Source organism: Taudactylus pleione, unplaced genomic scaffold (assembly GCF_031769625.1).
Source record: "Taudactylus pleione unplaced genomic scaffold, aTauple2 ptg000022l, whole genome shotgun sequence".
In the NCBI taxonomy this organism is placed as follows: domain Eukaryota; kingdom Metazoa; phylum Chordata; class Amphibia; order Anura; family Myobatrachidae; genus Taudactylus; species Taudactylus pleione.
In genome coordinates, this window is record NW_028284424.1 from 967024 (window position 1) to 1111202 (window position 144179).

At 44.7% G+C, this 144179-nt stretch overlaps 1 protein-coding gene across 1 annotated transcript; it reads left to right on the forward strand.

Moving 5' to 3' along the window:
- Positions 1-7491: 7491 nt before the first annotated feature.
- Positions 7492-80283, forward strand: ATOSA (atos homolog A). The gene is made up of 12 exons (XM_088451047.1): positions 7492-8393; positions 45913-46097; positions 48424-48626; positions 50361-50486; positions 51767-53237; positions 55595-55711; positions 57281-57360; positions 64643-64739; positions 66613-66771; positions 67138-67206; positions 71416-71612; positions 79708-80283. Exons 1-12 carry the CDS (start codon positions 8345-8347, stop codon positions 79859-79861), a joined length of 2907 nt encoding a protein of 968 aa, XP_088307173.1. The 5' UTR covers positions 7492-8344; the 3' UTR covers positions 79862-80283.
- Positions 80284-144179: the final 63896 nt, after the last annotated feature.

Sequence of the window (144179 nt, forward strand, 5' to 3'; positions counted from 1 at the left end):
ACCCTAAAGTAGAAAAACGATATGCACAGGTTCCTGACCATGCACAAATAATGCTTCAAAGGTTTCTGTTTCTGTTTCCCAGTCCACATGTGTTCAGGATGGAGCACATGTACATATACTTTATATGGCCTCTAGTTATTGAACATCATGCCATCCCGGTGAAGGCAGTATAACGCAACCTGCATATGCATGCAACTCACCCTGCAACATGCCCTAGGTATATGTAATTGTCCAAAATCTGCACCTCATTTAAAAAGCATTACTGTGTGCCACATAGACCCCAAGATGAAAAAGAGGCCCAATGCTTTTATCACTCTCATTCAGAGGATTTAGTGGCCCATTTATCATTTATTATATCAGGCATATTCTCCGAAAGGGATAACCGCAAATAATTAGTATCCCTCAGATGTATTATTGAGGGACCAGTCCCTCCATTTCCGACAGCAGCCACAACCCCCATAAGCCTCCTTGGGGGATCTGCGATGCTGTCAGATTTACCAAGCTCCGGAATGTGAAGCATTCCGGTGCATGCAGCTAACGCTAACGGTGTGTCCTGTAGCCTATGGGCTACACTTCGCAAAAATTACCGGAAGAGGGTTCCAAAGAATCACACACCCCTAAGCAATGGCCACGGCGCATGCAGGGTCTGCAGACATTGGGTTCTGTGCGTACGCCGCATCAAATATTTGCATACAGATGTAAATTGCTAGTGCGTACAGATAGATCCATCAACAGGCCACGCTATCCATGAAAATGGGATTTTGGTACTTACCGGTAAATCCTTTTCTCTGATTCCACAGGGGATACTGGAGGTGCTTACGCTGGGGTATAGAGGCGTGGATAACTGGAGCTGGCACTTTAAATAATTCAGAAGTGTGAAGCTCCTCCCCTTCTATGCCCCATCAGCCCTCAGTTTAGAAAATGAAGACCGAGAGGAGATGGAGAACAAGCGGAGTAAAAGGGAGAGAACACACAATCAAAACAAACAACATACTGAACAAAACGAACAGGCAGGCAGAGAGTGCTGAGGTGGGCGTCCAGTGTCCCCTGAGGAATCAGAGAAAAGGATTTACCGGTAAGTACCAAAATCCCATTTTCTCTTTCATCCACTAGGGGACACTGGAGGTGCTTATGCTGGGGACGTCCCAAAGTTTTCCCCACGGGCGGGAGCGCTCTGCGGCACCTGCAGAACAAAGCGGCCAAAACTGGATGCCGAAGCAGCAAACGTATCAAATTTGTAAAACCTTACAAACGTGTGAACCGAAGACCAAGTGGCCGCACGGCACAATTGTGACATGGAGGCTCCCCTACCGGCCGTCCATGACGCCCCCACAGAACATGTTGAATGAACCGAATGGACGAAGGAGGCCGACGGTCGGCCTAAACATAAGCCTGATAAATAGTCAGCCGGGTCCAACGTGCCAAAGTCTGCTTAGACGCTGGTCAACCCCTCCGAACCGCATCATAGAGGAAAAAAAGCGACTCAGACTTACGGAGGGGAAGCAGTCCTGTCAACATAGATGCAGAGAGCTCTAACCACATCCAAGGTAGAAGAACCACCAGAGTCCTCCACCAAAGACGTTACCACCATAGGCTGATTAATATGAAAAGCCGACACTAACTTGGGAAGGAAGGCAGCTCCCGTCCGGAGTTCCGCCCTATCAGCATGAAACAGAAGGTAAGGTGGCCTATAGGACAGAGCACTCAATTCTGAAAATCTACAAGCCGATGCTAGAGCCAGAAGGAGGACCGTCTTCCAAGACAAGTACTTAATATCAACTTCTTCCAAAGGTTCAATCATGGACGACTGAAAAAATAGAAGCACTAAGTTCAAGTCAAAGGGAGTACAAAAGGAGGCTGCCCACGCAAGACCCCCTGAAGAAACGTCTGCACCTCAGGAATGAGGGCCAATTTCCGTTGAAAGAAAATGGAAAGGGCAGAAACCTGCACCTTTAAAGTTCCAAGACGAAGGCCAGAATCCAGACCCGTCTGAAGAAAAAAAAACAGAAACCGGGACAACCGAAAAATCCTAAAGGGAAGATCCCGACTGGAACACCATGAGATATAAGAACGCCAGATGCGATGATAATGCGCAGCCGAAACTGGCTTCCTGGCGCGCAGCATGGTGGGAATAACAGAGTCTGGGATTCCTCGGCGTCTAAGTATATCGGTTTCAAGAGCCACCCCGTTTAACGGAGCTGCGCTAAGTAGGGGTGTACGAAAGGACCCTACTGTAGCAGATCCGGGTGCAGAGGGAGGGGCCACGGATCTTCTGACAATAGGATTTTAGCAGTCGAGGAACAAGTGGAATCGGAGGAAAGAGGTAAACAAAGTCGTAGATCTACGGAACTGTCAGAGCGTCTCTTGACACGTATATCGGGGGCTGATGATTCAATCGTGACGCCATGAGGTCCACCTGAGGACATCCCCATCGACATATTAGCGCGTTGAACACATCTGGATGAAGCTTCCATTCCCCAGGATGGATATCCTGGCGGTTTAGGTAATCTGTTTCCCAGTTGTCCACATCTGGGATGAATACCACCGACAGGATTACTGACTGGTTCTCGGCCCACCGGAGGATCTGAGATACTTCTCGCATGGCCATGCGACTCCGAGTCCCTCCTTGGCGATTGATGTATGCGACAGCCCTCGCGTTGTTGGACTGCACTCTTACCGGATGAGTCCTCAGAAACTCTGTTGCTTCTATCAGAGCATTGTAAATCGCTCTGAGTTCCAACACATTTATGGGCCATTTTTGTTCTAGATGGGACCATAAACCCTGAAAGTGATAATCGAGGACTACTGCTCCCCATCCTTGAAGGCTGGAATCCCTTGTTATGATGATCCAGTCCCACACTCCGAATCTTTGGCCCGCTAAAAGATTGTTGGATTGTGTCCACCAGAGAAAGGCCACTCTGGTAGCTGGGCTCAGACGGATCTGTCGATGTAGAAGCAGATGAGACCCTAACACAAGTAGGTCCAGCTGAAAAGACCCTGGAGTGGAACCGGCCGAACTGTAGTGCCTTGAAGGCAGCTACCATCTTCCCCAGAAGACGCAGACAAAGTAGGGACACCTTCCTTGGTCTGAGGACCAGCTGAACTAACAACCGGATATCTCGAGCTTTGTCTATTGGAAGAAAGATCCTCTGTGATGCCGTATCTAAGATCATGCCCAGAAAGAGCAGCTTCTGGGATGGATTGAGATCTGCTTTCTTGAAGTTGATTATCCAACCGTGTTGTATTAGTCTGATATGTCAGGAAGGCATGACTTGTTAGAAGAGATACCGATTGCGCTTTGAGTAACAGGTCGTCCAAATAAGGAATTATGGCCCTCATTCAGAGCCGGACGCTCTGAGCAGAGCGCTCGCTCTGAATGAGGGTCGTCCTCCATAAAAATGGAGCGTCCTCCTGGACGCTCGTATAGCTGTGGGTCACCACCCACAGCACATACGAGCGTGCAGGATGATGGTCGCGATGGTCTTGACCATCGCCAGTGCGACCAGAAGCCTGTGGTCGGGGTTTTCGACCGCAAGCCCTGGAGTGATTTTGGCTCTATCAGAGCCAAAATCACTCCCACTGACATCACTAGTGATGTCAGTGGGGTTGGCTTCTGACGGTAGGCGTTCCCTTGGGAACGCCTCCGTCTGGCAGCCACGCCCCCGGCACGCCCACCAAAGGGGGCGTGCTGTCAATCAACATCGACAGCACGCCCCCTTTGATCAGACACAACGAGCGAAGTCCTTCGCTCGTCGCGTCTGGCGCATGCGCACGACGGAGCTCCCTCCGTCGTGCGCATGCGCAGTGCACACCATCGACCCACTTGCGAGTGGACAGCCGCTCGCGAGTGGGTCTGAATCAGGCCCTATGTTCACTCCCGATGACCGAAGGAGAGCAATCATAGCTGACATGAGTTTTGGTGAAGATGCGGGGATCCGAGGAAAACCGAACGGCAACACCAGAAACTGATAATAATCTTTCAATATGGCGAAACGCAGAAAGGCTTGGTGTGGTTCCCAGATGGGAACATGGAGATAGGTCCTTGATATCCAGGGATAATAGGAACTCTCCTGGTTCCAAGCTCGCAATAACAGACTGCATAGACTCCATTTTGAACAGATACATCCTGAGATACAGGTTCAATGACTTGAGGTCCAAGACGGGCCTGACCGATCCATCCAGTTTGGGTACTCCAACGAGGTATGGGGTTTTACTCAAACCAGTTTGATGTTCTGGAACCGGAACTATCACAGATGATACTACTAGAGACTGGATAGCCTCCTGTAGAACCCTGGCCTTGTCTGTAGGTATTGGCAGACTTGTAGTGAAAAACCGAGCTGGAGGGGGGACCTTGAAGTCTATTCGGTACCCCAAGGAGATTAGTTTGCGGATCCACGGTTCTGGAGAGGTCTGGTTTCCAACTTGTTAAAATCCTTGCAGGCGGGCTCCCACTGTAGGAGGTCCCAGGTGGGCCGGAAGACCGTCATGCCACCTGTTTCACCGCTGGTTTAGGCTCCTGTCTATGTGCAAACGTGTGTGGGCGACCTCTACCTCTGCTGCCTCTTGCTTGGGAGGGAGCACCTCTGGCTCTACCTCCAGAGTAAGATCTTCTGGGAGCCGATGCAGTTGACGGGAGGAAGGAAGATTTACCCCCCGTGGCCTGGGATATCCATTTGTCTAATTCCGGGGCCAAACAGCATGTCTCCATTGAATGGTAAACCCTCCACCACACGCTTGGATTCAGCGTCCGCATGCCAGGCGCGCAACCAGAGGCCTCTGCGGCCCGAAATAGCAGAAGCAGATATGCAAGCACTAATTTGACTGATATCTTTTGACGCTTCTCCCAGGTAAACTGCAGACTCATGGATGTGTTCTGCTAGTAGGCATAACTGTGCTCTGGAAATACCAGAGTCCAAACCTGCAATCAACTGGTCAGCCTAGCCAACCACTGCCTTGTTAACCCACGCCGTAACAAGAGTGGGCCTAAGTTGAGCACCCGCTGCAGTATAAATAGACCTTAGCATTGTCTCCAATTTACGGTCCGAAGGATCTTTTAGTACTGTAGCTCCTGGTACTGGGCGTGCTGTCTTCTTAGAGAGACGGGAGACGGATGCATCTACTGGAGGAGGCGTTTCCCACTTCTCCATCATGGATGATGGAAAAGGGTAGCTAGACTGAAACCGGCGCGGAATTTGGAACCGTTTATCCGGTTGTTTCCAGGCAAGTGAGAGCTGTTGTTGAAGATGTAGTGAGAACAGAAAAAACGTTCATTAAATAATTAGAGATTATACCCCTGGAGAGATGGACTCCAGCTCTAGAGGGGTCTCATCCTGTAACGCTTCCTCCAATTCACTCTCCTCAGTAGTGAGGAATTCCTCATCAGACTCTTCTGACTGGAGAACAGTCGATAAAGGACGCTTTTGAGTCGGTCCTTGCCAGGAAGTGGAGGGTGCGGACACAGCTGTATCCATTACCTGTACCAGGGTGTCGAGAGGCTTGGTTAGCCCAGCAACCCAGGGAGCCTCAGACTTACGTGCCTCAGCTAACTCTGACGTTAAATCCGTCATTACTCCTACCATGTCAGAGGCCAATTGTAGGCGCAGGTGAGGCAGTATTAGCCATAGGTGGATCAATTGCTATACAAGCATCACATAACGTGGACCCAGCATGTTACACCTTAAACAGAAACAACCTTTTGAGACGCCTTTGTTCTGTTTGACATGGATACACACAGTCACCGCACAGAGAGGGACAGAGTACAAAACAGAAGTAATGAAAAACAGAAGGCTGGCTTGAGACAGAGGAGGAGCACACCCCACTCCCTTCCCACAGATCGGATTCCCTGCACCCCCAGTGTATTATGCACAGCCTCTGTACCAGAGCCTTCTGTGCTTATGTGGAATGGGGAACCAGAGAATCCAGCCTTCTGTATGTCTGCAGCACTCTTCCTGTGTAAAGGAGAGATGCAGGTATTTAACAGTTAAAAAACGGCAGCCACGCTGTTATCTACAGCTGCTTGCCGTGTATAGTGGAGAGAGAGATTAGGCTGATTAGGCTCTGCCCCCTTCTACATGCCCTAAGGGCTCCGATTATGGCAGCTATTTGGCCATTACCTCCCCCTCCGCGTGTATCAGCGGGGAGAGGGGAGAAGCAGGAAGCCGGGTATAGCGCTGTTTCAACAGCGCTATGATAAACAACACAGCGCATCATGTGCTAGAGCTGGTCAGCGGGGAGAAGCAGGGAGCCGCATGTACTGAGTACACACAGCTTCCCTGACACAGCGGGATGGGAGCCACGTGGGCAGGACCCGGGGGATGCGCAGCTTGTTACTCACTGCGTGTCCCCAGAGGTCTCTCTCTCTCGGCAGGTCAGCAGAGTCTTCTCTTCTCTGTGTGAAGACTTGCTGTGGCGGTAAAGAGCTGTCAGGAGCTCTTTTAGAATGAGCCCTGCGCACTCCTTCCTGGTGTTTGCTAAAACACCAGGGCGCCAGGTACCCGGACCCCACCTTTTAGATAGGCGGCGAAGGGTACCATAGGAGTGTAAAAGATGCTTTGAAATTACAAAAAAAAAATGTCTTTGCTGGAGCACAGCATAATGTGACCAGCTCCTAGAGGCACATTTTCTAAACTGAGGGCTGATGGGGCATAGAGGGGGAGGAGCTTCACACTTCTGAATTATTTAAAGTGCCAGCTCCAGTTATCCACGCCTCTATACCCCAGCGTAAGCACCTCCAGTGTCCCCTAGTGGATGAAAGAGAAATTGGCGTTTTAGGGCGGTAGCTGGTCAGCGACCATGTGATTGCATGAAACTCTTCTGTCTTCGTTGGAGCGCTATGGTGGTGTCAGAGGACTTCCATGCTTAAGGCCCCCATACACCAGAGATTGATTGCAGCAATCGTGAAATTTGCAATCGATTGTGTATTAAAATCTTTCCCTTTTTCATTCGATTGTGGCAATTCTGCAATCGATTGAAAATTGAACGAATGCTGCAATCTATGATGTGTGGGGGCCTTTACTTGCAGCATGCGGAGATGGGACATAAGTTTCAGCTGGATCTTTTGCATCCTGCATGGGTCCGGTGTAAGTCCAGATGTGTAAAGGCGGATTCTCACATCTGCGGCCAAGCGGACACGGACCTGTCGGGCTCAAAATCTGCCCCTATATTTTACATAAAAATAAAGCACTGTCCAGCTACTTATAGCACCCGTGAGCTAGCAGCTTCTTCCACCCAGCGCTCAAACTCAGAGGCAGGTGTCACACTGTACTGTACTTACGGGAGCATCTACAGCTCCTCAGCTAGTGACCCGGGGGCAGCACCCACACTCGCGATGATCACCGGAGTGCCAGCGCTAGCTGGGCAGCCCTACCACCGGAGTACTACTAACACCTAAGGGTTCTCACGGTCTGGTTACCACGGCAACACATGGCTCCCTCAGTCTCAGTGCCAGAGGAAGTGACGCCAGGGGATTGGCTGTTGTTGGGACACGTGACCCGTCGGGCCGCAGCAGCAGTACACACAGACAGTGTTGTGTTGTTGTGACAGTCGGGTGAGGAGGGCGGTGGGGGCGCCGGCCGAGGTGACAGGAGCCGGGGCAGACACTCAGCCTCCGACCTAAAAGCACGTTGATGAGTGCAGCTTCCCGAGTGCTCCCCAGCAGCCCGTGTCCCAGCGGGGCTCTGATGGTTCGGGCAGTCGCGCTGCGCACTGAAGCCGGGGGTAGGGGAGGACAGAGCCGCGGAGGGGAGATGGAGCCCTGGGACGGCGTGCGGCAGAGCCTGGGTTACATGTAGCGGGCGGGGGCATGACGAGGAGCGGGGTGACGATGCTGTAATACCAGTCGGGAGGAGAGAGGATGGCCGTGGGATTAGCTCGGGAGGTCAGTGAGCTGAGTGACTGCTGAGGGGAGCGGGGGCCGCGCACGGTCCCGGTGGGGTGGTTGGGGGAGGGAGGCAGCGACTCAGCCCGATCAACCCCCAGTGACCCCGCTGGTCTCCGCGGCGGCTGCGACCTTGCTGATCTCATATTGATTAACCGGAGTGACAACAATGTGTCAGCTGTGAGCCGGGGGAGGGGTCAGCAGTGTGGATGGCACCGAGGAGACGTGGCTGCCTTGCGGTGACCCGATCCGGGTGACTCACCCGCTGATCAGACAGCCCGCGGGCTTTCCTCCCAGTCTGTGTGTTTGTGTGAGAGAGAGGATGGTGATAGCTGCCCTGCGTGTATAAATAGACTGTGCCAGGAGAGGGCCGGCGGGCATCGTCCCTATTACCCCCCCGAGGTAGCCGGGTGTTAGTGACATCGGTGAGGAGGCCGGTTCCCGGTGAGGAGACCCCGTCAGCTGCTCATGAGACCTTCTCCCTGTGGGACAGACGGCAGGATGAAGCCAGACAGAGGTAACCTCACTGTTGTGTCTGATGCCCTTTCCCCTGTTTGTGCCCCCCCAGCATTACCCACACACAGTTCAGGAGCCCCCACGCGTGTCACCCTGTGCCTGCTGGCTGCAGTAGTTGAGATACCAATTGTTCACGTGAAGCAGCTTCTGTGCCACATATCCGTCTGCACCCAGCTGAGCAGTTCCATAACCACAGTGACCTGTGCTGTAGCCTGGCACCTGTGAGTAGGTGATGGGCACACTCTGCCCTGTACATGTCTGGGCAGTGGGGGATGTTTGCTCTTGTGCTTCCATCTATAGACACATCACCATAACCAGCCATTACATAGTAGGGAACAGCTATTTTCTTTGTGTCTTCCTGGCACTAGTCCCCCAGGCACATACAGTAATGTTCCCTAATTCATCACAACAGTCTGGTAACTGTGTGCTTCCAGGTGCTCAGCTGTGAGAAGGGATTATCTTCCTTTCCTTCAACAGGATTACACTCCTGTTATGAGGTCAAATGTATTTTGCTTTATAGAAAATTAGAACCAAAGTGTTTAGGAATGTAAATGATAGATCATGTTAGAGAGATACTATTAAAACAGCTATTTACAATTCTATTGGCAAGTCTGTTATATTGGACTTGCCTCAGATGCTTGGGTTCTTAACGTTCTCCCCCCCCCCCCCCCCCCCCAACACCAGTTGTTTCAAAATACATGTTTAAAACACATCTACATAAAGCTGAATCCTTTAGTGTCTCAATACAACATTGTTTACTAATGAAGCGATATGTAGCTCACTTAATTGTCTTTGTCATGTAAATTGTGTACCTTTTGTATCTGTTGTTTGTCTTTGGTCCTTATAGAAACCTTGCACTACTCAAACACCAGGACTTCAAATGTTACTTTGTATTATTTGTTTAAAGCTATTTTGACTTAAATACATGTATTTTTGAGATGCTACTTACATTAATTAAAATTCAAGACTGTTTTGAATTCTCTATCTGGAGAGGCCTGTAGTACAGTGCTGCCGGAAGGCTTTATAAATTCCCAAGCGGTTTGTATTTATTTTTTAGGTTTTCTTCTGGTGTATGAGAACAGCGCTGTCCATGTGTACTTTATTTTTGGGGACACATCCAAATGATTATTTTTGCTAGTGCTCCCTGTGGCTGCAGCTGAGTTCCAGGTTGTACAGAACAGTAAAGCTCTTCTTCATGGGGCGTCAGGTTACTTCACTTGAGACTTCAGGCAACTAAGAGTTAAGCAAATGAATAGCTGAGCTGGCAGGTTGTGTAGTATTCTGAGGAGCAGCTGATCTGTACAAAAGCAAGCTTGTCTTGAGTGGCAATGTCGAATCTAGATCACATTACAGGAGTTAAAAGTTGTGTATCAACACAATCTCATGAACCATAAATAACCCAGTGCCTAGATTTACATTGGAGTGTCTTGTGTGACAATAGAGAATTTAATGGACTTATACAGCAGTAAAAACAAATGACCTCTGTAGCAGTTTGGTTAAGTCATTGTTTGTCAGCAGTGTCACTGAAGCAACAATATCACTTGCATGATAGCTTTACTGGTGTAAGAAATAGTTTATAGCTATTTTGCTTTATTTAGTCGCATGGCGTATTTACCCACACAAATGTGCCTTGAGTCAGTATAATCGCCCACGTTCTAAGAATTCACAACAATACACACATAATTACCTCAATTATTTAATATACTGTACATTAATCTGATATACACGGCATTGCACAATATAAATTATTGGGTAGCTGACATTTAATTGTGTTTAGACTTCACTAACATCCTGTATTGGGATTAATACATGCACCACCAATTATTTATATATATCTATATATATATATATCTATATATATATCTCATGTATATGTGTTTGGTTCTGTTTGCAGCTTTTTCTGGGTATGGTGGTGAACAGCCTGCCCTAGCATTTCCTCTAGACTTATTTAGAGTAGCTTATAAATAGTGTAGGTCTATAAATATGCATGGTAATATGACCACAACATGTAAACTTCTTGACCTAATAATTATGGCCTATTTCAGGCAGTGGTCAGGGAGTATTTTGTTATTATACCCCAGCCTACCTTATCTTGGTGTTATTACAAACGTATTGTATTTTCCCTCTTGATTTAAGCATGAGTTAAGCTCTTTGTATAACTCAATTGTTTCTGCATTACAAACTTGTATGAAATCTTTTGAAAAGCTGTCTTATGTATCATATGTCAAACTCATTGTACTCCCTCCTCATCCAGGGGCCCCTCACCTTCCCTACTCTCTTCTCTGTCCAACCACAACACATTCCCCTCTGTCCTTTAAGTCTGCTGCCTGGACATCATCCTTGACTCTTCCGTCCTTCACTCCCTACAGTGTCTACTTCACAATCTTACCACTTCCACCAAGAATTGGACCCTTGCTTACCGTGGATGCCACCAACTGTCATCCATGCACTTGTGATTTCCTGCCTAGAGTACTGGGGCTAAATTTACGGAAAGTCAATTTTAAATTGAGCTAAAACCGACCAACATCAACGTTGTGTTTATGTGTCCAAATCGCTCCTTTACTATCTGTCGATTTTATGTGTCATGTGTAAATCTACGTCGATTTTGGTGTATTAAAGTAGTCGATTTTGACTTAAAAGCGACCTTAAATTGTCATTAAACTGACATCAAATCAACTTCAAACCAGGTTTTGCATTCCTATTGGCCAAAACATGTTATTTTTACAACCCAGAACTTTATAAAAAAAAAAAAAAAACACACACAAAGCACCTCAGAGGGAGTATTTTGGAGGAATATAAGTGAATCTATGGATGCTTGAATACTGGGCCTGATTCAGAGATGTACACTAATGCACCACTGGTGGTGGTGCAAAGACGCAGCATTGGCTGCAGATCTTTCAATAATCGACCTTCTGAGTAGCTCCATGGTCACACAGACTGGCCGAATGTACTGAGACGCCTGAGCCTTGTTATAGGAGTTCTGCATTGCAGATGTAGACTACGATAACCTCCAAAAATGGTTGCAACACACCTGCATTTTTTTTCTGCCTCTACCTTCCCCAAGCGCTCCCTGAGTGTCAATCACACTGCGAGTAAAAAGTTGCTGCGAGCAAATATGGTAATGTACCTTAACGCATTTGCTGTGTAACTTTGGTGTATGTGCAGTTTACCAATAATCAATCAACTGCATAAAAAAATAAGAATAACAGTCACGCCCACCGAGCGCAGGATGTCATGTCATCACACGGAAGAACAACAGTGCCCTGAGCAACCTAAGGATATTCCGGGGGGGCTGTATAGGCTGCGGTGACCATGTCAGCAATTATTCTGACTGCAAGGTGATGTTCCTGGCACCCTGCTAGCCAGATGCAGGGACCGTGGAGTCAGAAGCCAGGACATTTGTTCCGCCTCAAACTTTGCATAGAGGGATGACGTACTGAGGATGTAGGCATCGTGACAAGAACTAAGATAGCCAGATAGCACAATAATAATTTTTTGGTTTGCATCACACACCACCTCCACATTCATAGAATAGGTGTGGTGCCTATTGCTGTAAATAAATGCCCTATTCCTCGGTAATCTTAACTCTATGTGTGTGCAATCTATAGCTCCCCGGACATTACGCATACCTGCGTGACTATAGAAGGCTACGTTTAGTTCATGCCACTGTGATTTCTGGCTGGGAAAGCAGGTGCAGGTCTTACAGAGGGGGTGAGGGCTTCTGTAACCTGTGTGAGATGCCTGATAAATGTAGCCTGCAATATTCCTAGCACTTTCCCAGGAACTGACTGAAAGGAGCCAGAGCAAAAAAAAAGGCAGAGCACACAGCAGCTTCTGCAGGCCTGATGCAAGTGTCTCGCTCAAGTTGAGTCTTGACGTGGTCATACTACAACATTATATTGGAGCGGTTGATGCGGAACATCTGTATGACCTCACCAGCAGACCATGCATTTAGATTTAACCGCGCACGGAAGAAACTAGGCCTGCGTAGGCTCTGCGTTACCTCAATAAGCTGCTGTTGATCCTCTGTTTCAGACTCCTGGGTCCTCTCAGTCAGGTGGTGATGTGCATACCGCAGGAAAGTGCAGAGCAGATCATAGTCTGTCATTCGTTTTTTCCTACAGCCACAGTGCACCACATGCTAGTGTCCCTTTTTATAGGCATTATAATGAAGTTTGGCCTACTAGAAGCTGGTTAGAAGTCACACACCTGTCAGTTATAAGTCTATTTTATGGCTGATTTTGAAGTTGATTTTTGGTCTATTTCCAAACCAACTGTTAGTAATCTACGGTTTCTGTAATGTAAAAGTATTGATGGTTGGGCTGATTTTCTAACTTGTTCTAAAGTCTATTTTTAGGTCGATTTTGACTAGTAAATCCCCAAATGATAAAAACAACGGAAAATTTACCAGGCATCGACCAAAAATCGTCACTTGGTAAATTTAACCCCAGGAATCTCTTCCTCTCTGTCCTACATTTCACCTCCCCCACAGTCTATTCTTAATGCTGCCGTCCATCTCATTTACATTTCTTCCTGCAAATTGATTCTCTGGTTCCCCATCCATCTGTAGATATAGTTTAAACTCGTCACATATAAAGCCCTCAATCCACAGTCCATCATTAATCTCATTTCTGTCCACTCCAGCCTCTGGGCCTGATTCAGACCCGCTCGCAAGCGGGTCGATGGTGCCATAGTGCGCATGCGCACGACGGAGGGAGCTCCGTCGTGCGCATACGTGAGACCCGGGGAGCGACGGGGAAGCCGTCGCTCCAGGTCTCGCACCAAAGGGGGCGTGCTGTCGATGTTGATTGACAGCACGCCCCCTTTGGTGGGCGTGCCGGGGGCGTGGCTGCCAGACGGAGGCGTTCCCATGGGAACGCCTACCGTCTGGGGTCCGGCCCCACTGACATCACTAGTGATGTCAGTGGGAGTGCTTTTGGCTCTGATACAGCCAAAAGCACTCCTGGGCTTGCAGCAGCGAGACCCTACCGCTGGGTCTAGTCGCAAGCCCGATGGTCGCGATGGTCATGACCATTGCGACCATCTTTTTGGCCGCTCGCATAAGCTGTGGGTGGTCACCCACAGCTATGCGAGCGGCCAGGAGGCCGCTCCATTTTTAGGTAGGAAGGCCCTGATTCAGAGCGAGCGCTCTGGTCAGAGCGTCCGGCTCTGAATCAGGCCCTCTGTTCCCACTCTTGCGGCCACTTCCACTTCACTTTGGTGACCTTCTCTCACTCCCGTATCAGAGATTGCTCCAGTACTGCCCTTGTACTCTGGAACCACCAGGCTTTCTCCCAGCCTTGAAATGAGCTCTCGAGACTTACTTTTTTATGCAAGCCCTTCTATAAACTCTCAGACCTTCGTTTAACTCTACTCCGCTCCTCTGACTCAAACCCCAACCTACCCTCTCTTCCAGTTCATCATTGTTACACCCCTTCCTCTTCCTACCCCTGATTCCCAATGTGATACATCATTGCTTACTTCTGCAAGCCATGGCAAATCTATTATAGCCTCTACTCCCCAACCCCCTACACCTTGCAACGCTACTCACTTCTGTAGTAATACATATAGCCTTTCCTATAGTAACATATTCCCCCACAGTTTACTTATGTGTCCTCCCAGGCAGCAAGACTTAAAGCTCCACTTGGGAGAGTAATAGTGCGTACACACTAGGTGATCAGGAAAGACAGTAAGATTACGACATCGTAATCGTACCGTCGTTCCTGATCCCCTGTAGTGTCTGCACTGAACGATCAGTCGTTCAATGCAGGCACTGTCCATCATTCCTGAACATGCCAATTTGTCGTTATCGGCAGATTGTGCTGCATGTTCAGGCGATGGACAATGTTGGAAACGACCAGCGGGAGTGCGCATCGCTGGTCGTTTCTGACATAAAAGTGCACGACTACTGAGCGATTGCACGATGACGATGTCGTAATCGTGCAGTCGCTCAGTATTATCGCCCAGTGTGTACGCACCTTAAGTTCCACAGTAGTAGTGGAGAGTCTGGCAGCGAATCAAAGTACAGTTCATGTTTCCAGATTTACATCCATATCTCACAGCCATAGGGAGCCCTGATACAATGTAGAACCAATACTGGGGGACCAGAGACAAAAAAAATAATACTGTAATATTTTGTACAGGGTTTCTATTCCTTTGTCCTGCTTCCCAGAGGCTGGGAAAAATTACCTTGCGGCCAGATTGCTGTGCACCATTACTTTAAAGGTTGATGTTAGAGGAAACATTACCTCCCAACCTTGAACAACAACAGTTCCAACTGTCGCTGATAATAGCCCTTTCTCCCACCATCCCTGGAACTGACACAGGATATAGATTGTTCATACCACACTTTTTGGTCCCAGGAAAATCCTGGGTCTTCGCCTTTCTCACTAGACCCGTATCTACCCTCACTGTCTTCCAATTCCTTCCATTGACCATTAAGGTACCTTGCTCATAACCATAGTCCTTCCTTTAATGCTGCAGCCAACCCAAATCAGATCTGGGAAAATCACAGGTCATAACCAGGGAGGCATGGACCCAAGTCGAATAACTCAGGTTAGTCCATTCACACCAAAACACAACCCATGTTCTTCCTGATAAAGTGGAATAACATTGCAGAGAGAAAGGTGTATAACATTGCAGATCACCTGCTGGTTCTGAAACGGATACAGGTCTCATTTAATTGATATTAAATACATAGAAACAGAGTCAGATTTTTGTTTTTGACTTGAAATAAAAAAAAAACTATCTCTAAAATAACACAAACTCTTTAGCTATTTGGTGGGTATAGCACATGCACTATATGTTGCCATAACCCAACCCAATCTCTAAAATAACAGAAATTCTTTAGTTATTTTGTGGGTATAGTAGGCACGTGCCCTATCTGTTATATATATATATAGCCACTATACTGCATCGCCTCCCTTATCAAAGGTCTTGTTTTTCTCAATAAAACACAATAGTGGGACATTAGACTTAATTTTACTGTTCTCTTTCTGTGTAGTGATAACATTCCACGGTCCTCTACAATATACAACTATTGAGATGAATAAAACATACGATTATAATATAGAAACATACGATTATAATATAGAAACAGAGTACAAAGGCAAGATAAGAAAGTGCCAGGTTTGCCGTATTGTGTTCCAATCAAGAGGACAGCTGGAAACGTTGCTAAAGTGATGCTGGTACACACTGGCCGACATATATGATATATCGTGTCTATGTTGGCCAGTATGTACAGACGATATGTCTATGAACGACGGCATTCACAGGCATAACGCGTCGGGTGTGCATAACAGCTGTTGGCAGATATAGCCGACCGAACGTACACTTGCCGCAGAGGCCGGCAGGGAGGGGTAGGTGATGGTGGTTCAGTATGTATGAACAACCATCATCTGCTGATATCTTTCCAGTTTGTACCCATTTTAAGCAATAGGGGCTTGTTCTGACACACGCGCTGCTGTGACAGCTTTAGCAACTATATGCTAGTAAAAGCCCTATCCTTGGTGTGCAAGCATGCTTCTGAAAAAGCAAGGACTGCATCAGCCCTATGGTAGATGCTGATTTTCCATCTGAGTATGGCCTGCAGTGTGAGCGATATAAGCGTCTGTGTACGCAACCGCTGCAGTGACACTTTCATAGCACACCCATAAAGCGCCCCATCCCCGTGCTTCCGCTTAGCCACCTTCCAGTCACTGCCCAGGAACACCCAATACATTTTCAGGACATTTGAGATCGTGCATCTCAATCGCAACTGGTACTCTGTGCGCACGAACTCTGAACACAACGAATTAGACACATGTGCAATACCACAAAATCGTCCGACATCAACATAGCATGCAGCTAAAGAATCTGGCCCGCTGAGGGGGCGGTTCAATTCAGCGCAATGCTGACTAGCCCTGGGAAGGAGCTCTCGGAGCTATTCAATTGACCATGCTGTCTGACTACAAGATTTCTGCTCACACCCTCCTGAGGTGCGAGCAGAAATCTGACTTAAGTGCTGGCTGCGATGCTGTTTTTCGACTCAGCGCTGCGATAACAGTATCGGGGAGTAAAAGGAGATCCATTCTGCACAGGTGTAGAGCAGATTTCCTCTTCAAAAACACAGCTGGGTGGCGGTGCGGTCGCACCTTGTCAGCTGAAGCACAGTTGGCTGCATTCGCACCCTATTCGATCACGTCAGATAAGTGGTTAAGGCGCGGTAACCGACATCCTCCTTTTGTAGTCACACTTAACAGCACGGTCAATTGCATAGCTCCAGGAACTCCTTCCTGGGGTTATTCAACATCGCAATGAATTGCATCATCCCCTATGTGATGTAGTCACTTCTGAATTAAGTATATATCAATATTTGTATGGTATTTATAATGGCTTTATTTACAAATGCAGTACAAGCATATTGCTATTAATAGATAATTTATAATATCAATGTTTTTGTAAGGTCTGTTAGAAGTAGTTACTTTGATCATAGAAAAATCTTGACATGCACTCTCCATTTATTTCACCTTTAAATTCCCTGGTCCAACTGTATTTCCATTTTTGGTAGAGGTATCGCTAAAGACTATAAGGGCCGAATTTAATTAGCCCCATTAAGTTAACAGTTGTGAAAAAAGGTGGTAGCCTCGAACTTTAACGCCTGGGGCTATTCAATCACGCTTGTTAAATTACACTGCTAACGGGCGTTAACACACAGAATCCATAATATGTTCATGTACCTATGTATTAACATGGTCACAGCACCTGTTAACACGCTAGTTATCGAGGCACATCCATAATACTTAGCAGAATAGCGAAACCATCGGTACAATCGAGTATCATCGGACCCATGCGCACACTTGCACAAGCCCTGACCGTACTCGGAAATTGCTAACAGCCACGCATGCTATGAGACCTCACACTGCGTATGGCCACACAGTGGATAATTTATGCACGCTACTGAAACGGCGTTGAGATGCACTGGCACGCCTGCATTCGCACGACCACCCCCCCATCACCACCCACAAATGGCACTTCATGTCAATTACTCTGCGATGGGTCTGCGTAGCCTCTGCGATCGCAGTCCCGATCGCAGCAGCAGCTGCTTCGTGCGCTGCGATGCATGCGCAGAACGCAACAGTCGGCCAACTGCGTGCATATTAGCAACTGCGATACTTGCTGAATCAGGCCCTAAGTCTGAACCGCCTGCATACAATAACATTTGAACTCATCATACTTTGGTCAAGATCTGATTTAATCATCTTTATTGCAAACTTAAAATATGACCCTCGTTTAGCAAGAAATGATGGAGCCCTTGGTTGCAATGGAATCTGGTGGCTTATCACTGCTCCAGAAAAACCAGATCAGTACAAATTGTTCAGGGACCTGGTTATTCGGCACCTTTGCCAACGCCTTTTGCATTGTATTTGTGTGGGCAGCTTAAAGAAGAACTCAACTGCAATTTTTATATCTGTAAGCTAAACTTGTTCCTGAGCACTCAATCCCTTTAGGTTGTGCCAGCATGTAGCATATATAACCTAGGATCTGCAACCAGATGTGCTATGGGCATCCCAGGCATAAGAACCTTGTGGCTTTGTTGGCATGAGAAGTAGGGGTTCTTTGTTGAAATTCCACTTTTTGGGTAGAGATCTTTTTAAAGGAAATTCCAGTTAACTTAAATGCTTCCATTACTTTTACTTTTTTGCTGTGTCTCTATTTTGCTGACTGCTTGTGTGCTTAATTAATGCCACACCACATCCAGCACACTTTAGTGAGCCCAACACACTTCCTCCCAGTACTTGGAGATCATTCTGAACTGTGTGTTTTCCACAAGCCTGCATATTTAACATAGATCTGCTGATAATAGCATAGGCGTTCTTTTTCTTATTATTATTTTCACTAATAAGTGTGTGCAGGATTCTGTGGGAACGATCGTAGTTGAAGTGTTCCTCTAACTAAAGGCATAGTACGTGAAAAACTGTTTACACTTTAACAGATGACTTTGCTTGCATAATCAAGCCACAAATAGTAATGTAAATGTGTTCACTGTTCTGCTTCTGGCTTACAGTTCTGACAGTGCTCATTTGTTTTTTTTGTGACGTCAATAACTGAAATGTACAGCAGCAGCAAGTAGGTCACTGATTTTGACCAATGTTACAATTTGATTTTGTGCTCAGCATGATGTACAGAAGGATACAAACATTTAGCACAGTGCAGGGCTGTTTTTGGAAGAAGGCGGTAGGGGCATTTGTCCTGGCCTATCTATAGAGGGGGCTACAATTAGATCACCTGGAGCCTGCATTGGAGAGGCCTAAAAGAGCTTCTATTTCAGCCTCCTTATGTTTTAGGAAGACAAAAGACCTCTTGTTTTAAAGAGGTAGCTGTTTCACTGAGTCTGATCATATTAACTCAGTGTTAGGAGTTCAGTCTAATGCTGGGCACACATTAAACGCTGTGTACCCATCACAATGTTGTTCGCGGCGGGACCCATCGGGGTTGCCAACATCAGCTAGTGTATTCACACTTGCCAATGACTGTGCAACAGTGGGGGCAGCATGGCTCGCGCTGACGATATTGCTCGTCAGACCTGGTGCTCGGAGTGCGCATCGTCGGCGACATAGTGGGTACACTTGGCTTATCATTAACCATATCATAAATCTGAACCTACTGTACCAGACATTTAACCTAAGAGCCAGCATTAACCCAAACCAAGTTTTGTACTGCTTTCTGGGGGAAAAAAAATATAATACTGTATACCCTTACACCGTGATCGCGCCGAGCGACAAAATGTGAGTCCCGGGGACCCTCCACTTTATAAAAAATGTGGTCCTACCCGACCATTTCTGGGTCCCATCATAATTTATGCTTTAGAGCTCCTCATATGACCTTCAGACCTCCCCACATGCCACCACACATGCCCATATACCCCTAGAATGCCCATCTGATACCCCCAATTGCATTGGTTTTGTACCTAGAGGTCAGACTGCAGTACCCATTAACAATAATTGGGACTGCAGTCTGCTGCGGTAGTTAGCCTTCTGCAGGAGATTTCTGTGAAACCTTCTGCATTAGATTGTTCTTACATAGCAGTGATACATAAAATTATACAGAAACTGTAGTTTCAGCATAATTTTATGAAAAACCACAGACCAATAAATACATTTTAAAAATATACTAAAAAGATTTTGTTCTCTTACATTTGAACAAAAACGGCTAAGTAATTTTCTGCGTCTAGCTGTGCATTCTTCTGTCCTTTTTATTCTGTGGGAGCTGGATGGGGGCTGCTGCGCTAACGCTGCAGGTCCTTTTGGCTCCTTGTCTTGATGTATGGGAGGCAGAGCTTAAGACAGGTGAGGAAGTGGGAAGCCGGGCACAGGAGTATGAGGTGGGGAGTCAGGCACAGGAGTAGGAGGTGGGGAGCCGGGCACAGGAGTAGGAAGTGGGAAGCCGGGCACAGGAGTAGGAGGTGGGGAGCCGGGCACAGGAGTAGGAGGTGGGGAGCCGGGCACAGGAGTAGGAGGTGGGGAGCCGGGCACAGGAGTAGGAGGTGGGGAGCCGGGCACAGGAGTAGGAGGTGGGGAGCCGGGCACAGGAGTAGGAGGTGGGGAGCCGGGCACAGGAGTAGGAGGTGGGGAGCCGGGCACAGGAGTAGGAGGTGGGGAGCCGGGCACAGGAGTAGGAGGTGGGGAGCTGGGCACTGGAGTAGGAGGTGGGGAGCTGGGCACAGGAGTAGGAGGTGGGGAGCTGGGCACAGGAATAGGAGGTGGGGAGCCGGGGACAGGAGTAGGAGGTGGGGAGCCGGGGTCAGGAGGATTTGGGGAGGGGTTTTAGGGGTAGGCAGGAGAAGGGGCTGGGTTCCATGTATTCGATGTGGAGGGGAGCTAGGAACATGAAGGTTAGGCAGGGACAGGAGAAGGGGCTGGGTGCCACCAGCTTTTATCGAGGAATGGGAGCCACATACAGGAGATGGTATTGGTGAGCTGGGGATAAGAGAAGTAGGCAGGGACAGGAGAAGGGGCTGGGTGCCTCCGGGTATTAGAGGGGGTGGGGAGCCGCATACAGAAGGACGTGGAGGGGAGCTGGGGATAAGAGAAGTAGGCAGGGACAGCAGAAGGGGCTGGATGACACCAGGTATTAGGGGTGCTGGGCCCAGGTGCGCTGCGGTACTGTCGTCCTCATTCACAGCAGGCACCTGGCTGGCTATTCCAAACATGCTAATACTCTCTAGGCTATGGCTGCAATGTCCTCAGGCAGAGGAGACAAGATACTGGGGGCGGGGCCTTGCGTCTCCACTTCGGCCACGCATAATGAGAGGGTGGGGTCGCGCGTCTACACTGTACAGCTGGCAATAGACTGCACACGCAGCCAAGCAGATAACAGCGGCCAGCCCAAGGTGTTAAAATGGGTCCGGCCACTCTATACCCCGGCCCAGACCTTCTGCCTTCTGCTCCTGACAGCAGGAGGGACGGCAGCAAATAAAATTTCCTCCAGCTTTTGAAAGGGTAGACAGGTTAGCTCTATTGGCTGCAGCGCACAGCAGCTTAGCTGACTGGGGAGCCAGGGATTGGCCGCAGGATTCCCCGGGGACCCACCCATTCTGCAACATTGAGTCCCCGGTCCTCAAGACCGGTAAAATACGTGCTATAGCGCGTATTTGCAATCACTGCTTACAGTTGCTAATTCTGCATAATGTTTTTCAAAAGGGTATAGGGGCCCACTAATATGATCTTTGCCTTGGTCCCACTTATTTGTGTCTCCCCCAGCAAGCACCCGCATCCAGCTCCCTACAGCCCCACAGACACTTTACTTTCTCCTGTGTCTTCTGGCTGCTTCTCTTCGCGCTGCGGCCAGATCTTCTGTCAGTGGTGCGGCGCATGTGATGTCATGATATCATGTGCTCCTTGTCTCAATTACAAAAAAAACTTTATTGTACCAGGCAGCCATAATCCTTCCCCATATTTCTCTCTCTGTGACACCCCCATACATTTCCCTCTCTCTGTGATCCCTTACACATTCCTCTCACCCTCTCTCAGCAATCCCCTTCTCATTACCCTCTCTCTCTCTCAGCGATCCTCTCCACATTACCCTCTCTCAGCGATCCTCTCCACATTACCCTCTCTCTCTCAGCGATCCTCTCCACATTACCCTCTCTCTCTCAGCGATCCTCTCCACATTACCCTCTCTCTCTCAGCGATCCTCTCCACATTCCCCTCTCTCTCTCAGCGATCCTCTCCACATTCCCCTCTCTCTCTCAGCGATCCTCTCCACATTCCCCTCTCTCTCTCAGCGATCCTCTCCACATTCCCCTCTCTCTCTCAGCGATCCTCTCCACATTCCCCTCTCTCTCTCAGCGATCCTCTCCACATTACCCTCTCTCTCTCAGCGATCCTCTCCACATTCCCCTCTCTCTCTCAGCGATCCTCTCCACATTCCCCTCTCTCTCTCAGCGATCCTCTCCACATTCCCCTCTCTCTCTCAGCGATCCTCTCCACATTCCCCTCTCTCTCTCAGCGATCCTCTCCACATTCCCCTCTCTCTCTCAGCGATCCTCTCCACATTCCCCTCTCTCCCACCTTCCCCTCTTTCAGCGATCCCCTCCACATTCCCCTCTTTCAGCGACCCCCTCTCTCTCAGCAATGCCCCCCCACATTTCCCTCTGTCTTCCTCCCCCCCACACACACTATACCCTCTGTTCCTCACACACATTCCCCTCTTGTCAGTGGCACCAGTAGCGGAACGCGCTGGGGAGAAAGGAGTGTTCTCAGCTCATGGTTAGGTCAGGTGCCTGGTCTCGAGTAGGGGCCAGTTACCAGGAAGTATATGACAGCTCTCAGTGATGGCTAGCCGGCGCTGTGGATTCTCAGTGTTGATGATTCGATATCCCAGTGCCCATTACACCCACGGAGCCCCTGCTGCATCGCCAGTAGGTCTGACCATAAGCAGTCCAGACCCAACAGTCCCCCTGTATATAAATATGCATATGTGTGTATAAAAAAATATCAGGGCTCGACAAATCCCAGGTCGCCATGGCGACCAGATTTTGCTGCCTGGCGACCAAATTTTGCAGGAATTGAGGAAGCAGTTCTTCAGACCCAGTGTCCCCTGCGCTGACTCCTCCGCCTCTCCATTTTGATGCGCTGACTCCTTACCTGAGGTGACTTGTTAGTCCTGGCCTATGGTGACTTTGGTTGTTCCTAACTCCGGCTGCATGGAGCTCTGTTAAGAGGTTCTATGTATGCCCGGCGGGGGCTTTGATTGCCCGGGGTTATTTGGCTGCGGAGGGTTGGTTTGCCTGGGAGTACCCCCTTAGTTGTGTGGCTATGGGCGTGTTGGTTACCTGGATCAGCTACTCAATAATATGGCTATAGGGGGGTTGTTTGCCCGGGGTGGGGTGGGGTAGCTGCACAGCAATGTGGCTGTAAAGGGGTAGTTTACCTGGGGGTACCCTGGTAGTGGTGTGGCTGTAGGGGTTGGTTGATGGCTCAGTTGTGCTGCTCCGTGGGAAGGGGGTATAAATACACACACATACATACAGGTGGAGTCTCCCATATCAACAATGCTTGGTTCCAGGGGTATTTTGGATGTCGTAATATTCCGTATTTTGGAATATTTGCATACCATAATGAAATATCTTGGTAATGAGACCCAAATCTAAACACACAATGCATTTATGTTTCATATACACCTTATAAACACAGCCTGAGAGTCATTTTATTCAATATTTTTACAAATGTTGTGCCTTGAACAAAGTTTGTGTACATTGAACCATCAGAAGGCAAAGGATTCACTATCTCAGTCGTTCTCAAAAAATTCCATGTGCGTGTGTATATATATGTGTGTGTGTGTATATATATATATATATATATATATATAATCTCAATACACATAAACATCAATGCAGTGGCACTCACAGTACTTGCAACCAATAATACTTGTGGTGTATGAACACCTAACACAAACCGGTATCTCCGTGTGGTCAACGTTTAATTTTATTGCAAAATTTCGTCAGGTCCACAGACAAAATAGGACTAGACACCTGTCAAACCGTAACGCATGTGTCCTAAGGCGAGCTCAGGGAGAACAGAAACCTCCCGTGGAGCAGAAGGGCAGGCGCCAGCATAAAAGTTTTGGAGCCAAACCATCGTACACAAACAAAACATGTGAAAATTTGTATAGATCACCATACATGCCCCTCAACCTCCACACATGCCATCAGACCACCACACATGCCGCTTCAAATTGTCTTCAGATTCTGCTACATAGCAATACCTTCCCCCAATTCAAAATATGCCACACAGTAGGGCCCAAATTCACAGTATACAACACAGTATGCTCCAAATTCATATTATGCCGCAAAGTATGCATCAAATTCATGTAGCAGTAGTGTCCTCCATTATTCAGTTCTGCCACCAGTAGTGCCCCATACACAAGTGTCTCCAATTCATAGTGTGCCACACAGGAGTGCCCTTAACACAAATGCTGCTAATTCATAGTGTGTCACACAGGAGTGCTCCCAATTTACAGCGTGCCACACCAGCTTTGTACAGTTCCCCGGAGGACACTGTCTTCCACTCCAACCGGCAAGTACTGCAGCTCCCTGGTGCTCACTGTCTTCCTCTGCTGGCACTGCTGCAGCTACCCGACGATCACTCTTCTCCACTATGCTGGTAGTGATGCATCTCACTGCAGTCACACCTCAGCGCTGGTAATGATTCAGCTCCCATGCGGTCACACTCCTCCTCCACTGCAGTGTTGCGGCTCTCAGCAGTAACTCTCCACCCCCTCAGTGGTAGTGATGCAGCTCCCTGACTGTCAATCTACTTCCCAACCAGCACTGATGCAGTGCTATGGTGGTCACGGTCTACAGTGATTTAATTGTGGCGGGAATCCATTCCTCCCTTTGACAGGCCTGCAGCAACCCGCCCACTCCAGTAACCACCAATAGGAGTGCTTTGTAAAGATTTTTTTTCAATTTGCTTTATTTCTCAAAGTACCTGGCTCTTATAAAATCTGTTAGCCAGAACTAAAATAAAATATGTGGACAGCAATACAAATAAAACATACGTACATAACAAACTTATTGGATATCGTGTTTTTTGTAACTTGTTTATATGGTTGCTAGGCAACCGGATCACATAGTCGGCTCACTTGCGGGGCACTGGCTGATGATGTCATGGGCTCAGCACCGGAGTTTCTGTTCGCTTGTCCCGGAGGTTGGATGCTGGCGTCCTTCAGGTGAGTTGATTAAGGACTGATTAAATGGCTTTATATGTTTATGTACGTATGTTTTATTTGTATTGCTGTCCCTGACGAAGGGGGGAACCCCGAAACGTCGGCTCACTAAAGGACCTTTTTAATAAAGATTTACACCAGTCCATGGAGTGCCATCAGTTTTTCTTGTTGTATATGGAGGGTCGGCGTCATGCACCTTTGGAAAGGCACCCTAGCAAGTATTTTTCTGTCCCCACGGTATGAGTGCCGGATTTTCTGGATTTGGTGTGTTGGTGTGTGTTATCAGTAATCACATTGGTATCTGGCACCAAGACGTTGACAGCAGATGCTTTAAGTTTGGGGCCTCCATAGCTTGGATTAGTTTTTTCAGCACGTCCCATAAATGCTCGATTGGATTGAGATCTGGGAGATTTGAAGGACAACTCTAGACCTTGAACTCTGTCATGTTCCTCAAACCTTTACTTAACATTTTTTTAGTGTGGCAAGATTCATTATCCTGCTGAAAGATAATACTGCTATCAGCAGCATATAGACACAGTTGAGGGAGTTCCTGGCTCTTGCTTCAACAGTGCTTGTACGGAACAGGGATCCTTCTTTGTGCTACGCTTACCATTGTGCCCTTCTGCTTCACGGAAGGTTTGGACCAAACGGGCTAGCCTTCACTCTTCACGTGCATCTATGAGCCTTGGTCACCAATAACCCTTTCGCTGGTTCACTGTTGTGCTTCTTTGGACCAGTTTTGGTAGATACTAGCAATTACATACCAGGAACACCCCATAATACCTGCCGTTTTGGAGATGACACAGGCATCTAGCCATCACAATTTGTCCCTTATCAATGCTATGCTTGCTCATTTTTTCTGCTTCCAACACATTAACTTCAAGAACAGAGTGTTCACTTGCTGCTTAATATATCCCACCCCTTGACAGGTGCCATTGTAACAAGGTAAGCTATGTTCACTGCACCAGTCAGTGGTTTTAATGTTATGGCTGATGGTTGTGTGTAATAGATACACCACTCTTGGGTGTGTGGTTGCACTCTGATATATGCACGCCTTGGTACAAAGGCCATATGCGTACTACCACCCAAGGCCTCCAGACATCAGGGCACAACCGCACACCCAAGACATGCATTTCATGAAATTTTTGTGTCAGATATTTGTATTTCTGTGAGGCAGTGATGTGCTACTTTTCTTTGAGTGAATCACCCTTGTATGAATTTAGTAATGTGGGTGGTTTTCCATAATTACCCTTCATTTGCTATATGTTGAGGGCAAGTTTGATTTCAAGAAAAGATGGAGATAACCTTTTAAAAACTACAGAACATACTTGTGCGTATTTCTTGCTACAAGCTCTATTCTCATCATTTTCCCATTATCTACCAAGGATGTAAAACTTAATAAGGGACTGAGGTGCTCTGTTTGCCCTCCGTTTAATTACACTAATCAACTTTGATTGTCTCTCTCTCTCCACTTGTACTTCATGCAGTAATGGCGCATACACACTAGACGATAAAAGTGAACGATAACGATATAGTTCAACGATATATCGTTCATATCATCCAGTGTGTATGCACCAAACGACCAACGATGCACGCTCCCGCAGGTCGCTAACGATGTTTGCTGTTGTGCGAACCTGTAGGCCAATCTGACTATATCGTCAGAAAGTGTCTGTTCAGGGATGTAGCATGATGACGTCACTGAACGATATCGGTAACGACATTGTTCAGTGTGTACACCCAATATCTTTCACCAATATCTTTCAGCACATCGTCTAGTGTGTATGCCCCTTAAGGATATAACTTCCACTCATAGATCCATCTTATTTACGCTACGAGTTTTCATTTGATCCTACACATTTGACTTGCCATTGGAATTGCATTATTTTGTTTTTGCTTGTGTATAGGTATTTACAGGCTGTGCAGGTTTAGCTCACGTTTGTAATTCATGTCTCCTGTGGGAGAATGCACTGTAAAATGGAATTGTATTTAGTTGCATCAGTATATTTAACCTTAATAGTACTCATCTTGGGTTAATAACTAAGGGGGGAGGGTTAGGTTTAGGCACGAAGGAGGGGGGCTTAGGATCAGGAACTAGCTGTTAGGGTGAGGGGTGGGAAGGGGGAGGGAGGATAAGTATACTTATCAGACCCCTGTCTGGATACCAACCATCAGGATGCCGCTGTCAGTATTGTGACAGGAAGCATCCTGATAGCCGGCATTACATACCCATTCCACACTTAATACATAAATATTCTGTATACATTCATAGGGGGCGATTCAATTGTTGTGAGGGCGGCAATTCAATTGTTTTGGGTGCCTATTAATTATCGCCATCTTCACGCCCTGTTAGACCGGATTTAGCCGTGTAAAGTCCTGGTTAGGATGCCCTAACCACGGGTTTATCGCACATTATACTTATCTGCTTCTGTGGCAAACAGAATATAGCAGAAACGTATACTTCCCTTGAAGTCTTATAGTGAAGGAAAATATTGAGTTCACCGGAGGAGAAACACAAACACCACAGTGACTGTCTAAGTAGCAGGAAACCATAGAAACCTTTTTATAGCGAGGAGGGTTTAAGGATAAGTCCTGGCCAATCACATTCCAGATTCTGTTGCTATGCACATTTTTTCTACCCTCTCTTTACCTCCTTTGTGAAAAGCAAATGTCTTAGAGCAGCACTTGGTGAAAATGTTCCACAAGCTGCATCTGGACTTTTCAGATAGTGCTTCTATAGCCAGTTACAGCAGGACACTTGTTCTTCTACAGTGTTGTGTGTACTATGGAAACTAAGGGCTGCGTAACAAAGGTGTGTAATGAATAGACACTAGGTGATCTCCTCTTTGTTTGATTCCAGAAGTGTATTTTTTTTTAACTCCTTATAAACTATTGCTCTGTATAGGAGTTTAAAAATTAATATGTATTTTGTGACCTTTGTGTGTGCTTTCAGAATGACTGATTCTGGCACTGTTTCCATTTAATATACAACAGATATGTTTCTCTAAGCAGACAATTTAATACTGTTGAACAATTTGCCAATCTCTGTTCTAGTATACCACATAAATGACTACACACTAGTAATCTATTATCAATAATGGCTATTGACAACAATATGCCATAGGCTGCCACATATTCTTAGCATTGTGTATAGGAAGTATAATCTACTTGCTGAAGTATATTATAGATTTTATTTGTAGGCCCTACATATTCCGTAGCACAGAAAAATTATTGGAACATGAGCATATTGAAACACTATATATTAAAGCTCCGTCGCAGGAAGTGATCGTAAATGTAGCATTTCAGGCTGTCTGACGTAGATTTGTCCAAGGTTCTTTAAAAGTGAAAATACATACAATTTACTCCGGTATATTAAGGTTTGGCGTATTTATGTTGGACCATATACGCTGAATTACTCATTTCTGTTTGTGTGTGTTTTTAAATATTAAGGATATATTTAATTAATGGAGATGTTGGTGGTTGATTCATTTAAATAGAGGAAATCCTGCACTGAACCCATGTTTCTTGAATACTACAGTTTATTAATTTTTCTAACATATACCCTATTAAGATGTCAAGTAAATGAGATCAGTTTAAATGATACCTAGACAGGGTGTGCTACCACTAAACGTCAGAGGGGTACATTTTTGCACCTCCATTTTTTACTTAGGCATTGGAGGATCTTTTCAGTCACATCAAGCATATGAATAAAAAGCTTTACACAAACAATTGCCACATGTAATTAAAACAGCTCTGCTGTCTTCTCATTAATTAATACCATAGAGGAGCTTAAACTGAGCAGTAAGTTATCAGACAGGAGGAGCTTATTTTATTGTGAGAGGTCAGGCCTTAATGCGACCATTGCAGTTTTGCACAGTGCTCCTACCAAGGCTTTTGCACACTTCTGGGCTGTGGAGTTGTGCACCTGGATGGGAAGGACAGGGCCACAATTAGGGAGGGGCTAGGGGGGCCGTGAATCAGAGAGTGCCAAGCCAGGGCCAAATTAAAGGGGGGGGGGCAAGTATCTCCAGCCCCTACTCTCTCAGGGGGCCCCCCGGCCGGAGCTCCCCAGACCCATCTTTAGCTGATGTCCAGTTTGGTAATTGTGACCAGGCTCCCTGCCTGCACAGCTGGACTTATCAGCAGGGCACATGCATAGAGTGACTGGGATCACCCGGCCCAATTTAAGCTTTTTTTCCCCCCTATCCACGATGTGTGCTGAAGAACAGTGTGTGAGGAGCCTGCCGCTGCTTTACGAAGGAGCAAGGAGAATATCCAGGTAAGTGGTGGGGGGAGGGGTAACACAGGCTTCTGCCGCAGACATATAGAGTACAGAGACACAGGCTGCTGCAGTGATACAGGAAGGGGAGGGGACATAGACTGCTGTAGAGACACAGGGGGGGGGCAATTCTTTCTGAAAGAACAGAGCCTATAGTGGGTGGGGAGGAGGGGTACAATTGCTGACAAAATTGCTAGTTAAGGACAATCCAGGAGTTCCGGAGCAAAACAAAAGGCCTATGTGGCACACTCTGGGTGCTCTTTATAAGTGTTATAAGTGACCTCAGTAGAGGTTGGTGAAGTAAAAAGGACATGTTTTGCTGGATTTAAAAGTTGCTATATTTTGGTATGCAGCTTGATAGATAGTATTCCTTTAAAGTGTATTGGGACCACCAGTTACTGCTTGTTCCACAGAAATACAATGAATTATCAGTCATTGACTCCAAATGAACAGTGCCCCTAGTGGCTGCAGCCATACATACTATTAACAGTTAAGGTGCGTACACACTGGGTGATTGTACGATTACGACATCGTAACCGTTCAATCGCTCATTAATCGTTAAGTAATTGTGCAGTATAATGTCGAAAACAACCAGCGATGTGCGCTCCCGCTGGTCGTTTTCGTCAACAATCATCGCCTGAACATGCCGATAACGACAGGTTGGGCATGTTCGGGGATGAGGGAGAAGGAGCCTGCACTGAACGACATATCGTTGTGTAGGCACATTATCCCAGTGCACAGGAAGATGAACGAGTGTACAATTTCAATGTCGTAATCGTACATTCGCTCCTCTATTGTCTAGTGTGTACTCACCTTTAGTTTGCTTGACTTTACCAAGCAATATTTTGGACGAAGTGTCTTTGAAATATGTAGTACCTTGATTGTATTTCCCAAGAAGACTTCTAAAGTATATTTGACATTGTATTTCTGGACAAACATGTACAGTAAAAGAATTAAGACCTGCAAACACTACAGTATCTTGGCTTTCATTGACTCCCATGAATATTATTAATGTTGCACACACAAGGATTCCCGCTGATCTAATACTGCATGCAGTCTGCCACCTTACAGCAGGGCATGTTATTCTGCTGCTTGCAGTGGTGGCTATTTTCTGTCATTTCCATTAACAATACAGCAGCAGTGCTCTTCCTGACAAGTTCTATTGTGCAGTACTGGAAAGTTGTTATTCATGTAGGGTTCCTGTTTCCTTCCTAGCAGACAGGTGAGTTGTAACCAAATAAAGTGAGGAAAAAACAAAGCTAACATTAGCACTTGAAAATTGTGCTAGATGCAGAAATACCCCAGCAAAAAACTAAAGATTTGATCGAAGTAGTTTTGTAAATACCATTCCAAAAGAGAGAACATTCTTTAAAATATGCTGATTATTATTTTAAATCTAATGGGGATAATGGTACCAAAATAAAAGGTCTATAAAGAGTAAGTGTAAATGCACTGTCATTTTATGTAAATTGCCTTACATAAAATTCTATAAGTAAGTTGATCCTCATCCTGTTCTCTGCTCTTTAGAAATTATGAAAAAGGGGAAGACACAAGAATGCAACCTATGGTCGCAGTGCTAGTAAATTACATATAAACTGGTTTGACACTAGGAGCCATTGCTTCTAATGTCACCATGCCAACAGCTGTTCTTACTACCATTTGGTAGTTTTCCAGGTTTTGTCCTTTTTTTTTCTGTTTATCGTGGCAAGCTCATTGGGGAAACCTACACTGAGCTCCTAATTGCTAGTGTTCACACACTTGACATGCATATTATTTAGTAATGTTATTTGCTAATGTAGTTCCAGTGGGTATGCCAGGTGTTCTTACAGAAGTACCGGTACCTGAGTAACAGTTGGTGCCTTAGACCAATAATGGGCAAAAGGCAGCCCCCAAAGCAGTCACCTGCTGCCCACAGGTCCGTTAATATTGTCAGATCTGTTTGTTATAGCTTGCGGAATTTAGGTAAAACGTATGAAATGTTATTACTGATTGTGTATTATCTTACTGCTAAGCTTAAGGCTGGGTACACACTAGAACGATAATTCATGACTTGTCAAATTGTAACGATAAATCGTGAAGATTGTTTAATGTGCACCCACAATTGCGCGCTCTCACGGGTCGCATACGAGATCTTCTAGTTGGTGTGCTGTGTAGCCAACCAGACAATATCACATGTGGGGCTATATAGTTTAATGAAGGACTGACCGAGGTATCATCCCGGGGCGAAGGAAATTTGTCCCGATTCAGGGGCAAACGCAGGATTCTCAGGGAAGGGTTTCCAATATATATGTCCACACACACACACACACACACATATATGAGTAGTTGCGCATGACAGAGGCCCCCAGTAGTAGTTCTCCCTATGTAGTGTCCCTTATATAGTGCCCCCGGTAGTAGTCCTGTCCCTATCCAGTGCCCCTTATATACTGCCACCAGTAGTCCTCCCTGTATGCAGTGCCCCTTATGTATTGCCCCCAGTAGTAGTCCTCCCTATGTAGTGCCACTTATATAATGCCCCCAGTAGTAAACCCACCTATGCAGTGCCTTATGTGGTGGTCCCCCCTATGCAGTGCCCCCAGTAGTGCCCCTTATAAAGTGCCCCAGTAGTGCCCCCCCAGCAGTGCCAGAGCCCCCAGTAGTAGTTCCCCCTATGCAGTGCCCCTTATTTACTGCCCCCAGTAGTGCCTCCCTCCAGCAGTGACAGTGCCTCCACTAGTGGTCCCCCCTTGAAGTGCCCCCAATATAGTGCCCTCCAGTAGTGCCTCTCCCAGCAGTGCCCCCTACATATACAACACAAAATACACAAACAAAAAAAAAAAACTCTTACCTGTATCCCCGCTCCTGTGCCCGCCTCCGTCCGTGAGCCGGAAGGTGTAGCCCGGCTCCGGCAATGCTTCCCTCTGTCTAGCTCCCTCTGGGAGGGTTGTGTGCATGGCGCACAGCCCGTCCACTGCCGATTCAGCTGCCAGCACTTCCGCGTCAGGTGGTATGAAAGCCATCTGACGCGGAAGCGCTGACATCTGAACTGGCAGGGGCCTGGCCGGACAGCGCCGCGCAGGCGATCATGGGTGGCCCGGGGATGGTGCAGAGATGGAGACAAGGCTGTCTAAGTCTCTGAATAAAAAAAAATATAGGTTGGTCAGGGGGGGGGGGGATTTTCTGGGTACTTAGAAACCCCCCCTCCGTGCGCTAGTGCGATTATTGGCAAGTTTGCCCGTCATTTTTGATGTAGATGTATACCTGGCCTAAGGGATTGTGTAACAATTATGAGGTTAGAGGGCCATCCAATGCAGACCCAGAAGTGTATCATGTTGCCTATTGTCGTGCTAGTTGATGATCATGTTTGCCTCCAGTACAATCTTCCAATGGTTTGTATTTCTTTATAACAACAAAATCCTCCTAATGTACTTATTTCGGTGATGTCTAGCGGCTTCCTAGGTATATTCAACTAATTTGAGAGGAAATAAATGAACAGTTACCCCCAAGCTCCACAGATCTTTTATTAGGTTCTACCATCTAACATTACAGTGATTACTGTTCTGACATATACAGTATGTAGAGTTTAATTCCCTATATATTGTATATATAGCTTAATATCTGATTGCTATAAATGACCAGTATGCAGTTTTCATATGCTATACCTGATGTAATGTAAATGAGTAGGTCATGAAGAAGTGGTCATACTTTTTTGAATGTCATTATGCAAACTAGTTGGAACTGGAATGTAAATACTGTTCTGTGCTGATTACTTAGCAGGATTAGAGATGTTGCTGAAGGTGAAATTGGATGAATAACCTCAGGCATTAGTACCTGCCACTGTTTTGTTTTATCAGAGAGATTGGGAAGAGTCTGGCACAGGGCTATGATAGTTGCAAAACAATTGTTTTTACATCGGGGATATTGTGTCTAAAAAAAGCATTTATTTGAAACTGCTGTCCTTAGCTCAATGAATCCATAGCTACTTGCCCCGGGGCTCATCAGCCCTAAATGTGTGGCCTTGCACTTTTCACAAAAGCCAGAGGACTGCAGAGCCCCGTGCATTGTGGCAATGTGTATTTTTCTCTCAACCCCAGGGTTTGTTCTGTGGGGGAAAACATATTGTGCACCCCTGAGCGTCTCAAATTTTTATTATGAATCTTTGGAAGAAAAAGCAATAAACTAGTTTCAAGCAGATCTATCCAGTGTTATCAAATCTATAGTAGCTGCACAATAATGATACCTATAAGAGGGATGTAGTTATGAGACCGCCGGTCCCAACATCGAAATCCTGGCAAGGGATTCAAGATAGGCATCAGTATTTCGCAGCCTATCTTAATCCCGATAGCGCCAGAAACAGGCTGCCGCCCGGCACTTCCCGCCCACTTCTATGCACTGCATCCCCTGTCACCCTCAACGTGTCCTTGTTGACCCGGGACTTGCTGTGTCTGTACAGTGAGCTGCTGTACAGCGAGGGGTGGCTTTAACACTGCGTGTGACTCACACATACCTTGCAGCGTCGCTTGTCTGTATGTGATTCCCACCAGAAGTTCTGTTGCTCTCAGGGCCGAAGGCTGGATGGCAATTCACTGCTGCTGCTCCTGGGTTGCTGCTGGATAGCTCTCCTGGCCCCCGGTCTGGAATCCGGTCTCACTCCCTCTGTGCCTCTCCTTCCCTCCTCCTCAAATTACTGCTCCTGGCTCCCGCTGGAGTGCGGGCTGCCGCTGGGTGGAACTCCGGTCCCTGCTCCCAACGACATCTCCCTCTGTGCCTATCCTTCCTTGCTCCTGAAACACGTCTATGCGCTCTACTGACTGGTTACAGAAGCATATAGTGAGCAATACATCCAGGGTGCCCACGTGTGTGTGTTTGTGTGTGTGTGTGTGTGTGTTTTCCAGTGGAGGCCTGTGTGTGTGTGTTTTTTATGTCAATTGTATGGGGGGAATTCAATGTGCATAATGTGTAAGGGGCATTACTGGGTGTGGGATAATGTGTAAGGGGCATTACTGTGTGGCATAATGTATGAGACACCACTACAGCATGGCATAATGTGTTATAAGGGGCACTAATATTGTGTGGCGTAATGTGTATAAGGGGTACAACAGTGTGGTACACTACACTGATGAAAAGGTTCATACCCCTTTTCCCGGCGCGCGCATAATTGCGAAGGTCCCCACCCAGTTACTTCTTGATTCCGCCCAGCTGGAAAACATTTCTGGGGAGAACTCTGCCCTTAGTGTTAGTCGGGGGAGGGGGTTCGAATTAGGGGGCGGAGATTAGGGTTAGGCACCCCTAGGGGAGGGTTATGGTTAGGCCCCCCCCCGTGAGGGTTAGGTTTAGGGAGTGGTAAGAGAGGAGCTAGGGTTGGGCACCACCGGGGGAGGTTAATGTTAGGCACCAGTAAGGGAGGGTTAGAGTTAGGGGGGGGACAGGGAAGGGTTAGGGTACTTACCTGCCCCAGTCGGGATCTTCATCTTCAATCTTTTCCTGATTACCAGGGTTGATCTCCTGTTGTTAAGCTGGGTACACACTGACAGATACATTGGCTGATCAATTGATCGGCCAATGTATCTGCTGCCCATCGGGCAGTGTGTACCCACGATATGTCGGTGAACGTCGGCGTTCACCGACATATCGCATTGGCTTTGCTGCACAGCCGATGGACAGATATGTCTGCAGACATATCTGTCCATCGGCAGGTGTCTTACACACACAGCGGCAGCCGCGAGGAGCCGCCTGCCGTGACATGCCCCCTGGTAGCCGGGTCCTGCGGGCAGAGACAGATGATGGTTGTTCAGTCTGTACGAACAACCATCATCTGCAGATATATCTGTATAGTGTGTACCCACCGTTAGACAATAATACATAGTCACAGCAGCTGTGTACTAGTATAATATCTTGAATGTTTAATGTTAACTAAATATGTCCTGCATTTTCTTCTACTCTGTCATAAATTACTGTGTTGGGAGGGGTTCTTATCCAACTGGGCAGGCAGAATTCATTGGGTGGGGGGCTTATGTAATTGTACAAGCAGTGTTTTATTCATAAACAGAACCGTCCCTGACAAATTTTGTGTCGTAGGAAAGATTTTAACTGGCGCCCCTTATATTGCATCCTATAGCTTGGGTGCCCTATGGAACTATGGCGCACTAGGCATTTGCATGTAAAGTCTATACACATGGCCATCTCTGGTAACTCATCCTATCATGACCCTGTCCTAAAGTTGCAGCTGTCTGTGAAATACTTAACTTATTTTGGTAGTTAGTACTTTTACTTTTTTTTAAAAGAGTTACAGTGACGTATCAGTTTTGGGGGCTTTAAGGTATTTTGAATAAAAAGTTAATTTGAACCTATCACCCACATATTCATGTATTCCCAGGTGGATAGTAATTGAACCACCTGATCATTGAGAGTAGAAGCGAGCAAGTAACCTGTCTACTTGACTGATTGTGTAAGGGCTGGCCTACACATGTTTCTTGTGTTCCAAGCGAAACACTGAAAACAACTGCAGGGGGAGGTAGCACAGCAATGTGATGTACTGATATCTATGCTGTCCACACTGTAATGAAATGCACAGCTTGGGGGTTACCATGAGAAAATTATAGACACCGTCATATCTATGTGCTATTCTGTTTCCCCAGCATTTTTCGTTTTTTTATTGTGAGAGAAAACTGTCTTGTGGATGAGGACAAAGCTGAGTGTAACAGGGGGATGGTGCAAATAAATAGAATACAGCAAGTCCCTTATTGCAAAATAATTGTGTCCAGCTTCTGTCACACTGATGTGGGAGGATTCTGCTGCCAATCGCACCTTTTTACATGAACCAAAGTTCATGCAGCCAGCTTGTAAAGCTTTATCCTTCTGGTTTATTATGGACCAGAAGCGAGTTATAGATTTCTTTGTTCTGCTGGAGACAATTGCTGTAGCAGTTAAAGTTCATTGAAGCTGAATGATAATAGTGGAATTCTGATCATATGCAAAGGTCGTATGTTCTATATCTGGTATATTGCAACATATGTAACTTAAAGGTGCCCACACACATAGCGACACATTGGAACGACAGATCGTGTAAAATATGACCAAATCGTGAGGAAATCGTGAGTCCCCACTCACAATCGCGATGCGATGCGCGTCCCCGCTGGTCGCACATCGCATCTTCAGATCTGCTGTGCAGTAGGGCATATCTGACAATCTAGGATGCGATGCACTGTAAAAAGTCTGACTGCAGGAGAGATCGTTTGAAGATTGGACACCAAATCATGTGCAGATCATGTGGGAGATCGTGTGCTGAGCTGCCGGGGAGAGTTTCAAGGGAAATCTGACACATCGGCTGATCGTGGGCAGATCGGTATGTGTGTGGGCACCTTAAGTGTACCAGGATAGTGTGATGAAAAGACACCAGCTATGCACAAATTTATGGTGGCTCCTTCTTTATAGAAATAATTTATTTTTATTTTTTTTAATACAGGTTGAGTCTCCCATATCCAAATATTACGAAATATTCCGAAATACGGAATAATCTTGCCATGACTGAGATAATGAAACCTTTGATTTGTGATGGTTCAATGTACACAAACTTTGTCTAAGGCACAAATTATTAAAAATATTGTATAAAATTACCTTCAGGCTGTGTGTATAAGATGTATATGAAACATGAATAAATTTCATGTATGTACACAAACTTTGCTTGAGCCACAATACTATTGAAAATATTGTATACAATTACCTGCTGGCTGTGGTGTATATTGGGGTCCCATTCCCAAGATATTTCATTATGATATGCAAATATTCTAAAATACGGAATATTCCATTATCCAAAATACCCCTGGTCACAAGCATTTTGTATATGGGAGACTCAACCTGTAATGTATTTTTTATTTTATTTAAGATGTTCCAGTCTTAATGGAAATTGACATACCTCGGCTCACACCGAGCTTGTAACTGGTTCATGGTCTCTAGTAATACTGAGTTTTTTCACATTAAATGACTAGGCAATTTTCAAGGGGAGATATTAAGAAAGGCTTATGTTATTTATCTTCCTTTCCGTAGCGCTCCATTTTAATTTCCAGATTCTCTTTGCGGCTAACAGTGTGTTTTACTTGGTACATACCTCGGGGAATAAAATGATTGGATGAGTGGATTAATTACTTCACTGCCAATCCATCTGTAGTGTCCACAATTATTAGACTCCAAGCCCTGACTGCATTCTAATCTTCACTGGAGAATTAGTATAACCTTTTAAGGTTAATTCCTGTTTGCCCTGTTTATAACTAAATTTCCTTATGTAGGGAAGGAGTTCATGGTAATACTAGTTCCACTATCAGCCAGCGACATTTGCCATCGAGTGCATGTATCTTATATGGGATTCATATATTCTACTCCTATTGCAGCTAACTTGTATAAACTACTATATAATGTCTTCATTAACAGGGCACTGTGTTACCTCTTATGACAGAAGTATTTATAATGCATAATACGGAATGAAATACCCTGTAGTATATATAGGTAGGAAGGATATTAGAGGCAAGTGTTGTATGGGTAAACACTAGCAGGCTTTTTTAACATCTCACTGGTAAACTGCCCTGTGTTCATCACACGCTTCAGCACATTCAGTAGAGCACTATGGCATGTGATATCATATAAAGAACCATCTGTCTTCAGAATAAACCTGTTCTGTCTGTATGTAAAAGCTCTTTGCAGCTACGTTCAGCTTGTAATGGAAGAGTTAACCCAGAGGCAAATGTTCAGCCAGCCCCCTGGAGTAACAGATGGGTTAAACAAGCACATACATGATTATATTTATATATACCACACACATTTTATAGCTCAACAAATCCCGGGGCCAAATTTTAGTCCTGGCTAACAGTTTTTATAAGAGCCAGGTACTTTGAGAAATAAAGCGAATTGAAAAAAAATCTTTACAAAGCACTCCTATTGGTGGTTACTGGAGTGGGCGGGTTGCTGCAGGCCTGTCAAAGGGAGGAATGGATTCCCGCCAAAATTAAATCACTGTGGCTCATCCCTTTGGAGGAGAATGACCTCAGATAGCCGCAGCACTGCCAACGGGGAGGAGAGAAGAGTGAACGCGGAGAGCTGCTGTTCTGCCAGCAGCAGAGGTAGACCGTGACCACCATAGCACTGCACCACTGCTGATTGGGGAGTAGGTTGACAGTCGGGGAGCTGCATCACTATCACTGAGGGGGTGAAGAGTTACTGCTGAGAGCCGCAACACTGCAGTGGAGGAGGAGTGTGACCGCATGGGAGCTGAATCATTACCTGCGCTGAGGAGGAGAGTGACTGCAGGGAGATGCATCACTACCAGCATAGAGGAGAAGAGTGATCGTCGTGTAGCTGCAGCAGTGCCAGCAGCAGAGGAAGACAGTGACCACCAGGGAACTGCAGTACTTGCCGGTTGGAGTGGAAGACAGTGTCCTCCGGGGAACTGTACAAAGCTGGTGAGTATGTGGTGTCATTATAGTAACCTCCCACTGTAATATTGTTAATAACTGGAAGCACTCCTGTATGGCACACTTAATTGGGGGCACTTGAATGTGGGGAACTCCTGTGTGGCACGCTGTGAATAGGGGGCACTCCTGTGTGACACACTATGAATTAGCAGCATTTGTGTTAAGGGCACTCCTGTGTGGCACACTATGAATTGGGGACACTTGTGTATGGGGCACTCCTGGTGGCAGAACTGAATAATGGAGGACACTACTGCTACATGAATTTGATGCATACTTTGCGGCATAATATGAATTTGGAGCATACTGTGTTGTATACTGTGAATTTAAGCCCTACTGTGTGGCATATTTTGAATTGGGGGAAGGTATGTCCATGTAGCAGAATCTGAAGACAATTTGAAGTGGCATGTGTGGTGGTCTGATGGCATGTGTGGAGGTTGAGGGGCATTGAAGGGGCATATGTGGTGGTCTGATGGCATGTGTGGAGGTTGAGGGGCATTGAAGGGGCATGTATGGTGGTCTATACGAATTTTTATATGTTTTGTTTGTGTATGATGGTTTGGCTCCTGAACTTTTATGCTGGCTTTTGGCTTTTACAAAAATTGTAAATTTGTGTAGCCCTATTTTGTGTGTGTGTGGATCTGACGAAATTTTGTAATAAAGTGAAACGTTGACCACGCGGAGATACCGGTTTGTGTTAGGTGTTAATACACCACCATTATTTCTATGGCTGCAAGTCCTGTGAGTGCCAATATTGAATAAAATTATTTTCAAGCTGTGTGGTATAAGGTGTATTTGAAACATAAATGAATTTCATGTATGTATACAAACTTTGATGCACAAAATTATTAAAAATATTGTATAAAATTTACCTGCAGGCTGTGTGTATATGAAAAACAAATGCATTCTGTGTTTAGATTTTGGTCCCATTCCCAAGGTATTTCATTATGGTATGCAAATATTCCAAATTACGGAATACACCGATATCCAAAATACCCCTGGTCCCAAGCATTTTGGATATGAGAGCCTCCACGTGTGTGTGTGTGTGTGTGTGTGTATACCTTCCCCCGGAGCAGCATAACTGAGCATCTACACCCCATCAACCAACCCTCACAGCCACACCACTAACAGGGTACCCCCAGGTAAACTACCCCTTTACAGCCACATTGCTGTGCAGCTACCCCCCCGGGCAAACAACCCCCCCATAGCCACATTGAGTAGCTAATCCCCCTTCGGGTAACCAACCCCCATAGCCACACATCTAAGGGGGTACCCCCAGGCAAACTAACTCTCCGCAGCCAAAAAACCCCGGGCAAACAAAGCTCCCTGACGACGGGGTACGGAAGCACCGAAACGTTGGAGTAAAAACTCCATTTAATACTTATCTGCAGTGCCGTGTATTGACTCACTCACACTGGGTGATTCTGCCTGTTCCTGTACGTATTAATACAAGGGCACGCACAACTATAATAGAATATCTTGGAGTGGTGAACTGATATATATCACAGCCGGCTCTCTGTAGGTAGCTGGTGCCTGCTGATGATGACCTGCTTGGGTGCCTCTCTGGGGCTAGCATACTCCTAATGCACTCAGAGAACAAAAGATGGCACTCCAAGTCTTGTGTGGAAAGGTGATAAAAAAAGGTGCTTTAATCGACATTTCGGGGTCCAGGCCACCTTCCTCAGGACACAGTGTGTCCTGAGTCAGGGAGTCATACCCAAACAGTGTGAGTGATATGCTATTTCTTTGTACTGTAAATTATAAAATGCATTCTTAAATGCTTCTGTAATTTGATCAATCCCTTTCATCAGATGTAAAATTACCCATGGAACAGCCTTTCTCATTCCATGTCACTCGGTTAATTTATTTTTGTTGAGCTGTGCATTTATACAAGAACCACAGCAGTTTGCAGCAGCATGGAACATTGCATATTGAAGAAATAGTGTAAAGGGAAATCTGAGCCATGTAAATGCTGGTTTTAATTAACTACATAAACTCTAAACCGCTATATGGGTAAGGTTTCCTTTTGGTTCTGCAGAGTGCCACAATAAGAGAAGCTCCATCGTATTGGTGCTACAAGCAGACATTTCTCTTGAAATAGATTACTCTATTGGCTGTTAAGCCGCGCATCCACATGCCGATATTATTGGACAACTGAACGATAATGACATGGTTATCGTTCAGTCGTCCATCAATAGTGCATAAATCGGGCAGTTTAATGTCGGAAACTACCAGCGATGCGCGCTCCCGCTGGTCGTTTGCGTCATCAGTCATCGCCTGAACATGCCGGTCAATCTACCGATAACCACAGATTGGCCATGTTCAGGGATGAAGGAGGGTGCCTGCACTGAACGACATATCATTCAGTGTAGGCACTACAGGGGATGAGGAACGACTGTACGATTACGATGTCGTAATTGCACTGTCTTTCCTAATTGGCAAGTGGATACGCACCTTTAGTAGCCTTTGATATTGTTTGTCAAAACATTGCTTCCATGGGCCATAAACCTTTATTTTATTTTTTTACAGTACAGTTTACAAATTAAAGTATATTTCTACTCTGAGTATCAAGGATTGTTAAGAAAGGAAACGTTCTGAAGTAAAAATAAAATATGTAATTTGCTTTATCACAGTCATAATTACGAGTGGTTCGGAAGGGAATACGATATGTTCAATATCCCAGCATATGGGATTTCGACGATCATGGATTTTGACCACCGGGATCCCGAATGCCAACATCCCGTTTTGGAAGGGATGGGTAGAATGACTTGCAGCTTTTCCAGTGCTTTGTTTAGTTCTAACATCAACCATAGAAACTAAGCTGGCCTTCCCTATGCTTACTCATAATACTAAGATACCACCCGAGAAGTATCTACATTTGTGGTGCAAACTGCTCAGCTTTCCCAAACCTTTTTTATAGGATGGTTCATAACAGCAGAGATACAAGTAAGGGGTCTTTTGTTGATACTTCCAGTTGTCCAAATAAGTGTATGCATTGCAGTAGTACAAGGTGTTTGTTTTAATAGATAACCAGAGTTCAGCCCTCACTGAACAGTGTTTGCTAGATCTAGCACAGTTTGTGACCTGTTGATGTATTGTATTAATAAACAGATATTCTTGCCATGAAAGAAAATCTCCTTTGAATACGTAAAGTTGATAGATGATTGTAGGACAACTTCCATTTAATATGAGATCGAGCATAGATTCTTTAGAGCACTTGTACGACTAACAGGCTATTTCGCTTTACTAATGGATTTGGTTGCTGCAATTACCTTTCCTAACACCCACTGGATATTTTTTGAATTAGGGCACAAGAATATTTGTGGTGCAGCCATCACAGCAGAACTGCCCTGCGCTGTTGTCTGTAGCCCAGCTGGTTTGAGTGTTGTGTTTTATGTCCAATGTGTAAGTATGATTAAGCGTCTGTGCTTCCTGTTAGGGATATACTTTGTTCTGAGTTTCACAGGGCACAAGACTCGCCACCAGCTGGTTCCATTGTTGTACAAGTGCCAGCTCACGATTGGTTTAGCAGTCCGCCACACTGGCAATTCTCCCAGCAAATACTCGATCATGTCGGCACTATATCAATCAGTGTAATCAACCTGTAGACTGATTTATTTCCTATATCAACATGCATGTGTGTTTTTTGTGATTGTAAAAGACAGGTGAAAAGGTGTGTGGGTGGGTGACAGGCTATAAAGTAAACTTGATAAAAACTACATTAATAAAAAAAGGGGATATCTAATCATTTTTTTTTTTTTGTAAGATTCATAAACATTCTCAGGTGTTGGCACCTCAGTTGATCCAGGGAGCAGTAAAGGGATCCACTTAATGTCCTTTAATTTTGTTCCACCACTTTCAAATGAGCTAACTTGGGTCCCAATGTCACTCAAGCGGCTTCACAAGTAACCAGTTTGGAAAAGACTTTAAAGAGGCTCTTACACAGCAAGCGGTCAATGTATTTGTGTGCAACAGGTTTGTCTCCCAGAGGATCGTACATTAAATATTCCAGACAGATGTTTAGGTCTAAATTGCAACCTTTATTAGGGTATATATCATAAATCTCAATGTGGGAACTGTTTTATTATGACCCATATGTACTATGTGGCACATCCTATATCTAAATTAGTAGAACAGTCTGGTTCTTTGTAGAATAAAGTATAATATTATGTGGTATTTGTATGAAGCTCTCAGTCTTAAAATATAATCTCCAGCTTTTTTTTATTTTTCTGACGAGTGTTTTCTCATCAATGTCCTCTTATTCCTTCCATTGTCTTTTATTAAACATTCTGTTGTAATTCAGTTATGGTCGCTGTACAGAAAGGTTGTCCTGAAAAGCCTCAGACTTATTGTACAGCTGTAGGACTATGTGTAATATGTGAGCCACCAAGCCAGCTGTTGCTTCATCTATTGCCTATTGTCATGTTACAGACAGGAGCTTGTGTAATAACAAAGGCATCTCTGTAGTATGCTTATGGAGTCCTCTGTTCCGTAAAGAAACAACTATTCTCCAGTACAGATTACAATTACCAGGTTTTTTGCCAGGTCATGGAGTGTTGGTGTCAGTGTGTGTGTAACATTGATGCAGCTCATAGCAGCAGGTTTGAGCTCTTTCTTTCTTTCTTTCTTTCTTTCTTTCTTTCTTTCTTTCTTTCTTCTATTTGGTTCCTGCACTGTTAAGAAAATAACATTTTTCATTTTAATATATTTATAGAAACCTAACATTTGTAACTAATGATGTTTTTAATGACATTTTTTTTGATGGCCTCATGAACTACTTCTCTATGGATACTGTACGTTTGTAGAGTGCCTGGATTTCCAAGCGACTTCTCTGTGTGCCCAAATTGTACAACTGTAGCAGGATTTTCTGACTGATTATGGTTCAGTCTGATCATACTAGGGAACCTCTTAGCCTTAAAAGCCACTAAACACTTTATTGTGTCATCAGTAATTCTTCTGCTATACTTACGCTTTTAGATACAGTTAACCATTACTTTCTCATCTAAATTATGATTACCTTTTTTGGCATATAGTTTACTGTCCTTTGTTCTTCTAAAGTTGGGTACACCCTATACAACGTATCGCATGATATATCGTTTTGTCGCGGATAGGAACGATATGATGTACACATCGTATAGTGTGTACGTCCGATCCGTCAGGGCCGGCCATCGTTCATTGAATCGTCCCATCTGCTGTGCACAGTAGATGAGGATGATTCAGTGAACTACGCGGTGCAGTTACATGCAGCATGTAAGGATTCATTGCGCCGTTGTACGGTGGATTGTGCAGTGTTTAAAGCTTGCACGATGTATTGTTACCTCAGTCAATGCATCAATGAGTCGCACAGTCATATGGTGTGTACCCAGCTTAAGTCTCCAGCAGCTGCATTTTCATGTCTTATTTCCATATAGTCCCTCTACTGTCTGTTATCAGATAAGGTACCCATGACTGGTTTTCATTATTCTATATAGGCTGCCTATGTACTCTTTTAATGCGGACACATGTATTATGTTAGGGCTGTTTGGCCAATTTGCTGGCCAGAGCGGCTTATGCTGGGTACACACTGGCCGATATATCTGCAGTTTAGTTGAACGGCCTATATATCTTGTGTGGGTCGGCCAGTGTGTACAGACACTATGTCTGAACTGCAGCACAGACGATGACCAATATATCTGCAGAAGGTATACAATCGGGAAGCTGACTGCCTTAATACCGGCAGCCGGCTTCCCGACTGTCATATCCCGGCGAGGGTGAAATGCCGGGCGTCTAGATGTAGACGCCTGACATTTCCCCAATGCCGGGAGACCGGCACCCAGCATCCCGATTGAAGGGATGCCGGGCGTCGCAAGCGGACAGCCACGGGGGGGAGGGTTAGGTTTAGGGCACCCGGGGGGGACTTAGGGTTAGGCACCCCCCTGGGAGGGTTAGGCTAGGGGGAGGGAGGGTTAGGCACCCCTCCGGGGGAAACTTAGGGTTAGGCACCCCCCCGGGGGACTTAGGTTTAGGCAGCTGGGAAGGGGGGATTTGGGTTAGGCACTTGGGGGGGAGGTTCGGGTTAGGCACCCCTAAGGAGGGTTAGGGGGTTAGGTTAGTTAGTACTTACCTATCCCCGATCGGGATTTCCAGCACTGTCGGGCTTCCGCTACAAGGAACTCCGCTGTTGTCGGCCAGGCGCTGCCAGGAATCGGCCATGCGGCCAACGGTATTTCATACCGATTCCCTGCAGATATATCGGCCCATCGTGCTGTGTGTTCGGGCGGTCAGCCGACAACCCGTACACTTGCTGCAGAAGCCGCGGGTGACCGACATCACAACTGGGCAGGCACATGTAAATGCCCCCCCCCCCCCCCCCCCAGTTGTGTCTTGCCTTACGTCACATCGGTTTGACGATTGGTAAGTGTGTATGTATTTACCAATCATCCGATAGGACGGCGGATCGTGGTGTACCCATCCTTACACTTTGGGCAGACACAAGAGTTTGGCAGTTAAACCTAACTGCCGTATCCCCATAGGCTTCTAGTAGTGCAGTTGGGAGATAGCAGAACGCGCCATGTTAGCAGTCACTATCCGATTGCATATTATTGACCCAGAAATTTTTTGAAATCCAGAAATTTTCAGTTCTGCTTTGCCAACTTTAGTAGTCGATGGAGCCCCACACTTGGGGATTTTGGTCTACTTCTACCAAACTGCCCAAGAAACGTGCCATGTGTGTTTTACTATGTAATATCAATGGCTGTCTGTCTTCATGTGATCTTCCCTTTGTAAGCATTAAAGGACCACTAAACAAGAAATACAAGTTGTATTTTATATAGAACAACTACTAGCAAAAATAGATTAAAAAGTATCAGGTAGGTATTTAGGATGGAGCCAATGAACCTATCAGTATATATTTGGAGTGTGGGAGGAAACCGGAGTACCTGGAGGAAACCCACGCAAGCACAGGGAGACTATACAAACTCCACACAGTTAGGGCCGTAGTGGATATCTATCTATCTAATATAATATAAAATAACATTTTCACCACAAGCTCTTCATTTAATCAATATAAATGGTATTTGTGGCTAAAATAATATTTTATTATTTTGAATTAGATTAAGGCTGAAATGCGATAATGCCCACAATGTGCAGTTGTGCTAGAAAGAAGGCACCCTAAATCATACATTTTATCTAGCAGCCACATAGTGGTGCCTATTACCATACACAATTTAGGGGCTAACATAAGTGCCTCTGATGTGTGCTCTGCTTTACTCCTAATTGAATCAACACCTTTGTATCTGTATATGCAACAGGAGTTAATGGCTACTGGTGCTAGTTGTAGAAGCTCATTATGTACTCTGGGCAGAAGTGCTCTCCCTAATGCTAGATCTTAGTGAATGAGTCATCCTGGTTCACACTTATACCATAAAACCATATGTTCTGAACATTCAGATGTATAGCTAATACCATGAATTTATTGCAGCCTATTCTGGCCATACAAAGCGTTTTGTATAAAAGGGTAAATCATGAATGTTAAAGTCCTGCTTTGTTACTGATGCAGATTTGTTTCCTAGTTGATTTCCAGTGCTGATGTGTGTGAATAATGTGATTTCTTGTAGACTCTATGGACGAGTTCTTTGAGTATGAGGCGGAGGATTTCCTGGGGTACCTCGCTTTACTGATCACAGAAGGTCGCACCCCTGAGCATTCGGTGAAAGGCAGGACAGAAGGTCTCCACTGTCCTCCAGCACAGTCTTGTCAGTCAGAACCCAGTAAGCATGAATGCAGTGACAAGTTGGCACAGGTGAGTGTGTAATATGTCACTACTTTTACAGTCAGGTGTTAAGGTAAATAATGTCATATTAGCCTACCATGGGCATCTGTGCTCTGCTACTTATTTACTTCTCTGCTCAGTTACGCAAGGAATAAGCAATTTCAGCAATCCTCTTTGTGATTGTTGTGGGGTCTTTTTAATTGCATTTTGGTGGCTTGCCAAGTTTTGTTTTAGAGAACATTTATAATAACTATGTCCATCTTATTACAAAACAATTGTAGTTATCCTGGGTTTTTGTGACTACAGCATGCCCTCAGATTTACTCATTTTGTACATTTCTAAATATATATAGTGACTTGTATTAATCCTAATAATTATATATAATTTATTAAATAAACCACAATTCACTCCAACACCTACTGCCCTTAATAAAAAATTGTGTATAGCCTTCTAGTTTCAGATTTAGGATACCATGGGGTAACTAACCCGCACAAGCCTGAGATACATATCATGCCAGTCTGCTCGTCTGTATGGTTCTTATTGTTGGGGAGTTGCCACCAATGGGGCTCAGTATGTTTTGTCGATGGTTGAAATGTCGATAGTCACCATGTAGACTACATAAAGTCAATGGGTACTCTATGTTGACATAGTAGATTTCAAGATGTTCATGATCTCGATATGCATGATGTCGGCTTGCAAAAAGTCGACATGTTCAAAATGCGGACATCCTCTTTTAACACGAATGCTAATCCTAACATTTCTACTGTAGATATTTTGAATCTGTGAACATGTTACATGACATTTTAAGCATGTCTAAATCCTAAAATTCAATACTCTGGTGTCATCCTTGTGAATTTGCACAAAGTAAATGTCGAAATCCTGACTGCAAACCCACCAATGTAACACAAAATAACTAATTACTTAAGAAAAAGGGGAATTGGGGTACTCGCCATTAAATACTTTTCTCCAAGTCCATCTGGGGGATTCTGCTACCATGAGTTGTGTTGAGGGAGCAGAAGCTGGACATTTCTTTAAGGGCTGAAGCTTCTCACCTCACCATCACCTATTCAGTTTTTATGTTACAAAGGACAGGGTAGATAAAGAAAATGGAAAACCATAAACATTTGCAACAATAACTCAATAATAAGTGTAAATATGTGAGCACAGTGTACCCCAGATCTCGGAGAAATTGATATAACGGTAAATACCAGTGATCCTCTTCTTCTTTTTTTTTTTTTTTTTTTTCTTCATCATCCAATATGGGGGCTATGACTATCTTGGACATATTCCAAGGTTATGTTCAGAACTTGCTAAGCGCAGAACTTTGTGCCCAAATCTAGCATTCTTGGATGAGAGCACATAGAAGTTCCGCACATTCCCTATGTGCGGAACGCAGATTGCTGGTAAGATTCTCTCCATTCTGCCCACTTCACTAGGAATACCCCTACATCGTCATAAATGGGGTATATCTTGGAACTCAGAGCTAACTGAGAGTTTTAAATGTCATATTCATTCTTTGCATTCTGAAATCAATTAGAAGTAACTATTTTCACATCGGAAACATTTTCATTGTTGTTCAGTGTAATTGGCCGACCGTTTCTGCCAGTGTACGCACTACCGTGGCCGACTGACCAACATTTCCCCTGTTCCTTCACGGGGGAACGGGGAAATGTCTCTCCTCAGGAAGGGGAAGTCAGATGCCATGTGGCCATGTACTGTAATATATTTCACAGTCTATGGCCACACTATCTGGCTGTCAGATAAAATGTCTGTCCGTCTGACAGAATATGCCCAGCATTACTTTTAAATGGTTCACTGAGCGCGTTGCATTGTCTAATAAAACGTAACTTTAATTGGTATAAAGTGAAAATAGCAAGAAGCAAAATATTATGGGAAAAAGTGATTCAAAATATAGCAAATATGTGAGGTAGGTATTAAATATAGGTTCCTTTGTCCAACATCTCAATGGGAGTCATCAGATTGTTACTGAAAATGTAAATTTGTGTAAACATTGTTTTAATTCGCTAATGATTTTTTGTTTTGCTCTTCTGTAATGTGAAGCAATCCTCTCCCTCCAGTGTTTAATATTCAGCCCACTAGTTTAAGTGAAAATTTCTAGATATTATGAGAGCTGCATTATTATTCATGCAGTGTGTTTTCTCCATTAGTGACTGATATTTATGTACTAGTAGGCCTCTGTATTAATAACATAAATTAATAAGATTTAAAGTGTTAGGAAATGAGGTCTCTATGGAAAGTAGTTGAGCTTGCACTGTTTAATTAAAATGTGTATTAAGCGCCTCACTTTAATCTAATTTTCTACTCCAAATACTATGTTGCACCCTTTCTGTTTCAGTGCCGTCAAGCTAGAAAAACTAGGTCTGAGGTCACTCTTCTGTGGAGAAATAATCTTCCCATCATGGTTGAGGTGATGCTGCTCCCAGACTGTTGCTATAGTGATGAAGGCTCCGGCACGGAGGGGAATGATGTAAATGATCCTGCGATGAAACAAGATGCCCTCTTGCTGGAAAGGTGGACCCTGGAGCCGGTTCCCAGGCAGTACGTTTCTTCTAGGAGCATAAATGGTTTACATGTTTCTTGTAGGGGACTGGGCATTGTCTTTATTCTTTCTGTGTATTGGTGGCACTACCAGAGATTATAGCAACAAAAACAATGGGACTGCAATAATTTAATGGCAGTGCGTGAAAATATTGTTTTACGAAGGCCTTAAGCTGGGTATACGTTAGACGATGTATTGGGCGAATTGGCAATTTCCTCCTGATCAGTACGACAAATCGTCCACATCGTCAAATGTGTACGCTCTATAGCGCACTCCCGCATGTCGTTTGGCGCACTTTCAGATCGCACTGCAGTGCAGACAACCTGGAGATTTGAGGAACGACACCATGCTTGTGGATGCAGCGTGAGAACGACATATCAGCCGGTCGTACGCCAGATTGTGTAGTGTGTACGGACTGCCCGGTATATTATTTGGTCACATCGTGTGTCGGTGGGTACACACATCATCTAGTGTGTACCCAGCTTTAAATGTCCACTGTATGATGGTTACATTTCTTTCTGTCCTGCCATGCTCTCATAGGACAATATTGATACCTTTAAAACATTGCAGGTGCTGTCATGTTCCCTTTATTTCTAATACTCCTGCTGTCTAAGTAAATAAAGACTATTGGCCTTGGGCTCCTATTGCCTGCTTTTACAGCAAACAGAACTGGGTTCAGGTAGAATTGTTAGACTTTCAGCAAGGCCTGGTAGTCTTTGCACTTATTAGATGAGCTGGGTTGTCAGTGACACTTCCCCTGTTTCCAGAGAATCAGGAAGGAGCCTCAACATTTAGATCTCCAGTATCCCCTGCATCTTATGTTCTACAAAGACCACAGGTGCACATACAACAACATGTCTACATTTTAGAGAATATAAAATGTTACTGTGTATGAAATGCTGCCAACACCAAACTTATCCCTGTATATTTACAAAACATTTGAATCAGAATGTTAAAAAATGCAAGGGAATGTGTTGGCTTGGCAAACTAGGGCATGCTTCTGTCGTGCTAGTGCAGTATGTAGCCACAATAAGCAACTAAACCTAAAGTTACGTACACACTAGACGATTATTTTTAAACTATTTACCCGATTCTGATGCATCAAACTTCAAATCGTCAAGTGTGTACGCATTATGCGTGGTTCCATAGTGTCGTCTGTCACATCTTCAGGTCGCCCCTACATGCAGCTCAATCTGACAATCTCGTTAATGATTTCCCACAAAGTGTGTACGGACGACCAGACGATATGTTAACATTATATAGTTAACGATCTAACCACCAAACGATGCAAAAGATATTGTTCGGTCATTTGGAAGATTGCACAATGTGTATGCACGATATCCTTTGTCAGGGAGTTCAAGGGAAGTCTGGACGTCCATCGCATAGTTTGCTGATCGTCTAATGTGTACCCAGCTTTACTCTTGTCAGACTAGTGTGTAAGGATCGTGGTATACTAAATAGAGAGGTGCGGGTTTGGTTTTACTCGGATATGTTCGGATCTCAAAAACGGCATCTTATTGGCTATCAGCTATCATGTGTTTTGGATAGCCAATAAAATAAATCTGAATTTGCGATCATTTTTGGCGAAAAGAACCGAGTAAAACCGAACCCGCACATCTCTAATATTAAACAAATCTAGATGGAATGAAGGTCGTGTATTTTTGTTTATATTATTAAAATGAATGTAATTTACCAAATGCATTTATTAGTATAAATGTTTTATGTGTTGCTAGGAGTGGAGATCGTTTCATTGAAGAGAAGACCCTACTGCTGGCTGTACGTTCCTTTGTCTTCTTTTCTCAATTAAGCGCCTGGTTGAGTGTTTCCCATGGAGTTGTGCCACGCAACATCCTCTACCGGTAAGCTGGAGTTTCTTTAAACAATAATTCTCTGTTAAAACCTCACAAGGTAGACATACATAGGTATTTTGTGTTAAATAAAAGTCCACCTGTACTGATCAGGTGCTAAACCAAAAAAAATCATTTCATCTGTTTTTTTTTTTCATGGGTGACTAATTTGTAGTTGTTTTGGTTGATCCTGGGATGGGTGGGGATTTCTGCAAACTGGTTCAGTGGAAAAGTGGTGTTGCCCATAGAACAGTCTGATGTCTATCAATTGTGTGTGGTTTTCTGCACTAGAATTATCGGATTGCTTGCTATGGTCAACACCACTTCCCTCATTCTGCTAATCCTCGATCTAAACATGAAGTTGTGTACTGTATAAGGATAACTCTCGTCCCTAATCTGCCCAATATGGCCCTGAATGGGATTGATTCTCTGCAAATTACATTATAGTTATCATTTATAAACCTGAAACAGTTGGGTGTTCTGTCCATCATGGGAAAAAGTCAGAACTCCCCTTATGTGTTCTAGTTAACTTGTGATTTCGGTCACAACGGTCAAATCTTGAGCTTCACAATGAACCTAATGATGTCATGAGTATTCTTCACTTGAATGAGCCCTTCTAAATTTGGGTACAGCTAAAAGGTGTCTTCCATTTTATTATAGCTGTGATCACTAGAGATCTTTACTAAGGAGGCCTAAAGTTACACAAGTAACCGTCACAGTATGGATTAATAAATGGTTATGCTGTATAGTGGGGGAATATAGATAACACTTTTGTTTTATCAGCTGTGTGAGCCTTAGCAAGTAGTGAGAATACAGAATTTGCAATTCTTGTCTAGCTCTGTAATACCCCCACCCTGTGCGGAGCTTCTTACAACACCTTGCAGTTTCTCACTTGATAAAGCTTTTATCAACTCTGTGCCAAGACACATGTTTGGCAGGAAATAGTGGTTTTCTCCTATTTGCATTTAGTAACAGCTGAAGCAGCAGGGTTTCCTAATCTTTGACGTGCACATTACAACTTTAGATGTCACAGACTTAATTCAAATACTGGCTACAGAATGATGAGCTTTGCTATATTTTTCATTATTGTGATTTTCTTATTAAAATGACAAAGGAAAATTATCCTTTTATATGCATAACATAAACATTTTTTTTCCATTTAGAAATGTGCATAGTTACACTGGTCAGGCATTACATATAATGAATGGGCTATGTACATTAGATGGTACCATTATCTGTGAGTGGGAATAGATAACCGGTCTCTTATTTATCTACTTTGTCTATGCTTACAGAGTGAGTGCAGCTGATGGAGAGCTACAATGGAATTTCACTCATAAACCAACTGAACATGTGTTTCCTGTTCCTAATGTATCTCACAACGTGGCCTTGAAAGTCAGTGTCCAGTCTTTGCCTAGACAATCCAATTATCCAGTGTTGAACTGTAGCATCCACAGCAGTCTTGGCTTCTATGAAAAGAGATTCTCCTCGCATGAGCAGAGTGGTCCTCCGCCTCGGGAGACACAGGAGAACAGTCAGCACAGTGCACCCAGCTCTCAGCATACATGTAGCAAGCAGACATGGACTGTTGAGCCTGGAGGATTGCTGCAAGCTAGAACAAGCCTAAGCATGAATCTCTCTCTTCCTGGTAGAAGCATGAAGTTAATTTCTGGAGTTAGTAATGGCTATGACATTGGAACTTCACCAACTAAGATTCAGTGCTTCAATATGATGCGGGATCCAAAGGCAGCACCACAAGGTTCGCCTGTCAGAAACTTCAAGTCATTATCTTTGGTTGATATGCCCAACAACTCGCACCCAAGCCAGCCAACAGAAACCAATCCCCTGATAGGCACGCTAATTCAAGAACGTCAGGAAGTTATAGCAAGGATTGCACAGCATTTGTTAAAGTGTGATCAGTCATCCTCACACATATCTAATCGTTCCTTTAAAATGCATGACTCCAACCCCTTAAGCTCCAAAATAATCAGAAACCCATGTGAAGATGAAAACTCCAACAAGATAGACAGAGAAACTCCTGTGCAATGTACGCCCAGTTCAGACTTGAATCTAACCCCAGACAACCAGGAAAGAAAACTGAAAAACGAGTCCGACACGCACATCACTTCCTCCCAACATACTGCTGAAGATAGTACCTCTCCAAAACCACAAGCAAGAAGGAGGCTCATTCTAGTTCAAACCAATGAACCCATTTCAAGCACATTTCAACATTCTCTTAGTAGACACCCCCCACCTGCACTATCAGTGTCCAGTAAAGAAAATGTATTCAAACTGCCTGAAAGAGAAGACTTAAAACATAGTGGACAGACTGAGAAAATCATCAGTAAAGGAACTCTACATCACACCTCAAACCACAGCACCACAAATATCCATATTTCCAATAACAAACAGACAAATGCAGCTGAAAATAGAAACACTGACTGTGTACATCTCGATAACCACAAAAACTGTTCACGAAATGTAGTGGCTCTGAAAACCTGTTACGTTTGTCAAATGTCAGAGCCTAAATGTACTGAGAATGTAAGAAAGGCACAAGGGTCTGATCATAACACACAAATTCATAGCACTGGAAATTATGTCAAGAAAGACAGAGAGGGCCTGAAATGCAAAGAGAGCCAGGACAAGCAGAAAACAACTCATGATGAGAATGAGGATCCAGCAAAGTGTGACTGTGATAAACAAGAGCAGGGGAAAGGCAATGGGAGCTGTTTGAGATGTGAGCGGCTAAAGAATACAGAACAAGCAGTACGTATATATATATTTATATACACAGAAATAGATTTCTTTTTTGGGTGGATAAACAAATGCATGCTCATGTACACAATGGCTGTTCTCTGTAACTTCACAGCTATGTAATATAACTAATAAATATAGAAATTACGCAGATCAGAAAAGTCAGTCAAAAGTAAACAAATTTATTTTTAATATGTAGTCAAAGACCTTTTTACAGATCATTTTGTTCCTGGTTTACATCTGAGCTTATGGGAATTTTCCACTTGGTTTGGGTTGGGAGGGTGAGAGTAGGTGGTGGTGTACAGCAGCATTTTTCAGTCTGTTCATTAGTGGGGTCAGCTGTTATTTTTGTGATCACTGTGCTATGAATTCCACTGTATTGTACACACTAATAAAAACGATATATGGCTCTGCAATGGAAGACGTTGCCAGCATCCAATCGGAAGTTTCCAATAACTTCCGTCAGTATTTCAGATCTCTGTGCTGTCAGACACACTAGTCTCCAATAGTTCTTCCAGCTTCAATGCAGCAATCCAATACAATGACGTTTAGGGCCTCACTAATCTTGGTACAAAGTACAACTTTTTTTTTTAATGGGAACCAAAAGTGTAAGAAAAAAAATGACAGTAAGATGGTGCATATGGCATTTATTTGCTGAGGCCCAAAGCATCTAGTCACGTGCTTGCTTTTAGTCCTGTTATGTCCATGTGATATAATGTGTGTTATTGATACATGTTTTATTACAAACTGATCCAGACCGTATTATTAGTGCATCATGGGATCAGTACTGTCCATGTCTTACAGAATAATTATTAATGACATTGTAGATGGCCATTAAAATAAGGTGTCCATATTTGCTCTTGATTATAAGCTCTCTATTCTTATGAACATAAAGTAGATAAGTATCTAACTACAGAAAAATGTACAACCTGGGCCATGATATGGCCGATATAGATACATATAAGGTTAAACTGTGATAAAAAACTATGCTACTTACAAGTAAAGTTGGGTACAAATGGAGAGATGGTAATAACAGCAATAGAAATAAAATTGGAGATACTGGTGGAGAAAAGCAGAGTAGTAGCACACAATGTCAGTCAGTGGCTGCTAAAGCACATATAATTCTAGGATTCACAATCGGTGACAATTCTATGTATTAACATGGTATAAGTCATTAGTTAGACCTAATCTTGAACTAGCCTCCTTTCTTATTTATCTAAGGCCCCTATTTACTACAATCCACTTTTCAAATGTGGATTGTAGTGTGGTGATTTCACCTAAATTTGCGTTGCGAGTTTAGGCATTATCACGAGAATGTATCCAGATTCTGAAGCAGGGACAGAGCCTGTGAGAAAGCTCAGTCCCTGGGAATCATCACAGCACAATTCTCACTTCATGTTTCGCAAAAGTGCAGTGAGAGTGCCTATGCGCTGACGCCGGCTAGCGCTACCATCTCCCCCCGTACGTGACTGCTGTCCCCTCCCTCGACCTGTATGAAAACTGCTCCAAAAGCAATTACTCACATTTCAGTGAAAATAAAATAATGTGAAGATAGTGTGAAAACACCCATTTACACATTACTGTAGTAAAAAAAAGATTGATAATCTGACCTGCCATTTAGGGCTCTTTTTAAGTGGCCTTCTTGCTTTGTCTGTGGCTGTTTCACCAATTTGAACACTAGAGGGAGCGTAAGCATTTAAATGAAATAAGAGCCTGAATCAGAGTTGTAAGTTATGACGATATGTTCGCAGTTCAGAGATTATCGGTAAACTGCGCACGCATCTAAGTCTAACTGCACATGCATTAAGGTACACTACCGTAGTCACTCTGAGCAACTATTTACTCAGTGTGATTGGGGGGTGGTAACGGAGTAGGGGCAAATAATGCAGATGTGTTGCAACCGTTTCGGGGATGTGTCACATCTTGCATCTATGATTCCGTACACACACAAAATGGTTCCGGTGTCTCAGTTCCCACAGCCATTCTGCGCGGCCATAGTGTTCCTCAGAAGTCCGATAATGAAAGGATCTGCGTCTTTGCACGTAGATGCTTGGACTTGCAAAGCCGCAGGTGGGCGTCTCAATACATTCCTCAGCGTTTGTGACACTTGCATATTTTCGCACAGCAGCTGTGTACACAGATGCGGCGGTGCCATTAGCTTGCAACTGTAACTCAAGCCCGATATAATCAGTTGCCCTCTCTCTAGGGCTGGAGAAGCTAGGATAAATAATTATTTTTATCTTTCTATATAATTGGCTAGCCCATGAGAAACATTGATTCAGTAGATGTTTATCTTGTACCGCACTATTATTGGATAAAGAATTTTAAATGAACTATATAGTGAAGTTTTCTCGTTGGTGTGTCCACAGAAATTGGTACCACTGCGACCTTCTAATAACTGGAGGAAAAAGGGGTTTCATTCTCTGGATGGGATCTCTACGAAGGCCTTCCACCCCTGCACAGGTTTACCTTTACTCTCAAGTCCTGTAAGTTACTTTACATATTTGTACATATCCATAATTCTATTTAATGTAGCCATGTATGTGTGCGCCAGTATAAAGAACCATATCAGGTTTTTGTTCCTTCCACTGATAGCAACATATGTCATGTGACATTCTGGAGACGATAATGAGCTCTTCAAATCACCTATTTACTGTTATGAGTCTTGGGACTCCAGATCTGCAGACTGTGTACTTTTCTGGTGTAGTAAGCACCTTGGGAACATTTGTCTTGGTAACCAAACAATCATAGAAATCCCTATTCTCCTGTACAGATGGAATATGCGTTCGGTCAAATTAAATATTTTTTAAATATAGTCTGATCTATTTAAAAGTCCACATTCCATATATTTAACTATTGAAACCTCTACGTCGTATTGTGTTACAAGTTCTAGGTAAATAAAATTGTCTCCATTTCTTATTTAAACTGGACATGACACAATATTAAATTAAAACCTGTCCTTGGTTATCCCTTAATCCTACTTACAGACTGTAACCTGTACTGTGAATTACCATACAAGTGGGTTAAGAGTTTTTTTCTGATAAAATTCTCCCTAGAGCAGTGTGATTTCCTGGATGCTATCATACAATAGTGTGTAATCTGGGCAGGAAACCATGCTTCTGTTAGTCTGGGGGTGGAACACCTGATAGAAGGTAACATTTATTGTAAGGGTCCTTTTTTATATGGTTACTGATCAGTATAGAGGAGTAATTGCAATGGTGGCCTCCCACTTTGTAATCGTTTAGTAGTACACGCAGAGGATGTCTTTAGAACTTGCTCGCTTATTGTGTAAATATTCCATATCCTATGAAAAGGGATTATTCTTCAAGCAGCAATGCATTCGTGTTCTTAAATTGTATCTTCCATCATTAATAATTTTGTCTGATGTTTTATGCATTTATGAAGAGAATAGGGTCCAATCTTCATTCATGCACTGGGTACCAGTATTGCGTTATTCTGCTACTGGAAACAGCAGCCTGTGTTTTGAAATATTTATACCTGCCCTATGTTGAAGGCCTGCTAGTGTGAATTTACATTATTGGTACAAATTAAATTCACTTGGACTAACTTGTTCAGCAAGGCTACAAACCTTATTTAAGGTAAAGTCCTGTTTTGGGCAACCCATCTTTAACTCAGATTCCTCCTCAGCACTGTAATACTTGGTAGCCTAGAACCAATATTAAGGTGACCTCACAGAGCGGGTGACATGTGCCCAGTCCTCCACCAGGGACCTCTGTAGAGCAATTCTTTCCTTTTTTTGGGAGACTATTTGATTGACTGAGTCCTGCACTGCAAGCTCTTTACTGCTTTGGATCCTGACTATTAATAATGGCTAAGACAGTGTTGGGCACATTACAAACCCTTTATTGAAAGGACCCATAATATTATCTATTGTCATCTTTCAAAATATCTAAATTGTTGTTAATTAAATAACCTGAAATACAGAATGAATGGAAATTAGGTGCTTTGCAAATAGGGTTTGGGTGCTGTTACTTGCTACAACGTTCACTGGAATTCCAGATTTACCAACTGAAAGTATCTTATTTTTTACCTAGGTTCCACAAAGAAAAACGCAGTCGGGGTGCTTTGATCTGGACACTTCCTTATTGAAATTTAAAGGTTTAGCAACAAAGAGGTATTTATTTATTTATTTATTTATTTTAAAAAAAAAAATTAAAATGCAGAAACATTGTATTTGGTCATTTTGTTGGAATAGAGTCCGCTATATTTCTATAGGAAATTGATTAGCTATATTTTAAAAGCAAATCCTATATGCACACCTGTAAGCAACACAACTATGAGAGAGATTTGTCTCAATAGTACAGATGTGTCCTCATATACTAATACTGCAGTCACGCTAAACAGCCCCTCTCGGTGCGCCAGGTCCTGCGCGACTCTGCTAGCCCCAAGCGTATTTTCTTTTTTCTTCACAAAAAACTGCGTCTTGGTCACAATGCAATGTGACTATCTCACCACGAGACTGCACTGATGAATGCGACACTGTGTGTGACTGAGTCTGAATCTGTGTACACAGTGCTACAATGAAGAGGCCGCAGCTTTTTTCCATGCCAAGTTCAATTGTGCTTCATTTACAGACTCAGGTGTACACAGATATCCAAGTATCGCATATGAAATGCGTCTGTCACATCGCATTGCGACTATGTGTTTTAGGGTGAAAAAGACGCTAGGCGCAAGCAGTGTCACGTGGAAGCTAATGTCTCACTCAGGCCAGACGTCTCTCGCTGTATGACGTATTGTGGCTAGGTGTATGAGGACACATCTCTATATCCCTGGCATTTACAGCATAATTGGTGTCACTAAATTGCAGTACAGCACATTATGGTGACTTGGGGATAGGGATACCTGGGAAGCTTTGATGAGATTGGTCTCTGAATCCAATGGTTATGTTGCTATGGTCATGTTGTGGTGATCTGCTCTGCGGTCAGAACATACAGACTCTGTGGTCAGTACTGGAGTCTGCATCTAGCTAAGTGACAGTAATAACAACTTTGCATGAACTTTGCCTCATTTAGAGGCACATCATTATGCACTTCCTATGTACAGCAAAGGCAAACTGTGTTCACAAAACAAATATGTGTTATCTTAAATGTAGTTTTATTTTGAATAACCAGCTTTATAGAAAAACTATATTATATTTGTGGCTATTTGTAACAGGGAAACTGATCTGCCACCAAGGCCTATATTTTTTGGCTTTTTTACATAGTGGCATGTAGAACAAAAACCGGGCTATAGAACCAGGAGAACATTATAATAATCATTTTGTACAGCTAGGATGGTCACAGCAGTTGGAGCTCGTGAAGTTTTCAGTGTATGATCAAAAAGCTGAACACATTCTGCTTGAGATAGCTTAAATTTCTTCTTCAGGGTCCATAGGGATCCACAGGGAAACCATGGGGTAATGTGGTTGGAGACATCCAGGCACTTCCTCCATATATACCCTGCCCCCAGCCACAGGCCTTCAGTTGTTCGTTTGGTGCTGCAGGATTCAGATGCACCTTTGTAACGGGACTGCTCAGGCAATCGCTTCTGCTTCCACAAGGACAGCGTACCCGGCTGGTTGATGCAGCTTAGAGGAGTTAGGCGCTCCTCCAGCAGCTCCTCCCCCGACCCAGACGCAGTCCCTTCAAAGGTTTTTGCGCGTCTGGGTCGCTCCTCCTACCCGCCTTGGGTATGTGAGACGCTCACAGTCCACTATGGGTGCACTGCTGTAGCGGTTGGTCTCAGGAGGTTTTGGGTCAGTCTCCCTGTATACCTCTCCCATGGGCCAAGTATATAGTGCTCTATAGTCTACCAAGCATCATGTTTTGAGTAGTTGATTCAGAGCCCAGTGCAACTAAATTTGCGTATGCATTGTATGTAACTGTTTGCTAGCTGCTGTGTTAATACTTCCTTTTATTTCTGATTGTCATTTATAACTATCACTGTTTTTCTCCTCATCCCTCTGTTGCAGGCGTGTGGGGTTTTTCGGTTTTTCTTTAAACTTCACATTTATTTGTTATTTGTGAAGGTTGTCACATTACATTGCATTGTTACCTTTATAATTGATGTGTCAAAAAGTAAAGGGAATCAGGAGGGGGAGGCCCCTTTGCTGGTTTCATGTAAAGCCTGTTTGGGGGCATAATTCCTATCAGGACTTTATAAAGGATGGTTTGTGTGCTGTCTGTTATAAAGAACCATCTCACCCATCCAGTATACCAGTCCCTGTACAAGAGCCATCTTGGGTGTCCTCCTTGTCTCAGGTTATGAAGCAATTTGTGGATTGTATGGCTACTCCCATACTGCCTCCTTGTATGGGGTACCCATAGCATGCTATGTTTGCACCTCCTATACATCCTTTCTGAATGGATGCTTATGCCCATTCAAGTCAGAGTATGGCTCAGTCAACTGCTGCAAGCAGACGGGTAGTTACTAAGGCCCCTAAGCGAAAGTTATCGTTTTATAGGTCTGTTCAGCATATGGATTCAGACGCATCATCAGAGGAATCAGATGATGCGCATGGTTCTTCTCCAGGGACTAGCTTTGGAGAGGAGGACCATCAGTCCACAGTGGATGTTCCTTCTTTGGTGAGGGCAGTTAAATCAATCCTAGATATTCAGGATGATGAACCAGCCCCTACTAAGAAGGCTCCAGTATTTAAACACCGGAAGGTGGCCAAAACGGAGTTTCCAAAGTCCAAGCAGTTCACTGAGCTTATGGAAGAGACATGGGGTAATCCGGATAAACAGTTTTATGTGAATAAAAGATTAACATTGTTGTATCCTTTCTCAGCTTCTCAATGTACTAAGTGGGAGGTACCTCTTACTCAAGTGACTGCTACGTTGCCTATTCCGTCAGCATATTCTCTTAAGGATTCTACAGATAGGAAAATTGAAACATGTCTTAAGGCAATATTTTCATAATCAGGAGCTGTTACTCCTCCAGCGATGACTGGAGCCTGGGTAGCCAAAGCTGTTGAAGAATGGATGGGGTCATTGGAAGACACTCTACCAGATGCTACCAGAGAACAGATGATGTATATCTCCCACATATGGGAAGCGGCCTCCTATTTGGGAGAAGCTGCAGTTGATGCTGAAATTTTAGCTTCTAAAGCATCAGCATCTTCAGTAGTGGGGCGCAGGGTTCTTTGATTAAGATCCTGGAAAGCTGAAACAGGATCAAAGAAGGCTCTTTCTATGGAAATTTACTTTTTGGAGCAGAGTTAGATAAGATAATAGCTACTCTGGCGGCTTCAAAGTCTGCAGGTCTACCATCTACGGGTACAATAAAATCTAGGAAGTTCTCTCTTTGGTCCTTTTGTCCTCAAGGACGAGCAAAGGAACAATCTTCCTCCAAACCGTCTAGTTTTCGCAGGACATCCAGGCGACAAAGTAAGAGGTCTGGACCGGCTAGACATCCAGCTTCAAAGCCGGACAACTAATCCTCGGCTTGATGGGGCGGGCCCTTCCTGGGGGATCCCAGGGTGGGAGGCCAACCTCTTCAGTTGCAGATTACTAGCATCAAACAACAACAGATGCCTGGGTCCGAGAAGTGGTCTCTCAGGGGTATGCCATTACTTTCTGGAGGCATCCTCCCCAGAAGTTTTATTTTGCACAGATCCTCCATCAGGTGCGGTCAAGGCCTTGACCCTTCAGGAGGCCATTCACTCCCTGCTGCAGGCAGGGGTAATAATACTGATTGCTTTGTTGCAACAGGGAAGGGGTTGTTATTCTAATCTATTTTTGGTTCAGAAACCAAATGGGTCTCATCGCCCTATTTAAAAAAAAAACCCTAAACAGGTTTAGCCATGTACCCAAGTTCTGTATGGAAACTCTCCGGTCAATTATTTTGGCAATGGAGCCTGGGGATTTTATGGTTTCCCTGGACATTCAGGATGCATATCTGCATGTTCCTATTACGCCATCCCACCAACAATTTCTATGGTTTGCTGTCCTACAACAACATTACCAATTTCAGGCACTGCCCTTTAGCCTATCAACGCCCCCCACCCGGGTATTTACCAAGATAATGGCAGTCATGATGGCCTATCTCAGGCGTCAGGGAATCCGAATACTTCCATAACTGGACGATCTTCTGATATTGGCACAAACTCCAGTTGTTTCACAACACCATCTTCAACTGACCATAGCCTGTCTACAAAAGCACGGCTGGATCATCAATTGGAAGAAATCCTCTTTCTCCAACACAGCAGATGATACATCTGAGAGCACTTCTGGATTCTCAGGTACAAAGGGTGTGTCTACCAGAGGACAAGATTGCAGCCCTATCATTGCGAGTACGCGAACTTCTATGCAAACGAAAGGTATCCTTTTATCAGCGATGCAGGTCCTGGGATCAATGGTATACACCTTCAACATGGTGGGGTATGCTCAGTTTCATTCCAGGCCTCTGCAAAGACTGATTGGAACGGACAGTATCAGCTAATTAGGTCCCAGAGGATCCTTCTCACTCCAGAGGTTTGTCTCTCCCTCATGTGGTGGCTGAAAAGGGATCATCTGGACAAAGGGCACCCATTCTGGATTCCAAAATGGGTGCTTCTCACCACGGATGCTAGTCTTCACGGATGGGGGGCAGTCATAGGTCATCACAAATTTCAGGGAAGTTAGGCAAATCAGGAAAGTAATCTGCCAATAAACATTCTGGAACTGCGAGCAGTATATAAAGCACTTATCATGGCACAAGCCCGTCCAGATCCAGTCCGACAATGCGACTACAGTGGCTTATCTCAATTATCAGGAAGGCACGCAAAGTCATGCAGCCATGAATGAAGTGACAAAGGTTCTGATTTGGGCAGAACGTCATCTTCCGATCATCTCGGCAATATTCATACCGGGAGTCCTCAATTGGGAAGCAGACTTCCTAAGTCATCAGGACATACATGCCGGAGAGTGGTCTCTCCACTTGGGAGTGTTTCAGCTCTTGGTGAACAAATTGGGTCTACCAGACATAGACTTCATGGCATCATGTCACAACCACAAGGTCCCCAGATATGGGTCCAGGTCCAGAGACCCAACAGCAGTATTCATGGATGCACTGACAGTAAGATGGTACTTCAAGCTGGTGTGTCTCTTTCCTCCAATTTCCCTCATCCCAAGAGTCCTCAGGAAATTCAAGCAGGAAGGCGGAACAGGAATACTAGTGGGTTCGGCTTGGCCCAGACGTCTTTGGTTCACAGACATACAGAATCTATCCATAGACAGTCCGTATCTTCTTCCTTTATGGCAGGATCTGTACGCAGGGTCCCTGTCGGCATCCGGATTTACCTCATCTGGCTTTGACGGCGTAGCTCTTGAATCTTCCATCTTAAGAGCCAAAGGTTTCTCCAGCTCTGTGATTCAAACGTTGCTTAGAGCACAGAAGCCTGCCTCTGCCCGCATCTATTACAGTGGCATTCTTTTGGTCAATGGTGTTTTCATAGAAAGTATGACCCTAAGGTGTTTAGGGTTTCCCAGGTAGTGGCTTTTTTCCAGGCTGGGTTAGCCCTTGGTCTCCGCCTGGCCACTTTGCGTGCAATTTTCTCCATGGTCAGTCTGGTTCCAGAGAAAGATTGCTTCATTACCAGATGTTCAAGTTTTTTTTCAGGGAGTTCTGCAAGTTCAGCCTTCTTTTGTCCTACCGGTAGCACCGTGAGATCTGTCTTTGGTTCTTAAGGGGCTACAAGCTCCCCCATTTGAACCTCTGGACTCTGTAGACTTGAAATGGCAAAGACACTTTTTTTCCTCACTATCTCTACAGCACGCAGAGTGTCTGATTTGGCAGCGCTCTCTTGTCGCTCCCCATTTCTTATTTTGCACCAGGATAGAGCTGTTCTTCGTACAAGGGAGGGTAACCTTCCTATGGTAGTGTCCCGTTTTCATGTAAATTAAGAAAATGTAGTTCCAGCTTTTCAGGCTCCAGATCTCTCGGTAGGTGAAACCTCCCTGGATGTTGTTCGTGCTCTCTGTATCTATGTGACGCGTACAAACTCTGTTAGACATTCAGATGCTCTTTTTGTATTATATGGTTTTCACAAACGAGGATGGCCAGCTAACAAGCAGACCATGGATCGATGGACACTTATGACTATCTCTCAGGTGTACACACAGCTGATCTCCCTGTCCCAAACACGGTGACAGCACATTCTACTCTGTCTGTAGGGCCATCGTGGGCATTTAGTTGTGGTGCCTCTGCTCAACAATTGTGCAAGGCAGCCATGTGGCCTTCTGTCCACACTTTTCTTAGGTTCTACGCCTTTGATACTTTTGCCTCACTGGATGCTTCCTTTGGGCAAAGAGTTCTCCTTTTTGCTCAGGAGCGTCCTCCACTGCTTTAGGATATCCCCATGGTATCCCTGTGGATCCCTATGGACCCCGATGAAGAAAATAAGCGTTATGGTAGACTTACCATTGATAACTCTTTTTTTTTTCTTCGAGGTCCATAGGGCACCCACCCTAACACACCTGGCTGCATTATGTATTTTTTCTTTCGGTCACAGATTCCCTCATCTTGTGTGAGAGTGCTCCTGGTGTACGATTGTTCTTCCTTCTCCTCTTTCCTTCTCCTGCATTGAGGCTTGTTTACAAAACTGAAGGCTTGTGGCTGGGGGCGGGGTATATATGGAGGAGGACCCGAGGCATCCTGGGAGCTTAAAGCTTTAACTGTTTGTTTGGTGCCTGGATCTCTCCAACCTCAATAGCCCATGGTATCCCCGTGGACCTCGAAGAAAAAGAGTTATCAATGGTAAGTCTACCATAACTCTTATTACTTCCAAATTATGTGGCCATTCAACATGGGCAAAATAAGTTCTGGTTTACCTTTCAGGTGACGCCTGATTCAGAGATGTACGCTAGCCTGATGGTTAGCACACCTCTCCAATTGTTGGAGGACTGTGCATGTGCCGGATGTGTAATGCGCATGCGCATTTCTCCATCTGCAATTTGCTCGCAGTGCCTTCCAGCCTGATTGACAAGCTACTGGGGACAGAGTGGGGGCATCCTTGGCCACCGTCCCCATTTTCCTGGAGGGACGAGGCCAGGGTCTGCGTCGGCGGACGCAGATTTCATGTCCTAGTTAGTGACCAGACACCAGCCAGGCTGAGGTAAGCGTCAGCTTACGCAGCTTGGCCAAAGGGGTTGCGATGGTGAACTGAGGAAGCGTCTACAGACGCTGCACTCGGATCTCTCAGATGCAGTAAGGAGGTGTCTATTTCCTCCAGATACCACCTGGTGCATTTACATTTTGTTGGACGGTATTGCACAGCCACCTCTGTGCGGCTGTGCAATACCGTCATCTCTGACTCAGGCTCTAAGTACCAGTTAATAATAGTTCTGCAATGCAAAGACATTCTGCTTTCTATTACTGAGGTTTGTCTGTTCTTGAGTTTGGTATCAGACGAAGATCTCCCATTGTGTCCCTAACAGACAGCGTCACTGTGAGAAAACGGAGGCTGGTGCAGACAGACAGCTCAGTTGCAGCGCTCCACCCGCTCCTTGTCTGAGCCTTCTGGGAAATTTTGAGGTTTGTTTTGGATTTTTCTGTAAGAATGTGTGTGTGTGTCAGTCAGTCAGTCAGTCATTAAACACTCCTCAATTAATAAACTCTGGTGACAAGTCTACTAGAAATATCATACAAAACACTCAACAAATCCAGCGAATACAGCTAAGTCCTCATACACTTATCCTCAATACGCCACGCAGCGAGAGAAGCCTGGCGTGAGTGAGTCGTGCCAAGCGGTGTAGCTTTATTTTTTCACTCGAATGTGCAGCTTAGTTGCCTCATGATGCAACAAAACTGCTTTGTGAGACTGCACTGATTAATTTGATATGCAACGCTAGTATATATTTGTGTGCGATTAAGTCTGAATCTGGCGTGAAAGGAAGCCTCGGCCGTTGCATCCTAGCACAGCACTTCAGATTCAGACTCATTCGCACACAGATATACAAGTGTCATATATCAAATGAATCAGTGCAGTCTCATGAAGCGGTTTTGTCGCATTACCTTGGGAAAAGACGCCAATAAGGTGCTCAGCGCGAGCCGAGTCGCACGGGAACCTGGCATGGCGAAAAGGACTGCTTAGTGTGACTGCGGCAATATTGTATGAGGGCACACACTCTTTCAGCCACTTTTTGTATACAGGGGTAGATGTATTAACCAGCGTTATAGGGTTTAGTGGTATAAGTGCACCTTTACCTTATATGCCCTGATACTGCTTCTCCCCCATGCGCCGATGTGCAGGCAATTGTATGAACAGTCAGTGGAGCGATCTTTGTCGACAGCTGCGGCTGTCGTTGCCGCACCACAACACTGTCCCTGGCTGCCAGAATAGTAGCTGGGGACTGTGCTTACAGTCATCTTTCCATCTATTCCATGTGGTCCTTAAAGTTCGTCCAGTCTCTCAAAAAAAGAGGAAAATCAGCGCCGCCCCCTGACCTTATTACTATATTGTTTGCTCTTGCTGGGAAGTGGTAAAAACCCTGGCTTGTGGGAGGCTGCTTTTTTGTTTACATATTTGCACAATTTTGGGATTCGCTATTTTTTTTTCTATATGAGCAGATTAACTGCAAGTGCCAGTTAAATGCTGAAAGAGGGAGAGTGCGATCGCTGGAGAGGTGAATTAGCACTCTCCCTTTTCTGCAAACCAAGCAATAATACATGCGGCCGTTGTGAGGACTCGCTCTACCACTATCCGGAGGTGAAGCGAGTCTGCACAGATAACTGCTGCTCCCTGCTGTTTAATACATCCATCCAACAGTTACATATTGGTCTGTCTGTTCCTACATTATTTATAAAGGGACCTGGCATATGCCGCTTCACCTCAGTCTGTCTGCTTTTCTGCCCTGTCCCAACCACCTCTCTGCCTGCTGCTCTGTCCCGCTCCTTTCCCAGCAGCCTGGCAGGTCCTCCTTCTCTTCGGCTAGGCTAGGGTCTGTCCCGTTTCCCTAGCAGTGGGAGCCATTGGACGGGCAGTGCGCCCTGGATCAGATTAATATACAGATTCTTTATGTAGTACAAGCATACTAACAATTGCTGTAACATGTTTTATGTATTTTAACATATTTTGCTGCCATATACAATCAAATCCTATTCAGTCAAGTTATGATTGTATAGAGCCATAGTTTTGAGGCCTATCTACATTACATGAATTGATGAGTTACACAAAAAGATCTTGTGTGGACTATATCGGCAAAGTCAGGCTAGAGTGGCTTCTAGTCACTATTTCATAGCACGGTTTTCCATAAGACTAGCTCAGTGCCGTACATTAAGTAACCTTGCTGGTTTGTAGAAGTGGTTTAGCATGGGAGAGAAGAAGATTTTGTTTTCAAAGTGTCCTTCCTCATTTAGATGATGTCGTTTAACATGTTCAATAATTATTCTTTCACTTTATTTTCAGGAATCCGTTTTAAATTATCGTTTTGAAACTCTGGGCAGAGTTGAAGGTTTTACAGCAGACGTTGGGGCAAGCGGTGTCTTCTGCCCAACACACATGACGTTGCCTGTCAACGTGTCTTTCTTCAGTGTTTCAGAGGACAATGCTCCCTCCCCATACATGGTAATGCACAGTTAAGGAACCATAACCTCAAGTACTTATCTACCTGCCTGAGGTTGTGAAGCGGATATAGCATTAGAGGGCATCCTATAGCAGCCACTAACCTCATCAAATCTAATGGGTAACATACAACCTACACAGCATTCTCCCTCCTAACTAGAAAGGCGCTTCCGTCGTCACCATCATACAGCTGGGGAGTTACAGGGCTTAGCATTTGTAGTATTGAACTGGAAGCGCTAGTGAGTGACCCAACATTCATTAGATTTATTGAACATATGAGGACATTTTATCGTAAATCGAAATCTTATTATACAGAGATCATGAAAATATCGGTCATTATTATGATTAACATATTTTCTTCTGCCTCAGGGTAACATTACACTGGAGTCTCTTGGCAAAAGGGGTTATCGCATACCTCCTTCTGGAACCATACAAGTGGTATGTGTGACTGCCCTTGGTTTGTGTAAAAGTATTTTTTTTGTTTCTTTTAATTGATGATTTTGGGGTTGATTGAGAATTAGGAGTAAAGCAAAATACAGGCGTAACCTTGCATGCAATATAAATAAATAAATAAATGTATTTGCAGCCCTTACAGTGCAACGTTGCTCCATTCTTTTTCCTTGCTCCCAGCTCAGAGTCAGCCCCTTTGTCAGAAGCAATGAGGAAAGAGCATGACCTAAATAATGTGAATTTGTCATGCTGCAATCTAGAGGCCTGGTTCTGAACTGCACACATAGCTGCCACTGCACATTCAGCTCAGTTCCTCACAGCATAATGATGACTATTGTCCTTTGCGCATGTTGTTGGGGTTGTGCAACCGCTCGCTACGTGAAAAATATTAATAGCTGAGGAACTCTATTGTGTTTTCCATGCACACAATGCGGTCAGAGCTGTGATCACATTGCATGCCACTGAGAATCAGGCCTCAAATCAGGTAAATCATATATACCCAATAATTGAGTAGCACTATTCTCCCCGCACAGGAATATTATCACATTCTGTTCTATTTTACTTCTGCAGCTTTTCCAATTTAAATAAGTTCTGTATTAAATCTTCTCCCTCCCTAGTAATCATGAACATCACAATTGCCACTATATAGTAGGCTCCCAACATGCACGTATAGTCTGGTCCTATGCCTATTATCTTCTACAGTACTAGGCTCTGTCCTGATCCATCTAACACAATAGCTCTGATGAGAATCTTTGCAGCTGCTGCCCCATATATGGAAGCCTAGCAGCACCAACAGATGATCCACTGAAATCTTAGGTAGGAGTTTGCTGGAACCCTAGTAAATAGATCAGAAGGGAGGGACTCTGCCAAAGTAGTGTTATTGGGGAAGGAGGGACTTAGGGCCTGATTCAGAGCCGCTCGTAAGCGGCCGCTTGTTCACTCCGAGCGATGTTCGCACAACTGCGTATGGGTTGTAATACGCATGCGCGAACCAGTCATTGCGGTCGGAAATTGTGTGCTCGCAAAATAGCGAATGCCTGCTAATTTGAGTGACAGAATGAAGCGTTTGTGGGTGGAAACAGGGGAAGGTGCTTGAAAACGGGGAGTGGAGATCCGAACGCAGGCGTGCCAAACGGTCAAAACGGGCGTTTTAAGGGTGTGCATAATTAGCAAAGCAGCGTCATCGACCACGTCACTTGGTTGTCTTTTAGCCTGAACTGCTCGCATGATTGCGGTAGGAAAATGCTACCACAAGCACTGCGAGCAGTTCATACGCCTTTCGATGTACTCGATTAATCTAATAAATAGCGGAGATGACGTAGGATGCGAGCGGCCAGGGGGCGGTTTTTAAAAAATAGCGAGCGCATGTTTCGTTTGCTCGTTCAGACATAAAGGCGTCAACAGACCGCAAAGAGTGAGCACTCAATTTAAATATCCGGCTCCTTTTCTGAACGAGCGAGTGCAAATAGCGTCCGGCTCTGAATCAGGCCCTTAGTACAGGGGAGAACTTTTTCTGTCTTTGAAATGTATCATCAGTTCTGCAGCAACCGTTTCACTTGTAACTTTAATATAGCGGTCTTTAAAGCCATAGTGCAACAAATAGAGTATTCAGCTACCACAACACAGTTGGCAGGGTTGCAGCCTTTAAACAGCATATGTATAAGCTGGGGGTTTTACTGCATATGTGCCATACCTGTGTGTGGCCAGAAGAGGTCCTTGCTCTACTGTTTTGAGTTGGACCCAGGAGACTGGAAAGGCAGAAATGGGCCCTTACCCAAGTTTTGCTCTTTAGCTTTGTGATGCATTGGCCCAACGCTGACTATAACTGCATGTTTGTTGGGTACTGGAGTCTTGGGATTTAGAGGGGTATTCAATATGGGAGCGAAAAGTCCGTGCTGGACTTTTCGCTCCACATCGGAGATTTTCCTGGGATAAAGTATCGGGCATGCGCGCGCTTTATCCCCACATTCAATATAAAACCTACGAAAACGGGAAGCTGCAAAGTGGGATCTGCGTAAAAAAATTAAATTTTCCTGGAATAAATTGTGGACCCCCCTAAAGTTGTAAAAACATGGGGGATCACTATGGGTACCCCCGTTTTAGCCTGCAAATGAAAGTCGGGGACATAAATAGCCGCAGCAGGTGTTTTTTCACGACTTTGAAGAAGTGTTCCAGAAGAGCACTTAGGTTATTTTTTTGTTTGTTTTTTTAAGTGGTCCCATCAAATTTGTGGTACATGCAGGGCCGCAACTAGGGGGGGGCTGGAGGTGCACGTGCACCGGGTGAGCCGCTGTACCTGGTGCCAGTGACCTCCAGCCCGGCGCTGCAGAGAGGCTCCAAGCCGGACGTCCGCTGGTAATATTTATTACCAGCGGGCGTCCGGCTCCTTCTCTGCAGCGACGCGGTGTAGCCGGAGCCGGAGGCTGGAGTTCTCTCCCGAACTCCAGCTTCCGGCTCTCCCAACGGGCACTATGGGGGAGACGTCATGACATCTCCCCCATAGTTCCAAGGAGCAGCCGGCGGACCGGACGCGACGCTGGATGCAGGAGCGGGGTTCAAGGTAAGTATTTTTTTTTTTAATAAGCTGCACTACAGGGGCATTATTATGGGGGCAGGGGCATTACCACAGGGGCATTACTATGGGGGCATAGGCAATAAGGGGCATTACTAATGGGGCATGAGCACTACAGGGGCATTACTATTGGGGCATGGGCACTACAGGGGCATTACCACAGGGGCATTACTGTGGGGGCATGAGCACTACAGGGGCATTACTGTAAGGGCACTACAGGGATATTACTATGGGGGCATGGACAATACAGGGGCATTACTATGAGAGCATGGGCACTACAGGGGCATTACTATGAAAGCATGGGCACTACAGGGGCATTAATATGGGAGCATGGGCACTACAGGGGCATTACTGTATGGTGGGCACTACAGGGGCATTACTATGGGGGTATTAACATATGGGCATTACTATGGGGGCATTACTATATGGGCACTACTGCAGGGGGAATTACATGGGGGGCGCCAAATTACTGTCTTGCCCCTGGTGACAAAAATCCTAGTTTCGGCCCTGGTACATGAAAATGGGTACTAGCGTATTTTTATGTCCCTAAAGTAAGTTTTAAAAAATTCTGCAACTATGCACCTGCCGCTAATAGCCTTTTCTAGAATACACCTGCCGCATACTTGCAGAATAGCCCTGAACCTATTTCCCTATTTTTAAACACTTTTTTTTCCCAATTTTTTTTTTTTTTCACTACAATTTTTAAATTAATTTTTTGGGGTGTCCCTATTTTTTTTCTAAACTTTTTTTGACACAGTTATTTTTAAAATGTCATTCCCAGGGGTGCAGGCTATTTTTTTTTTAAAGCCTGCACCCTAAACCCCAATTCTGCATTTTTTTCGCCACCTATTCAGTGGTTAAAAGTTATCCCCCTTTTTTTTCAAAGACTTTTCGAACCTGCGAAAAGTCTTTCAAATTGAATTCGGTGTAAAACCAAAACCTCCGAAAATGACGTCATTGGTGCAAAAACAGAGTTTTCGCTCCATATTGAATACCCCTGTTAGTCTTTCTGTTAAACCTAGTGTTGTCTAATGTAAGAGAGTGGTTCAAGAGGGCATATGTTGTACAGTCATACAAGGGACTGAATATCTATGGAAATTAGCATCAATACATGAAAATGAAAAATGCTGATGGTGACAATTTAAGTGACTGAATACAAGTGGGATAACCGCATTATAGTAGGAAACTATTGAGGATCTGTAATACAATTGCGGGCTGTTTCAGTGTTAGACGGCTTATTATTTTTTTGATATGGTGGTGCATTTACCCTTCATTTTTTAAGGAAGTCACTGTTTACAATGGCCTTAGGATGTTGTGTGCACTATACTTTATTATCACACCAAAACACAAGCATATCAAATTAATGTAGCCCTGGTTTAAAGTCATAGCATGGTTGTTAAAGAACTCAGTTACTCATGTATTACATGGTGTAATATTAATGTGGGGTAATCCATCTCCTTAGGCTACATATGAATTCCTGAGGCCGAGCACTCCTCTGCTTAGTCTTGTTACAAAGATGAAGTTTACATTTTACCTCGAGTTGTATTTTAAGCTGTTTTCCAATGTCCATACATTGAAACTCCACATTGCAGTACAATATTTATCACCATCGCCTTGCATTTCAGACCTTATTTAATCCAAACAAAACTGTGGTGAAGATGTTCGTGGTGATATATGACTTGCAAAAGATGCCAGCCAATCGCCAGACATTCCTGCGGCAGAGAACATTTTCTGTTCCTGTAAAACGAGATAGGAAGGGGACAGGTCCTGAGAACAACATGAAGACAGAAGAGAGAACATTGCGCTACCTCATTCACCTGAGGTAATGTCCCTTTGATGCAGCTTTCCTTTAATATCTGACATATTTAATACTTTAAGGCTTATGGGGCTCTGTATCAGTATTACGTTTTAATATTTGATTTACACACTTTTCTCCTTCATCCACTAGGGGACACTGGAGCTTCATGACGGTGGGTTGAGTTGAGCCTGGCACTTTAAAAATCTACAAGTGTGACTGGCTCCTCCCCCTCTATGCCCCATCAGCCCCAGTTTTTAGAATGTGCCCGAGTACAGCCGGTGCACAGGGGCTGTCTCCAGCCCTTTAAATTTATAAAAGTTGTAAAATAAAAACAAAGCAAGAGGACAGGCAGACTGTTAGCTGTGACAGTCTGCCTGCATCGTGGGAGCCGCCAGAGAGGGGACCACACGGCTACTGCAGCCTGTGTCCGGTCACCCTATGGAGGGGAGGCTGCCTTTTGGCAGTGAAGGAGTCATCAGACTCAGCGGGGCCCGCCACAGCTAACACTGGCTTGTGTCCGGGTCCCCGCTCTCCCCTCACTGCCCAGCGCTCTGGCCGCAGCAGCCCGGTAAGTAGCACACCTCTCCTGACTAGCAGGAGAGGTGTAAATAATCTGCTGGGTGTGAATACAGCGCGCGGCTGTCAGTGCCACGCTGGTGTTGCAATAGAACACCGGCGCTGGCTGTTAGGTAGGCGCGCTCACAGCGGTCCTGCCTCTGCGTGCCAGTGCTTGTGTAAAATGCACCGGCACGTTTATCACTGGCGGCGGTCGTGCCGCTGGCCCCCGCTGTCAGTGCGGGGACACATAAGGGGGTCTGTATCTCCAGTCGGATGAACGTCCCCACAGGATAAGTGTATGCCGCGCGCATACAATAGCGGCGGCCATTAGGAGGAGGAGCTTATAGGTCCCTCCTCCTCTTCCTCCTTCACTGCCTGGGCTAGTTTGGCGCGCTCTGAACGGGAGTGGCGCCTCAGAGAACATTCCCTGAAGGCACTGAGCGGAGGGGGAGAGGAGAATCTGACATCTTCTACAGGGGGTCTGTAATTACAGAGGGTGGTTTTAACTACCTTCTGGTCCTATTGACTGCTCCTCCCTTATATGCCTGTCTGCCCCTGTTACTGAGTTGCATTATTCTTGAAATTCTGCTCCTCCTATACTGCTCTGCCTGCAATTTGAGTAGCATTATTATTGAAATTCTGCTCCTCCCTTATTGCTCTGTCTGCTCCCATACTTGAGTAGCATTATTATTGTAATTCTGCTTCTACTTATACTCCTTCTGCATTCCTGAGTTGTATGTGGTGCTTGTCTGTGAGTACATGATGACATCCAGGACAGAAAAAACTGCATCACAAAAGCTGTTTGCCTGCACTAAGTGCAGGAAGAAATTTACCCATGCTCGCTCCAAAGGGTCTTCCCTGTGCGAGACGTGTGAAGCAGACAGTGCTAACATGCAGTCTGTCACTCCCTCCTTCATAAATAGTTTGGCAGGGGTCATGGCGGACCTTTCTTCTGAATTAGCCGCTTCCCGTAGGGAACGGGAGGCTGCCAGAGATCTGCCTAGCACATCTCACCCTTCTTTTCTAGCAGAACCAGCGTGGGCTCAGAATTTAGTCCACTCGGTGAATAGCCTTGCTCAAGCGATGGGTTCTGCGTCTAAAGCTCCTGAAGCTACGGTAAGTCGCTCATCTAAGAAGAGGGCTCTTCCGGCGGTTCTCCAGTCGGATGAGGATTCGGCAGCGGATCACTCGTCTCAGGAGGAAGGGGAGATGCTGGACGAATCAGACGTAGAGACTTACTCACAAGAACCTGAGGCATTGCAAGGTATTGACGCACTCATTCTAGCGGTAAGGGAAGTTCTTAAGATTTCTGGCCAGGAAGCTCCAGAATCGTTAGAGGACTCCTTATTTGCCAGGTCACAGAAGATGGCCGTCACATTCCCTGTTTCTCTCCAGTTGGACGAACAGATGACGGCAGCCTGGCAGAATCCGGACCGTAAATTCCAGATTCCTAAGCGTTTTTTCTCTCTTTACCCATTTCCTATGGAAAATAGGAAGAGGTGGGAGACCCCGCCACCTGTGGATTCTTCGGTTTCTCGGTTGTCAAAGAAGACCACGTTACCTGTTCCAGGAGCTACTACATTGAAGGAAACCTCAGAGCGGAGATTAGAAACCACTTTGAAATCCATTTATACGGCCGCGGGTGCACTTCTCCGGCGGGCCTTGGTAGGATCTTGGGTCAACAAGGCTGTGGAAAAGTGGGCGGAACAATTGACTGAGGGTCTTCGATCCAGCACTCCGCGGGCAGATCTGATTACCTTGGCAGAACATATTCAGGAGTCTGCTGTATACTTAGGAGACGCCTCCAGAGATATCGGCCAGGTAGGCGCTAGGATTTCTGCTTCGGCGGTCTCTGCTCGCCGGGCACTTTGGCTTCGTGCCTGGCAAGCGGATGCAGAGTCAAAAAGAGCAGTGGAAGCTCTTCCTTTCACAGGCGATATTTTATTTGATCCAGAGCTGGACAAATGGATCTCGCTGGCCACTGGAGGTAAGAGTACTTTTCTACCTTCATCAGCACCTCCTCCGCGTCGCTCGTTTAGGGGACCTTCCTTTCGTTCCTTTCGAGCATCTGCAAGATTTCAGGGACGATCGCGAGGTTCGTCTTCAGCGGGGCGAGGAGGCCTGGCTAGAGGACGTCAAGCAAATATTGCCCGCCGTCCAGATCCCAAGCCAGCAGACAAGCCTGTGGCATGACGGGCTCCCATCCCATCTCGGAAATCCGAAGGTGGGGGCTCGCCTCCAGCGTTTCTCGGAGGTTTGGAGACGGACTTCTCCAGACACTTGGGTTCGAAATCTGGTATCTCAAGGATACAAGATCGAGTTCGCTTTCACTCCTCCTGGGCGTTATTTTACAACAGGTTTGCCCGTTGATCGCTTGAAGCAACTAATTTTGCGTCAAGCGATCGAGAAACTTTTGCTGGCCGAGGTCCTTGTGGCGGTTCCCACTGCACAAAGACAACAAGGGTTTTACTCAAACCTTTTTGTGGTTCCGAAACCAGATGGGTCAGTCAGACCCATTCTGAATCTGAAATCCTTGAACCAGTATCTTTCATTTCACAGGTTCAAGATGGCGTCTCTCCATTCTGTCATTGCGGGACTAGAGGCAGAAGAGTGTCGATAGATATCAAGGACGCCTATCTGCATGTCCCAATTTGGGTTCCTCACCAGGCTTTCCTCAGATTTGCCATCAGGGAAGCTCATTTCCAGTTTCAGGCCCTGCCATTCGGTCTCTCGTCAGCTCCCAGGGTATTCACCAAAGTGATGGCCGTCATGGTGTCTCACTTGCACTCTCGGGGGGTGACGATAGTTCCGTACCTAGACGATTTACTCATCAAGGCTCCGACGGCAGAAGTCCTTTTACACCAAGTGTCCCTTACACATCAGATTCTCATTCAACATGGATGGATTGTGAACTTCCAGAAGTCTCAGTTGATGCCGTCCCAGAGACTTCAGTTCCTAGGAATGATTCTAGACACTGTTCTGCTTCGTATATTCTTGCCAAGGGACAAGGCCATAGCCATGCAGGAGCTGGTTCGTCTGGTGCTCAGACCCAGGAAAGTATCTGTGCATCTTTGCATCCGTCTCCTGGGGAAAATGGTGGCTTCCTTCGAGGCCATCCAATTCGGCAGATTTCACTCCAGAATATTTCAACTGGATCTTCTGTCTCAGTGGTCCAGGTCCCACCTACAGATGCATCGGCTGGTGCGTCTGTCTCCCCGGACCCGCATATCCTTGCTCTGGTGGCTTCGGACGGAGCATCTGTTAGCGGGTCGGCGCTTCGGAATTTGGAATTGGACCTTGGTCACCATGGACGCCAGCCTCCGCGGATGGGGAGCGGTGGTTCTGGACAATCACTTCCAGGGGCTTTGGTCGCAGCAGGAGTCCCTCTTACCAATCAATGTTCTCGAACTGCGGGCAGTCTACAGAGCTTTGATACAGGCTGCTCCTCTGTTACGAGGACTTCCGGTTCGGATACAATCCGACAACGCCATGGCAGTGGCATACATAAATCGCCAAGGAGGAACCCGCAGTCGGATGGCAATGAGAGAAGCCAGTCGCATCCTTCTATGGGCAGAAAGACACGTAGAGGTCATTTCCGCAGTGTTTATTCCGGGAGTCGACAACTGGGAAGCGGACTACCTCAGTCGTCAGGATCTTCATCCCGGGGAGTGGTCCCTTCATCCCGAGGTCTTTCATCAACTGGTTTGCAGATGGGGGAAACCACAGATAGACCTGATGGCATCTCGGATAAATCATCAACTACCCCTTTACTGCTCCAGGACCATGGATCCGGCAGCGGTGGGAGCGGATGCTTTACTGATCCCTTGACCGTACAGCCTTGTGTACCTGTTCCCACCGTTTCCGCTCCTCCCTCGGATTCTCAAGCGGATCAAATGAGAGTCATCCACCGTCATCCTAGTGGCTCCGGATTGGCCTCATCGGGTTTGGTACTCCGATCTATTATTCCTTCTGGCAGACGAACCTTGGCCTCTTCCGCTACGATCGGACCTTCTACAACAGGGTCCATGTGTGTACCCGGATTTACGGCGGCTTCATTTAACGGCGTGGCTATTGAGACCGCCATCCTAAGAAGCCATGGAGTTCCTAGGTCGGTCATTCCTACCATGCTTAGGGCTAGAAAACCGGTAACATCAGCGCATTATCATCGCATTTGGAGGGCTTATATCTCCTGGTGTGAAGGTCGTGGATCCTCCACTTCCTCGTTTCATTTACCACGTCTTCTTCTTTTTCTTCAAAAAGGCCTCGATGCGGGGTTACGCTTGGGATCGCTTAAAGTGCAGATTTCTGCTCTTTCTATTTTTTTCCAGCGTCGCCTAGCTCTGATTCCGGAGGTTCAGACCTTTTTTCAAGGGGTACTTAGAATTCAGCCCCCCTTTGTGCCACCCACGGCTCCTTGGGACCTGAATCTTGTTTTATCTTTTCTTCAGTCATCCACCTTTGAGCCTTTGCAGGAGGTGGAATTGAAGTATTTGACTTGGTAGTTGATCCTTTTATTGGCCCTGGCTTCGGCCAGACGTGTATCTGAACTTGGAGCCTTGTCCTGCCGTTCCCCTTACTTGATTTTTCACGAAGATCGGGCGGAACTTCGTACCCGGCCTTCCTTTTTGCCCAAGGTGGTCTCGGGTTTTCATCTGAATCAGCCGATTGTAGTGCCAGCGTTGTCGGACTCTTCTGGGGATTCTCACTCCTTGGATGTGGTTCGGGCACTTCGCATTTATGTGTCCCGTACTGAGGGGCTACGTAAATCAGAGGCTCTGTTCGTCCTTTATGATGCTAATCGGCGTGGCTGGCCTGCGTCTAAACAAACTTTGGCCTGGTGGAATCGTCTGACTATTCGTCAGGCATATGTTGCTTCTGCTAGACCACCGCCGGTATCCATTTCTGCGCATTCTACGCGCTCTGTGGGTACTTCTTGGGCGGCACGTAGAGGTGTCTCGGCTTCGCAGCTTTGTAGGGCAGCGATGTGGTCTTCGGTTCATACTTTTGTACGTTTCTACAGATTTGACACTTTTGCGGCTTCTGCTTCAAATTTTGGTCGTAGTGTCTTGCAGGGCGTTCAGCACTCTCCCCCCCAGGAGGGTAGCTTTGGGACGTCCCCACTGTCATGAAGCTCCAGTGTCCCCTAGTGGATGAAGGAGAAAACAGGATTTTGGTACTTACCGTTAAATCCATTTCTCCGATTCCACAGGGGACACTGGACGCCCACCCAGTGCTTCTTGCCTGTTCTCAGTTGGTTGTTCTGCTTCAGTTCTGTTGCAGTTTGGTCTGTTTTCGTTGTGTGACTGTTTATCACTGCAGCCTGCTGTGTTCTTGCAGTGTGTCAGTATGTTGGATTGTTTATTTTCCTGTTCTCCTTCTCTGTTCTTCAGTCTGTTCTCCGTCTCCTCTCGGGCTCAGTTCTTTAAAACTGGGGCTGATGGGGCATAGAGGGGGAGGAGCCAGTCACACTTGTAGATTTTTAAAGTGCCAGGCTCAACTCAACCCACCGTCTATACCCCACTGTCATGAAGCTCCAGTGTCCCCTGTGGAATCGGAGAAATGGATTTAACGGTAAGTACCAAAATCCTGTTTTTGTTTTAGTAGTATACATTGCATACCTATAAGTCATGCAAATACAGTTCTGGTCAAAATTATTGGCACCCTTGAATTTTAAATACAGCCTGTACACTATCTCCTGGAGAAAAATGAATGTAGTGATGCAGATTTGGTCTATAGACACTCATGTTTAGCACACAACAGCTAAGGATAATATAACAACTTGATAAAGCAATAGGAGAAAATAACTATAATAATGGAAAGAATGCCTGACATAATTATTGCCACCCTTTCAGTGCTTCATATTCATTTGAAAAAAAGAGATGGATTAGACTTAAATGTGAAAAATTAGTCACCTGTGATTAAATTATCAGTGCTAACATGACTTGAATTAATCAATGAAAGATTACCTTAATGTTTGAAAAGGCCACTTTTTATTCCCTGTTACTTTGTCTCAATGATGAAGAGAGCTGTCTGAGAGCGTCACAAGTGCTATTATCACCAAACACAAGACCTCTAAAGGGTACAAGGCCATCTCCATAGACATTGGCATCCCTGTGTCAACAGTGCGCACTGATATTAAAAAGTTTGCTACTCATGTAACTGTGGAAGGAGTATGGTTTCAACCATTGCCGTACACCACACACTAAATCAGGGGTTCCCAACCACGGTCCTCAAGGAACACTTAACAGTCCAGGTTTTAAGGATAGCCGTACTTCGGTACTAATTAAGATACATGTGCTCAAGTACAGCTATCATTAAAACCTGGACTGTTAGTGTGCCTTGAGGACCAAGGTTGGGAAACACTGCACTAAACCAAGAAGGGCTTTATGGGCTAAGGCAAGGAGAACCTCATTGCTGAAAAGAGATATAAAAAGGAACGACTTTGCCAAAATGTACCTAGATAAACCACAATTTTTGTTTCACAGGGCGTGTGTTGCGTCCAGCATTGGCAATTGTTTGGGTAAACAAGGCTCTGAAATCTTGGACTGAGCAGTTGGCTTCATGCATGCAATCTGATACTGGTTCCGCCAAGCTCCTTGCTATTGTAGACCAGATCTGATAGGCCTCAGTATATATGGACGTTTGTTCTGACTCCAATCTTGGAAGGCGGATCCAGAGTCCAAGCGCACTTTGGCAGCTGTTCCGTTTGAGGGGGACGCGCTATTTGGTCCAGAACTCACTAAAATTATTTCTCAAGCAAAGGGGGAAAAAGCCAGTTTTTGCGAGTCCTACTCCAAGATCTAAGTCTTCTCATTTCCGTCCTAAGTGTGGGGGGCTGAGCCAATCAGATTAACTCTCTCGTGCCTACTCCTGTGGCCCAGCCCACCATCATCTTAGCAGTGTCCCCCAGATCGATGACCAGGAAAGAATTTTATGGTGAGTACATAAAAACTCTAGTTTTTAATGTCGCTGCCAATGGACGTCCTATTGAGATGCTCAATGGCAATAATGCGAATCCGGACGGACATTGCACCTGCCTTTAAACAACCAAAGATGGGGTTCCCTGTTACAATTGCAGGGCTGCTTTCTTGCAACATGCACAATAACGTAGAGGGACGGGGTTAGACCTCTTTTTGACAAGTTCAAATGTACAATAATATTTTTCATACTATTATTATTGACTGAATTTGCATAGGTGGGGTATTTACCTATTTCTCGTTATAGTCAATCAATTCTGATCATACTGCTCATATCAGCATTTTAGATGTTTTGCCAGATGAAAAATCCTAAGCTTCATTTTAGATTGGCTGACAAAATGGCTGCATGCACAGGTGACAGACTAGACCCATTATTCATTAAAATGCTAGTTATTTATTCTTTAATAACCTAGGTCTCCACTGAGGCAATTCTAAATAAGTGAATGGCTAACTTTTCTTGATTATTGGTTTAGCCCTCTGTGCATAGACTGAGCACCCTTTAATAAGTATCAGTTTTGCCTTCTGTTCATAATTTCTATATATTTTAGGTGCAGGATTCTACTAACTGTCCATTTTGCATTTAGGTTCCAGAGTTCCAAGTCGGGAAAGATCTACCTCCATGGAGATGTACGGCTCCTATTCTCTCGCAAGTCTATGGAAGTTGACAGTGGGGCAGCATATGAATTGAAATCTTACATAGAAACTCCAACAAACCCTCAGTTTTCAGCAAGGTGCTGAGTAAGCCACAGCAGAGAAAACCTTCTGGATAAAATCAAAATAGCTCGATTACATACTGCAAAGAGACATCTGAGACTTTTGGTCTGAACGAAGGCGATATAAAAATGGACCAGCTCCAGAGGTTTTCTTCATTGCATTCTGTGTATTTGATGTAGACTGGAAATTAATAGAAAGTCCTAATCCATTTTCTTTTGTTTTTGTATGTAATACCACTTGATTAGGTGTGTGCTGCATTAGCAATTCTTCCTGTTTAGTTTAGTGTTTACACATTTTATTTTGTTTATTTAATATTTAATGTTTCATTTAGTATAATGATTGTCCGTTTTGTCTCTGTGTTCTACTGTAGCACAAAGCCTATGTAAAATCATACAATGTATTTTTGACAGTAATATTGAAATCTATAAATATATACAAATCTTTAATTCAGCGTGCATTCTTTTTGTACATTTAAACTAATTGAGTTTATACTGGCAACTCTGTGGCGCAGCAAGCAGGCAGAAAAGACTGTTAAAAAAAAATGTCTGAACCTGACTGGAAAAAATTATTGTAGAAACCCTTCCCCCATTTCACCGTTTCGACAAGAAGGCGACAATTAGGCCAATTGAGCTAATATGGAGAAAATACCCAACGTCTGAGAAACAGGAAGGATAGAGGTAAACGCCTGTAGCAGGTGAAAAAGAGCTGTTGCTAATCTCACAGAAGTATTCTGTTAATAAAAAAAAATGTTTTATTTAATTTAGCATATATTCAATATATACCATATAAAAGTATTACGTTACAAAAGATATAATAAAAATTATAAAATAAAATCTAAAATACCTACATATACAAATAACAATGAAAATGTTAGTTCACTTAAAAGAGAAATGTAGCAGCAATTGATTGCAATGTAATCATATACACCGAATCATAACACACGCTATAAACGTTACTTAGTAGCACAGTTCATGCAACAGCATGTAGCTGGGTGCCCCATCTCTTAAGAATATAGAGACCAGGGCCGCCATCAGGGGGGGACTGCCGGTACTGGAGTCCCGGGCCCGAACACTTGGGGGGCCCGCCCGGCACCTGCTAGTGTCCGTTCGCCTGCTACTACCCCCTGACAGGCCCAATGGTAGTACACTGCAGGCATGCAAGTGCCCACCGCTATTCCCCCGGCCGCCCCTCCCCGGAGCCCTGGCTCCTGGAGGGCGCCGTTGCGTCCCTCCTATAAAAATACCTGCCTCTAAAATGTTCTTTATCATAGTATTGGCGGCGGCGCCAGAAGGCCCTAGCCATCGCCCACTATTCCAGACCCCACTGTGCTTTATCCCCAGCTGGATAAAGGGGGCGAGTACCAGTACCTACCTCCGGGCGCCCCCGACCGGACCTGCTCCCTGACAGGAAAAGTGCACTCACTGCACTGATTATGTCCGGGTTCCCAGTAACGGTCGGTGAGGCATGGAGCTGTGATCATGTGACCCGGCACAATAAAGTTTTGTGTTTTTTTTCGAGCCTGCGCTGCGCGCGTGACGTCATGAGCGCGCTGAAGACTGGCAGTGAGGAGCCTGCAGCCGTGACTGAGGAGGAATAAAGATAAAGAGGAGATTCAGGTAAGTGAGGAAGTGACACAGGGAGGTTCTGGAAATTATGGAGACACAAAGATGGTAATCCGACACTATAGAGATACACACGGGGAGGGCTGGCACTATAGAGATACACAGGGGGAACGCTGGCACTATAGAGATACACAGGGGGAACGCTGGCACTATAGAGACACGGGGAGGGCTGACACTATAGAGATACACACAGGGGGAGGGCTGGCACTATAGATATACACACAGGGGGAACGCTGGCACTATAGAGATACACAGGGGGAGGGCTGACACTATAGATATACACACAGGGGGAGGGCTGGCACTATAGAGATACACAGGGGGAACGCTGGCACTATAGAGATACACAGGGGGAACGCTGGCACTATAGAGACACACAGGGGGAGGGCTGACACTATAGAGACACACACGGGGAACGCTGGCACTATAGAGACACACAGGGGGAACGCTGGCACTATAGAGACACACACAGGGGGAGGGCTGACACTATAGAGACACACACAGGGGGAGGGCTGACACTATAGAGAGACACACAGGGGGAGGGCTGACACTATAGAGACACACAGGGGGAACGCTGGCATTATAGAGACACACGGGGAATGCTGGCACTATAGATACACACGGGGAGGGCTGACACTATAGAGACACACAGGGGGAACGCTGACACTATAGAGATACACAGGGGGAATGCTGGCACTATAGATACACACAGGGGGAATGCTGACACTATAGAGACACACGGGGAACGCTGGCATTATAGAGACACACAGGGGGAACGCTGGCACTATAGAGACACACGGGAACGCTGGCACTATAGAGACACACGGGGAACGCTGGCACTATAGAGACACACGGGGAGGGCTGACACTATAGAGACACACACGGGGAATGCTGGCACTATAGAGACACACAGGGGGAGGGCTGGCACTATAGAGACACACACAGGGGGAACGCTGGCACTATAGAGACACACGGGGAGGGCTGACACTATAGAGACACACACGGGGAATGCTGGCACTATAGAGACACACAGAATGGGAGGGCTGGCACTATAGAGACACAGAATGGGAGGGCTGGCACTATAGAGAGACACGGGGAGGGCTGGCACTATAGAGACACACAGAATGGGAGGGCTGGCACTATAGAGACACACATGGGGGTGGGCTGACACTATAGAGGCACACGCAGGGCTACAGCTGGCACTATAGAGACACACGGGAAAAGCTGAAACTATAGAGACACACACACAGGGGGAGGGCTGACACTATAGATATACACACAGGGAAGGACGCGCCCCCTTTCCATAAGCGCACGCGCCAAGGAACGCCATCTAATAAAACTTTTTTTTGTGGGGGGACGCGCAACTAGGAACTTTCGCCCTGAGCTCCACAATGTCTAGAACCGGCCCTGGTGAAGAAGGGATGGGGGCTCTGCCTAGTTCGTCAGTCCCGGGCCCCATAATTTCTGATGGCAGCCCTGATAGAGACCACAATAATTGATAACAATACAGTACCTCCGGCTGGCTCCTCGGTTGATGACTATTATTAATAATAACCAGCTTTTTTTATATAAACAACAGGCACTCAAAAGCCGTGGTTATCCCAATATCTCCTGAAGATGGGAGCCGGCTGTATGTATCTGGCAAATTGCAGGTGACTGCTGTGCAGCTCCCAGGGACCCGCTGGTCAGTGACTCCTTTGGCAGTGTATAAGTGCCAGCTGCCGGGACAATAGTTCCTGTGATGGACATCCAGATTCCCTGGCCAGGTAAGACATCAGCCAGCCCTCTCCTTATTAGGAGGACACAGCAGGCATGAAGCCAGCAATAGACAGCGGTGTAAGCCCAGGCATATCTTTCAGAGGTCAGCGGTCACACTATTTTCCAGGCAGGCTCACTTTAAGGATCTTAGAAATCGAGAGGCAGGCAGTGGTCAGTAGTCCAAACCCAGCAACGCGTTTTGACCACAGCTGTGGTTAGTTACAATATTTAGCATTTTATTTAATCTTTAGTTTGTAAATATATCTTTCGGAATGTGATTTATATGGTATATATTGAATATATGATAGATTAAATCAAATAAAATGACGTGCCCTATTGGAATAATACTGGATTATATATCAACCTTCAACTGTGCAACTGCCTAATGTTCCTACCAAAAAAATTGCAAAGAAAATTGAAAGGGTTTTATTTTGGTATAAAATCTTCAATAACTAATGATGTCTCCTCTCAAGCACCCTCTCCTACCCAACACTTAAAATAGCCTGCAAGAACACCACAGTCTTTTCCTCTATGTATTCAGGTGGTTTTATTTCCAAGCAAGGATAAAATACAGTGTATGTATTATTTTTTTAGTTTTTTTTTTTTTTTACCATATTCAAACTTTTGCAATTAACCTGTATATGGAATTTTGGTACCTAGGGGGCAAGGATGAAGGAAAGGGAAAGGTAGGAGAGGATAATGACTGCACAAAGGTCATTTTATATGCTGAGATTGTTACATGGTGGTAGAAGATGGGTTATATTGTATTTATAAAATGAGAAGGTTGTCCTGATGCTAAATTATAACCAAAGGTTTGACCGCTCTCGCGAGACACTTGAATGAGTGTGTGTGTGTGTGTCTTTTCACTGTTTTTTTCTGTTTCATGTCTGACAATTTTACTTTTTCGGCTTACTCAGAAACTTTTGCCACTGTTTTTTTTTTTTTTTTTTTTTTTTAAAGCATATATTTCTGGGCTAACGAGGCGTCCCCTTATTACTGATAAAAAGTACCAACCAATCAGCTCCTCACACAGCCTGTAGAGCTGATTGGTTGGTACTTTATCTCTCTCCGCTTTATCTCTGTCCACTTTATCTATCTCCAAGGCTTACAACATAGACCCCTCAGTCTGTGGCTTGTTGAAACCACCACTTTATTTCTCCATTTTTTTTTTTTTTATAAAAAGCTGCATTTATTAAAATGAGTGCACATTTAACAGATGAAAAAAAAAAAAAAAAAAGATCAAAACCTATATCTTCTCCTGTTCTTAATTCTAGTTGGGTGACAAAATACATATATTCCCAATGTGTAATGAGTTAGTCTTATATAAGGATAACATTGCCATTTATGGGGCCAGGTAACTCGCTTGCAATGGTCTGGATGGCTCCCGCAGCTTTTCAGCTAGCAGTCCTCAATCCTGCCCTGAGCATGGGTCCTGCTATCAGGCTACAGAGTCAATTATGCCACATCAGCGTCCCTACCTTTATATGTCTATCAATCTGATAAACAAGCCTTATTCAGGGTTTCAAATGATTCTTTTATTTCTAATGTGATAACATGCTACACAGCCTTACACACTGAAGGGATTATGACATAAATTACATACAATGACATGAAACAAAAGGTAAATCTGGACCTGCCCCAATGATCGGAAGTCTAAAGCCGGGTACACACTAGACCAGCGGCTTTCAAACGTTGTGCCTCAGGAGGTTGTAAAGTGTGCCGTGGACTGGGCAGCGCTGCTGAGCTCCTCTGGGAGGCTCAGGCGTGCCCGGGCCGTGACCTGCCTAGACACGGCTGTGTGACATCACAGGTCACGCACGCCACATTGCCTGCCTGCCCGTACGCCCCGCGAGCCACCCAGCCAGCCCTTCCCATCCGCCCGACAGTCACCTAGCCAGCCCTTTCCCGCGGCCCCCCAGCCCTTTCCTGGACACTGCTGATAGCTCTGCAAGCTGCTGACAGGCGGCTCTGTACTGTGTGCACCTCCAGTCGATGAGGGACAAGTACTGTAGGTCCAGAAAAATGTAAATTTATTTTTTATGTGGGAGTCAGTGTGATTTCTTTTTGGGGGCAGCAATGTGGGGTTTTATTTTTTCTGTGTGGTCAACAAGGTGTTTTGTTTTTTTTCTGTGGGGGCCTAAGGATGTGCATTTTATTCCTGAGGGAGCCAATGTATGTGTTTTACTTCTCTGGGGCCAATGTATGTGTGTGTTATTCCTGTGGAGGCCAATGGGTATGTTTCCTTTTTCATCCATCTGGGGGATGCCATTACTTCTGGGTTATGCGTAGTGATGTGTAGAGTCGGACACTAACTAATTGAAAATGGCTCCCACACCCTATATAACCCCTCCCCTTCCACCATAAGCCATCTAGCTTTTAGTGCCTTGGAGTAAGGCACTAGCTTTTGGCTAGGTTGAATTTCTTTATTTTGCTGTTTTTGTTTGGGTGCTTAGTTCCTGGCAGGCAACAAGCACTTACCAGAGTGGGCGTTAGATAGAATAGAGGTTTGTGTGAACCCTGTATCTCACTCTAAAGATGGACCCTGGGAGAGTCACCAAACTACACAGTCCCTGGGTCTTTCTCCATACCAGACACACATGTAAGGGGGCAGCTGGCAAAAGAGAAGGTAAGCTTTATACATGTTATATGTAAAAGACCTTGTTGCCTCTATGTACTACTCCCCGGCATGCCGCTTTTGAGCAGAGCGGCTGGGTTTGTGTTGTTCACATGACTGCACTGTAGGCCGGCGTGTCTCACACCTCCCCGGGCTTCTGCAGCACCCGCCGCTTTCAGGACCCCGACAGTTCCCTTGGAGGACCACCAGAGGGGATTACAGAGCAGCGACATGCAGCTGGCTTTGTGGGAGAGAGAGGCTTGAACGGTCCCAGGACGCAATGCCGCTGCACGTGCGGGTGTGTAGTCTGTGCCACCATTCCAGGTCGCGGTAGCACTATAGTCTCCAGATAATGCAGGAGGCTAGGATAACATCAGGTGTCCCGAGTGAAGCAGGACGCCGACGGAGTGCCCGACCATGCCTCCCCAAAGTATTTCAGTTGCAGCAGCTCATGCGGATTCAAAGCCATGCACAAAGCAGCTGATTAGAGCGGCTGGAGTTCTGCTCGGAGGAGTCCCACACCAGATACAGGGGGTGGCTGAGTACTAACAAATAAGCAGTTAACTGTGATTCTTACTTGGTTGGGGTATTAACCTGGTGATCTTTGTTGGGCTTATAGTGTTGTGATGTGTATATATAAGCACATTTTAGTGCACGGTTTCTCAGGAATTTAGGCAGGAATAAACGGGTATATTAAGATTTCTTTGCCTTATGTTTTTTGCAAAGAATATGGACTTCTAGGAATCCGGGGTTTTGGGGGTTTTTTTTGCATTTAACAGACGGGTGAATTAGCGTCTTAGTTAGCCCCTCCTTTGGCTTTTTATATTTCAATCAGTGCTACACTTTTTCCACAGGAATTTAGGTAGCTATCTGTATTGGTTAGACTTGTCTTGTCTTTCTCTCTATAGCACCAAATCAATTATTTGTAGTCAATGTAATGTAAATATATGGACAAACAGAAGCGCAAACCTGTCCACCACCACCACATAACTGAGCCCAAGGATAAAAGGTAAGCACAAATTGCTTAATCATTTTTTTTTTTAATTTCTCAATAACAAACCTTTGATTTGGGGTGCCTTTGAAAACAAAGCTGATACTCTAGGACGCCGTGATACAAAAAAGTATGGGAACTACTGTCATAGAGGATTACCTTGGTATTACCAAGGTGTCTGAAGGGGTAAGGGTGACAGGCCAAAAGCTCTTATATAATCCTTACCTGAAGATGTTCATGTTCAGGACCTTACTGAAAGATGTAATCCAAAGTCCTTATCAGAAGTCGTTATCCAAAATCACCTAAATAAAGCAGGAACTACTCAAGAGTATCAATATAGGACAAAATGTCACCACAAAATGGCTGCCACTAGCTGGGCATCCTTTATGTAAGGCTGTGGTCTGCACTGTGACATCACAATGCATGCAGGCAGCAGCCAGAGATGACTGTAGCTTAGATCAGCTCTGGGCCCTACCGGCCACATTTACTGTAAATAACTTCTGTAAATGTTTGTGAAGGCTGGTGCTTCCTGGGTGACTACAGCTTCTTCTCATGGGATATATAAATCCTAGTTCTGTAACCCACAACCAGAAGAGGATGGAGACTCAGTTATTATAAATATAGAGGACAGTTATGACTTTTATGACTTCTACAAGGCCTGGTTCTTGTATTGTATCTCATCATGTCACCCATGTTACACCATCGGTAGCAGCACACATAAGATATTCACCAAGGATAAAGCTACTGCCTTTTAATAACAAAAGGCCTTCTCATCCCTCTTCTACCATTCTTAGAAATAAATAATAATAATTCCTTTTGTTGTGTATCAGGTGTTCCACAAACGTCTTAGACTGTAAGCTCATTGGGGCAGGGCCAGATTGACTTTTTGTTTTATGTCATTGTATGTAATTTGTTTGTCAAAATCCCTTCAGTGTGCAGCACTGTGTAGTATGTCAGCACATTATAAATGAAAGATAAATATAAACCCCTGACTAAGGCTTGTTTATATGATTAATGAACATGTAAAGGTAGGGACTCTGATGTGGTTTAATTGACTCTGTAGCCGAATAGCAGGACCTATGCTCGGGGCTGGATTAAGGACTGAAGAGCTTTGAGAGCCCTCCAGACCGCTGCCAGCGAGAGTTAACAGGCCCCATAAATAGGAACATTGGGCCTCATTCAGCTTGGATCGCAAGTCTGTGGACGCATGCATCCACATGCTGTGAAATTATGCAAATTAATGTGATCACAGCACTATACCAAGACGCCCACTACTGTATAAAGACGCCCACTACATACATCTGCAAGTCAGTGAAAACATCAGTAACATTGGACCCATATGCACAGTTGTGGTTGAGCTGACCCTGACTCAAACTGCGAAACTTCCTGTCGCTATCTAGACCTCTGACTGTATATGCAATTGCAGGGGCTTAATTATGCACGCACCTGTAACGGCGTTCAAATGCACAGGCACCCCTGCGTTCTTTTGACCCCCCCCTCTCCACCCCCAAACTGTGCTTCCTGTCAATCACTCTGCGATGGCTCTGCGTATTCACTGCGTTCGCTTTCACGAAAGCAGCGGCCGGTTCGCGAATGCGCTGTGGTGCATACACAAACGCAAAAATCGACTGGGTGCGTGCGTCCGCATACTTGCGATCCAAGCTGAATGAGGCCTATTAGCCTTATATAGGCCAACTCATTACACATTGGTAATATATGTATTTCTTCAGGGTCCATAGGGATCCACAGGGATACCATGGGGATATTATGGTTGGAAACCAGGGACCAAACAGTTAAAGCTTCAGCTCCCAGGATGCCTTGGGTCTTCCTCCATATATACCCTGTCCCTAGCCATAGGACTTCAGTTGTTCGTTTGGTGCGGCAGGATCAAGACGCACCTTTGTAACGGGACTTCTCTGGCAGTCCTAAGCTTTTATTTTTTCTTTTATGTTTTTGGGTTGGCAGTACTAAGCGTCTGAATTAAGATGCATATACTGCGACTCCATCTACCTCTGCCGGGCAGCAACACCAGTAACTGGGCTGGTGATTTCGGCGGGTCGCGACTAAGCTTGTTAGCCGCAATGCTGCGACCTGGACTGCAACTGGATATACAGAGATATCAGGTATAGGGATTCTTTGTTTACGGGGAATCGCATGAGGCAGTCTTTGTTTCTGGTGTCGCTGCTGTCAGGGCCCAGGATTGTCCGCGTCCTCCCTACATCACTGGGGCCTCATCGCTTCTGCCACGAGGCCAGCGTACCCGGCTGGTTAACGCAGCCTAGGGGAGGTAGGCGCTCCCCCGGCAGCTCCTCCCCCCGACCCAGACACAGTCCCTACGAAGGGTTTAGCACGCCTGGGTTGCTCTGCCTACCCTCCACGTGTATATGAGACACTCACGGTCCACGCTCAGTGCACCCTGTAGCTGTTGGTCTCAGCAGGGTTTGGGTCAGTCTCCCTTGGTTAAGGTATATAGGCCCTCATTCAGAGCCGCTCGTTAACAGCAGTACGCTCGTTGCGTTCCGATGTTGACTAACCGCGCATGCGTCGGTGTAACACTGCGCATGTGCGTACGGCAGATTGCGAGTTTTTTTTGACTCGTTCCTAAAATAGCGTACAGGAAGTGACATGTCAAATGTGATTGACAGAACAGGGCGTTTTAGGGTGTTGACGGGGGTGGAGATGGAAAAACGCAGGCGTGGCGAGGCGTTTTTGGGGCGTACATACATTAGCAGATGCGAGCGTAAAATGTGTTCGGACCGACTCATACGTCACTGGATGATCCTCTTTCACTTCAAAATGCTCGCACAGCTTAGGGTCTGGATTACTCGACCACATTGGCGATGGCCTTCTCCTCCGTCCCGGGACTCCACGATGTTGTTGCGATTAATCGCGGGAGGCCAGAAAAGCAATTAGTGTTGGATTGAGAACCGGCTTGGTATGTGTTTTGAAATCAGTTTTTTGGGATAGCACAAAACCGTACGCAGGTGGAACTCAGAGCTGCTAATGTCAGGATGACACAATCAATTTGCGTACATTTGTGGGGGTTTATTTTGCCCTCAATTTGGTGGTTAGGGCCTATTGTAACAATAATGTCATCATGTTTTAAGTTTCGCACCATTTTATTTGTGCCTCTTGAATTTGCCTCGTTATATGAATTTTTAAACGTTCCTTAAAGAGCCCATTTTTTTATTTTTTTGGGCGAGTTTTTGCCTTTTGGTCCAGGATTAAATGTAACCCATTTGTACAATAATTTCACAATCCAATGTCAGTTTTTTTTTTTCAATTTATTGCTCAAACAAAAAAACAAAATTAAAAAATATTGGGGACATCTTTTTTGCCCAAAGATATGTTCCAAAATCAAACAAATTGGCCCAACATAACTGTTGACATACAACAAAAAAATAAAAACATTTCACAAGAAAGGAGAGGGAAGTTTTGACCAGAAAGGAATATGAGCCAAGCACAGAAGGATTGTGGGAAAAGTCACCATTGCTATCACCGTTTTTTCACCCGTTTGGATGGGGGAGGGAGGGCACCAGACCGGGTCCGGGATGTTATCGGGCTGGCCTGTCCAGAGGCAGATGTTGTGGCCTCTGGACTAGGCACAGGGCTAGGCACATTTGGAGGATTGGCTGATGTTGTGCCAGAGGTGGAGGATCCTGATGTTCCGGCAGGAAGGGAGGTCGGCTCCACCATGTGCTGGCGAACGAGCTGCTCCAGGGCAATGGCGATGCGGATGTTGGCCCTGGTATTTTCCGTCAGGGCCTGACCAATGGTCACGTTGGCCGCAGCATTTTGCTCCAGGGCCTCAGCCACCCGTAGCAGACTGGCGTCCATCCTCTGCAGAATCTCCGTATGGGAATCCGATTTGAAATTGAGTTCTGTGAGGAGGGCCACTGCCTGCGAGGGGGATTGCCCTGGACTGGCTTCTGCAGGGTCCTCAGCCAGATGTACTGGTTCCTCCCCTGCAGAGCCAGCAGAAATTCGGCGGCCAAGGCTCCCCTCTGGAGCAGACTCATCCGCCTGTGTCTCTGTTAGGAAAAAAGAGAAAAGCCTCACATTAGAATCTACATATTGGCACAATAACATTTCAGAGTTGATGACATCCAAAGATTTACCTGGGACAACATGAGGAGCCGCAAAGTCTGGCATGTCCGTATCCATGTTGGATACGCCAAACACCTCCACAGGCTGCACACACCCCTGTGCCAGCTCTTCTAAATCTGTCAACTCCAATGACACAGGGGTGGGACCCCCACCTGTCCCCCTTGCATGCCTAGCCCTGTCCGCGAGTTTTTACTTTAGGCGATATTTGAAGTCGCCCCATCTGTGGGAAAAAATGGAAGCCATTATCCTTTGGTTTAAAATGGTGTTTGTTTTTAGGGGGGGCAAGGGTTTACTTACCGCCGTTTGACATCCCGGGCTAGACGGACATAATCACCCACCCTATTGACAGCAACGGCTACCTCTTCCCACATTCTCCACTTCTGGCTTAGACTCATATTCCTGTCTGCCTGTGGCAGGATGTCCACACACTTCTGGATCAAAACCTCCATCTCCTTTCTTGTGAAATGTGGCTGCCTTTTTTTTTTGGCCGCTTTGGCCGGAATACTCGGCCCAGCAGCCTCTTCCATGTCATCCTCGTCACCTATTTGTGTAAATTTTCAGAATTCACAAAATCACAACTTGCCCAATTTTATGTTTCAAATTAATCATTGATACAAAATGCATGAAAGACTTACCGCCTGACTCTTGGGCATTGTTTCCCTGGTCTGTCGCCATGTCTGAGGTCCAAACAAGAAATACACCAGAATTTTAATGTGTTTTCGTGACGTATTTATACATGCGTCCTTATTTTGCGGCCGCATCATTGATTGTGCGTCCCTATGATCCCTCCTTAATTTGTGCGAGAAACGAAACACTATTTATGGCTTGGTGTGTCTCGAGTCGAGGTGGCGTTTTTGGATTGTTGGAGGTTACCTTGGCTGGAGTTTATTGATTGCGTATAAAGGAGTTGGCGGTTGGAGATTCTTTTGTTGGTTAGATTTGCGTTTTTATTTTCCGTTCTCTTTGTTGGTTTATATTTTTGGGACCTCGTTTCTTGATTTGGTAAGTTTTGTGAAGTCTAACTTTGGATCAATTGTTGTTTCATTGTGTTTCTTCTTTTTTTTAAATTTGGGATCCATAATTTCTTCTATTTTAGTTTTTGATTATTTTCGAACCAAAAGACCTTTTGATTTGGCCTCTTATATATTTGCTCTTGGTAAGTCCATTTTTTATCTTGTATTTGCGAACTAATTAGCGCATTTTTAGTACTTACTCTTGTGACTTGTATTTGCGAACTAATAAGCGCATTTTTAGTACTTACTCTTGTGACTTGTATTTGCGAACTAATTAGCGCATTTTTAAATGCTTAATAATCATTTTAACTTTTTTGAGGTTTCTCTTTCGCTTTTTGTGCAAACATTTCAACCCATTTTGATGTACTGTGTGAAATGTCGTTTTGCTGTTTTGCAAAATGTGTGTTTCGCATATTTTAACTTTGGTCTAGCACAAAATTTATAAACAAAAATGCACAGAGTGAAATGTGTCAAATAATTTTGGTGTTTAATTTCAGTTTGGACGTATCATGACAATACCCCGGCATGTAAGCAGCAATGGATGGTATCATCAAGCTAAGTTGTTTTCATTTACTTTTGGGGTGGGTCAAAAGCCTTACATTGAAATCTTTGAATTTCAGGTAGATCTGGGGAGGATTGTTCTAGCCATGCTCCCGGAAGCCGACCAACCTCAATCTCGTCCCAGGCGTAGGCATCGTAGGCATGCAAGGCCCCAGATATTTCGAACACGTGTCACCCTTTTTGGAATGCCCGATGATGAGGTTTTAAGACGCTACCGTCTACCTCCCAAAATCATCATAGACACTCTCTCATTAATAGAAAGTGATCTTGAGCGGCAAATTGACAGTCCAACAGCAATACCACCACTTACGCAATTTATGGCGGTGTTACATTTCTGTGCCTCAGGATCGTTTCAAACAACGGTGGGAATAGTGGCGGGCATCTCCCAATCCTCCTTTTCCAGGATCCTGAGGGCAGTGATGGAGGCACTTTTCAAGCACCTCCATCATTTTATTCAAATGCCTTTGGATATGGGTGCCCTTAGTGTGTCCAAGGCCAATTTTTACCAAATAGCTGCCTTCCCACACATCATAGGGGTTGTGGATGGTACTCACATACCACTTCAGCCTCCAGCACGGCTGGAGGCCATATTTCGAAACAGGAAACACTATCACTCCCTCAATGTAATGGTGGTATGTGATGCCTCCCTCCAGATCCTGTCCCTGAATGCTAAATTACCCGGAAGTGCACATGACTCCTTCGTCATCCGGCAATCAGGGATATGGCACAAATTAAACAACCTACAAGCTGGTGATGCGTGGCTTCTGGGTAAGTGGAGACCTTTAGTACATAACAATATTAAGCTTGATACACAGTGTTCCTGATGTTGTCTATTCTTTTCCACAGGAGACAGTGGATATCCTTGCATGTCCTGGCTGCTCACTCCTTATTTGGCTCCCACACCAGGCCCACAAAGTGCGTATAATTCCGCACTTACAGCCACCAGGCAAGTGGTGGAGCGCTGTATCGGCCTTTTAAAAGGCCGATTCCGATGCCTCCACCGCTCTGGTGGCGAGCTCATGTATTTGCCGGATATGGTGTCGAAAATTGTGGTCCTGTGTGGGATATTTCACAACATCGCCATAAGGAGTGGTGTCCCAATGCAGCCAGAGGATGCCTTACCTGAGGATGGCCCCCCTGAGGTTGGTCGGAGGTCATTATGTGGGGGGGCCATACGCGATGATGTGGTGGCCAGATTTTTTAGGTAAGTGTTTACAAAACAACAGTGTTTATACCTAATGTGTTTTGGTTTGTTTGCAAACCTCTAATTTTTTGTTGTTTTTTTCACCATCTTCTGTTTGTTCACATAATCTTTGGCAATCCAACGCTCACTACTTCCTGCTACCCTTACCAAACCTGGATCTGGACATTTTGGGAATATATTATGGAACCCATATCGCAACGCCATGTTTGTGGAATCATGTTGGCATGGTCCTTCGTCAACCAGTTCTTGATTTGTTGTTTTTGGTTTGTTTTAGTTTGGTATGTGTTGTATTTGAGATTATCACTGTGTGTTTTTTTTGTGAGTGACCACTTTGATTTATCAGTTATGTTGTGAATAAATGTTTTTAGAGTGAAATGTTCTTCCTTTTTTTGGACGTTACCAGCAAGTGTAACCAGGTTCACACACGGTACATTTGACTAAGGGGTAATTCAGTACTGTCGCCAGTTGAGCTAAAATGAAATATGTTTTCTGGTTCAAAACCCACACCAAAAGGAAGCCTGTACAATCATTTGGCTTTGTAAGATTGGCCTAAGCAGCTTGCACACCAACTAGGAACCTGTAAAATGTTGAAATATCTAATTGACACTACACCCAAAAAGGGAAATGACATTGTGACTGTTATGTGTTTCTTGTGGCTGTTTTACATACAAATACAAAACACAATCTTACTTTAAAAAAATGGAAATCCTTGCAGGAACAGTCTACTTATGTCAGGGTTAACAATCTTTGGGTTTGCAAAAACGAATTAGCCGGAACGTATGTTTGAAAAATAACATTTAATTTGAAAAAAAACAACCAAAAAACAAACTATTGGCGAAGGATGCCAGACAGACGATCAAGGGCCACGAGCACCCCAATTATATGTTGGCGCATCTGGGCCACACAAACTTGTACTTCGTGACGACGCCTCAGTTCCTCTGTGGGTGAGGAAAGTGTGTGGATTAATACAACAATAGGGCAACCACATTAAAAATTTTAAAATACAACGAAATCACTCCAAAAATAAAAAAAATAAAAAAAATAAAAAATGGGGGGTGCCAAAAATACAAGGCCTATGTACAAATTCCCCCAGGTGTGATATGTGTATGTTGAAATCAGCAGGAACAGTTAAAGGCAATCTGCTAAATCCACAAAAGTCGACCCAAAAACCCCGAATAAAGGAACGACACATGATTACATACAAACAGTTTGTGCTTAAAAAAAAGGCGAAAGAAAAACATACCGGGTGACAAAACGGCAGCTCCGGAAGTCCCACCATCATCCTCCTCGGAGGACCCTCCATTCCCCAAAGATCGGGGCGGGGTTATTACGGACTCCGGGGAGGGGGTAATTGGAAGAGGGGTGGTTGGAGGAGAGGGGGAAATGGGACGGAGGGGAAGAAGGCCCGACATTTCCGGGAGAGGGTCTTGGAAGGCTGGGGAGGAGTGGGGAATAGGGGAATTATTGGGGGTGGAGTGTTGGCTGGGGGTTGGGGAGAGTGGGCGTGACCGCCGTCTGGCCGGACGGTGACGGCGTAGTCTTGGCTGTCCCCCTAAAAGATGTCAAACAAATTGTGGTTAGTTTCAGCACAAATCCTGGCCAAAAAACAATTTAAAAACACCCCCCAACAACAAAAAACATGCAAATATGAGTAGAATGAATAATTATGAAATAGAGGGAAAACATGGCCAGGCAAATATGAGGAGAATGAATAATTATGAAATAGAGGGAAAACATGGCCATGCAAATATGAGGAGAATGAATAATTATGAAATAGAGGGAAAACATGGCCATGCAAATATGAGGAGAATGAATAATTATGAAATAGAGGGAAAACATGGCCAGGCAAATATGAGGAGAATGAATAATTATGAAATAGAGGGAAAACATGGCCAGGCAAATATGAGGAGAATGAATAAATAGGACAGACATGAAAACATGCACACGCAGTTTGGGCCACAAAGACAAACATGATAAACAAAATACATAAAACTTACTTTCTGAAATCTGCATGCGAAAGCATGCCAGCAAGCGGGGCGTTCGCCGTTGCAGGTCCGACCACCTGCGCTCCAGCTGGCCGATGTTGCGGCGTGAGCCGAAGGAGCGCAGGCGGGCCCGTGCCTCCGCATATGCGGAACGCTTCTGCCGGTTGGTGATGGGTGGAGGCTGGCTGGTGATACACCTATCTATCACCTCCGTTAGCACCAGCAGCTCGCGCTTGGTGAATGCGGAGGCTCTCATGATGGCAATGGTGTTTTTCCTAAAATACATTTTTGATAAAGTGGCCAAAAAAATTCTGATTGGCTAATGTATTTGGGAAATTAACAGGAGCAATTCTATTGGTTAGTGTATGAGTCATGTGTTCGACAGGGCCAGAAATCTCTGGAGAGTTATGATAGGCTTGATGCAGTGACATGCGTAAGCAAATTTAAATAAAGAAATGAACCCCGGGAAATATGCGGGGATCCAAAGCAATAGAACAATTGTTTAATTGTGGGTAACATGTTTTTTGAACAATAAAAGCGAATGTTTAAGCCGTACGTATTCTGCGTGAAAACACAAACACGGACAAGAGTAAAGTTTCTTGCATTGTGTTGAAAAAAAAAAAAAACAATTAAGCTAATTGATACATTGATTGGCATGATACGATTGATGGAGGTAGGCAGAATAAAGGAGCAGGTAATCGACATCTGACAAGGCCACTTCCGGTTTATACTTGTGCGTGCGTTCCCTTCAAGCCATTTTGGGGATGTACGCTCGCTATTTCGCACGCTCATTAGTTAGAGGAGGGGTCGTCTGAGTTTGGGGAGGATTTTTAGATGCGTTCGAAAATACGAGCGAGCCCTTGAATTTAAATATTTTTGTACGTACGCCTAACGTACGTTCGCCCGCTTGCGAGTGGGTCTGAATCAGGCCCTTAGTGCTCTATTCCTACCATTACTTTGTGTCTGTGTAGTGATGGTTGGGTAGGACTGCGATCTGCTGTGTGGGCAGATGTGATATGTTAGTGGGCTGAAAGGTGTGCTATATGAGTGAGTGGGGTGCTGCACTTCCTGATCGCAGGTGTAATGGGTCCTGAGTAAAATTGGATAGAGACTGTGGGGTACGGAAGGTGCGCTCTCCCTGTGGGTGCAATGATGATGGGGTGTTGGACTGTGTATGTGGTTGCTAGTGTGTGTGGTGTGAATGAGTGGGGAGGGGTGGACCAATGGAATGACAGAGGCGGACACAAGGTGGGAGTAAATGGTTTTATTGGAGTAGTCACAGTGCTTCTCCTATATAGTCCCGGGCAACAAGGTGAGTGTGGTGGTGGGTGAGAGAGGTGGAGGGGGAGAGACTGGGGAGGTGGGTGGACCCTTTCAGGTGGCTCCTTTCCCTGTGGTTCAATAGACCGGCACGTTACCCCTGCTGGATACTATGGTCGACAGTCTTGGGAGTCTCGGTGGGTGATGGGGGGAGAGCGAGAGGAGTATGGTGTGGTGGGTGGGTGTAGTACACCTGGCGGCATCCCGCGTATGAATGAAAAGTCTCGGAGTCTTGTACTTACCAGTAGGTAAGGCCTGAGGTCGGTCGACTACTGATAAGGACTTTGTATTACATCTTTCACTAAGGTCCTGAACATCAACATCTTCAGGTAAGGATTATTTAACAGCTTTTGGCCTGTCACTCTTACCCCTTCAGACACCTTGGTAATACCAAGATAATACTCTATGATAGTAGTTCCCAAACTTTTTTGAATCACAGCGTCCTAGAGTATTAGCTTTGTTTTCAAAGGCACCCCAAATCAAAGGTTTGTTATTGAGAAATTCAGAAAAAAAAAAAAATGATTAAGCAATTTGTGCTTACCTTTCATCCTTGGGCTCAGTTATGTGGTGGTGGTGGTGGACAGGTTTGCGCTTCTGTTTGTACATATATTTACATTACATTGACTACAAATAATTGAGGGTATTGCGTTGCTGCAGTTCCTTGTTGACTGACTGAAGCTGCTGCGGTGGTAAAGATGAGTAGCTGTTGTTCAAGAGGATCTTCTATTTTGCAGCGGTCAGCGACCGGGTGGTGCTGGTGGTTGTGAATGCAGAAGTGGGGCTGAGTTGCTTGTGGGAGCTGCCACTGGTGCCGGGTCACTGGGGTGGGTCCCCCTGTGAGAGCCGGGGGTGTGGTGTGGGTCACCCTTCTGGCAGGTAGATGGACTGCCCGGGACGGGCTTGATGTGTGACGATCTATGGTCTGTATGGTTAGGGTGGATGCGCTTGCAGCATTAAGCTCGGGGGCGATGCAAATGGGATGGCTGAGGCCAACTGGAGGTCCCCCGTGGGGATGAGGAGCTTCAGTCGGAGTAGGCCGTGGGTCTGGAATGTGGGCCTATGGGGTCTCCAACGTGTTTCGGCAGGGGTTCTGCCTTCTTGAAGATCCTCTTGAACAACAGCTACTCATCTTTACCACCGCAGCAGCTTCAATCAGTCAACAAGGAACTGCAGCAAAGCACGGCCTACCGACCTCAGGCCTTACCTACCAGTAGGTACAAGACCCCGAGACTTTTCATTCATACGTGGGATGTTGCCAGGTGTACTACACCCACACACCACACCATACCCCTCTCGCTCTCCCCCCCTCACCCACCGAGACTCCCAAGACTGTCGACCATAGTGTCCAGCAGGTGTAACTTACCGGTCTATTGAACCGCACGGAAAGGAGCCCCCTGAAAGGGTCGACCCACCTCCCCAGTCTCTCCCCCCCACCACCACACTCACCTTGTTGCTCGGGACTATATAGGAGAAGCACTGTGACTTCTCCAATAAAACCATTTACTCCCACTTTGTGTCTGTGTAGTTGATTTAGAGTCGATTTGTAATTTGATTACATATGCAGTGTGTGTGACTGTTGCTAGCTGCTGTATTGACACTTTTATTTATGTCTGTCAATTACAACTAGCACTGTTTTTCTCTCCATCCTCTTGGGGTGGAGGTCTTTTTCTGAGTACTTCACATTCATTAATATTTTGTGAAGGCTGTCATATAACATTCCAATTTATGTCCTTATTTTGAACATGTCAAAAGATAAAAGGTATACAAGGGGGGAGCCCTCTGTGCTGGTTTCATGTAAATCATGTATGGCCTATGTGTCCCCTCAGGACATTAAGGATGGTTTGTGTGTTGTCTGTCATAAAGAGCCACATAACCAGTCCAGTTTACCTGTTCCGGGACAAGAGCCGCCTTGTGTATCCTCTTTGTCTCAGGCAATGAAGCAGCTTGTTGATTGTATGGCTGATTGTATGTCCACAGTATGCTATGTTTGCACCTCCTATGCATTTTTCCTGGAAGGATGTTGATGGCCATTCTAGTAAGAGTATGGCACCGTCTAGTAACTACCGGTCTGCTATCAACATTAAGGTACCTAAGCGCAAGTTATCTTTTTATTAGTCTGCCCAACATATGGATTCAGATGCATCATCAGAGGATTCAGATGATGTTCCTCTCCAGGGTCTAGATTGGGGCAGGAGGTGAAGGCGATTAAATCAATCCTAGACATTCAGGATGATGAACCAGCTCTCGTAGTAAGAAGAATCTAGTGTTTAAACACCACCGGAAGGTGGTCAAAGCGGAGTTCCTTGTATCTGAACAGCTCACTGAGCTTATGGATGAGGCATGGGGTAACACTGACAAATGTTTTTATGTGAATAAAAGAATAACGTCGTCGTATCCTTTCCCAGCTTCTGTATGTACTAAGCGGGAGGTACCTCCTACTGTGCATGCTCATGTAACGCATTTAATCAGAAATGCTACATTGCCTATTCCGTCGGCATCTTCCCTGAAGGATTCCACGGATAAAAAGATTGAGGCGTGTCTTAAAATTATTTTTTTCATCATCTGGAGCTGTTACTCGTCCAGCTATGGCCGGAGCATGGGTAGCCAAAGCGGTTGCAGAATGGATGGGAGCATTGGAAAATTCTTTACCAAATACTACCAGAGAACAGATGATGTATACCTCTTATATACAGGAAGCCGCTTTCTATCTGGGATAAGCTGCTGTAGATTCTGTAATTTTAGCTTCTAAAGCATCAGCATCTTCAATAGTGGCACGCAGGGCCCTTTGGTTAAGATCCTGGAAAGCTGATACAGGATCAAAGAGGGCGCTGGAGGTTTTACCTTTCTATGGAAAAGTACTTTTTGGAGCAGAGTTGGATAAAATAATAGCTACTTTGGTGGCTTCAAAGTCAGCAGGGCTGCCATCTATGGCTACTATTAAGTCTAGACAGGTTTCTTTTCGGTCCTTCGGTTCCCAGGGACGAGCAAGGGAACAGCCTTCCTCTAAAGCGTCTAGTTTTCGCAAAATATCAAGGCGACAAACTAAGAGGTCTGGGCCGGCAACACGTCTGGCTTCTAAGCCTGAGAACAAACACTCTGCCTGATGGGACGGGCCTCCTCATCTGAGGGGATCCCAGGGTGGGAGGCTGACTTTTTCAGTTTGTGGATTGTTGTCATCAAACAGCAACTGATACCTGGGTCCGAGAAGTGGTCTCTCAGGGGTATGCCCTCACTTTTAGGAGGCATCCTCCCCAGAAGTGTTTTTTTTTTGCACAGATCCCCCATCAGATGCGGTCAATGCCTTGGCCTTTCAGGAAGCCATTCACTCCCTGCTGCAGGCGGGGGTAATAGTCTCGGTTCCTGTGTTGCAACAGGGAAAGGGTTAATATTCCAATCTATTTCTGGTTCAGAAATCGAATGGGGCTCATCACCCTATACTAAAGACCCTCAACAGGTTTATCCATGTACCCAAGTTTAGTTGGAAACTCTCTAATCAATTATTTTGGCAATGGAGCCCGGGATTACATGGTTTCTCTGGAGATTCTGGATGCATATCTGCATGTTCCTATTATAACATCCCACCAGAAATTTTTACGGTTTGCTGTTCTTCAGCAACATTACCAATTTCAGGCTCTACCTTCTACGGCTCCCCGTGTTTTTACCAAAATACTGGCACTCAGGACTGCCTATCTCAGGTATCAGGGAGTCAGAATTCTGCCATATCTGGATGACATTCTGATAATGGCACAGTCTCAGGTTGTTTTACAAAACCATCTTCAACTGACCATAGCCTGCTTACAAAAGCACGGCTGGATCATCAATTGGAAGAAATCACTTTCTCCAACACAGAAGATGATACATCTGGGAGCACTTCTGGATTCTCAGGTACAAAGGGTGTTTCTACCAGAGGACAAGATTGCAGCACTATCATTGCGAGTACACAAACTGCTACGCAAGCGAAGGGTGTCCATTCTGCTAGCAATGCAGGTCCTGGGATCAATGGTATCCACCTTCGACATGGTGGGGTATGCTCTGTTCCATTCCAGGCCTCTGCAAAGATTGATTCTCTCCAACTGGAACGTACAGTATCATTAAATAAAGTTTGAGTATCCTTCTTACTCCAGATGTTCATCACTCCCTCCTGTGGTGGCTGAGAAAGGATCATCTGAACAAAGGGTGCCCATTCTGGATTCCAAATTTGGTGCTGCTCACCACAGATGCCAGTCTGCACGGATGGGGAGCAGTGACAGATCATCACACCTTTCAGGGAAGATGGACAAATCAGGAAGGTCATCTGCCAATAAACATTTTAGAACTGCGGCAAGTATACAAAGGACTTATCAAGGCACAGGACCTTCTGCAGGGCAAGCCAGTCCAGATCCAGTCCGACAATGCAACAACAGTGGCCTACCTCAATCATCAGGGAGGCACAAGAAGTTATGCAGCCATAAAAAAAAGGGGTGACAAGGGTTCTGATTTGGGCAGAATGTCATCTTCCGGCCATCTCGGCAGTATTCATAGTACTCAGTTGGGAAGCAGACTTCCTAAGTCGCCAGGACATACACGCTGGAGAGTGGTCTCTCCATCCGGGAGTGTTTCTGCTTCTGGTAAACAAATGGGGTCTGCCAGAATAAGATCTCATGGTGTCATGTCACAACCACAAGGTCCCCAGGTAGGGGTCCAAGTCCAGAGACCCATCAGCAACCTTCGTGCACGCACTGACAGTAAGATGGGACTTCAAACTGGTGTATCTCTCTCCTGCGATTTCCCTCCTCCCAAGAGTTCTCAGGAAATTCAAGCAGGAAGGCGGAACAGTAATACTGGTGGCTCCGGCTTGGCCCAGACGATACTGGTTCACCGACATACATAATCTGTCAATAGACTGTCCGTATCCTCTTCCTCTTTGGCAGGATCTGCTAATGCAGGGTCCCTGCTGGCATCCGGACTTCATCTGGGTTTGACGGAGTGGCTCTTGAATCTTCCATCTTAAGAGCAAAAGGGTTTTCCAGTTCTGTAAATCAGACAATGCTTAGGGCATGGAAGTCTGCCTCTGCCCTCATCTATTACAGGGTCTGGCATTCTTTTGGTCAGTGGTGTGCCCAAAGAAAGTATGATCATAAGGTGTTCAGGATTTCCAGGATACTGGCATTTCTTCAGGCGGGTTTAGACCGTGGTCTCCGCCTGGCTACTTTGAATGTGCAGGTTTCTGCACTGTCAGTCTGGTTCCAGAGGAAGATTGCCTCATTACCAGATATTTAGAATTTTTTTTCAGGGAGTTCTGCGAGTTCAGCTTCCTTTTTTTCTACCGGTAGCACCGTGGGATTTGTCGTTGGTTCTTAAGGGGCTACAAGCTACCCCATTTGAACCCTTGGACTCTGTAGATTTGAAATGGTTGACAGCAAAGACACTTTTTCTCCTCGCTATCTCTTCTGCACGCAGAGTTTCGGATTTGGTAGCGCTTTCTTGTCACTCCCCATTTTTGATTTTTCACCAGGATAAAGCTGTTCTTCGTACAAGGGAGGGTTACCTTCCTAAGGTAGTGTCCCATTTTCATGTGAATTAAGAAATTGCTGTTTCAGCTTTTCAGGCTCCAGATCTTTCTGTAGGTGAAACCTCCCTGGTTGTAGTTGGTGCTCTCCGTACCGATGTGGAGCATCAAAACTTTGGCCCTCATTCAGAGCCGTACGCTGTGAGCAGAGCGCACGCTCTGAATGAGGGCCGCCCTCCATAAAAATGGAGCGTCCTCCTGGACGCTCGTATAGCTGTGGGTCACCACCCACAGCCTATACGAGCATGCAGTTTGATGGTCGTGACCATCGCGACCATCGAAACTGCGAGCCGGAGCCTGTGGTTGAGGTTTTCAACCGCAAGGCCCGGAGTGATTTTGGCTCTATCAGAGCCAAAATCACTCCCACTGACATCACTAGTGATGTCAGTGGGCCGGCTTTTGACGGTAGGCGTTCCCTTGGGAACGCCCCCGTCAGGGAGGCACGCCCCCGGCACACCCACCAAAGGGGGCGTGCTGTCAATCAACATCGACAGCACGCCCCCTTTGATCAGACACAACGAGCGAAGGACTTTCCTTCGCTCGTCGCGTCTGGCGCATGCGCACGACGGAGCTCCCTCCGTCGTGCGCATGCTCAGTGCAGACCATCGACCCACTTGCGAGCGGACAGCCGCTTGCGAGTGGGTCTGAATCAGGGCCTTTGTTCGAAAATCAGATGCTCTTTTTGTATATTATGGTTTTCACAAACGAGGATGGCCAGCTAATAAGCAGACTCTGGCAAGATGGCTACACATGACTATCTCTCAGCTGTACACACAGGCTGATCTCCCTGTCCCAAGCACGGTGACAGCACATTCTACTCTGTAGGGCCATTGTGGGCATTTAGCCGTGGTGCCTCTGCTGAACAATTGTGCAAGGCAACCACGTTGTCTTCTGTCCACACTTTTTTTTTAGGTTCTATGCCTTTGCTAATTTTGCCTCTCACGATGGGCGACGAGTTCTCCTTTCTGCTCAGGAGCATGCCCCAACCTAGGGGAACTGCTTTAGGACATCCCCATGTCACCCTGTGGATCCCTATGGACCCTGAAAAAGAAAATAAGAGTTATGGTAGACTTACCTAGATAACTCCTTTTCTTCGAGGTCTATAGGGTCCACAGGGCACCCACCCTGACTCGCCTGGCTGCATGGGTAATTTTTTTTTCAATACAGATTCCCTCATTTTGTGCAGGAGTATTTCTGATATATGATTGCTTTTCCTTCTCCTCTTTTCTTCTCCTGCCTTGAGGCTTGTTAACTAAACTGAAGTCCTATGGCTAGGGGCGGGGTATATATGGAGGAGGACCCAAGGCATCCTAAGAGCTGAAGCTTTAACTGTTTGGTGCCTGGTCTCCAACCATAATATCCTAATGGTATCCCTGTGGACCCTATGGACCTCGAAGAAAATTAGTTATCTAGGTAAGTCTGCCATAACTCTTATTTTTGTCACCCAGCTAGAATTGAGAAAAGGAGAAGTTATAGCTTTTGATCTTCTTTTTCTTCTTTTGAATGTTCACTCATTTGGAGGTATTACTCACTCACTGTAATATTTTTAGATTTTATGCACACACACACACACGGGGTATCATAAAGTTTCACTTATCGCCATGAACCGAACGAGATAGAAAGTTAAATGTGGTATGTTGAACTTGTCTTCTCCACGTAGTCACCCTACAGAGCCACACATTTCTGCCAGCGTTTCTTCACCTTCTACAACCCATCAATATAGAAGTCCTCCGATTGCCTCGAGAACCACTGTTCCACTTCCAGAATAACATAATTTGTGTTGTCAAATTGCCTACCCCGAAGTGGCTTCTTCATCTCAGAGAAGGGAAAGAAGTCTCTGGGTGCGAGATCAGGCAAATAGGGGGGGATGGGGCAAAATTTCATAGCCACAGCTGTTGGTTTCCACAGCAGATGCTTGGGTGGAATGTACGGATGCATTGTCAGCTAGGCGTTTATATTTCACAGCCTATCGCAATTTCTGCAGAAGGGTGCAATAGTAAGCGCTGACCCTTCGGAAGGTAATCGGTTAGGATTACACCTCGACAGCCCCAAAAAACAGACAGCGTGACATTCCCTGCAGATTTTTGCACCTTTGTCTTTTTAAGAGGGGGAGGAGGAGTGTTTACACTCCTTGCTCATTTCTTTGATCTCCGGATTGTACTGGTAGACCCAGTATTAATCCATAATCATGAGTTGTGCAAAGAAATTGTCTTCATACTGATTCAACAGAATCAACATCCGCTGCGTATGTTCACATCGAGTTTGCTTGTGAAATGGAGTCAGCAATCGGGGGAACCCATCATGATGACACTTTAAACGTGAAGTTGCTCATGCGTAATCTTCCACACACTTCCATAACGAAGACCAACTTCTGATTACTTCAATGGTTAGTCATCTGTCTTCGAGGACAAGAGCCTCCACTTTCTTCACTGTGTCAAGATCATTGTGACTGAGGGTCTCCTGGATCAAGGTTCATGTGAGAGGGACATGTGTCCAGTTGGAAAGTTCCTTTTCCACCTCACAACAGTGTCATATGATGGACTTTCATCACCATAAACAGCCACCAGTTCATCATGGATTTGGTGGGCACTGTTACCCTTCCAATGGAGGAATTTAATAACACTGTGGGCTTCAATGTTGGCCATCATGCAGGTTACTGACATCTATCAGCTCCAGAAACAAAACAAGTTGACAGAAGTAGCTTAAATTGACATCATCATGCACATAAAGATCAATGATTATGTTGATCAAATTACATCCGGATATCTCAATAACTTCATGGTGATAATTAAAACTTTGATACCCCATCAAATATTCTGTAAACTACGGCAACACAATCCATTCAGCTTATTTTTTCAGCAGATGCAGATCTGAGATCTGCTGAAAAATTGGACAGGTCTCCAGTAGGATTGTGTCAACAGCAAAAGCACCCCAATTGCACATTTGCAACCTGCATTACTATTAGACTTATTTGACTTTTCTTTCTTAGGAAACTGCTAATGATTTTCCCAATTTTGGAAATACATTAAAAGGCAAATAAAAAAGATACAAACATACACCATGTTATGTATTTAGAGGAGCTAGGGTTAGAAAGAAATAGGGGAAGGAGTTCTTAACTGTATGTGTGTGTGTGTGTGTGTGTATGTATATATATATATATATATATATGTATATATAATGAATGTAATGTCGGCTGTCGGGATGCCTCCTGTCAGAATACCGATCGCAGCATCCCAATATTTGGTATCTCGACAGGGGTTGGATAAGTGTACTTACCTTCCTGCCTTTGCTCACTAAACCTTCCTTCTTGTAGCCTAACCCTTTCCACCCCTAACCTTCTCCGTTAGAGCCTAAACCTAACCCCCCCTCTTTGTGCCTAAACCTAACTCTCCCCCCTTGGTGCCTAACCCTCCCCCTCTCCCCTAGGGGTGCCTAACCCTAACCTTCCCCCCCAAAAGCTAACCCTAACCCCGCTGCACTCTCTAAACCTAACCCTCCCCCCAGCTAAAGCTAAGTGCGACACGGACTTGCCTCGTTCGGTCTGGTGTTCCGGCATCAGGATTAAGATAGGCGTCGGTATTTTGACGACTATCTTAAGTCCCTTGTCGGGATTTGGATGTCGGTATTGAGACAGGTGGCCTCACAACTACATCCCATATATACATATACAGTACTGTGCAAAAGTTTTAGGCAGGTGTGGAAAAAATGCTGCAAAGTAAGAATGCTTTCAAAAATATAAGTGTTAATAGTTTATTTTTATCAATTAAGAAAATGCAAAGTGAATGAACATAAGTGAAATCTAAATCAAATCAATATTTGGTGTGTCCACCCTTTGTACCTACAAGAACTGATGCTGTTTTGAAGGCAGTTGCACACTGTTTTTGAAGGAACTTGGCAGGGAGCTTGTTCCAAACATCTTGGAGAATTAACCACAGATCTTCTGTGAATGTAGGCTTGCTCAAATCCTTCTGTCTCTTCATGTAATCCCAGACAGGCTCGATGATGTTGAGATCAGGGCTCCGTGGGGTCAATATCATCACTTACAGGAATCCTTGTTGTTCTTTACGCTGAAAATAGTTCTTAATGACATTGGCTGTATGTTTGGGGTCATTGTCCTGCTGCAGAATAAATTTGGAGCAAATCAGACGCCTCCCTGATGGTATAGCATGATGGATAAGTACCTGACCGTATTTCGCAGCATTGAGGACACCGTTAATCCTAACCAAATCCCCAACTCCATTTGCTGATATGCAGCCCCAAACTTGGAAGGAACCACCACCATGCTTCTGTAGCCTGCAGACACTCCTTATTGTACCGCTTCTCCAGCCCTTCCACGAACAAACTGCCTTCTATTACAGCCAATTATTTCATATTTTGACTCATCAGTCTAGAGCTCCTGCTGCCATTTTTATGCACTCCAGTTCCTAAGTTTTTGTGCATAGTTGAGTCGCTGGGCCTTGTTTTCACATCGAAGGTATGGCTTTTTGGGCGCAATTCTTCCATGAAGACCACTTCTGGCCAGACTTCTCCGAACAGTAGATGGGTGTACCTGTGTCCCACTGGTTTCTGCCAGTTCTGAGCTGATGGCTCTGCTGGACATCTGATTTCGAAGGAAAGTAAGCATGATGTGTCTTTCATCTGATGCACGAAGGACCTGATTCAGAGGCGCTCGCAAAAAGCGAGCGCTCGCTCTTAATCAGGGCGGCCTCTCTTTTTTTTTTAAGCAGGCCTCCTGGTCACTCGCTAATCTGTGGGTGACCACCCACAGCTTTTGCGAGTGGCCAGGTGATGGTCGCGACCATCGGGCTTGCGACGAGACCCTTGCGGGAGGGTCTCGTCTGCTTCAAGCCCCAGAGAGCTTCTGGCTCTAATAGAGCCGGGAGCTCACTACTGACATCACTCGTGATGTCAGTAGGGCCGTCCACAAACGGCGCCTCCGTTTGTAAAAAAAAAAAAAGCCTACAAAACGGGGCGAGCTGTCGATCAACATTGACAGCCACCCCGTTTGTAGCGAGCCTCGGAGCGAGAGAATTTCTCTCTCGCTCTGGGGCTTGCGCACGCCACACGTGCGCAATGCCCCACCATCGACCCGCTTGCGAGCGGATCTGAATCAGGTCCTAAGTTTCCTTGGCCGACCACTGAGTCTACGGTCCTCAACGTTGCCCTTTCTTTGTGCTTCTTCAAAAGAGCTTGAACAATACATCTTGAAACCTCAGTCTGTTTTGAAATCTTTGCCTGGGAGAGACCTTGCTGATGCAGTATAATTAACTTGTGTCTTGTTGCTGTGCTCAGTCTTACCATGGTGTATGACCTGTGACATGAAACAGTTATGAATGTCGTTCAGTCGCTAATTTGCGGTGAAAGTCGCTTTAGAAAGAATTGCTTTCCAGTCTAATCGTGTGGTTCCAAAGCACAAAAGTTATTTTATGTAAAAAGGGGTAACACGATGTAAGTTTAACAATTACAGTAAAAAGCAAGAAAATAAACAATAAGTACAGCCGATACATATGCATGCGCACTGGTCCCAGTATGCAGTCATTCAGTCCTGAAGTCTGCGGTCGCAAAGAAGATGTCTGTACACTGAAGCCAGTACACAAGCCTATATACGGTACAGGTTACAGAGATAACAAAGGGAGAAGTTGGCAGATTTTCATTGGTTCTTGCTTCTGGTCAATCTGGTCATTGGTCAGTTTATACGGTGTCATCAGGGGTATGGAGCAGTCTTCCAACAGTCACATTGTGTATCTTCCCGCCGAAGAACTGGTTAGAACTGGATACAACACTGCATACAAGAAATGGCATTCTACTTAATAACTCCCTATCAGTCATAACTAGCAGACGCATGATGCGACTTCTTTTTTGCCGATAGAAACGGATGTCTGCAAATAAAGAGCGATTAAGTATGATACCAAACATGACATGTCCACTGTATTCTGAACCTTAGATCTCTTTTAAGTACACTTTAATTATTAGCTAACAATGTCCCTCATTCAGAGCCGTACGCTCTGAGCAGAGCGCATGCTCTGAATGAGGGCCGGGCTCCATTTTCATGGAGCGTCCTCCTGGACGCTCGTATAGCTGTGGGTCACCACCCACAGGCTATACGAGCGTGCATTGTGATGGTCGCGATGGTCGAGACCATCGCGACCATGGAATTTGTGAGCCGGAGCCTGCGGTTGAGGTTTTCAACCGCAAGCTCCGGAGTGATTTTGGCTCTATCAGAGCCAAAATCACTCCCACTGACATCACTAGTGATGTCAGTGGGCCGGCTTCTGATGGGAGGCGTTCCCGTGGGAACGCCCCCGTCAGGGAGGCACGCCCCCGGCACGCCCACCAAAGGGGGCGTGCTGTCAATCAACATTGACAGCACGCCCCCTTTGATCGGACACAACGAGCGAAGGACTTTCCTTCGCTCGTCGCGTCTGGCGCATGCGCACGACGGAGCTCCCTCCGTCGTGCGCATGCTCAGTCCATAACATCGACCCACTTGCGAGCGGACAGCCGCTCGCGAGTGGGTCTGAATCAGGCCCAATATCTTTTAATTACTTTGATTCTTATCTATAATGTGTGGGAAAAATTTTATATGTATGCATTCGCATTTGTGCGTCTGTGTGTATATGAATACATATGTGCGTTCGCATTTGTGGATTGCACCGACGCAAAGTAGTGTCCTAATAACACGCCATCAGACTATAGTCTATATCGCCAGATAATTGTAAAGCGATCATACCCAATTATTTGACTTTGACACAGTCTTCCACAATCTCACCTTTGTATCAGAGTTTGGCTGTTCCTCACCCAGTTTTAAGCCTCCTACACAACTGTTCCTGTTTCAGATTCTGTTTAATGACTGTGTTGCAACCTACATATGAAAATGATGATTATTATTTAAAAATAAACTAATAACACTTCTATTTGTGAAAGTATTCCCACTTTGCAGCATCTATTCTACACCTGCCTAAAACTTTTGCACAATTGTGTGTGTGTGTGTGTGTGTGTGTGTGTATATATATATATATATATATATATAAATTTTCTTTTTCTTTAGTGTGACTTTGTCAGCATAATTCCACATGAAGTGAATGTGGAATATCCAGATATCCCAATATCCCAGGTTTGGCAAGCAAAGGCATCAGGAATGTGAAATGTCCAGTTCAGGTGTTGCCTCATTCAGAGTCTGGATAGGCAGCTGATTACAGATACCTGTGTGAGGCTGGTTTAAGAACAGCAGAGACACTGGGAAACTGATCCGGATGGTGAGATAGTCGCCCGGGTTATAGACCCGGGGGTGACTAGTGTTAAGGCCCCCATACATCACAAATTGCACGATTGCTGCAATCGATTGTGTATAAAAATCTTTCCCTTTTTCAATCGATTGTAGAATTGCCACAATCGATTGTGTATAAAAATCTTTCCCTTTTTCAATCGATTGTGGCAATTCTGCAATCTATTGAAAAAGGGAAAGATTTTTATACACAATCGATTGCAAATTGCATGATTGCTGCACTCAATTGCTGATGTATGGGGGCCTTTAGGGGTCCTAGACCTGCGAGTCCACGGAAGAAATATATTGCTGGTTGGAAGACTTTGTGTAACATCTTGTCTGTGAAGCTGCCATATCTTGTATACCTGCCTGTGGTGAGAAATAAAGCTGCTGATGGATTTTACACGGGCTATGTGATTCTTGTCACATTTGGCACCTGAACAGGGACTTGCTGGATATAACTATGCAGCAAGAGCCAGGATACAGTGACTGGATACACCCACAGCGGCAGTGAGATGCTTTGCAGGATGCTACCAGCTGCGCAGTGGCTTGGTGAGTCTGAGTCGCTTACTAGCAGCTGAGTGGGTGAATGTGGCAGGCCAGCCATAAAATGGCAGTTGTTCACAGTGATAATTTGTCTAGGTGTATATGCAAATTGTGCACAATATAAAAACTGCTTAATTCCTGTGTATGTGGTTGAGTGCCCAGGGAATGTAGTGCAGGTTTAAAGCCAGCTGTTAAAGATTGCTGGGGATCTGGCTAGGAAAAGAGAATTTATAAAGCCTGCTAAGTTTGTCCATAAAGGGATAAAGAAGTATAATATGGAGGAATTGATTAAAGTGTTTGCTGAATTGGCTGTAGGGCAGCAGACCCAAATTCAGCTATTACATGTAGAGTTAACTGACGTGAGGAAAGGTGGGCAGGAGCGAGAGGTGTTATAGAAGCTTACTCATCTGATAATGTTGAAGCTTTTCTGTGCACATTTGAGCATACTGCTGCACTTTTAAAATGGCCTGAGGAGGAGTGGGCTGCCAGACTTGCTCCCTGTCTCACAGGGGAACCTCAGAGAGTGTATGTTGATTTAAACGTGACGAGGCAAACTCCTATCTGTACTTGAAAAAGGCCATATTAAGCAGAGTTGGAGTGACTGGACCTAGCAAAGCTCAGGAGCTTCAGGAATGGCGGCTAAACCCGCCTGAAGCGCCAAAGGTCCAGCTGGCCAAATTAGCCAGGCTGAGTAAGGCGTGTTTGCAGCCTGATAAGAACTCTGCTCAGCGTTTAATAGAAATGGTGGCTTTGGACCATGCTGTGTGGGTACTAGATTGTGTGTTGCAACAGTGGGCTCTACAGGCTGATCGTCAAACGTTTGAGGAGTTAGCGGTGGTGGTTGAACGGTACAGAACTCTTGGGAAGTTAAACAAAGCCAACCAGAGATTCCAGCCAGTTCCCAAGCCTAGAACCCAGGTCTCAGTTGTTAAAGCCAACAACCCACCTCCAGCTGTGTGTTGACTGCCGCGAGCCCAGTCATTTGCGCCGGCACTGCCCAAAACAGGGCGAGCCGATGGAGTGTAGTGCTGGAAAAATAACTTGACCAGTGGTCAAGCATGGCTGCTGGAAGCACTTCCCTGATGCAAACCACCTTGTTTCATTTGATAGTGCGAGTGGAAGGCCAGGCGGTCTTGGCCTTAGTGGATACTGGCAGTGAATTAACCATCATCTCCGCCAACCTGGTTCCACCTGGGGCTGAACAGGTGCTACCCCCGGTAAAGATTATATGTGTACATGGGGATGTAGAAGAATGCCTCAGAGTTCACTTCCCAATAGTGATCAAATGGCGATCCCTGAAGGAGATAGCCGCAGTAGCCACCAGGCCACCCTACCCATTGATCCTAGGTCGGGACTTTCCGTTGTTACAAAAGGTGGTTCCGTGGCATGATGACAGCAGAAGGTCCACATCAGAGGTGTCCCAGGAACCAAGCTCTGCTTTCCCAAAGTTTGGTAGCTGTAACACCCTCCTTGGCCAGTGAGCAACTGGAGGGGAGTGAGACCGAGACACAGTGGGTTCCCATTATCAAGGAAGTGTCCTTGCAGGACTTTGGCCAGGATCACAGAATGATAGGAAATTGATAAATGCATTTGAAAATGTTGTAGAGATATATGGTAGAGTAATCACTGCTTTACCAGCAGAAGGTGTACCATACTTTGCATTGAAAAATTATTTGTTATATTGTGTAACATATTTTCAGGGTAAGAGAGTAGACCAATTGTTGGTTCCCTGGAAATACGAGTAGTTGGTGTTAAGGGCAGCTCATACACACCTGTGGGATAGCCATTTGGAAGAGGAGAACACTGTCCAGCGTATTCAGTTAAGATTCTTCTGGTCCGGCATTCATGCAGCAGTAAAAAAGTATTGTCAGGAATGTCCAGTGTGGTATGGATCTGATAGGGTCAGTGGAAAAATCTGCTCGTGGGCAACAATACATATTAGTGGTGGTAGATTATGCCACAAGGTACCTGGAGGCCATCCCGCTACGTAACATGAAATATAGCACTATTGCCGGGGAATTGTTGATGCTATATACCCGCTTGGGAATACCAAAGGAGGTCTTAACGAACCAAGGTACCCCTTTTGTCTCTAAACTAATGAAAGATATGTGGCAACTGTTAAAGGTGGATAGGATTACTACCTCAGTTTACCACCCGCAAACAGATGGGCTTGTTGAACGCTTTAACCAGACCCTTAAACAAATGATAAAAAGGGCGGTGTCTGAGGAAAAGCGAGATTGGAACTTACTCTTACCCTATTTAATGTTTGCAGTGCGAGAGGTACCCCAATCCTCTAGGGGATTTAGTCCCTTTGAACTCCTCTATGGGAGGCAACCTAGAGGGATTTTAGATCTGTTGAAAGAAGGGTGGGAACAACAGTCATGCCAAGAGCCTAACATCTTAAGCTGGCCACACATCTAAAGATTATCTATCCAACCAGCCAACTACTTGATTGGTTGGAATGAAAATCTGGTAAGGAATGCAATCAGCAATTTGCTCCCAAACGCTGGAAAATGAACCAAAACTGTTGTTTGAACAAATAGTTTAGATCAAACATTTAACAAACTTGTCTGACCGACCATTTTCATCTGTTTTCTGACATTTAGGAGCAAATTTCTGATCATCATTTACTCCAATACGTTACCAGATTTTCAATCAACAAGTTGGCTGGTTGGATGTAAGTTGGTCTAGTGTGTGGCCAGCTTTACAGTTTGTGACCCAATTGTATGGCCGTTTAAGGCAAATTGCGCCACTCGTGAATGAGCACATAGATAGGGCACATCAGAGGCAAAAACGTTGATATGACATGACCGCGGTTAATCGGTCTTTTAAACCGGGAGAGAAGGTACTGGTTCTGGTACCCACCACTGAAAGCAAAATGTATGCCAAGTGGCGAGGCCCTTATGAAGTTATAGAGGCAGTGGGACCTGTTAATTATAAGGATAGACAGGAGGGTAGAAGGAAAAGTGCAAATATACCATGTAAACCTGTTAAAACCTTGGAAAGAGAGTGCTGGTCAGCCCTCTTTGATTGCCAAGAAAACCCCGGAATGTCATGTACCCATTGAAGTTACCCTTAATCCCCGACAGAAACAGGAGGTGGTGAGTTTAGTAGCACGGCACCAAGATGTGTTCTCTACCATTCCCGGGAAAAACCCAAATTATCCAGCATGATATAGTTACTCCTCCCGGGGTGGTAATAAAACAGAGACCGTATACCCAAGGCAAAGCGGGCAGCGGTTACACAGGAAGTAGAGGAAATGCTGCGCCTAGGGGTCATAGAGGAATCAAATAGCAAATGGAATAATCCCATAGTTTTAGTGCCTAAGCCTTCAGGTGCTTTAAGATTCTGCAATGATTTTTGCAAATTAAATAAAGTGTCACAGTTTGATTTCTATCCTATGCCCCGGGTGGAAGAGCTGGTGAAGAATTTAGCAAACAGCCAATATTTGACAAAAGTGTATTGGCAGATTCCTTTAACTGAGACTGCTAAGGCCAAAACATCCTTCTCTAGCCCAGAAGGTTTGTTTTGGCCTTACCAGTATAAAATGCTGCCTTTTGGTCTGCATGGGGCTCCAGCAACTTTTCAGAGAGCTATGAACAAATTGCTTCAACCTCACAAGGAATATGCAGCTACATATCTAGATGACATAGGGGCCTATTCATCATTACTAAACTTTCCCTGGAGGTAATTAGGTTTAGAACTCACATGGAGTTCTACCTAATTACCAGAGGAATTCATCATTCCTCCTCCCTATAACTATCTATTCCGAAAAGCTGTCATTTTTGCGATGACAGCTTTTCAGGAAATAAATAGGTATCCGTCTACACTACCTTACCGCAGCTGGAAACAGTGCTGCGCATGCGCTGTTAAATTCGTTAACCCAGCGCATGCGCAGCACTGCCTACACATGCGGTAAGTTTATGTCCCCCCCCCTTCAGCACTTACCTGTCCGCGCAGCAGCCTTCGGCTCCGTCCTGCTGGTCTCTCATGTGGTTTCCCAGCAGACCACAGTACAGATTTGGAAATAAAATTAAAAAAAAAATTCTAATCTTTATTGTGTTCTGCTGGGAGAACACAGTGTCCGACCAGCCTCCGGAGCCAGAGGACGCACCAGATTGCCGGAGGAAGACGCCAGGGGACATGTCCAGCTAGAAGCAGGTAAGTTTCTCCTGCTATTCGCCACCTCACAGTGGTGGATAGTACCTCCATCAAATTCCGAAAATTTATAATACTAATGTATGGGGAGTGTGGAAATTAACGCAGGGAAACTTAGCACAGGAGATATCTCCTGTGCTAAGTGGCTTCATGAATACTAAAATAACGTTATTTAAGGAAAATGTCCTTAAAAACGTTTAGTGTTGATGAATAGGCCCCTTAGTCATATTTAGCCCCGACTGGGAGTCACACCTTCCAAGAGTAGAGGCAGTGTTACGGTCTTTACGGGCACATGGGTTTGCTGATAATCCTGAGAAGTGTGCCATTGGAATGGCAGAGGCAAAATATTTGGGATATATTATAGGCAGAGGGCAGGTAAAACCACAGTCCAGTAAGGTGAAGGCGGTCCTCACATGGCCTAAACCCAAATGTAAATCCCAGCTCAGAACATTCCTTGGCCTAGTGGGTTACTACTGCAGATTCATTCGCGATTTTGCCACTAGGGCAGCACCATTAACTGAGTGTCTTTAAAAAACAGTCCCCATACAAGATAGTATGGTTTAGAGTAGCAGAAGCTGCATGGCAGAATTTAAGGTGCGCCTTGTGTGCAGAACCTGTTTTGCAGGCTCCTAACTTTAAAAAGCAGTTTATATTGCAAACAGATGCCTCAGGTACAGGATTGGGGGCAGTCCTTTGCCAAGTGGTAGAAGGGGGAAGAGAAACCCATCCTCTACCTTAGGTGGAAATTGTTGCCCAGGGAGCACAAGTACTCAACTGTGAGTGGTCTAAGTGGGCAGTAGACTCATTAAAATATTATTTGTTGCGGTGGGAGTTTTTGTTGGTTACAGATCATGCCCCTTTATAGTGGATGCACACGAACAAAGAAGTGAATGCTCGTGTAACCCGCTGGTTTTTGTCTTTGCAGCCACTTAAGTTTGAGGTGCAGCATCGTCCAGGGAAACAGCACCTCAATTCTGATGCCCTTTCCAGGAAGTTTGTTGGGCCGATCCTCCAAGCAACCCTATGGTGAAGCTAGAGTAGGAAGAGGGTGAGGTTGGCAAACTGTGGAAAATGGTAGAGCTGTGTACCCGGACGGATGGCACAAATAAAGGTGGGTGAGGCAGCTCGCCTGAAAGTGTTTTAGCTTCATCAGGGTGGTTGAAGCTAAGGGGGGAGGAGTGTGACATGGTCAGCATAATTCCACATGAAGTAAATGTGGAATATCCAGATATCCCAGGTTTGGCAAGCAAAGGCATCAGGAATGTGAAATGTCCAGTTCAGGTGTTGCCTCAATCAGAGTCTGGAAAGGCAGCTGATTACAGACACCTGTGTGAGGCTGGTGTAAGAGCTGCAGAGACACTGGGAATCTGATCCTGATGGTGAGATAGTCACCCAGGTTATAGGTTCTGGGGATGACTAGTGTTAGGGGTCCTGGACCTGCGAGTCCACTGAAGAAATATATTGCTGTTTGAAAGACTTCGTGTAACATCTTGCCTGTGAAACTATCATATCCTGTATACCTACCTGTGGTGAGAAATAAAGCTGCTGATGGATTTTACCCGGTCTATGTGATTCTAGTCACAATAATATATATATATATATATATAAGTGGAAAGCGGTAGGCACTCAGCAGGACCAACCAACTAAACAGTAATGAAGCTAGACGGAGCCGGTGTATAGGTCAACATTTCAGCAGACTAACTGCTTTTATCAAGACATGCACAATAAAAGTCAAATACATACATATATAGACTCACCCCATGTCCATCACCACCACGGAGACCCCAGTGGCAGCTGGACTCATGATTAAGAAGAAATGATTAACAGAGAAATGTCTAATCTTAGTTCAAAGGTTCGGTTTAATTCAACCTTTGTCAAGAACATGAAAAATGTAAAACAGACATACCTTATATACTGCAGCCCCACGTGTTCTCCAATGTTCTACAAGGTGCTGGCTGATGATGTCACTGGAGGGTGTGCAGAACGGACCAGTGGTCATGGCAACGCTCACCAGCATCAGACCCAGCGCTCCCTGCCAGTGGCGTCCCTCCCCACAGTGTCACCCGGTGCGGGGAGGGAGGATGTGTGCGCCGAAAAGGGGATGTGGCCACGTGAGAGGGGCGCGTGAGAAGGGGGGGTGCAGGAGGTCCCTGTGTGGAGTACTGTCCGTCTCCCTCAGTGACAGAAGCCGAGTGCTGCACTTACTGCTACAGTGCAGCACCCGGCTCCTGTCAGTGACGCCACTGCTCCCTGCGACTCCACCAGTGACCGTCTTTCAGATATGCCCACTGTAACCATAGCTACTTCTAAACAAAACCCCATATGCCGCAGAAGCGACACAATAACATAAATACACTGGGCGGCATTCAAATGTTTTAGCAAACCCGATCTCCCATCTAAAGTTACAGGAGATCGCGGGGCGCTATTCAATTGATGTCTGTTATCGCACCTATAGAGGTCAGATTTAGCTGTGTAAAATGGCTACTCCCGACCAAAGTGCTGGGCGCGATCGCGAAAAGTGCCGTTTGGGCACCCAAACAGGTAACTTTTTGCCCATTTCAGCTCGCACCCCCCTTGGGGTGTGAGCAGAAATGGTGTGCCGGCATCTGATCGCGCCTGACAGGAGCAACAATTGAATTGCTCCTGTCAGACGTGTAGAAGGGCGAAACAATAGTGGGCGGTATTCAGAGTGATTCCTAACCGACTACATAAAATAAAGTTCCTATAAATACACCAATGATATTTCTTTTCGACCTTAATAAATGGTAAATTGGATTATATAATTCCTATAAAATAGTAATTACTAAACACTTACAGCGCCCATAGAGAAATTTGTATTCCTATTCATCTACACAGTAATCTGTACAGAGGATGCTGCTCGAAATCTGCTAGTACCCACATTATACAAAAGCAATTTCCAAGGTCATAAGCTAAAACAAAACACTGTATACATACAAAATGTAACAGACAAAATATACACTGAAAAAATGGCCAAAATTATTTTTTTAAACCCATTTATATCTAAAAATGAAGCCCATTTAAACCTAAAAAAGTAATTATTAATAATTACAGCACATAATCCAATGCAATTTTAAAGAATCAAAGCGAACTCCTAGTAATCCTGCTGGCTCATACAAAGCTTGTTCATTCCAAAAACCATGCAAAAGATAGAGGGCCCTAGTTACCACAATCCGCCTTTGAAATGCAGATGAGAAGGTGGCACGCATGCGCCAAATGCCTCAACATACAACCCCCCCCCGCAACCGAGATGCCCCAGCTGTGGCCCCCCCGCACCCCCGCACTTTCACATACCTCCGGTGATCAGTGTCCGGTGATGTCCTCCCTCCGGGGCTCTGGTTGTCTGGTCTCCAATCCTGCACTGTAACCCTGGTCAGCTGTTCTATGCAGCAGCTGACCAGGGTCACAGTGAAGGAGCCGGGAGACCAGCTTAATGGCACTCTTATTATCACAGGGCTTCCCTCAGTATTTTTTCACAGTTTATTTTTAGTAACTGTGGCCAGATCACATTTCCTATTTGAATTATGGGAAATGTGATCTACTTACTAAAAATATGTGATAATTAGGGTTCGGAGTAGAAGTTTATGAATTCTACTCCAATTGCCCTTTAGTAAATTTATGTGAAACTACAATAATGTGACAAGGGTGTGAAAACATCCTTTTTCACTTTATTTTAGTAAAAATAATGTTAACAAATAGACCCCATTGTCTCATTTAGTCCAAAAGGCACCAATGTATTCATAGAATGGATCCAAGTAGTTTCACACAGTAAAAGTTTCCTTTGAATCAATTTGAAATACCCTGCGATCAAGATTACCTACAGTCATAGTAAGAAATACACTACCTTGATGTCTAAGATATGGTATACAGTACACAGAGAAAAACAACATTACGGCATGGTGGCTGTCTAAGATATGGTACAGGTTGAGTCTCCCATATCCAAAATGTTTGGGACCAAGGGTATTTTGGATAACGGATTATTCCGTATTTTGGAATAATTGCATGCCGTAATAAAATATCTTGGGAATAGAACCCAAATAGACACAGAGTGCATTAATGTGTTATATACACCTTATACACACAGCCTGCAGGTAATTTTATACAATATTTTCAATAATTTTGTGGCTCAAACAAAGTTTGTGTACAGAAATTAAATTAATTTATGTTTCAAATACACCTTATACACACAGCCTGAAGCTAATTTTATACAATATTTTTAATAATTTGTGCCATAGACAAAGTTTGTGTACACTGAATCATCAACAATCAAAGGTTTCATTATCTCAGTCATCCCAAAAAATTCTGTATTTCGGAATATTTGGATATGGGAGATTCAACCTGTATATTCAAATTAAAATACACCCATTACATGGCGGCTGTCTAAGATATGTTCTACACAAAGAAATAAAGAAAACATTACGGCACGGTGGTTGTCTGAGACATGGTAAACGCAAAAAAGAAACATAACATTACATGGCAGCTGTCTGAAGTGGTAAACACAGAAAAAAAAACATTAAAGCACGTTGACTGCCTTAAATATGGGCTATATAAGGAAATACAAAACTTTGCAGCGCTGGGGCTGTCTTAGATATGGTGTGCACAAACAGATATGGTATACAAAAAGTAAAAATATATTAGAGCATGGCGGCTGTCTAAGATGTGGTATTCACAAAGAAAAAAACAAAACATTACAGCACGGAGACTGTCTAATTTATGTTACATACAAACAAACAAAAAAAAACATTACAGCATGGTGGCTTTGCGAGATATGGTATACAGAAAGAAAAACAAAAGATTACAGCACGGCGGTTGTCTTAGATATATTATACACAAAAAAAACCATTACAGCACAACAGATGTCTCAGATATAGTATTATAGTACACAATGAAAAAAGATAACATTTCAGCACGGCAGATGATTGAAGTGTGGTAAGCACAAAGAAAAAAACAAAACATTACAGCAAGGCTGCTGTCTTAGATATAGTACACACAGAGAAAAAAAAACATTGCAGTACATACAGCGTGGTGGCTGTCTTAAATATGGTATACACTAAGAAACATAAAAATTAAAATACAAACCATTACAGCACTGTGGCTGTCTAAAATGTGGCATACACAAATTTAAAATACATAACATTACAGTACAGCAGTTTTCTGAGATATGGTATACAAGAAATAAAATACAATCCATTACAGCAAGGCGGCTGTCTCTGAAATGTTATACACAAAACAAATGAAAACATTACAGCACGGCGGCTGTCTAAGATGTGGTATATTCAAAGAAAGACAAAACATTACAGCATAACTGCTGCCTGAAATATGGTATACACAAAGAAAAACAAAACATTACAGCATGGCTGCTGTCTTAGATATAGTACACACAGAGAAAAAAAAACATTGCAGTACATTGGCTGCCTGAGAAATGGCAAAGACAAAGAAATAAACAAAACATTACAGCACAGAGGCTGTCTGAAATCTAGTATACACAAAGAAAAACAAAACATTAAAGCACTGCCGCTGTTTTAGAAATAGTATACACAAAGAAGAATAAAACATTAAAGCATGGCGGCTGTCTTAGATATGGTATACACAAAGAAAAACATTACAGCACAGCGGCTGCCAAAGAAATGTTAATTGCAAAGAATAAAATAAAATACTACAGCACAGTGGCTGTCTAAGATAAGGTATACACAAAAAGAAAAAAAAAATTACAGCACGGCAGCTGTCTGAAATATGGTGTCCACAAAGAAAAACAAAACATTACAGCAAGGTGGCTGTCTGAGAAGTGGTATTCACAAAAAACATTACAGCAAAGTGGTTACCTCACAAATGGTAAAAAAAAAAGAAAAAAAAAACAAGTCAGCAAGGCAGCTTTCTCCAATATGGTATACACAAAGAAAAACAAAACATTACAGCACTTTGCCTGTCTGAGATGTTTTATACACAAAGAAAAACAAAACATTACAGCATAATGGCTGTCAGATATAGTATTCAGAGAGAAAAACAGGTTGGGTATGAGTTCCCGGCATCCGGACAGTGGTAGGTAAGTATACGACCACTAACATTAACCCCTACTATAACCCTCCCTCCATGGTGCCTAAACTTAACCTCCCCTTTCCTGCACCCTAAACCTAACCCTTCCCCCTTAGTTTCTAACACTAACCCACCCCCTAGTGCCTGAACCTAACCCCTAACTCTAGACCTAACCCTCCCCTAACCCCCAATACTTACCTTTGGGTTGCCGGTGGTCGGGATACTGGAGCTGGGATCCCGTCATTCTGGCACCGGTATTTAGACCGTCGGCAACCTGCATCCGGGATGCTGACTACATCCCGAGAAAAACATTGCAGCACAAAGGATGTCTAAGAAATGCTAAAGACAAAGAAAAAACAAAACATTACAGCACGGTGGCTGTCTGAAGTTTGGTATACACAAAGAAAAATAAAACATTACAGCACCGCAAAAATCCCAGGTAGATTGACCCAGCATGTCTTCCTGAGTCTCAAGCAGTGTTTTACATGGTTAAAACCCTGTTCAGGCTCAGTGGAAACGGGTTACCCAGGTCTTCCGACCTGGGACCTGTTTCCTGCATGGTGATTGGCTATAATTCGGGAGGCTGTCTGTGTGACAGCTGTCACCGGGGAAGTAGAGATTACAGCCTCCCCATATGGTCTGGACTGTTCCGGTTTTTGCCCCATCCCTGCTTCATACTGGAAGGCTGTAATCTCTCCCTGAACAATGACAGCTGTCACAGAAAGCCTCCCGAATGACAGACCCCCTCCCTGGAAAGGACAACCTCTCTTGGTCGCTGGCCCACTCCAGTCCGGCGTTCAGGGGAGAGCTAGATTTTCCAGCGCTTGGTGATGACATCATCGCCAAGCGATGGCACTGCACCCGGGTGCAGTGTGAACGGTGTCATCCCGGGATATTCCCGGGTTGATGACACAATGGAAATGTGGTAAATCCCGGGTCTGACGTGGCTTGGACCCGTGTTCCAAATCCCAGGTCAGACCCAGGATTTTTGATGGAAAAGTGGTATAAGAAATGGTATTCAAAAAGAAAAAAACAAATCCTTACAGCACAGCGGCAGTCTGAGAAGTGGTATTCACAAATTAAAATACAATCCAATACAGCACAGCTGCTGTCTGAGATATGGTATACATAAAGAAAAGCAAAACATTAAAGCACAGAGGCTATCTAAGATGTGGTATTCACAAAGAAAAAATAAACATTACAGCACAGCGGCTGTCTCAGACATGGTATACACAAATTACAAAACAAACACAGAGTATGCCTTAGACACGGTAAAGAAAAAGAAAATAACAACAATACAGCAAGGCAGCTTACTGTAGTATGGTATACACAAAGAAAAACAAAACATTACAGCTCAGCGGCTGTCAAAGAAATGGTCTTAAGTTGCAATTTTTCTTAATAAAAAGAATTGCCAAAGAAATGGTAAATACAAAGAAAAAAACAAAATATTACAGCACAGAAACTGTCTGAAAAATGGTATACACAAGTAAAGCAGCAGGGCAGCTATCTTAAATATATAATCCATAAACAAAAGCAAAATAATACAGCATGGTGGCTGCCTAAGAAATAGTAAAGAAAAGAAGAAAACACTATAGCACGGCGGTTGCCTAAAATTTGGTATACACAAGTTAAAACATTACAGCACAGCAGCTGTTATTTATATGGTATACACAAAAAAACAACATGTCTTAAATATAGTATACACAAAGAAAAAAAAACAATGCAGCATAGTGAATGCCTTAGAAATGGTAAAGACAAATAAAAAAAAACATTACAGCACAGCAGCTGTTTAAAATATGGTATACACAAAGAAAACCAAAACATTACAGCATGGCGGATGTCTGATATATGGTATACACAAAGTAGAAAAACCATTACAGCACGGCGGCTGTCTAAGATATAGTAAAGACACAGAAAATAAGAAAACACTACAGCAAGGTGGCTGTCTAAAATATGGTATACACAAAGAAAAAAAGAAGTGCAGCATGGTGGCTGTCTTAGATATAGTATACACAAAAGAAAACAAAAACCATTACAGCACAAAGGCTGCCTCAAAAATGGCAAAGAAAAAAACAAAACAATATAGCTAGTCCACTGTCAGAAATATGGTATACACAAAGAAAAACAAAACATTACAGCACGACGGCTGTCTTAGATATAGTATACACACAGAAAAACTAAATATTGCAGCACATAGGCTGCCTGAGAAATGGTTAAGACAAAGAAAAAATAAAATAGCACGGCAGATGTCTGAAATTTGGTATAAACAAAAAATGCAAAAAATTACAGCATGACGGATATTTTACATATTGTGTACACAAAGAAAAATAAAATATTATAGCATGGAGGCTGCATAAGAAATGGTAAAGACAAAGAAAAGAAAACACTACAGCAAATCGGCTGTCAGTTGTTATAAATATGGTATACACAAAGAAAATCAAAACATTACAGCACGGCGGCTGTCTTAGATATGGTTTCCACAAAGAAGTTCAAAACAATACAGCATGGTGGCTGTTTGAGATATGGTATACACAAAGAAAAACTAAATATTACAGCACGGCTAATGTCTAAAATAAACAAAACATTACAGCAAAGTGGCTGCCAAAGTAATGGTAAATACACAGAAAAAAAACAAATCATTTCAGCATGGCGATTGTCTGAAACATGGTATCCACAAATAAAGCACAGCAACAAACAAAGAAATGGATGAGATAAAGATAAATCAAAACATTACAGCACGATGGCTGTCTGAGATAGGGATGAGCGGGTTTGGATCTCAGAGATCCGAACCCATCTGAGCTACAGGGATCCTAGTCAGATCCGAGCCGGCTCAAGTTTTCCCACCTGACTCGGATCTGAAAACAAGGCAAAGCATCATCATCCCGCTGTCGGATTCTCACGGGTTTTGGATTCTATAAAGGTCCTGTGATCTCTGCCGTTTTTCATTCCAGCTGTGGAGCATGAAGAGGGAGCGAGCTGGGATCTGTTGCTGATGCTGATCATAGGGGCTGGCTGGCTACTGTTGTCCATACAGGGGATGGCTGGCTACTGTTGTCCTGTCCATAAGGGCTGGCTGTTGTCTATAGAGGGGATGGCTGTTGTCCTGTCCATAAGGGCTGTTGTCTATAGAGGGGCTGGCTGACTGTTGTCCTGCCCATAGGGGCTGGCTGGCTGTTGTCCTGTCCATAGGGGCTGGCTGTTGTCCTGTCCATAGGGACTGGCTGACTGTAGTGCTGTGTTGTCCAGGGGGTGCTCTGTCCTTCAGGGGTGCTTTTCACCCACCCCCCGTGTGAAAAAAATGTATATTTTTTCTGTGTGCATGTTAGCCACACCTGTCATCGACGTAGCTGTGCAGGGGTGCTGTGCTCCTGTCTGTCAAGGGGCTGCTGCCCAAAAAATAAATAAACAATTTTTTTTTGTGTGCATGTTAGCCACACCTGTCATCAGCGTAACTGCGAAGGGATGCTGCTCAAAAAATAAATATATTTTCTTTGTGTGCATGTTAGCCACACCTGTCATCAGCGTAGGTGTGCAGGGGTGCTGTGCTGCTGTCTGTCAAGGGGCTGCTGCCCAAAAAATAAATAATTTTTTTGTGTGCGTGTTAGCCACACCTTTCATCGGCGTAGCTGCGTAGTGGTGCTGTGCTCCTGTCTGTCAAGGGGCTGCTGCCCAAAAAATAAATAAACTATTTTTTTTGTCTGCATGTTAGCCACACCTGCCATCAGCGTAGGTGCGCAGGGGTGCTGTGCTGCTGTCTGTCAAGGGGCTGCTGCCCAAAAAATAATTGTTTTTTTCTGTGCGTGTTAGCCAAACCTGTCATTGGCGTAGGTGCACAGGGGTGCTGTGCTGCTGTCTGTCAAAGGGCTGCTGCCTCTTTCAGGGGTTCACCCCAGTCTTCCAAGAAAAATTTTGTGTGTGGTTGTGTGCGTAGTGAGTATGGAGGACAGTCGCATGACCTGATGTTAAAGCAAAAAAAAATTAATGCTGAGTGAGCTTTAGAGAAACATAAAAAATTGGCAATATGCCATTCACTACATGATGTGGCAAGGAAAAGATAAGGCATTGGCCTGTATTTATGATGACTGATGGTTCCAATGATAATTTAAGCCCCTCTGCTTGTAGGAGAGGTACAAAAGAATTAAAAATTGTTAAGACCAGTAAGACACCGAAACCAACTGTGTGCTCGGAAAAATCACAATTCCCCGAGGAGAGTCCAAGTGTGTCTGCAGTTGCCATGTGTGAGCCTGACCTTTCTAATACTGTACTTGAAGAGGATCCTCCTTCCACCATTTGTGTGCTTCTGACGTAGAAATTTGAGGATGCTTCTGTGGAATTGCACGAAGAGGATGAGGAGGCTATTTATCTAACTTAACAACAAGGATGATGAGGATGTTGATGATGAGGATGTTTGTGTAAAAACTGTAAGTCAGGCAACAGTTGTTGCCCAATGTGGGAAAAATCCCATTTTTGCCATGCCTGGGCAAAGGACCAAAAAATCCACTTTCATTGTGTGGAATTATTTACAACCAAATCCGGACAACCTTTGCCAAGCCATTTGTAACCATTGCCAAGTAACAGTGAGTAGAGGTAAGGACCGTAACCATCTTGGAACCTCCCTGTTACACCACATGCAGCGCATTCACCAAATTGGGTATGGTATTTCAATTTTAAAAGTTTGGGGACAAAAAAACTAACAACAATCAGCCCAGTGTCACCTACCTGCTCCCTTTTATCTGGATCCAAGCGCCTGCAATCTCCACCACCAACACCGGCATCATCATCAACATCCTCATTTGTGATTGGAAGCAGTCCTGCATCCAATTTCATAAGCATAACTGACTCCTCTCCTATCCATGATTCCTCAGAAGGATCCTTGAGTGCTATGCCTGTTGCTGCTGCTAGGGGTGGATCTTCATCCCAGAAAGAGACCAAGAAGACTAGTACTAGTAATTTAAATAAACAATTGACTATTAAACAGTCCTTTGATAGACAAAATAAATATAACAGCTGTCACCCAGTTACACAGTGGATCACTGACGCCATGACGGCTGTGCTAGTATTAGATGGTGAAATAATAAAAAATGAGGATGATAGTGTGGAGGAAGAGCAAAGGGAGGATGAGGGGGAAATTTGTGTCCTATCTGACGCTATTGTGGATGTTGATGATGAGGATGTGCATAAATCAGCCACCAGTGGCAGTTCTTGTTCATGATAAAAAGAAAGCCAGAAAATCTACGTCCTGGGTGTGGAATTAATTTAATCTTAATTCTGACAACAGTTGTGAAGGCATCTGTTCCATTTGTAAAGCCAAAGTTAGCAGAGGAAGGGACGTTAACCATCAAGGCAACTCTTCCCTGTTACGTCATATGCAGCGAGTTTATGCAATTTGTTTAACAAAATTATAATAATTTGTAATTAATAACAAGCAGTCCAGTATCAGCTACCAGCAGATTGGACCAGCACATGCAATCTCCACCACTAATTGAAGGTAGTCCTTCCAAAAAATGTTTTGTGGGGGCCCAAACAAACCAAGGAGTTCAGCCACGAAAGTGTCAGTCCTAGTCGCTAAAGTACTTGGTTTGTTAAACTGTGCATGTCCTTTTTAATATCCCACATAAGAGTGGGTGGGAGGGACAATTCCATCTTGCACCTCTTTCCTTTACATTTTGCACAATTTTGGGCATTGCCGAATGACATTATTATAGTTTATTAAACTGCCATCCTGTCTGCCACTGCTGTGTGGCAATGTTTCATAGATGTCCTATATATTTTTAAACTGCTGTGAATTTGTGCCACTGCTCTGTTGCTTACTTTAGCCAGCCAACTCGCTGCACCCTTTGGCCTATATTGGTGAAAAATAGTGAAATCAATATTGTGAGCTGTGAGATGGTTAAAAATGCATGGAAATGCCTGAAAATGATTGTTATTAAGGTTAATAATACTGTAGGAACAGAAATAGGCCCAAATTATGTGGTTTTAGCTGTTTATATAATTTTGGGGAAAAAATACAAATCCAAAACAAAAAAAACAAAACACCAAGGAAAAAGATCCAAAACCAGATCCAGATCAAAAACCAGGGGAGATCCAGATCCAAAACCAAAACACGGGGGTCGGCACACATCTCTACTCTATATATAGTACAGACTGATACAGATATTATATAAATTCACATGAATACATAATTACAGTGTTTAGAAGACAAAAGGGAGAAGGCCCTGCTCATACAAGCCTGTAATCTATATGGTGTTATACATTTGTTTAAGTGCCAGCATGCAATAACAGTGATGAGCCAAGGGCTAATCAGCATTGGGAAGAACTTTCTAGGTGTGGGGGACAAATGAATTCTATCCAGATTATTTAAATTAGAAGATCAGATTATAAAATGTTGGTGGGTACACAGCCATACGCGCACGCAGGGGGGGGTTTCCGAGTACCTAGAAACCCCCCCTGGCCGCTGCTCCATCGCTGCCCGGCTGAATTATTTTTTTCCCTAAAGAGAAGGAGCAGCCGGGCCCGGAGTTCAGCTTACAACCAACTGGGGCATGGCTGCTGGCTGAATGTAGGGGAAGCTGCTCTCTCCTGGAGTCGCAGGTGAAGGGGGTGGGGGGTCCTCAGGGCCGGCTGCTTCCATTAGGCAGAGCCGCCCGCGGCCATCGCGCTGTTTTAAGAACTCCAGCGGCAGGCACAGTCACAGCCTGTAGGTGTCCATTGTATCTGCCCGGCGGCCGCGGCACTTGTGAAGCCGGCCGCGACCACCGAGCTATCATGTAGTCGGGGCTGAGACAGACAGACTGCAGTGTCACAGTACTGTCTGTCTCCTCACTCCCCGGCCAGCCCCGCCTCCAGGCTCCAGTCTCCAGTCACAGTGCTGCCTTTTCCAATGGTCACCCGCTTCCACCTCCCTGTAGAATACACAGATTAACTGCGGCAGCTGGGTCCTGCGCAAGTGACGTCACTGTGACACCGGCTGGCCCAATCTGCCACTCCACCTGCAGACTACCCGTCGGACAGGCCCGCGACAGGGGGGTACAAACTGGTACCCCCGTCCCGGGCCCTGAGGTTTAGAGGGCTCAAAGCTGGGGTACAGTGCCGCCGCCAGCCCTGGTAATCCTCCTGGTGACTCCTCCCCTCCCCCGTGAATGGTCCCTCTCCTGGCTACTCTTGTCATACTAATGACGCTGCAGCGCCATTACGTACAACGCTGTGCTGGCCCTACTTCCTTCCCTGCAGCAGCGGGCCGCGGCCACCTAAGAGGAGCAGAAATAGGCAAGGGAAGTGCTGCAGTACCACCAAGTCCGCTCCTCGGACTGCAACAGGCTATTCTGTAAGACAGTTTTGTGGTAAGTGGATATTTAATCTAATTGGTATATATATATAGATGTTCTGAAACGTAGTTAATATCAAGCTGTAAGGGTCTGTGTATTTATAAATCACCCAGAGTGCCGCCGCAACACTGCATATAATATATATATAATATATATATATATATATATATATATGTATACTGTGTATATAGGTGTATACTGTATGTGTATATATATTATATATATACATATATATATGCGTGTGTATATGTGTCTATATACGTGTGTGTATATACTGTGTATATAATTATGTGTCTTTACTGTGTGTGTGTGTGTGTGTGTATATATATATATATATATATATATATACATATATATATTCACACTCACAATGTGTATATACTGTGAATATATGTGTCTATACTGTGTATATATATTGTGTATATATAAATATATATATGTGTGTGTATGTATGTATGTGTGTGCGTGTATATATATATATATGCAGGAATGAGCCCGGCACTCAGGACAATAAGAGCAACATAATGGGTGCCCTCCTAAAAAAATATACAAAAGGATCCTTCTGGCATGGGTGTATACCCAGCACACAACAAAGGAAGGCGGCACTCCAATAGATGATACAAATCAACGTGTATTAATTCAACGACACATGGATATTGATATGTCGTTGAATTAATACACGTTGATTTGTATCATCTATTGGAGTGCCGCCTTCCTTTGTTGTGTGCTGGGTATACACCCATGCCAGAAGGATCCTTTTGTGTATATATATATATATATATATATATATATATGCGTGTGTATATACTGTGTATGTGGCTATATGTGTATATATATGTGTGTGTGTGTATATATAGGTGTCTATACTGTGTGTATATACAGTCAGGTCCATAAATATTGGGACATTGACAGAATTTTCAGATTTTGGCCTCTATTCCCCACCAGATATAATAGGAACCCAGCGCCAATGAACAGAGGGATCAAACAGTAGTTCAGCAGTCAAATAAGGTTATGTCAACCTTAATGAATAGAATAATGCAAGAAAAAAACTGCGCTCTAAAGTCTATACCGGGACATCAATGTCAACACATATATTGAAATATAAGTTTAATATAATAAGGCTAAATAGCCAGATGCATAAAAATGACATAAACATGTATACATGCAATAGAGTTGATCAGACTCACAATATTAAAAGACAATGGGTGAGAAATACACAAATATCATAATGGCAATCTGTAATACAAATATAACTAAATATAGAGACACTAATAATGATAATGATAGAGACCCTGGAGATCCTAAGGGGACAATGAGGAATCTCGTATGGATACGATATGACCAGATGGTGGTAGCCGACCTTCAGTAAAAAGTCTCGTTTAAAGCCTCAATATAAGGAATACAATAGGCATCTCTTCTCCTGAATATACCTTGTCAGTAATTACCGCTGCATATAAGGGCGGCTGGATAAAAAATCACTTGTAGTTGGAATACCAGCATTCAGCTCTCTCTAAAGATTAGAGCTGTAGCTCTATAGACACCTCGATAGAAGTGAAAATGTATACCTGGAGACGTTAGCGACAAAAGATAGTAATTGTATAAAGCCAGGTAAGGGCCGTCAGCGTTATATGATGCGACTGACAGCCTACTCCAAATTGCACTGTACCAGCTCCAAACAGTCAATCAATAGCCGGGGCACTGTAAAGTAGAGACTGTAAGCGATTTTCACCTGTGTGTGATGCGCCGGATGACAGCCGTCTCAGCGCAGTGGCAGCACGAATGATAACAGAAGGTGCTCTCCCTCTAGCTTGGATGACGACCAGGTAATTAACGTCTCAGCAGGAGAGCAGCACAGGCAATAGTGGAGAGATATACGTCCCTGCGGCTCAAAGAGCAGGTGAAGTCTCAGCTCCTTAGTGCAGTGGAAGTCTCAATACAGCGGAGGTTTGGTCAGGGTAGCAGCCGCCAGCGGCACCGACAGTGATGGAAAATGAAGGGCCCTGCGGCTCGATTACCAGATGCAGTCACAGTGTCTTAAATGGTAGAAATTCCGATGAACCGAGGGTTGGTCGAAGTAGCATCCACCGGCTTGTTGGTTTAGAGGAATGTAAATGGTCGGAAAATAAGGAAGGGTCTCCAGGCTCCTAGTGGGGAACGACAACGCGTTTCGGCTACACAATGGTTTTGAAATGAAACAAACAAGATGTGCTTTAACTGCAGACTTTCAGATTTAATTTGAGGGTAATTACATCCAAATCGGGTGAACGGTGTAGGAATTACAAGAGTTTCAATATGTGCCTCCCACTTTTTAAGGGGCCAAAAGTAATGGGACTATCAACTCAAAAGCTATTTCGTGGACAGATGTGGGCTATTCCCTCGTTATTTCATTATCAATTAAGCAGGTAAAAGGTCTGCAGTTGATTCTAGGTGTGACATTTGCATTTGGAATCAGCTGCTGTCAACTCTCAATATGAGATCCCAAGAGCTGTCACTATCAGTGAAGCAACCCATCATTAGACTGAAAAATCAAAACAAACCCATCAGAGAGATAGCAAAAACATTAGGTGTGGCCAAATCAACTGTTTGGAACATTCTTAATAAGATAGAACGCACCGGAGAGCTCAGCAACACCAAAAGACCCGGAAGACCACGGGAAACAACTGTGGTGGATGACAGAATAATTTTTTCCCTGGTGAAGAAAAACCCCTTCACAACAGTTGGCCAAATCAAGAACACTCTCCAGGAGGTAGATGTATATGTGTCAAAGTCAACAATCAAGAGAAGACTTCACAAGAGTGAATATAGAGGGTTCACCACAAGATGCAAACCATTGGTGAGCCACAAAAACAGGAAGACCAGATTAGAGTTTGCTAAACAACATATAAAAAAGCCATTACAGTTCTGGAACAACATCCTATGGACAGATGAGACAAAGATCAACTTGTACCAGAGTGATGGGAAGAGAAGAGTATGGAGAAGGAAAGGAACTGCTCATGATCCAAAACATACCACCTCATCATTGAAGCATGGTGGTGGTAGTGTCATGGCGTGGACATGTATGGCTGCCAATGGAACTGGTTCCCTTGTATTTATTGATGATGTGACTGCTGACAAAAGCAGCAGAATGAATTCTGAAGTGTTTCGGGCAATATTATATGCTCATATTCAGTCAAATGCTTCAGAACTCATTGGACGGCGCTTCACAGTGCAGATGGACAATGACTGGAAGCATACTGCAAAAGCAACCAAAGAGTTTTTTAAGGCTAATAAGTGGAATGTTATGCAATGGCCAAGTCAATCCCCTGACCTGAATCCGATTGAGCATGCATTTCACTTGATGAAGACAAAACTGAAGGGAAAATGCCCCAAAAACAAGCAGGAACTGAAGACATTTGCAGTAGAGGCCTGGCAGAGCCTCACCAGGGATGAAACCCAGCGTCTGGTGATGTCTATGCGTTCCAGACTTCAGGCTGTAATTGCCTGCAAAGTATTAAAAAGTGAAAGTTACATTTAGGATTGTTTAGTTTGTCCCATTACTTTTGGCCCCTTAAAAAGTGGGAGGCACATATAGAAACCGTTGTAATTCCTACACCGTTCACCTGATTTGGATGTAATTACCCTCAAATTAAATCTCAAAGTCTGCAGTTAAATCACATCTTGTGTGTTTCATTTCAAAGCCATTGTGGTGGTGAATAGAGGCCAAAATATGAAAATTCTGTCAATGTCCCAATATTTATGGACCTGACTGTATATATATGTGTTTGAGTATACTGTGAATATATGTGTTTATACTGCGTGTGTGTGTGTATAAATATATATATATATATATATGTCTGTGAATTTTTTTAATTGGCTCTGTATTCAGGAATTTGAAACCCCCCTTTCAAAATCCTGCGTTTGCCACTGACAGCTGTATTTATTAACAACAATTAGATTCAATAAGTCAAAGTAACAGCATAGATTTACATTTTTATCTGACACCTGGGGAACTATGGAATGCTTTCCTAATTATTTGGCTAATTTTAGCAGTTTCACCACCTTTATTACTTACTGTACTGCAGATCACCGCCAGTTCTGATCCATGTAGTGCATCCCACATACTGTGGAGGCGATGCTGTGACAGCTACACATACACTTACCTGGGTTCTGTGAGCTGGCAGCATTGGCATTGTGACATCACGTGAGGTAATCTGTAGGTCATGTGAGAGGCTCAGCAGTCAGCTGTATACATTAACTGGGCACTATTAAATGAAAAGAAAAAAATATATTGGTGAATATAGGAACAGTTAGACTATCACAATTACCTTATAATCGTGCTTGAATAAGTTTACTGTGTCTGTAGGTGATAAATAAAACACAGATTAAGTACTGTAATATAGAGAATATAATATGTTAATATTAGCTCTTTAATAATTTAATAAACTACCATGTAATCTAGCAGAATTTCCCTTTGGAATAATTACAGTACAGATGTGTAGGCAATTGTTGTTACTAACAAAGGTATAACCTTGAGAGTTGCGGGAACTTCCTGGATCCAAGTTAATCAGAGTAGCGGATCAGGTTTTCCCGCCTTGCTCGGATTCCAAATCAAGGCAAAACTTCATTATCCCGTAATCGGATTCTCGCGGGTTTTGGATTCTATATAAAACCCTCCTGCAGTAATTCAGGTGCCATTTCACACTGACTCCAGTGATCGGAACTAGTCCTGCATCCAAGTTGATAAGGCTAACTGAGTCCTTTCTCATCCAGGACTCCTCAGAAGAATCTTAAAGCGCTAGGCCTACTGCTGATGCTTGGGGTGGATCTTCATCCCAGAAGGGGACCAAGAAGATTACTACTAGTAGTAGTAGTTTAAAAAAACAATTGACTGTAGAACAAGACCTTTGATAGAGGAAGCAAGTATGACAGCTGTCACCCAGTTGCACAGCGTATCACTGACGTCATAACAGCTATGCTAGTACTAGATCTGCGTCCAATATCCGCCATTAATGGAGTGGGTTTTAGACAGTTAATTCAAGTGCTGTGTCACTGTTACCAAATCCCAACTAGATTCCACTACACTAGAAAAGCAATTCCCCGTCTGTACATGGATATTAAAAAAAACTTAAATAGTGCCCTCCAAAATGCTGTTCTACCAACTGTCCACTTAACCATAGATATGTGGACAAGCAGAACAGGCAAAGTAAAGATTACATGACTGTTTACTGAGTGGGTGTACTGCCTTCAGCAGCACCAACAGCATTTAACAAACACCAGCTTATTCAGAGGCAGGCTACTCTCTGTTTCACCGACATCACAAAGTGGCATACCGGTGTCAACCTCTTACAAAAACTCAAGAAAGTCAAAGCAAAATGGCTTACCCTGTTTGGACTCTCCTCAGGACTTCTGACTTCTGATAATGCCAGAAATATTGTTAGAACATTACAGCTGAATGATTTCAAACATGCCCTATGTTTTGCTCACACAAACAATTTGGTGGTGCTGAATTTTTAAAAAATCAATACATATTGACAACCGTGCTTGAACCTATGTTTAAATCATATGTCGCATCTTTCTTTCCAACTGACACAGATCTAAAGAGATGCAAAGAGCTGTTGGCGGGCATGTGGTCCGCTCATGCGGCACGTGACATGGAGACGTCTCCTCCTTCAACTGCGGCTGCCAGGAAAAAACAGCTTTCCTAAGAGACCCACTGGTCTCTGGTGATGCTGATAAGTCAACACAACAATTAGACATCTGGTCGGGTCTAAAATAATTGCCTAAAATTTGTGACACGGTCACCTCTACCGTGACTCTATCTGATACAGTCACCATTTAAATGATGGTTGAAGATTATTTTAATGACAGCATCCAAATAGGCATGTCAGACAATCAGTTTTTACAGATATAGCACCGATCCCGCACCAGCCATCCATTGTGTAATTCATAGTTTACAGTTTTGTTTGTCCTCTCTCCAATTAGCTGTTACTTGGTTCATCTGTATCTACAGAATAAATATAAAGCTTGCTGAGTTGCTACTCACTATTTAAACATTATAGAAATCACATATACAGAGAAGAAAAGTAAGTAGTTTTAATGAGTGCACTGGGACCCACGTTGGTAATTTAAAATTGAATATTTTTAATAGGTATGCATTAAAATCTCACTGTATTAAATTTGTTAAGATGGTGAAATATAAAAAGTTAGAATAGTGCAAAAGAGATGAAAATTAATGTGTACAATAAAATATGCAAAACAAAACCGTTGTCAAATTGTCATTCTTTCAATATGATCAGTGTTTAGTAACACAGTTGTTCATTACTTATTATAGTTTATTCAGTTATTTATGTTGCAAATAATGATTTCTTAAGGCTAAATGCCTTCATCAGCTCCTAGAAGGAAGTAGCAAATTGTATCAAACAATGCAGTGACTAATATTGTGTATAGTCAGCATTCCAAAGTGACACAATGTCTTCTCTTCCTATGCTTAGATGTCTTATCCTTATGTATTGCCATGTAATGCTTATATGCAGTATATACAAATATATGTTGAAGTTCTGAGTCTCTTAGCTATAAGGTTAAATCCCACACAGCAGGTATAATTATGTTAGTATATAGTTGGTCAACACACCTAGTATTAATGGGTCTCCACTACATGTGATATATATTAGTAGTTCCCATTATATCATATGTGAGTGAATCACATACCATAAAAAAAGATTTTATAGGTAAAAATGTTAACCTTTGGAGCTCTGGGTATTCATGTATACAATAATGCAGCTGAACCTTTAGGCAATTGCAATCATTCCCAGCACTGCATATAGCACATGTATCATTTTATACATCAGTAGCTGGAGCATAGGCCTCATATATTTAGCATAGCTTTCACTATTTGTAGGCAATAGCAATTAGTCTCAGCACTATGTATAGCGCATATATAATTTTAACTTAGACATCAGTGGCTGGGGTTTATATCCATCTAGCAACACATTAACATTGAATTTAGTTACATGACATTAACAATCGGTTACAGATAGCCTACGGCCGTTTCACCAGTCAGGCTTTCTCAGTTTCAGATAACTTAATTTATGAACATCTATGGTTTGATGTCTTTGCATGTGTGGATTGCATGTGCTGTTGCTGCCATTTTTTGAAAATTTCATTACAATAGCCCCATTACAAATATATTTACTGAAAAAAATGTTGATGTGTTCAATACTTATACTACCTGCTGTGTGTATAAATATATCTATATATATATATATATATATATATATATATATATATATACATGCACACAGAACACCTCCCCCCTTCTTTCTAACCCCGGCTTCTCTAACTGCAATGCCCTACGAGGCCTGGGTGTGCGTGGAAGTTAGCAATTTCTGAGTAAGGTCACGGTTTGTGAAAGTGTGCGTAAGGCTACGATGGTACTCGATTGTACCGATGTTTTCCCAGTCATTACGGATGTTTGTAAGGTAAAGTTTCATCCTTATGTAGTGCAGTGGCAGCATTGCAATCACAATGGATTAGCATACTATCGCAGTTAAACTGCGTACGTAATCGCTATTGCATTTGCAGTTGCATTCCGCAGTGAATTAGGCACAGAGTCAATTATACCACACCAATAATGATGTCTTTATTACCAGGTACCCAAGCTCAATGACAATACTGTAGAGTGTGGTTAACATGGAGCATTAGGTAAAGCAAGGTGATTTTAAAAGAAAATGTGTAGTCAAATACAAAATTGATACAATGCTATATAAAATGAGGGTTCTAAATGACATTAAACCTTAAGATGCATACACATGTAAAGTTTTTCTGTCCAACCATCCAACTAGTTGATTGGTTGGAATGAAAATCTGGTAAGGTATGAAAGCAGATGACAATCAGCAATTTGAAAATTGACAAAAACTGTTGTTTGAACAAATTGTTTAGATCGAACATTTAACAAACTTGTCTGACGACCATTTTCATCTGTTTTCTGGCATTTAGGAGCAAATTGCTGATCATCAGTTACTCCCATACGTTACCAGATTTTCATTTCATCCAATCAACTAGTTGGATGGTTGGACAGAAAATCTTTACTTGTGTATGCAGCCTTAGCCCCTGAGAGTAGTCATTCTGATTCAGCTGTACATGAATTTGCTTTTTTAAATATTTTATTTTGAAAGGAATGGTAGTTGACAAAAATGTGAAATGTCAGTATACATGCATAAACTAAGAACAGTGAAAAGATTCACTCATATAGAAAGAACAATCAACATGTGATATCTTTAATACCAGATCTACATTTCTGACATTTCTGGTATACGAATAGAAAGCAGTAAAGAGTAAGGCGAGAAAGAAATAGGATAGGAGGGGTTGGGTAGGGGATGCCAGCACTTAGGATCCTGGCAGTCAAAATCCCAACGGTGAACGGTGGAATCCCGGCAGGGTTAGGATACCGACACCTGTCGGTAGGTATCATAACCCTTCTCCTATACCTACCCCTAACTCTCCCTCCCCGGTGCCTAAACCTAACCTCCCCCCTAGTGCCTAAATCTAACGTCCCTGTCCCCGCACCCTAAACCTAACCCTCCCTCCTAGTGCCTAGCCCTAACCCCTAACGTCCCCTAACCTCACTACTTACCTTCGGGATGCCGCCACCGGGATTCTGACAGGTTGGTGGGGGCTGGGTTGTGCTAATTAAAGATTATGTATTCAGAAAAAAGAATATATATATATATATTTATATATATATATATATATATATGTCCCGTGGGGTGGCACTCCAATAATCAGAAAACACAGGGCCTAATTCAGCAGTGCACTACTGAATGCAGATTCCCGATGTTCGGGAATCTGCGCAAGTGCCAGACCCGTTCTGCACATGTGCAGAACGGGTCTACGAGGCCGCACATAAAACTGGCAGTAGACTGTCAGTGATTGACAGTCTGCTGCCGTTTGGGGGCAGGGAGGGGGCAGCGATGCCCTCCGTCTCCCGAAACAGAGGTTTGTCGCTGACGTTGCAGGAGAGGGAAGAAACCAGGAACTCTGTCGGCAACGCAGCTCGGAGGCGTGATGCCTCCTGCTGCATTACCATATCTGCAAGGATCACAATTGCAAAGCTGCCTGCGTGCAGCTTTGCAATTACGATTCTTGTAGAATCTAGCCCAAAGTCCCCATTGCCCTCCGTATTAGGGCCTCAGTCGAAGCCCCAGCAATATGCAACATGAACGGCGGCACTCAGGAAAGGCAGTCACAAGCAGGTAAATTTGCTCCAACGTTTCGGAGTGATATTTACTACTCCATCTTCAGGGTACAATGAGTTACAATACAAAAATACAGTTACCACCACACCACGTGTAACGCGGCTTCAAGCTTCCGGCAGCTTCCAGAGGGATGGCGCTCACATGTGGCATCATCGCTCAGCGTTGGTAGCTGTGGAGACAACTAAACATAAAAATTGTGCATAAAAGCAGATCCCTCGCAGATGTATAATATATGGTTACAAATCGGGAGATCACTTTATGGTACTAAGCATCTTTAGTTAGTCAGATCCAGTTGACAGTACATATTAGAGAGAGGTGATGCCAGGAATAAATAGGATAAATAAGGAGTAAATCCACTCATATTATTGTTCATTATACCATATTCCTAAATTAACCAAACCTATATAGAACATGTGGTAATGCTTAAATGACTAGCATTCTAATTTACCTATTGTTATCATGACACCACAAGCCGCAATGGCTACATATTTATAAAAAGCAATGCAACCCTAAACTCTCGTTAAGGCCCCTCGGGGCCATAGGGCCTGATTCAGAGCCGCTCGCTGTTTGCGAGTGCTCGCTCTGAATCAGGGCAGGGATTTTGCACCCACAGCTTTTGCAAGCGGCCTGGTGATGGTCACGATTATCGCGACCATTGGGCTTGCGAGGAGATGCTGTGGTAGGGTCTCAGCTCTCGCAAGCCTGTGTGGACTTCCTGCTCTAATAGAGAAGGAAGTCCACTACTGACATCACTCGTGATGTCAGTAGGGCCGCCCACAAACGCCAGGCATTCCTAAGGGAATGCCTGCATTTATGCAGCCACTCCCCCTCCCCGCCTACAAAACGGGGCGAGCTGTCAATCAATATCAACAGCCACCCCGTCTTGTAGCGAGACCCGTTGCAATGGAGCTGCTGTCGCAGTACGGGTCTCGGGCATGTGCACGCCGGAGGCGGCGCGTGCGCAGTCAGGGACCATCACACCATGCGAGTGCTGTGCACTCACGAGCGGGTCTGAATCAGGCCCATAGTCTGAAGTCGATGAATCCATCGTGTTTCACAACGTAGTAGCTTAATGGACCTATTGCCATAACGTATTTGTTTGGGAATGTGATCGATAATAATGTACTGCATAGCGGCCACACTGTGACCAGCTTGCACAAAATGGCGTGCCACTGGCTGGTCACTGCTATCTGCAGAGATGGCAGCACAAATGGCCGACTGGTACAACGCCATTTGCTCCTTGAGTGTCCTATCAGTTTTCCCCACATAAACGAGGCCACAGGGGCAAGTGAGGAGATAAACAATATATCTAGTGGTGCATCCACTTGTAGATCCCGACCGGGAAAGATTGTTATAAATGCACAAACTGCTCAGTGCAGTGAAATATTGAAGCTCAAATGAGTCTTGTTCTTAGAACTGTGAATGGGAACACCTAACGTGTTTCTCGGCTCCAAAGACTGGCCGTTACCTCAGAGGAGCCGTCCTGCTTGTGCATCTATAACAATCTTTCCCGGTCGGGATCTACAAGTGGATATACCCCTTATGAATACTCCGCTATCAGGCACCCAAGCTATATCGTGGATTCAGCGGGTAAGCCAGCATTATCCACTATATTGCTGTATCTAAGATTGTGACATTTATATATTTTTATACAAACTGCTAAGACTCTTTAAGGATTCATTCAATATCCATTTTTTACTTTGTAAGCTCATGGACAATTTTTACTTTTGCTTTAAGATCCAATAAGACTCTTGATATATATTTTTTCTACGACTCAGATTTATCTTATAAGTATTTTTATTTTTATTTGTTTTTTAAAATTATTGTACTGACTTATTTTTATGCTCTTGGGTTATTAAATGTGTATCTATTCATATTGATGTCTTTACAATTTATGTGCTGCAGTTACTAATCATTTAGCGCTCCCACACTTTCCAAATACTCCTTGTTAGCTTTTCTGGGGTTTGCCTACCCCACAGTGGTGAGCTGCATTTAGATTTGTATTTTCTAGTTACCTCTGGAGCGCCTGATTTTGTTGTATGTGTTTCTGTTTTTAACTAATATGCAAGATCTTTAAATGCTTTCCACTCGCCTGCGAACAAGTTGCTGTGGGGCTTAGATGCTATATCGCCCTCAGATAAATACATATGCACATCTTGATCAACCATACGTAGAAAAGTCTTAATGGCAGCATTACTTGAAGTCAGGTCAAAACGTTATTTACCCAATATTTTACGTAAGTGCACAGGTATGTCAGAGGCCTGATTTTTGACGGATGGAAGTGGTGCTTTTTAGCTGTGAAAAAAACTCATAAAACTTGAGTTGACGACTGAGTTGATATTTTTAAATTTCCCACCTCAATCCATCATATATATATATATATATATATATATATATATATACATATATATATATATATATGTTGTGATAAGGTCGGGGTAGCGGGTCCCTCTCCTGGGGTAGATGGACACCACCTTACACACAGCAGCCAGGAAACAGCACTCCAGTCGTGGATTTTCGTGCAAGCTGGATGGTGCCAGTTTTATTGTGCAATTTCAACAATCAAATAAACAAAACATAAAATAAACCCTAGCCCGGCTGGGCACTAACCAGACAGTAAGGGCCTGATTCAGAGCCGGACGCTCTTTGAGAGCGCTCGCTCTGAATCAGGGCGTCCCTGTTTTTTTTTAAAGACAGCCTCCTGGCTGCTCGCTAAGCTGTGGGTGACCACCCACAGCTTTAGCGAGCGGCCAGTTGATGGTCATGACCATCGTGACCATCGGGGCTTGCGACGAGACCCTTGTGGTAGGTTCTCATTCCCGCAAGCCCCAGTGAGCTTTTGGCTCTGATAGAGCCGGGAAGCTCACCACTGACATCACTCGTGATGTCAGTGGGGATGACCCCAAATGGCAGGCGTTCCTTCGGGAATGCCTATGTTTGGCCAGCCACCCCCCCTGCCCACCTCCAGAACGGGGCAAGCTGTCAATCAAAATTGACAGCCACCCTGCTTTGGTGTGAGACCTGTAGCGATGGAGCGCCCGTCGCTGTCCGGGTCCCACGCATGCGCACGCCGGAGCCGGCTCCGGCATGCGCATGCACAGTGGGGGACCATCAACCCGCTTGCGAGCGCTATGCGCTCGCGAGCGGGTCTGAATCAGGCCCTAAGTTCCCTATCTAACAGAACACTAAACAAAATCCCCATCCACAGTACCTTCTGGTTTACAGCCAACAGTGTCTCAGAGCAAGCTAACATGTGGTCTGCTCTCCCAGGTATGAGACACTCAGCTATGAAAAAAACAAGTTTATCTGAGCCACTTTCAGGCGCAAGCCCTAATGAGCCTGCTACCAGGCCTAAAGTCCCAACACCTGGAGTGGCCTGTGGATGGAGCCCTCCCTCTCCTCACATCCACACCCCCAGGACCCATTCCGGCTTTCACAGAAGCTGACATTTCTAGTCTGCTTATCCAACAGACTTCTCCTGGGGGTTTTAAAAGACATAAGACAGGAATCTTGGACATATATATCAGCCATTCCACACTTCTCCAGTGCTTCTATCACATATCCCCCCCTTTGTTTCGACCTGCGGGGCGGAACAACTGCAGCCCCCAAACAATGGACACGTGACAAAGCATCTGCATTGGCCAGCTGGCTTCCTGGCCTGTGTTCTACCATCAATTTAAAGGTTTGTAATGCCAAGAACCATCTTGTTATTCTCGCATTACTGTCCTTGTTTTCTTACATCCACTTCAGAGGGGCATGGTCAGTGATCAATCTGAACTTCCTTTCCACCAAGTAGTACCTGAGAGTTAATACCCACTTTATGGCCAATGCTTCTTTCTCGACTGTAGCATAATTTCTCTCATGTACATTTAATTTCCGGCTTAAGAAAAAAAATCAGGTGTTCTTCACCCTCTTTGCTTTGGGACAGGACCGCTCCGATGCCTACATCTGATGCATCAGTTTGTATAACAAACTCTCTGTCAAAATCAGGGGTCATCAGAACTTGTTGGGTACATAACTCTATTTTTAACTCCTGGAATGCCTTCTCTGCTTCAGGACCCCATTCCACCATGACTTTCTGTTTGCCCTTGGTAAGGTCAGTCAGTGGGACTGCAATGGTGGCAAAATTGGGTTTAAACCTCCTATAATACCCAGTAATCCCTAAGAAGGCTCTCACCTGCTTCTTATTCAGGGTTGTGGCCAGTTTTGTATTGCCTTAATCTTATTGAGCTTTGGCTTTATCAAACCTCTGCCAATGGTGTACCCAAGATACTTTACTTGTTCCATCCCCAGACAACACTTTTTAGGGTTGGCTGTCAAACCTGCCTTATAGATGGAGTCCAACACTGCTTGTACTCTGGGCAAGTGAGACTGCCAATCAGGTCTATGAATGACCACATCATCCAGATAAGCAGTAGCACACTGTCTATGGGGCCTTAGAATCCTATCCATCATTCTTTGAAAGGTAACAGGTGACCCATGTAGCCCAAAGGGCAACATCTTGTATTGAAACAACCCCTCTGGTGCAGAAAAAGCTGTCTTTTCTTTGGCATTCTCAGTTAACGGCACTTGCCAATACCCTTTGGTTAAGTCAAGAGTAGTTAAATATCTGGCTGTCCCCAGCCTTTCAATAAGTTCATCCACCCTAGGCATAGGATAGGCATCGAACTTTGACACACTGTTCAATTTCCAGAAGTAATTGCAGAATCGCACACTCCCATAGGATTTTGGAATGAGCACAATAGGACTTGACCACTCACTATGCGATTTTTCAATTACACCCAACTCTAAAATTTTTATAATTTCCTTTGACACTGATTCTCTTTGGGCTTCTGGTAACCTATAGGGCTTTAGGTTAACCTTAACCCCTGGGTCAGTGATTATGTCATGTTTAATGACCGTGGTTTTCCCTGGTAGGTCAGAAAACAGCACCCTATTTCTGATCAGAAATTCCTTAACTTCCTACTGTTGACTGGCTGACAGGGTTTTTGCCACTGTCACTTCGGGTACCTTGGGCCCTGGGTTTACTGGAGGGACTCGGACGGCTGACAGTCCTACTCTATCCTTCCAGGGTTTTAAAAGATTTACATGGTATATCTGTTCTGGCTTTCTTTTCCCCGGCTGGTAAACTTTATAATTGACCTGCCTCCCTTTTTCTAAGTTTTCAAAGGGTCCTTGCCATTTAGCCAAAAGTTTACTTTCTACTGTGGGAACCAACACCAACACTCTGTCCCCAGGAGCAAAGTTGCGTACGCGAGCATTGCGGTTGTATACTCTCTGCTGTGCCTGTTGGGCCTGTTCCAAGTGCTCTCTTACTATCGGCACCACAGCTGCAATTGTTTCTTGCATTTAAGAAACATGCTCAACAACTGTTTTATACGGACTGGACTGCCCCTCCCATGTCTCTTTGGCAATGTCAAGTAATCCCCTTGGATGTTCTCCCGTACAATAAATCAAAAGGGGAAAACCCTGTTGAGGATTGGGGAACCTCTCTTATGGCCAACAGCAAATAAGGTGACAAGTAAACCCAATCTCTACCATCTTTGTCCACTACTTTCCTTAGCATGTGTTTTAAAGTTTTATTAAACATCTCCACTAACCCATCGGTCTGGGGATGGTACACAGAGATTCTTAACTGGTCAATTTTAAACAGGCGGCATAACTCCTTCATGATTTTTGACATAAATGGGGTACCTTGATCAGTCAGGATCTCCTTAGGTATTCCCAACCTGCTAAAGACATGGACTAATTCTCTAGCAATGGTCTAGGTTGACGTATTGTGTAATGGTATCTCTTCCGGTATCGTAATCCATTATCACCAGAATATATTGATGGCCCCGGGCAAATTTCATTAATGGCCCAACCAAATCCATAGCTATTCTTTCAAACAGAACCTCAATAATGGGTAACGGAACCAGGGGACTTTTGAAATGTGGCCTTGGAGCATGATACTGACATTCAGGGCAGGATGCACAATAGTCAGATACCTCTTTATAGACCCCGGACCAAAATAATCTCTTCATAATTCACTCAGTGGTTTTCTCTACCCCTAGGTGGCCTGCCGTTATATTACCATGGGCTAGATCCAACACTGTTCTTCTGTAAGCTTTGGGAACTATTAATTGTTCCACAATATCTTCCCCCTTCTTAGTCACCTGATACAACAAATCCTGACATACTGCCATGTGAGGATATGACAAAGGACTATCGGGGTCTATGGGTTTACCATTGATCACCTTGACATTCTCCCTGGCTTTTACCAAAGTAGGGTAATTTAACTGCTCCACGGCAAAGACCTCTCTTCTGACCTCTAAATCAGACAGACGATCAACTGGCTCAACAACACTTCCCACCTCAGTGGGAGGCACATCACTTGGCACGTCACCATCATGCTCCACATTCTCTAGTTCACCAATCATACTAGAAAAAGGGAACATCTCTGACTCTGAAGAAACTTTCTCTGTTACTACGCCAGTAACCTTCTCAAATGAGTCAGGATGATTTACCTCTGTGCAAAATCGGCTTTCTCACAACTTCCAGAAGTGAGCAAAGTCTCTCCCCAATATTGCATCATACATTAAGCCATGTACCAAACCCACAGAGACTACCGCGGAACCACATGGTATCTCGTGTTCACTTCTGCAGTATTATAATAGCAAGTGTCCCCATGTATGCAGGTCACACCAACAGTTTTCAACTTACACTTCAAGGGGTTCACCAGCTCAGCTTTCATAAGTGTCACCAGGCTACCAGAATCTAACAGAGCCTCTACACGGTTGCCTTCTACAGTGAGTACACACATGTGCTTATCAGTCTCAGCCCGCCGATCAGCAGTACAGGCTGGCTTTGCAAAGAAAGATCCCCTGCAGTATACATGAGCAGTATCACATTGCAAAGTTTCAGAGGTAACATAACAATTAGCTGCAATATGGCCAAAGCCACCACATCGGAAACACTGAATCATATTATAATCTAGTCTTTTACAGGGAAGAAACTTTCCTGGCCAAGCTGGCCTGTCTCCAGGTTCCTCACCCTCAGTCTGACA

Bases quoted from the DNA above. Each gene is read 5' to 3' on its own strand.
- ATOSA (XM_088451047.1), top strand. From the start codon at position 8,345: ATGAGACCTTCTCCCTGTGGGACAGACGGCAGGATGAAGCCAGACAGA. The intron at 50,487-51,766 runs GTAAGCTGGAGT...CTATGCTTACAG, and splicing joins CCACGCAACATCCTCTACCG to AGTGAGTGCAGCTGATGGAG. The intron at 53,238-55,594 runs GTACGTATATAT...GTGTGTCCACAG, and splicing joins TAAAGAATACAGAACAAGCA to AAATTGGTACCACTGCGACC.